At 45.6% G+C, this 144179-nt stretch overlaps 4 protein-coding genes across 8 annotated transcripts in view; 2 read left to right on the forward strand and 2 right to left on the reverse strand.

Moving 5' to 3' along the window:
- The first annotated feature begins 31518 nt into the window (after positions 1 to 31518).
- csf3b (colony stimulating factor 3 (granulocyte) b) lies at positions 31519 to 35158 on the forward strand. Its single transcript, XM_079879655.1, has 5 exons — positions 31519 to 31835; positions 32043 to 32200; positions 32425 to 32523; positions 32860 to 33000; positions 33502 to 35158. Exons 1-5 carry the CDS (start codon positions 31607 to 31609, stop codon positions 33685 to 33687), a joined length of 813 nt encoding a protein of 270 aa, XP_079735781.1. The 5' UTR covers positions 31519 to 31606; the 3' UTR covers positions 33688 to 35158.
- Positions 35159 to 43892: 8734 nt separating this feature from the next.
- On the reverse strand, positions 43893 to 73217 carry kpnb1 (karyopherin (importin) beta 1). Of its 2 annotated transcripts, none has more exons than XM_079878816.1 (22): positions 72973 to 73217; positions 72139 to 72197; positions 71427 to 71609; positions 67725 to 67925; positions 63696 to 63848; positions 63559 to 63618; positions 63388 to 63477; positions 62382 to 62492; positions 62201 to 62302; positions 59797 to 60021; positions 59524 to 59715; positions 57670 to 57800; positions 54376 to 54523; positions 53305 to 53376; positions 53083 to 53227; positions 52576 to 52658; positions 52093 to 52200; positions 48884 to 49027; positions 47020 to 47125; positions 46820 to 46934; positions 45552 to 45713; positions 43893 to 45072 (listed from the first exon to the last, which is right to left on the reverse strand). In XM_079878816.1, coding segments are annotated over exons 1-22 (2631 nt in total). In that variant the 5' UTR covers positions 73013 to 73217; the 3' UTR covers positions 43893 to 45071. The 2 variants fall into 2 exon arrangements, with proteins under 2 accessions (XP_079734942.1, XP_079734943.1); XM_079878817.1 differs by having other exon boundaries at positions 43893 to 44996; positions 72973 to 73158.
- A 9715-nt stretch (positions 73218 to 82932) lies between these two features.
- On the reverse strand, positions 82933 to 89436 carry ube2m (ubiquitin conjugating enzyme E2 M). The gene is made up of 6 exons (XM_079880174.1): positions 88928 to 89436; positions 87709 to 87803; positions 87401 to 87439; positions 85574 to 85677; positions 85013 to 85076; positions 82933 to 83865 (listed from the first exon to the last, which is right to left on the reverse strand). Exons 1-6 carry the CDS (start codon positions 89040 to 89042, stop codon positions 83725 to 83727), a joined length of 558 nt encoding a protein of 185 aa, XP_079736300.1. The 5' UTR covers positions 89043 to 89436; the 3' UTR covers positions 82933 to 83724.
- A 1621-nt stretch (positions 89437 to 91057) lies between these two features.
- The window catches only part of fbxl19 (F-box and leucine rich repeat protein 19), a 57664-nt gene continuing 4542 nt past the window's right edge, over positions 91058 to 144179 (forward strand). Inside the window, exons 1-11 of one of the 4 annotated variants that reach the window (XM_079878864.1) lie at positions 91058 to 91122; positions 91273 to 91640; positions 105268 to 105453; positions 105841 to 105984; positions 107200 to 107286; positions 108917 to 109099; positions 109925 to 109957; positions 110745 to 111808; positions 120680 to 120843; positions 132522 to 132686; positions 136405 to 136626. In XM_079878864.1, the coding sequence (XP_079734990.1) occupies positions 105283 to 105453; positions 105841 to 105984; positions 107200 to 107286; positions 108917 to 109099; positions 109925 to 109957; positions 110745 to 111808; positions 120680 to 120843; positions 132522 to 132686; positions 136405 to 136626 (2233 nt within the window). In that variant the 5' untranslated portion in view covers positions 91058 to 91122; positions 91273 to 91640; positions 105268 to 105282. Of the gene's footprint in view, positions 91641 to 91719; positions 91792 to 105267; positions 105454 to 105840; positions 105985 to 107199; positions 107287 to 108916; positions 109100 to 109924; positions 109958 to 110744; positions 111809 to 120679; positions 120844 to 132521; positions 132687 to 136404; positions 136627 to 144179 lie in introns of those variants that run through there. The other 3 variants (XM_079878865.1, XM_079878863.1, XM_079878862.1) reach the window with 3 other exon arrangements.

Genomic DNA, 144179 nt, shown 5'->3' on the forward strand with positions numbered 1-144179 from the left:
AGTATAAAAATCGAGTGTCTGTAGACCTCTCACGACTGTTTTAAAGACAGCTCATTATTTCCATTCACTCCACCCCCTCCCTTCTGGGCTCCTTCCAAAGCCACGCCCCCAAAACACATGAACGCGCGACTCCCACCGCTGAGCTGGACGCATTATTTACCTGAGACGAGCGGAGAGGAAGGAGGCAGTGCATGTAGTGACATCATGTCAGAATCACATGTAATAAAAAAATCTAACTTTATCATTATGAATATAAACAAATAAGATGGCTTTTAGTACTCACTATCAAGCTAGCATATTGATATTGGTAAAGTTTAAAATATTTTTTTTTTGATTCGCTAACGAGCTAGTTATATCTATAAGGCAAAGCTAAAAACAGCTTGCATTGATACACGTTTTTCCATTACCATCAGTTACACTGTGATGAAGATGAATTTCGTGTAAGATTCATAACATATACGGTGTTCTGCATGTAAGAGTTTCCATGATGAAAGCATTGTTGACTCTGATGAGGACTACACTCCAGAGACAAGTACCGCATCGTCAGCTCGAGGACAGGTCCGGGGTCGAGGGCGAAGCAGAGGAGGTCGTGCAAGAGGCCGTGCAACTAGGGTCCGTTTTATTTCTTTGTTTATCCAAAGACGTTTTGTTCATTACCTTTTCTAGTACTGTCTTCCTTTTTTGCCTTGTTTGCCTTCGCTAACTGCATATGCCGGTAATGTGAATTTTGATTGCTCTTTCTCTGCCATTGTTTTGCTATTCCTAGGTTCTGTGCCTGTTGAATTCCTCAAATCTAACGGGTGCGCGCGCATATGGGCAGATCCTGTGTGGCAAAAGGGTGGTTGCCATGGTTGCGAGAGAGTGACAGTCGCCTAAGCCAATCCTTTGTTTCGTCCAGAATGGAAATAATGAGCTGTGTTTAATGCAGATTAAACGGTCTAGAGTCACTCGATTTTTATACTCTTTTTTTCAGAGTACTTACATTTTAATTATGTATTGATATATATAGAAAGTTTAAACAAATTTGGAAAAAAGTTTTTTATAAAATTCCTACCTACCCTACCTTTAAATGTTTGAGTGATATGTGCATTTTACAGATGAATGTTTAGAATCGCAGAAGCGGCGGCTTCCTTCCCATCCGGAAGTGCGAGTGTGTGTGTGTGTGTGTGTGTGTGTGTGTGTGTGTGTATACATACAGTGCCCTCCACAATTATTGAACCCCCTGGTAAATATGATCAAAATTGTCTGTAAAAAATAAATCTGCATCGATTATCCTTGTGATCTTTCATTCAAAAAATGTGCAAAATTCTAACCTTTCATTGAAGTAAAAGAATTGAAAGTGGGGGGAAATCACATTATGAAATAAATGTTTTTCTCCAAAACATGTTGGCCACAATTATTGAAACCCCTAGAATTTTTTACGAGTAAAATATCTCTGAAGTATATTCCCATTAATATTTACCTTTTTTAGTACACCAGGGTGACTAGGAACATGAAACTGTCCAGCTATGACTTCGTGTTTCACAGGAGTTTAAATATGAGGAAACACAAAGGCCAAATCCCCTTAATCATCCATCACAATGAGTAAAACCACAGAATACAGTTCTGATGCGTAGCAAAAGATTGTTGAGCATCACAAACTAGAAAGTGGCTGTAAGACAATAGCTAAAGAATTGAAAATCCCCATTTTGACCATCAGGGCAATAATTAAGAAGTTATAACCAACTAAAGATGTTATGAATCTGCCAGGAAAAGGACGTGTGTCTATACTGTCTTAATGCACGGCGAGTATGAAAGTTTGAGTGGCCAAAGACTCTCCAAGGATCACAGATGGAGAATTGCAGAGATTAGTTGAGTCTTAGGGTCAGAAAGCCTAAAAAAAAAATTATCAAACAACCCCTACATCCCCACATGTTGTTTGGGAGGGTTTAAAAAAAATCCTCCTCGCTCATCCAAAAACAAACTCCAGCAAATTTAATTGTCAGACATGACTGGAACTTCAAATGGCACAGGGTTCTGTGGTCAGATGAGACTAAAACAGAGCTTTTTGGCAGCAAACACACTAGATGGGTTTGGTGAACACAAGGATAAAAAGTACCCCATGTGTACAATTTAATATACCATTGGATCTTTAATGTTGTGGGCATATTTTTCTGCTGGAGGTCCTGGACTTCTTGTTCAGATACATGGCATCGTGGATTCTATCAAATATCAACAGATAAAAAATCAAAACCTGACGCCTTCTGCTAGAAATCTTATAATGGGCCGTGGTTGGATCTTCCATCAGGACAACGATCCAAAACAAACATCAAAATCAACACAAAAATGTGTTGTGGAGCACAAAATGAAGCTTCTGCCATGACCGTCCCAGTTCCCTGACCTGATGAGTGGGCTGAACTGAAGAGGAGAAGCACCAACATGGATCTGGGAATCTGAAGGATCTGGAGAGATTCTGTGTGGAGGAATGGTCTCTGATCTCTTGTCAGTTATTCTCCAAACTCATCAGGCATTATAGGAGAAGACTCAGAGCAGTTATCTTGGCAAAAGGAGATTGCAAAATGTATTTAATAAAAGGGTTTCAATAATTGTGGCCAACGTGTTTTGGAGAAAAACATTTATTTCATAATGTGATTTTCCCCCCACTTTCAATTCTTTTACTTCAATGAAAGGTTAGAATTTTGCACATTTTTTGAATGAAAGATCACAAGGATAATCGATGCAGATTTATTTTTTACAGCCAATTTTGATCATATTTACCAGGGGGTTCAATAATTGTGGAGGGCACTGTATATTCATTGATTGATGAATACTTCATCCATCCCTTTTGGGATATTCAAGCATCCAGTAGCTCACACAACACTACAAACAGTAAAAACGCAAACACACACACACACAATTCCAATGATAAATAAATCAGCCACAACCACCAAATCAGAAAGCTATAGAGTGAGGAAAATACTTGTTTAAAAGGCACATAGTCCTAAGAATAATTAACTCAAACTACTATAGACTAAAATATTGTGAATGTCCCTAAAAATCGTCGTTTTATGCCGTTTATGTACCCCCTGGCGCTAATGCTAAGCAAGCAATGAAAGAACTATATGCTGCCATTAGCAAACAGCAAACCATACACCCAGAAGGGGCGTTTATTGCTGCTGGGGATTTTAATCACTCAAACCTCAAGTCTGTACTCCCCAAGTTCCACCAACATGTCTCCTGCCCGACCAGGGGGCTGTTCCATAAACCAAGATTAGAGTATAAGCCAGGCTTATTTCGGTTAGTCAGGCTTATTTTTGGTAGATTCGGTTTCATAAATCAAACTTAAAAAAGTTCAAACTCAGTTACCCTGGCAACTTATGCTGGGAAACTAGCCTGGTCCAGGGCAGGCTAACTGTCAGGCTAAGCCCCAGTTGTTACACAGATCCTCTAACACTGACCAATAGGAACACAATGATATTACCACTGACACTCTCTCATACCATTATTGGACTTTATTAACCACTATTAGTCCAAAAATAAATACACAGTATACAGAAAATCAACTTAAATAAGGCTACAATGATAAATTAGACACATATATATATATATATATATATATGACTGAATGTTTTGTGCCCAAGATTTAATTAGATTGTTTTAAAGATTTATAAATACATTTCTCTCTGGTTTTGTTTGGCAGCTGTAGTACGTTTATGATTATTAGAAGAACATTAGAACACAATCTAAAAAAAGCTTTTTAAAGCAGAAGTTAAAATCACAAAATTAAAAATAAATAATTACAAAAGCACAGTATACATTTTAACTGGTAAGATGAATCTGAGCTTAGTAATTGACAGTATATTAGCCTACATTTGATTTACCCCATTACAATAGTCCCTTTACAGTTATTGCTATCATAAAAATACACTTGTAGGTTTAAAACTCTAAATTCTAATGTCCAAATAACAAATATTTTAGCATATATATATATATATGAAGACTTCAGATGCAAAAGCCTCTAAGTGTCATCTGAAATTTTCTTCTAAAATGAGTATTCTTATCAAGCTCGTATATTTAAGTTCAGTAATTTCACTTTAATGACAATTAATAGGTCATTTTCATTGCCATTAAAGTGCAATAAGTGAACATAAACATACAAGCTTGATAAAAATTATCATTCTAGAAGGAAATTTCAGATGGTACTTAGAGGCTTTTGCATCTGAAGTCTTCATATATATATATATATATATATATATTTTTTTTATTATGTACTGTATTGTGTCTTTCAATTCAAACACATTTAACACAATTATACAAATGGACAGTTCCTTTAAAGACATCATATTTTCCCCCAATAAATATTCCTTATTTTTCCTTCTACTTTTTTTCTTTTGTGATAATACCCACCAACACATAGCCTAAAAACACACATGATTAGAACAATAACCAAAAAGTACATAGTTAGACACTTTTACATATGATTTAATGGGGAAAAGACAAAAAACAATAAATAAATATTAATAAACATTTAACATTCACATATTTATATCAAACTCTTATAATGACACATAATTCCTAATAGTTATTCAAGTAATATTATTTAAATATCAAATATTCAATATTAAATAAGTAAATAAATAAAATAACAAATAACTAGAAATAAAAGGGAGGGTTATATAAAAATGTAGTTAATGTAGGGTAATATATATTCCTTTATTTTATGGAATATTCTTTGATTTTAGAGTTGCACATATCTTTTCAAAATGTATACATTTGCTCTTAATTTAATGTTATCCTCTCCATAGTGTACTTTAGAAGCTAAATCTACTCATTTAAAACTGGGGATTCTTGCTTTCTCCAAAAAATGATTGCATTAAAAGCTGTAATTCTCAGCATTCTAAATAAGTATACATCATCTTTATTAAGTAGCATAGGTCCTATACCCAAAACTATATTTTGTATCTTTATATATTTAGCTTCTTAAAAAAAAATCTTCCCTGAATTAGGCTACTTCTGTAAAAAAAAAATTATTAGAAGTATAACATATATGAGTGTAATGAGCTAGAAGTTCACTGCAACTTATCCAACATCCTAAAGATAAATTATTATAATTAGAAGATATTTCTAGTGTTATAAAATATCGCATATTAATTTTCCAAGCAAAACGTATATTTTAGTCAGAATTATTGCGCTCCTATTTGGCGCGCATGCGCGCAGCAGCGCTCGTTCAATATGAAGATTAGCAGCAAAATGGATACATTTGCATGACTTTCGAACATTTACAGATGGAGAATATAACTGTAAAATGTCAGTTTTGAACTGAGGGGGGGGGAAAACACATGTCACAAACGCATAAAACAGCACAAAATATACGCTGTTTGATGGTGGATCGATTTGATCCACGATCGACCTCTAGGGCTGCTTCAGAAACGCGTGCACACGCAATTATCTAGACTAGATAAACCAGAATCAAATTAGTGAGATTGCGTGAACTTCGATTACCTTTTATGGAACCACTTTAGCCCCAACTTATTTGTTAGGCTCATTCAAGTCCGGTTTTGGAGTTTAATCCCCGCTTTTCTAAGCGTCTTTTATGGAACAGCCCCCAGAGGTGACAGAACTTTGGACAAGGTGTACACAAACATACCAGAGGCCTACAAAGTCAAACCACTCCCCCACCTGGGTCAATCTGACCATCTCTCCCTGCTGCTGCTGCCCAGATACACACCCCTCATTAGCAGGGTGAAACCCACAGTGAGGAATGTGAAGATCTGGCCCGAGGGTGCAGAGGCCGCACTACAACTTAGGTTTCAGCGCACGGACTGGAGTCTGTTCGCCACCAATGCCATCTCTGACTCCCAGCTGGACATTGACATTGACATATACACTTCTTCTGTTCTGGAATACATCAATACAAGCGTCAATGATGTCACAACTCACAAGCAGATCAAGTTATACCCCAATCAGAAGCCTTGGATGAATAAGGATGTCCGTCTACTGCTAAAGGCTCGCGACATTGCTTTCCGATCTGGCAATGCAGAAGCCTATAGCACATCCAGGGCTAACCTGAAAAGTGGAATTCGGAATGCCCAACATAGCCACAAACGCCTGATTGAGGAGCACTTCAATAACTCTGACCCCTGACGCATGTGGCAAGGGATACAGGCCATCACAGATTACAGAAGAGTAAATTCAACCCCTCTTACCACCACTACCTTCTATGCTAATGAGCTTAATGACTTTTATGCCCGCTTTGACCGGGACAACAACACTATGCCTGTCAAAACTACCCCCCCACCTGACGACCAACCCCTTAGACTGACTGTTTCTGCCGTGCAGTCAGTACTGAGCAGGGTGAATATACGGAAAGCAGACGGCCCGGATGGCATCCCTGGGCGCGTGTGGAGAACATGTGCTGAGCAACTGTCTGGAGTCTTTACTGATATATTTAACCTGTCACTGGCCCAGGCTGTTGTTCCTGTGTGCCTCAAGACCACCATCATCGTCCCTGTGCCCAAGCGATCAAACCCAGAGTGCCTGAATGACTATCGACCGGTAGCACTGACCCCTATCATCACCAAATGTCTTGAGAAGCTAATCCTATTTTACCTCAAGCCCAGTCTTCCTCCTGCACTAGACCCTCACCAGTATGCATATCGTGCCAACAGATCGACTGAGGATGCCATATCCACAGTCCTCCACTCTGCTCTTACCCATCTAGATAATACAAATTCATATGCAAGGATGTTATTCATCGATTTCAGTTCAGCTTTTAATACAGTCAAACCATCTGATCTGATCATGAAATTACACAGGCTTGGCATCAGCATATCCATTTGCAACTGGATATTGGACTTTCTGATCAACAGACCCCAGATGGTAAGGTTAAATAACCTCTTCTCCACTACACTTCCTCTAAACACTGGTGTGCCACAAGGGTGTGTGCTCAGCCCATTACTGTACACCCTCTTCACCCATGACTGCTCCCCCATTCACAACACTAACTCCATCATCAAATTTGCAGACAATACAACGGTGCTTGCTTGATCAGGGACAATGATGAATCAGCCTACAGGGAGGAAGTGCAGAGTCTGGCTGCATGGTGTGCAAATAATAACCTTGCGCTCAACACCTCCAAAACCAAAGAGCTCATTGTTGATTTCCGGAAAGCAAAGGTAGGCACCCACACACCCATTTACATCAATGGGGCTGAAGTAGATCGGGTCACTAGCTTCAAGCTCCTGGGTGTCCACATTTCACAAGACCTCTCCTGGTCACTCAATACCTCCATTATGGTCAAGAAAGCTCAACAACGCCTCTTCTTCCTCAGGAAACTGAAAAAAGCTGAACTGTCCCCTCAGATACTCCGTAACTTCTATCGCTGCACAGTTGAGAGCATTCTCACTAACTGCATCACGGTGTGGTATGGGAACTGCACAATGGCTGACAGGAAAGCACTACAGCGAGTGGTGAAAACTGCACAAAAAATCATTGGCACATCACTCCCTGCCATTATTGATCTACATCACTCACGGTGTTTGCGACGTGCTCACAATATCATCAAGGACCACACACACCCCAGTCTAGGACTGTTCTCCATTCTCCCATCTGGGAGACGCTACAGGAGTCTTAGAAGTCGCACCAGCAGGCTCAGAAACAGTTTTTTTCCCTACACCATAACGCTGCTCAACATCAAGCCCCTGTTCCTGTGCTGCTCCACCATTTCTTTCCTTTGTTTATTTCTTGCACTCAGATTATAGATTGTCTGACTACCTCTGATCACTATGCACTTTACCAATACATCTCAATTATTATGCACTATATGAAATTTCTACTTATATGGCCTATGGACCGTCTGAACTCTATGCATCACATTTGTAAAATATATTTTTAAATAATCATACTGCATTCTGTATTTTTATACATTATATATATATATATATATAAATATATATATATATATATATATATATTAAGCATTGCTATAAAAAAACACTTTGATGATTGACTGACTGGTTAGATGTAAAACTGCATTTCGTTGTACAGGTTGTACTTGTGCAATGACAATAAAGTTTAATCTGAATCTGAATCTGAAATCCAATAATAAAAATAAATAGGTGAATAAAATAAATACCAAACCAGACCAGAATATTGTAAAGTTGTAATGATAAGAGGGGTGTAGGAGAAGATCTTCTAACCTCAGTGAAAAGAGTCGTCTGCTTCCACTGCTCCTCTGGTGGATCACGCTGTCATGAAGAGTGATAAAGATGTGACTGGCATTGTGCAGTATGGGCTGATATCTTCTCCTCATGCCTCTCTCCCACACAGACCTGACTCTAGCCAAGCATCAAGCTGGCTTTCTCCACCGCCTGTTGTTCCTAACCCTCATATTAGGTGTGTTGGACATCGGCTGGCTGTAACCGATCAGCGAGAGTAGCGCGTGCCGGCGTCGTGCCGAATTTTGACTCCTGCCAAATTATCACCCCCCTAGTATTGGTAGGTTTAGGAATAGTTGTGGGGGTGGGGTTAGGATTAGGGGCGGGGTTAGGATTAGGCAATCGGTACTGACTTCAACGAGGGGGGTAATAATTTGGCAGGGGGTCAAAATTCGGCACAACACCGGCGGGAGGAGCTGCAAACGGAGACGTGAAGTCGGACACTTTCTGGTTCCCGTAGTGACCGCTCACATGGTGTTTGCATACTTTACCACAGCTGAAGTGAAATAAATGCAATATTTGCCAAATAATAGATGTTTCAGAGACATTTTCATTCAATACTTTATGTACTGCTTCATACAGCGTCTGTTTGAACAAGAATAAAGGTCAACATAAGCTACTATCAATGAAGTGGAGTCTACGTTTTTTAATCAGTTTTAATTTGATAAACATGACACAATATAACATCGCAACGACATGAAAAGAGTGTTTACTGTTATAAAAAACTGATTTGAGAGCTTTAGAGGAACTAAAGGTGTTCGAATAAACACGAAACACACGTGATCCTTGTCATGCAGTGAATCCGGCCAATCGTGGAACAGCTGTGTCGTCATCAGCCCTCGTGCAGCCGCTCTTGAGAAGCTGCGCTGGCTGAGTCCTCCGGCTACTCTCGAATCGCTCTCACGGTACTTTGATGGCATACGTCACAGTCACGTGGTGTCGGCGCTGTATCAAGTCGGACATTGACGCTGAGTCTCCTGAGGTCACATGACTGATGGAGAAACACACAGCATCACCTGAGTCTCCTGAGGTCACATGACTGATGGAGAAACACACAGCATCACCTGAGTCTCCTGAGGTCACATGACTGATGGAGAAACTACACAGCAACAACAACCTTTATTTATAAAGCACATTTAACACAATACAAATTGATCCAAAGTGCTGTACATAGTGCATAGCAGGGCTACACTATAAAAAAACAGCAATTACAAGTTTCCAAAAGCTAAAGAATAAAAATGTCCAATGAAGGAGCAGACCTCACATGATAAGGGAGAGCATTCCAAAGCTTGGGCCCTGACACAGAAAAGGCCCGATCACCCTTTAATTTGTAGCGACATCGTGACACATTTAAAAGCAAGTGATTTGAAGATCTAAGTGCCCTAGCAGGACAGTATGGCACAATAAGATCACAAATATACCTTGGTGCACAGCCAGACAATGCCTTATAAACAAACATAAGGATCTTAAAATCAACCCTAAACTTAAAGGCAGGGTAGGCAGGTTTTTTCTAAAAAACTTTTTCCCAAATTTGTTCAAACTGTCTTTATATACCAATACATAATTAAAATGTAAATATTCTAAAAAAGAGAGTATAAAAATCGAGTGTCTGTAGTCCTCTCAGGGCTGCAATAAACACAGCTACTTATTTCCATTCGGAACGAATGAAATGATTGGCTGGGCAACTGTCACTCTCCCTCGCTACCATGGCTACCACCCCTGCTGCTACAGGAGATGCCCACATGCGTGCACCCGTTTGACTCGAGGAGGGGAAGAGTATGGAAGTAAAATAATGTCAAATGTTTTTGAAACAAAAAGCCTGTTGAATTGCACTACTTGAAAAAAAATAGGCATTGCATTAACCATGCTTGCATTTTAATGCATTGTATTTTTAGGGCTTGCATTTTTATGGGCTGAAATTCAACATGGTTGAATATTTAAACTGTGAATATTTCAATTAAAAACATTTCAAACACATTTTCATTATTAAAAATTCAATAATCCATATTCACCTTTCATATTTCACTTCCAAAATATTCAAACTGTTTAAAAATACAACCTATAATATTCAACAGGCAATTTTCGGTCCATTTTATTTCGCTTTGCAAATTCGCTTCCACAAATTCAGTGGTTCAAATTCGACAGTAAATTCAATGGAACTGCAGGAAAAGCAGTAGATTACCGAGATACTCTCCATCTGCTGTTAGTCAACCTCACCAGCAGGTGGTGCAAAAGCTCGTGTTGTTGACGAAGAAACCCTAATTGTCAAAGTATCCATTCGAGCATAAGAATTTGTTCAGCTGATTGAAGACAACTTTTTCAATGATCTTGCCTATGAAAGGAAGATTTGAAATCGGCCTATAGTTGCTTAATATGGTCTTATCCAGATTGTTCTTTTTCAGGAGGGGCTTGACAACTGCAGTTTTCAGGGAGTTTAGAAAACTCCCAGAGAGAACTGAGGCATTTACCACTTCTAGAAGATCTGCTTCTAAACTGTTTAACACTCTTTTGAAAAATGATGTGGGAAGTGTGTCAAGAGCGCAGGTTGATGTTTTAAGGTGCTGTACAGTTTCTTCCAAAATTTTGCCATCAATTTCTTTGAAATCAGACATAGTAACTACTTTCTCAGGTGGTCTGATCTGTCTGACCCCAGAGCAACTCAAGGATGTGCTGATCACCTTTCTGATATTATTGATTTTCTCAGAGAAGAAAGAAGCAAACTCACTGCACTTGTTGTCTGAGAGCATTTCACTGGGAATCTGGCTTGGGGGGTTTGTCAGTCTCTCTACAGTAGCAAAAAGAGTGCGTGTGTTGTTTAAATTGCTGTTTATAATATTTGAGAAGAAAGTCTGTCTAGCTTTGCCTAGTTCCACATTGAAAGCATGGATGCTGTCTTTGTAGATGTTATAATGGACTACAAGTTTTGTCTTCCGCCACATGCGCTCTGCTTTTCTGCATTGTCTTTTCATATTTTGCACTGCTGTTGAGTTTCTCCAAGGTGCTTTTTGTCTGCCACTCTTCTTCCTGACTTTCACAGGAGCAATATCATCAATTACACTTTTAACTTTTGAGTTAAAAGAATCAAGGTTAAAATCAACAGAGTCTGCAGATATGCTTGGTGTTAAAGAAATAGCCTTCATAAATAGTACACTAGTGTTCTCATTTAAGCATCTCTTCTTGGCAGACACAGATCTAGCTTCAGTGGCAGGAGAGATCAATATATCAAAGAAAATACAGAAATGATCAGACAGCGCTACATCCTTAATAACAATCAGTGAAATGTTTAGACCCTTACTGATAAGTAAATCTACACTGTAAAAATAAAAGGTGCCTGGAGGAACCTTTTGGGGTTCTTCACTTTGCCACACCGGCGGAACAGTCTGTAGATCCTCTAGGCACCCTTTAAAAAGGGGCGGTTCTCTGAAGAACCACACAGGTTTCCTGAGGAACTCTTATATTAGCACTGTGTGGAACCACTTTGGGTGCCTCCAGGAACCAAATTTCATTTTTTTTATTTTTTTTTATATTTAATTTCATGTTGTTACTATGGTTACCTTTGACTTCTATTATAATAAACAAATTGAACCAAATACAAAATAAGAATTGTTTATTATATATTTGATATTCATTTTTATACATACACTTCCATGCACATGGGAAAAAAAGCTAACTATTGATTAATATCAATGAATACACAAAAAATAGTACAATACATAAGCAACATGAATAATCAACCATGTATATACAATAGATAAACAATAAAAGACATCTCAACAAAATGCATGGAAACACATATGTTCCACAAAATAAATCAATGTAAAAAAATCACATTTTGACTAATTAAAAATGTCCATCTTTACTTAACTTTAAAACATTTGTGTTTCAGTCCGATGGTAAGTCTGACATCACTGTTTCCAAGTCCAAAAGCTCCATCAGATGCCAAAAACAAACAAACAGTGCTAATATGCACTCATTGTGCTGTAATATTCCTGAAAATTATGATCCTAACCTTTATCTCTATACCGAAATCTCAGATGGTTAGTTATTCAGCTATTTTGAATCATAAAATGTTGAAGTCTGGGATGCCGTGAGACTGGAGACTGTAATGTACACTATGGCTTTTGAAAAGCTTAAATTTGTGACTTGAATCAACAGTGTTCATAAATGGTTGTTGAGTATTCTCATGAAACAAGATAGAGGAAGTAGAGGCTTCGACCTGGAAACAGTATTAAGGTGCAGTAAAATTATCTGTTGTTCTGTGAATGTTCACTGGTGAATTCCAGTCATTTCAATAAGAATCCACACGATCAGCAATTTCATTTGTGGTCAAAAATGTCACTATGGGACCAAGTTGGTGTGAGGTACTTAAAGAGTTAGAAAAGTGAACAGGTACAGCAGATTCGTTTTCCGCTTGTTTTTCCTCTTCTCTGGTGGATGGTCCAAGCACTTCAATGATTTTCAGGTCTACAGAAGGATTTTTATTCTTGTTCAAACTTGTATTTCAGCTTACCGAGATCCCTGCAAAGTACAAAATTTACTGTTAGTAAGGTTATTAAAGTGATAGTTGTGAAATTTAAATAATTTCCTCAGCCTTGTGACGTTCCAAACCTGTTTGACTTTCTGTCTGTGGAACCCAAAAGCAGATCTCAGGCATAATGCAACCCCAGCAAATGTGTAAATCATTCATGAAACCATTCTTATGTACACTTGTCTAGTTCAATTCAATGCAACAATTTATGTAAAAATGGTTAAGCTCCAAAAATGTCCCAGAAAAGATCCTAAAAATAATCAATGAGTTCACAACTCATGTGTTATGGGGCTGTGTTGTAAGTCTTCTGAAGCCATGTAATAGATTTTTCCCTTTTTTTTTGTCGAAAAAGACTAAACTTGAAGTTATAATTCAGAGTTAAAATGTCTTATATTCAAATGCAAATGATAAAGATATAAGAAAAAATGCATAGCATTATTGGCGCCAAACCTGTGATGATATTTTTCTGAGTAACATGAATGAGATTTGAGAGCATGAGGGAAGATTTTCAGAGAATAACTGATTAAAAAACACAAGTACACAGTCAAACAATACAATTTCACACAGAGAAAGTTCATAGTAATAAAGTACTTTCATGTGGTGCAGGTAACTTACTGTAACTCAATGTTGCCACTGAAATGTTCAGATTATTTTAGAAATGTAATGGTTGTTCTGGGGAAACAAAAGAATAAAGCTGATTATTCACAACATAATATTTATTGACCAGTAAATGGCTTTAAAATGGTATTTGAGAGAATGAGGGCACCTGTAGTAAGTAAAGTTAGGCTAAACAAAAACTGACCAAAATAACGTTATATTAACCTGCTTTTGTTATTCATAACAAATGCCAATGACACAGCAGGAATCAGCTAAATAGGCTATATCAGCCATTTGAAGACACAGTTGTACAGAATATGTTCAATTGAATGGCTAAATCAATCTAAGACAATAAGTCAATAATTTCCATTTGTTCATTAACGTTAACCTTAGATCAATGTAGTTAGCATCGCGGCTAAAACCTTCATACCAGATACTGTGCAATAAACGAGTGGCAAACACTGTAAAAACGTAGTAATGTATAATAAATGTAGTTTATATGTGTTTGAATATATAGTGAGTAGACTCTGTATGTATATTTATTTGGCGAGTTTACAAACCTTGTAACGGAGAGCCGAACAAACGGCGGAAGCTTTGATGAGAGGAGCCGTTACTTTCAAACCCGATGACGTCGATCGATCAGCTGAGCTTTGTTGCGCGCGAGCAGCGCGAGCATCAGCCGCGTTTCCATTACCCTTCAAATTGCGCAATTCGAAATTGCGAATTGAAAATACGCTTAATGGAAACACGTCAATTTCGCAAAAACTCCCATTTATCGCAAAAAAGTTTTTACGCTCTCATGAGGTGGTTTTTCAGGCAATTCGAAAAAAGAATATTTCGCAAAACTGCAATGGAAACAGTTTTTGCGCATTTACAGTCACCTGACTTAGAAGACGCAGTGTGTTTGAAGTCCATGTATAGCTACGCAAATAATAATAATTTTATATTATTTTATTACCTATAACATTTAATAGGCTATATTTAGAAGACGCTTTTATGCAAAAAAGGAACAAAGCTGAGCGTTGAGCGCGCACTGCATGACACGGAGGCGCGGCCGTGAACACTTGCATTTTCCTATCAACAGTGGAAACAACTTAAAATACTCTATCATTTCTGGTCAGACAGAAAATAATAATACATTATTCTCAACCACTTTTATTTGTGTAAACTCACAATAATAAGAAAACGCTGTGCTTTTGTAAAATAAAAGAAACAATCAGACGCACTTTCATGATCTCCGTAAACTGGAGCGCGAGAACTGAAACAAAATATAGCCTAGGCTAAAGCTTGAAATGTCCACTTTAAAACGAACAAATTCGAATCGAAAGCTAATACCTTCTGATTATGTAGGCTAATCCGTATGAAAGTTGCATTTCTCTCTAAAAGCGCATCTGCTTAACAGCGGAGATGGAGATGTGATTTTAGCCGACACTTAGAAAACAATAGTTTATTAATTATATTAATGGCTCTTCTCATTCAGCACTGCGGGAAAGACATCAATTCCAGTTTATAATTTGGCCTTAGAAAACCAGTCAAATCGACATGTTTTCCATATTAATTTGTGAATATTTTAAATGTTTAATAAAGGGGCAAAAAGTCATAAACAAAGCACAGCAGTTGTGTGTAGCCAGTTCAAATTAAAATTTTGGTGTTCAACTTTGCGTTTTAAAAAGACAACAACCGTTCATTTTTCGTTTTTCAATTAGGGGTTAAAAAAGGAAAAACAAATAGACACAAAAGTAGCCTACATGGATCGTTTGGACAGAATACGAGACAGAATTCTTTATTAAATTCATAAAAGAAACAATAATTAGCCTATAGGAATACTGGATTCTAAATCTTAAAGAAATGCCATCGGAGCAGAAGGGCGAAACACCCAGAAGAAACTCCTTATATGTGTCGTTCGGGGGTCTTTCCCTGTCATTAATGCTTGGATAACACGCCACGTCTCCTTACATTAATAATAATAATAATGTCTAATGCGGTGGCTGTGATATTTATAACCAACGTCCGTTGCCGTGATTTTTGGAATGACTTCTCGCGAGAGAAAAAAAGACGTTTTAGTCGCATAACATCGGTTAATGGAAACGCCGTCATTTCGCAATAGTTTTTTATCGATATTTAGATAATAGCGCAAAACATTTGCGCAAATCTGTAATGGAAACGCGGCTACTGAAGCGACGACAGCAGAGGAATAACAGCAGTTTCGTGGCAGAATAAAACTTCTCTCCTCCTGATTCTTCTTCTTCATATGATTAATATTATTATTATTTAGTGTTGTTGTTTAAGGTTTAAATTACTTAATAAAATAGGCCTGTACTAAATAAATGTAAGCTACCCAGGTGAAAAAGACGTAGGCTAAATGTATTAAAAATGCATTAAAGTATATTTGTATTGTAGGTCTACTAAAAACACACTCAAGTACATTTTTAATACATTTAATAGTACGTCTTTTTCACCTGGGTATGTATACTGAATCAAACTTAAGTAGCCTATAATAATAATAATAGGATAATAATAATCTTATTCTGGCCTCACTGAACCATTGGGTTCCTCCAGATGCTGGCTTTAACATAAGAGATCTTCCAGGAACCACTTAAATGTTAAAAGATCTTCCAATAACCCTTTTATCGCATTCAAGTTCCTCTATTTTCCCCCAAAGCACTTCGAGGTGTCATGGTAATGAAAAGGTGACTCCAGAACCTCTGAACTAAATACTAAAGTGCTTAAAGGATCCCATAAGTTCCAGCAAGAACCTCAAAGATTGTCAATGCTCCTCCAGTAACCGTACTATAGGAGAAAGAGCTTTGAGGCACCTAAATTACATTTTGAAGTTCCTTGAGTATCCGACAGGATATTTGAGGCTCCTTTAGTTTTTACAGTGTAGAGTGTGTCCACGATTGTGTGTGGGTCCATGTACATGCTGAGACAGATCTAAAATTTTTAAAACAGTTTTGATTTCTTTTGCCATATTGGTTTCTGCATCATCTATATGAATGTTAAAATCTCCAGCAATGGCAAAACAGTCAAACTCTGAGGAAAGTGTTGATAACAGTTCTGTAAAGTCCTCAGCAAAGGCTGGAGAGTATTTTGGAGGCCTGTAAATAATAAGTAAAATGCGTGGAGCACCTTTTAACACAATACCCAGATATTCGAAAGACGGGTAATTCCCAAATGATATTTGTTTACATTGATAGATATCTTTAAAAAGAGCAGCTAGACCCCCACCTCTCTTAACAGATCTGCAGACACTCATAAAAGTAAAGTTAGGAGGGGCTGTTTCATTGAGGATTGTTGCACTGCAGCTTTCTTCTAGCCAAGTTTCATTTAGAAACATAAAATCCAGGTTGTTTGTAGTTAGAGTAAGAGGTGTTATGATCAGGCACACTGGCCACAACATAAAATGGCAGCAAAGTCAGTTGGACTCGTTTGTCTAGGGGGTTTATTAAACAATTGCGTAAATTACCAACAAAACAGAAAATGGGAGATTAACTACAACAGAATAAAAACAATGCAGGAAGATCAATCACAGGCGTGGTAGCCGGAACACAAGTCTCCGCTCTCTGCACGGAGTGCCTGAGATTTTAAAGGGTGTCTCTCCGCCCACTTGTTACAGATCACACCTGCACACAATAACAAATGAAAACATGCTACCGATCAGCCAAACATTAGAAGAGGAAACAGAGCCACCACAGGTAGTGGAGGGACATAACAGTGGGCCCTGGCGTTGTGGCAGAGGCCGAAGAGCTCTCACAGGAGGAGGAGGAGGAGGAGGAGGGGGAGGAGGGGGAGGAGGGGGAGGAGGAGGGGGAGGAGGGGGAGGAGGGGGAGGAGGGGGAGGGCGAGCTGGGCCCGCAGGCTTTGGTGGTTGCGGTGCCTGCTGTTTTTTGGTTGGTATCTGGGGGCTTGCAGCAAAAGAGTGGGATAGTTTGGTTCCAGCATACACCAGTTCTTCCATTTTCTGTGAGAAGCACAGAAGTGGCGATGCTGGAGAGAGGGAAAAAGTGTCTGGTTAAAGGGGCTGTTGCTCTGGTGTTATCGGAGGCTGTGATGTGCTGTCCTGGCTTCCCTGGCGGTTTTCCAGGAAGTCGTCCTTGGATGCTGAATCTTCAAGCAGTTCTGATATGTCTGTCTGTGGTGAGCTCTGTGGGCAGGGCTCAGCTGAGATTGAGTCCGTGAGCAGAGGTTGTTGTGGCGGAGTGGTGTTATCATTGTCCTTGTGTGATATGTCAACCGCATGTCCATTTTGCTGCTGAAGTGAAGTCCCGTGGTCATTCATACTGTGTCCAGGTGTGTGTGTGCCGTTCAGATTGAGTGGATTGGCACACACTGCAGAAGGATGATTGAGGGAGAAGTAGATATTGTCCTTTAGCACTCTTGAACCAAGTTTGTTTGGGTGATGGCCATCCTGATGAAACAGTTGTCTCTGACTCCAGAAAAGATTGAAGTTGTCAATGAAGTTCACTGCTTTTATATTGCAGGTTTTTTGTAGCCATGTATTTAGCCCAAGCAACCGTGAAAACCTGTTTGTTCCTCTTGCTGGGAGAGGTCCACTGATGAATGTTTGAACTTTCAGTCTTAAGTGTTTCAAAAAGTTAATTGAAATCCTTCTTAAGGAGTTCTGACTGCTCTTTATGAATATCATTCTTCCCCACATGAATGATGAGGTGATTTGCAGTCTTACTGTGCGTTCACACCGGACGCGAATAGCGCGTCAAATTCGCGCCTGCCGCGTCTAGTTATACGCTTGACCACTTTGTGTTAATTTGCGCGTCAAGAGTGAAATTGACGCACGTAAAAACAAAAGTTTGAAGCGAAATTTACGCGCATCACGTGCATCAGAGGCGAAATCCGGAGGTGAAAGTTTCGAAACCCGTTGGCGGCCATCTTTTTTAGATGTTTATCGAGCATTAGCATTAGCATTAATCGAGAGATTCACCGCTCGTATATGCTCTGGAGAGCAGAAACAGCTGCGTAGGGGACATCGTCGCTGTACTCGGTCCACCAGACCCTCCGGAGGGTTTCAGGAGTTTCACAATTTGCTCCAGGAGCTAAGTTTGGTGGACCTAACAGTGAGGACGCTGACGAGGACAGCGTAGGCCGTATAAGGCCTCGGCCTCGAGTGGTGGTCGCTGCCTAACGAGCCCGCGCTGTGCAGCCCGGCGCGAGGTTCACCCTCGCCTGCACCCACCTAATCTGTCATTTATTTTTGTTTTGATAATAAATGGAGCCAGCCTCCAAAAGTGAAACCTGTCCTGTGATTTTTAGTTTTTATACACTAAATTGTGTTTGTTGTCTTTACATTAGATTAATAATGTTTCATATAATCTAGAATAGATATGGAATAAATAGCATTCAATACAAAATGAGTATCTCTCATATATTGAAATCGAGTTTTTGTGTGAAAGATTTGCTTTGTTGTGCATTTTAGTCATATTACAAAATAATTTATTGAGGCCAAACATAAAATAACATTATAAACTGTCACTTCACCACGTGACAGCAGCAAGCAGGCTCCTGATTGGTTAACACGGCACGAATTGACGCAGAAGTTCAGATTTTTCAACTCGGGCGGCAGACGCGAATTCGCGTCAAACGCGTGAATGCACAAAAAGCACTACATAAAATCATTCGCGCGTAACACGCTTAACGCGCCAGACGCTCAATGAGGCCGCAGGAATTTTTTACGCGCGTAACGCGTCTTTGCATTGACTTAACATTCAAATCACTCGCGCCTGACGCGCTATTCGCGTCCGGTGTGAACGCACCATTATGTTTCATCAGAATGTTCTGAAGTTCCCTGTTTACATCAGAAGTTGTTGCTTGTGGAAGGCAGCAAGTAGTTGTATCCCTGCCGCTAATGTTTCTGATTATGGAGTCCCCCACTATCAGAGTCCTGTGCTCGGCTGCGCTCTGAGCTGAGTGCCGCTGTCTGCTCGACCTTGAGCGCCAGTTAGCATCAGTGTTAGCTACTGGCCCATTCAGTCTGTGTTCGATCACATTCATCACATTTGGGGATTCCTCATTTACATTCATTAGTACTTCAAATCTGTTCTTAAGATGTATAGGCGGTGGTAGGAGACCAGTGTTTGCAATCCTTGTCAGAGCTGTATCTGGGGTAGAGGATGCTACTGCGGCAATATGTGATGCTCGTGACAATCTGATGTCTCGAGTGCCTTTGGGTCTCGCTCCCTGTTTGTGCCATCGATTAGTAAGTCGATCGGCTTGTTTCTCTACCTGTCGAGGAGCACTAGTTTCATGGGACTCACCGGTATGCTGAGGGTGTCCATGACGAAGCTCTGTTGTGTGCTCCGTCTGGTTTGGTGGTCCCATAAGTAACTTTGTTTCAAGAACTGCAATCCTTTGTAAAAGTCTGTGGCAGTTAGTGCAGCAAGTAGATTCTTGAACCAGAAGAGGCATTTTCTCTCTTATCCGTATGAGTGTAGGCAGTTGTGTTTTCCTTTCCCCGGAATGTAAGCTGGTCGGGTAAAAGAATTCTGCGTTTTTGTAGTAATCCAAACTTTGTCGTTTGAGCACTGTGCTGATTTGCTGAAGTTAAAATTAGGTGATAAAAGGAGATATAAAAATATAGAAGATAAAATATAAAAGCGATAGAGCAAAGCGCGGAGCAGTAAGCAAGAGTGTCCGAACAGTAGCTGAGCAGGAAGTGAAGTGTAGCTGAATAAACAGAAGATTGAAACGCTTTGATTAAACATGACTAATAAACACACGACTGCCTTATTCTGTGTCAGAAGCTCATCATCTCACAGGAGGAGCTCAGCTGTCCTCATGAAGTGAGTCTGGAGTAAATGCATGTTATTAAATGTTGTCTGTTGTTGGACAAGAGGTTCATAAATGCTTCTCGTGTTTGGAAAGATGTTTGACGCGTGTTGTTTTTTCAAATGCACGTTATAAGCGACTGAAACTCGCAGTGCTGTCAGAGTGAGCCGCGTTACTGAGCCGTACGGCACTGACACGCTGCACATTACTAATGATCACAGCCGTAGCGATTTTAAAATCACGATAAGTCATCTCGATTTAAGTGCGATTACATGGAAAGTGCGATTAATCGTTCAGCCCTACTTAGAACAGAACACTTCATTGTAGAGATTATATCAGCTAGCTGAGTTGGAAAGACAGGTTTAAAGTTAGACAGACAACTCATAGGACAGGGCAGTTGCAAGTGACATGGTTCAGAGGGAACAATGGAGCTTCTAATATCATTAATTTTTTGAGTGAAATGTTTTAAAAAATCTTCACAAAGCTCAATAGAGGCCTCAGATAAAATATTCGTAGCCGGGTTTAGAATAGAGTCAATCGTATCAAACAGGAGTTTTGGTCGCTTTGCGTTGTCAGAAATTAATTGAGAAAATTGCCTTTTTTACTGCCGTTTGATAGTTGAACAGACTTGATTTTAAAATGTCAAATGAAACCTGTAGCCTATCTTTTTTCCACTTTCGCTCCGCTGTTCGACACTCTTGTCTGAAAGCGCGGGTGACATCATTTAACCACGGCTGGCCAGCAACCTTCATCTTTTTACGCTTAAACGGAGCAATAGCGTCCATAGATATAGAGGATGCTTTATAAAATATCTCAGTCAAGCATTCAGTATCTGTTTCGTTCAGAAAATAATTATTAAAATGTGAAGAAAAATGTTCAGAAAACAAATTTGCAGTGTTTGAGTGAATAGCTCGAGAGAGACATGAAGGCTGAGGGCAAATAGAAGACGGGAGAAAGCACTCAGATTCAAACAAAATAGGATAATGGTCAGACACACATGCATCAATAACCTCCAGATTTTAAATCAAAAAACCACGAGATCAAATCTAGTGTTACGTCCAAGGACGTATTCATTTGTGTATTGTATATCAAGAGTGTTATTTGCCAGTGCATATGTGTTTCTCTCTCTCTCTCTCTCTCTCTCTCTAATTGTGTGTCTGATTAGTAGGATTGATGGCTACCACCTGTGCTCGTTACCTGTGAGCGCTGCTCGCGCACTGATTGGTGCGTGTCCTGAGGAGTCTAATATAAAACCGCAGAGAGAGCGCTGAGGAAGGGGGAGAGACAGCGCGGCGTTTGAGATTGTTCCGCTCTCCAAGTCCAGACGAGCGAGTTGCGCTCTGTGGTGTATGTTCACAATGTGTGTGAGAATGTGCCTTTGTAGCTTTTGTTATTTATGATTAGACAAGTTTTTATGGGTAACGTAGGGGGGAGAGGATACCCATTACTTTTCTCCTGTTTATGGATTAGTTAGGGAGTGAGGGAAGTTATATGTTTTGTTTTGCTTTTTGTTTTGTATAGGTAAGTTAATGTTATCCCCTTTGTAGTTAGAGGTATTGTTTTGTTTTCTTTTGACTTGGGCCCTCCTCCCGAGGTAATACTTTTGTTTGAATTTATTTTGTAATATGTTTCTCTACTTTATATCTTTCTTTTTATAACGCCTGCTGACGTTAAATAAAAGGCAGACACGCCATGAGAGAATAAACTTGTTGGTTCATTCATTCCTTCTTCTGTGACTCTGGGACTGGAGAGCTGGAGATTCTCAAAGTCTCTCCACTTTTTCTTTGTTCGTCGTTCCCTATTTACCCCTAGATTAAGGGGAAGACGTAACAATTGGGGGCTCGTCCGTTTGTGCGACATATAGTTGAAAGCTTTTCAAGTGAAGAAAACATAGCGGTAAGATCATTTATTCTCTTCTCTCTTTGTGTTGTCTGTGATGTCTTCGTAATAGGGGAGGGGAAAGAGACTTCTTGTGGTAGGAGAAATGGAGTTTGATTTGACAGCTTTCACTCTTTCTCCTACCACAGAAGTTTTTGAACGTTGTAGAAAAAAATATCTATTGTCGATCGCAGATTTTTTTTAGTATTCGGGTGATGAGAGAGGCTACTAAACAGGTTATAAAAAAAGAGTTGTATGACAAGCTAGTAGAGGATGGTATTTTGGCAGAGGGTTCAGATAAGGAGAAATATCAGGATGTGGCACCTATATTTTTTTCAGATTCTGAGCAGGTGCGGTATGATCCCAGGTTGGAGATTAGACTTAGAGAATTAGACTTAGAAATCAAAAAACAAGAATGTGAGTCTCAAATTATTAGGCTGCGGGTTATAGAGGCGGAGAAGGAGCGTGAAGTTCAATTGCGTAAATTAGATCTTGAAGCGTTAAAAAAGCCGGTGCCCGTACCTCGTTCTCGACCACCCTCTATAGCTTCCCCAGTTTCGCCAGTTAGCCCTGATCATGCTTCTACTGTTTCTGCGTTTGACATCAGCAAATATGTTAAACTCGTGCCTCCTTTTAGGGAAGCTGAAGTGGATGCTTATTTTGTAGCCTTTGAGCGAATAGCTGGTAAGCTCAATTGGCCGAAAGATATGTGGGCGTTGTTACTTCAATGTAGTCTCGTGGGTAAGGCACAGGAAGTTATTTCAGCGTTAAGTTTGGAGGATTCGCTTGATTATGATGTGGTAAAGATGACAGTGCTTCGTGTATACGAGTTAGTTCCCGAGGCGTATCGCCAGAGGTTTCGATCTCATGCGAAGACATCCAGGCAAACGTATGTTGAGTTTGGAAGAGAGAAGAGAGCGTTGTTTGAAAAATGGTGCCTGTCTAGCAAAACTGACACCTTTGAACAACTTTGCGAATTGGTTTTGTTAGAGAATTTTAAAAAGAGTATTCCAGAAAAAGTTGTGCAGCACTTAAATGAGCAGAAGATAACCACGCTTGCCGAGGCTGCTGTATCCGCTGATGAATTTGTGCTCACGCATCGTAAGTTTTTCTTGCAAGAGTTACCAACTCCGAATTTTTCTTCATCCGCCGATAAGTTTGTAAGGGAAGAGTTCCCTTCTCAAAGTTTTTCTCGTTCGCGGAAAAACGATGTGCGTCCAAAAATGACTGGTCGTAATTCGGCGCGTCAGGGAGACAGGCGGGCTTGTTTTTACTGCCTGGATCCTGGACATTTAATTTCGGAGTGTAGGGAATGGAATAAAAAGAATGTGAAAACAAAAAGTGTTGCGCTTACGCAGATGCTGCCAGGGGTGAGAGAGGCTGATGTGTCTGGTTATGAACCATTTATTTTGAATGGGCAGGTTTCAATCTCTGATCTTCAGTTTACACCGGTGTCAATCTTGCGAGATACGGGTTCTTGTCAGTCATTTATATTAGAGAGTGTTTTGCCTTTTTCTGAAAAATCGTATACCGGTGCTGATGTGTTAGTACGAGGTATAGAAATGGGCTGTGTACAGGTGCCTCTACATGAAGTGGACTTAAAATCGGATTTTGTCTCTGGCATTGTTAAGTTAGGTGTTCGTAAGCAGTTGCCTGTTGCTGGAGTACATATTATTCTGGGAAATGACCTTGCAGGGGGCAAAGTTTTTCCTAGTCTGGTAGTGATGCATAAACCCATGGTTAAAGAGCAGCCTGACCTAGGTGTTCAGTTCCCTTCTGCTTTTCCTGCATGTGCAGTGACACGGGCTCAAGTTCAAAAGTTTCAAGATGTCGTTAATCTCTCTGATTTGTTTTTGAACACAGAATCCAAGACTGAAGAGACGGAGTCAGGTGGAGTAAGTAAAGTGACAGACACTTCACTAATTCTTGAAGTTCCTTTTAATGTTGGAAAGGAGAAGTTAGCAGTTGAGCAAAAATCTGATGTTTCCTTAGCAGAGTGTGTTAAGGCAGCGGTCAACGTGAAAGACAGAGCGGACGCTAAAGTAGGTTATTTTTGGGAGAATGATGTGTTAATGCGTAAATGGAAACCGCTTTATGATGAAAAAGGTTTGCAGGAGACGTTTCAAATTGTCTTGCCTGTCAGCTATCGCGCTCCAGTTTTAAGATTGGCACATGAAAATCCCATGGCAGGTCATTTAGGAGTGACAAAAACTGTTCGCCGCATTTCTAAATACTACTTTTGGCCTGGTCTTCGATCATCCGTTGTTAACTTTTGTCGTTCTTGTGATGTGTGTCAGCGTATTGGAAAGCCTAATCAGAAGGTACCCGTGGCCCCTCTGTATCCCATACCGGTAATAGAAGAACCATTTGAACGACTTATTGTTGATTGTGTGGGTCCGCTGCCCAAGTCCAAATCAGGACATCAGTATGTGCTAACAATCATGTGTGCAGCTACTAGATTCCCTGAGGCCATTCCCTTGCGTTCGTTGAAAGCACAGACGGTAGTAAAAGACTTGGTTAAGTTTTTTACCACGTTTGGTCTACCACGAGTAATACAGAGCGATCAAGGAACTAATTTTACTTCTAAAGCTTTCTCACAAGTTTTGAAGGAATTAGGAATTGAGCACCGAGTATCTAGTCCTTATCACCCTGAGTCCCAAGGAGCCTTAGAAAGGTTCCATCAAACCCTTAAAACAATGATCCGTGCATATTGTTTGCAGACGGGAAAGGACTGGGTGGAGGGGTTGCCTTTTCTGTTATTCGCTGCCAGAGAAGCGGTTCAGGAGTCCTTGGGGTTTAGTCCCGCCGAACTGGTTTTCGGGCACACCGTGAGGGGTCCGCTAAAACTGCTGTATGAACATTTGTTGATGAAAAATCCTTCTTCTGTATCTCTCTTGGATTATGTGAGTTCTTTCAGAGAGAGACTTCATAAAGCTTGTGATGTAGCTAAGGCCCATCTATCTGTTGTTCAGTTGAAAATGAAGCAGCAGTTTGACAAAAAGAGTGTTCGGAGGAATCTGCAGGTCGGTGACTCTGTTCTTGTGCTTTTACCAGTGCCTGGTGATGCTTTGCAAGCCAAATTTTCAGGACCATATGTCATAGAGCAAAAGCTCAGTGAAACTGATTACGTTATTCAAACTCCTGATCGTCGGCGAAAAACTAGAGTTTGCCATGTGAACATGCTTAAGGCATATGTGGAGAGGGAACCGAAAAATGCTCTGTCTGTAGACGTGCCATTGGTTTCTTCAGTGGTCACTATAACTGCCTCTTGTGCTGTAGAAGACGATGGTGTTGCTCAAACTTCTACCCCTCATCTGAAGAATTCCAGCATTTTGGGTGATTTATGCAGTTATTTGGTACATTTATCTGAAAAACAGTATGAGGATGTGTGTAATTTGATCCAGTCTTTTCCCTCACTTTTTTTAGATGTGCCTAGTAGAACATCTGTCTTATGTCATGACATTGAAGTGGGAAGTGCATCCCCGGTGAAACAACATCCGTATAGGGTGAATCCAAAAAAACGGGAAATTATGAAGTGCGAGGTAGAATATCTATTGAAAAATGGGTTAGCCGTGCCAAGTCAGAGTCCATGGAGCTCCCCATGCTTGCTGGTACCCAAATCAGACTCCACATATCGCTTTTGTACGGATTATAGGAAAGTTAATAGTCTTTCAACACCTGACTCGTTCCCACTGCCTCGTATTGAAGACTGTATCGATAGGGTGGGAGCAGCCAAATATGTGACGAAGATAGATCTGTTAAAAGGGTACTGGCAGGTGCCTCTTACGCCACGGGCTTCAGAAATTTCCGCCTTTGCTACACCCGATAACTTTCTTCAATATACTGTCCTTGCTTTCGGGATGCGAAATGCTCCTGCAACGTTTCAAAGACTTATGCAGAAGGTTTTATCTGATGTACCGAAGTGTGATGCATACATAGATGATGTGGTGCTCTATTCAGACAGTTGGACAGAACATATGACTAATCTTGAGTTATTGTTTACTCGATTGTCAGACGCTTCTCTGACTGTAAATCTCGCAAAGTGTGAATTTGCGAAAGCAGAGGTGACATACTTGGGAAAGAAGGTGGGTCAAGGAAGTGTGAGACCAGTAGAAGCGAAGGTTTCTGCAATAACAACCTATCCATCTCCATCTAATAAACGTGAGCTGAGACGTTTTCTTGGAATGTGTGGGTATTACAGAAGTTTTTGTCAAAATTTCTCCAGTGTTGTGACCCCACTTACTGATCTACTCAGTGATAAGAGAACATTTGTATGGTCTAATGAGTGTGAGCATGCTTTTTTGTCTGCTAAAGATCTTTTGTGTCACGCACCCGTTCTTAAGGCTCCGGATTTCCATCGTCCATTTAAGCTGCATGTGGATGCGAGTTCATCTGGGGCAGGAGCAGTATTGTTACAGGAGGACCATATGAATATTGATCATCCTGTATGCTATTTTTCCAAAAAGTTTTCAAAGTGCCAAAGTAACTACAGCACAATTGAGAAGGAAGCTCTTGCTTTAGTGCTGGCGCTCCAGCACTTTGAAGTTTATTTGGGAGGTAGTAGTGTGCCCATTATTGTATTCACTGACCATAACCCTCTGACGTTTCTTTCCCGTATGTGTAATGCCAACCAGCGTTTGATGCGATGGGCATTAATTGTACAGGAATACAACCTGGATATTAGACATTTGAAGGGCACTGAAAATGTTGTAGCGGATGCGCTGTCCAGAGTAGTGTGTGCTGAACCATAAGAAAGGTTGTTTTTGTTTTTCCTAAAATTGGGGGAATATAGGAAAAATGTATTGGTGGGGGTGTTACGTCCAAGGACGTATTCATTTGTGTATTGTATATCAAGAGTGTTATTTGCCAGTGCATATGTGTTTCTCTCTCTCTCTCTCTCTCTCTCTCTCTCTAATTGTGTGTCTGATTAGTAGGATTGATGGCTACCACCTGTGCTCGTTACCTGTGAGCGCTGCTCGCGCACTGATTGGTGCGTGTCCTGAGGAGTCTAATATAAAACCGCAGAGAGAGCGCTGAGGAAGGGGGAGAGACAGCGCGGCGTTTGAGATTGTTCCGCTCTCCAAGTCCAGACGAGCGAGTTGCGCTCTGTGGTGTATGTTCACAATGTGTGTGAGAATGTGCCTTTGTAGCTTTTGTTATTTATGATTAGACAAGTTTTTATGGGTAACGTAGGGGGGAGAGGATACCCATTACTTTTCTCCTGTTTATGGATTAGTTAGGGAGTGAGGGAAGTTATATGTTTTGTTTTGCTTTTTGTTTTGTATAGGTAAGTTAATGTTATCCCCTTTGTAGTTAGAGGTATTGTTTTGTTTTCTTTTGACTTGGGCCCTCCTCCCGAGGTAATACTTTTGTTTGAATTTATTTTGTAATATGTTTCTCTACTTTATATCTTTCTTTTTATAACGCCTGCTGACGTTAAATAAAAGGCAGACACGCCATGAGAGAATAAACTTGTTGGTTCATTCATTCCTTCTTCTGTGACTCTGGGACTGGAGAGCTGGAGATTCTCAAAGTCTCTCCACTTTTTCTTTGTTCGTCGTTCCCTATTTACCCCTAGATTAAGGGGAAGACGTAACACTAGTGTGTGACCAAGATTGTGAGTTGGACCACATACAGATTGTACAAAGTTCAAAGACCCTAAAATAGTTACAAATTCTTTGACCAACGTTGTAGAAGGGCAGCAGAGATGAATGTTAAAATCCCCAAGAATCAATAGTCTATCAGCCCGAGTCACCAGATCAGAGAGAAAAATCAGAAAATTGTTGAATAAAATCCTTATTGCATTTAGGGGGTCTGTAAATCAGAGCACATAGCATAGGACCATTTAAATCAACCTTCAATAACTGGACTTCAAAACTGGAAAAGGTGTCCGTAGGCACAGACTTGCATTTGAAACAGTTTTTAAAAATTGTTGCAACTCCACCACCATGTCCAGAGGCCCGTGGAGAACTGAGAAAAGCACAGTCAGGAGGAGCAATCTCGGCAAGAGGCATCAAGTCACCCTGTTTTAACCAGGTCTCAGTCACAAATAAAAAGTCTAAGAAGTGAGATTTGTTCGATATTGACCTTGCATTCACTAAGGCCATCTTTACAGTAGCAGGGCAAACAGACTGCCGAGAGCTGAGAGGCACGTGTTTGAGCAAACTAATGTTTCCAAGATTGACACTCTGACTCTTATCATTTGATCTGATGGAAGAGTGGCGATGTGGCGACCAGATGACCGGGATGGGATAATTATCCTGAGACACAGTCGAAGTCCTCACAAGGGGGTCACGGCGAGATCCACGATAGATGTACCTGTGGCGGCGTGTAATTCCCAATGCGGTGCAGCGGTTGTAAATTCTGCCGGAGAGATGGCAGAACGAATTTAGTCTCTGTAAATCCACCGAAGAGTATTTAAGCACCATATTTGGAGAATAATCCACACCGGGAACAAAAAACAGACCCCACTTTGAAGAACAAACAGTAGAACTCCAGCACACCAGTGTGCAAATGATATAACACCACATTTCAATCTGGATTCACTCCTCCACGTTCAAGTTCACCAAACGAGTAGATCCATATATCCACGCATTCAGATCCTCCGACTCATTCAACCATAGCAAGCGATGAAAGAATAATCAGGTGAGATCTCCTCGATCAAAGGGCATAAAATATCCTCAAAATTAGGCTAAATTTTAAAATGATAAAATAATAAAACCGGAGAGCAGCGGCAGCCAAACACGCCAGCGTTCGCTCAAACCGGAAAGACAGTTACACAGCATCACCTGAGTCTCCTGAGGCGGATCTGCTCCTCCAGGGCATCGGTGTTTAGGCACCAGTCCAGCTCATATCCAGGTACACTCCAGACACGTACAGGACGGCTGCTCCTCACGGATACCAACCGCTGCACATGTGTCCTGGATCTGCACAAGTCCTCCTCCTCCTCCTCAGTCTTCATGGTGTTCTGAAGGCAGGTGTTATTACTCCCGTCACTGAAGGCCTTCACAAGGTCCCTGACACACGCCACAACAACATTTCTGTGTTCAGCAGAACTCAGAGTTGTATTTAAAGTCCGATGTAAATAGAGGGAAGAAGAATGGAGGTTAGGGTTAGGGTTAGGAGACACCGTTCCCAGCCGGAGCAACTGTGGCTCACTTATCCAGGTCATCAACCCCTGCACTCCAGTTTATCTCAGGACGGGGGACCTGATGGCTTTAAATACACAAGATAAGTTAAAAAACCAGCATCCTCGTGTAACAGCCGGGCTCATCGAGATGAACATGACCTCATCATCCTCTCGAATACACTGATCAACAAGCTGAAGCTGGTCTCCAGAGGTTCGGGTTCATCATGTGAGTGAGTGCAACTGGTCTAAAGTCATTCATCTCCTTCAAGAGCTCAGCTTTATCCTGGACAGCTTCCCGTCTGTAGTCATCTTTATTCATGAAGCGCATTTTACAGTAGCGATTGTTTCAAAGCAGCTTTACAGTGATAACAGGAAAATAATGCGACAAAGTGTGTTTCGGCTGCACAGCAGATCTAGAAGAAAACAGCGTCACGTTCCAGCTTCAGTCAGTTCAGTGATGGTGCATTTCTGTTGTAAAAAAGTTATTAATTTAGTATATTTATATATATATATACAGCCGCTCTGGAGAAACCGTGACGTCATCGTCCAGCTCAGTTCAGTTCTCATATAATGATGTCAATGCAGGAGAGCAATAATATTGATGAATATTAAATGTCCTCAACTAAGCAAGACAAAAGACAAAGGCGACAGTGAAGGAACTAAAACTCCATCAGTGACAGAATGGAGAAAACCCTCGTGAGAAACCAGACTCAGACTCAGTTCTCCTCTGGCCAACGAGCGAACAGAACTGAAGAGGTTCAGCTAGTTGGGCTTCACACTCCTTCAGCACACACACACACACACACACACACACGCCATCTGATGCTTTCCCTGGACACAACCTTTCAACCTCTGACCTCTTTAAAGGACAGGGAGGGTTTGATGGGAGTTGCACCTACAATACTAGTATCCGCAGTTTTTTTTTACCATAACGATCTAAAAATACAAAGTGAAATAAAATATATTCAATTCTCTATCAACACCAAACGGAGGTCAGTGAGTTATTGAAAAGCTAATAATGAAGTTGATCATAATGTTAAATTAAAATATTTAAAAAAAAAAAATAAAAAAAAATAAACAAATGTTTTATGTGATTACCTGAATGTCATCATGACTTCAAATTGAAACGCTGTCAGTGTGAATCAGGCATAATTCAGAACCCTTAATATAGGAAGATTTTTTAAATAATTCAATTTAATGATTTAATTAAAATCATTCAGTCTTGTTCTTCAAAATTTAAACGCATAACAAATAAGTTTTATCTTTAAATTCTCTTTTTCTGTTCCAGCATATTCAAATTATTGCATTCAAACACAAAAAAACTACTGGCTGTTTTTTTTAATTATTATTATTTATTATTTGTTCATTTAAATCAATGTAAAACCAGTGTTTAAAGCCCGGTCTCACCCCAAAACGTCACATACTGACGCGTCTTGACCAAACGGCAATATACGACGAAAAGGGTACCCCTAAAACGTCCATATGAGACGAAGACATAAGCGCACCAGCAGCGCCTCTTAGCGGTACCCTAACGCATACCTAAACCTACCCATAACCCGAATAGTCACATACGGACGTTTTAGGGGTACCCTTTTCGTCGTATATTGCCGTTTGGTCAAGACGCGTCAGTATGTGACGTTTGGGGGTGAGACTGTGTTGTAAATATTGTGTCCATTATAAAAGGCAGTCCAAACAATCCTTTACAGTGAAGTTCTATATTAGACAGAAAATAAGAACTAAAGATGCTTTGAACTGCTAGTAAAACCTGATATCATCTGCAGCCCGTTCTTATTAACTATTATTTATTCGGTTCTTATTATATAAGAATAGGCCATTTCAAAGCGGTGAATCAATGACGAAAGCAACTGAATCAGAACAGCAGATTTCTTCATTATTTAGAATAGAACTGAGGAAGTAAAGGAGAACATGTTGTTAGGCTTTATATTCATTAAGATGTTATCAAAGTTTTTTTATTATTATTGTTTTGACGCTTTTAGGAGAAATATATCTGATCGTTTGAGAAAAATGTATTTTACATGGGAATAAACAGGCACAATTAGCCTAATCATAATTAATAATGCAATTGTGTTTATAACTAAAAGTGTGCTGACTAATATAATTCATTAGTTGTGTAATTAATTTAGTTCCTGAGCAATTATTCTTATTGTCTCATGAGACTTCTTGCTGAGCTGGCAGAGATAAAAGAACGAAAAGCATCTGATTAGAAATCAAAGAAGTGAATCTTTTTTCACCCATCGCAATGTTGAAGACATTATATTTCTGATCTATTCTATTCCCACAAATATTGTTAAAGTGTGCAGGAAACGCCGAATGGGAAATAACGAATTGAGCAACTATTAAACACTCAGTGACGCTGATAAAGGGTTGGGTTTTTGAATTGTTCTTCCTGCAGTGACGAAACTGAAGAATTCCCGTGAGCTGAGCGTTAGTATTTAAGTGTGTTTGTGTCAGGTTAAATGACTATCATATGCGTGTGTAATGAGTGTCATATCCCCCCTATCCCAACAACCGGAAGGGTTAGAAATGCATTTTATCCTCAGGCCTATATGTTTTTTCGCAACGCATGTCATACGGCAGTGCACACGCAATCCACAAGTGGACAACTCATGGAAGTTTCCCTGGTTGAACAATCTCAATGGTTTAAATAGACTAGAAATCCACTGCAACGTATTAGATGCACTTCGAACCACAATGAAGGTCTACCTCAGTAAGTAGTCCTAACCATTTTTAGAAAATATTCTTTAACACATTACGAATAATGATACCAATTAAGATAAAAAAAATGATACATTACAACTTTGTCAGCTGTGTTCGCTGTGCACTCAGTGTGTGTGTGTGTGTGTGTGTGGAGCGTTGGTTCCGTCAGTGTTTGTGATGTAGATTTCTGATGTTCTGATAACACTGTTTTCTCCAGTTCTCGTCGCGCTCAGCTGTTTGACGCTGGTCTATAACGCGCCGCTCCGCGGGCACGAACTGATCGCGAGCGTCAGTGAGCGCCAGAACGCCATGAGTTTAGCGAAGGAGATCCTGAGCAACATTCGCGGAGCGCACGACGCGTGCGTCACATCAGCGGTGAGCAGGCTTACCTTTCCTTGAGGCATTAATGCACTGTCAAATTAGGTCAGATCTTACATTTCATGGACAAACTTTAGATCAGCACAAGCTAATAATACATTCCTGTCAAATTGATCATATTTTATCTTACATCTGATAACACCATGCATTTGATACAGAATACAGGAGTTAATTATTGGCGTTATATTCTATATAATAATGGAAACTGTGTTTGTTTGCAGGGTTTGACTCTTTCCAGTGAAGCAAAAAGCTTGGAGTATTTATTAAGTGACATTGGCATTCCTGCGCCTCCAGTGCTCAAGTCAGAGGAGCTCACCATGGTAAATACTCTCTAGCATGGTAAAGTGTGTGTAAGCATGTTGAATATAGAACTGGAAGAAGCATACAATAGTTTAGGAATACTATTGAGATGCATGTTGCTATTGATGATAGTAGAGCCAGTAGAGCATTTTGATATTTGATGTAGATGAAGCATAACTGTGTTGGAGCAGGACAGCAGCTCTTGTATCAAACCTGCAAATGTTGTTAGAAGTCGACTTTAAACACGGGCATCACCCCAAATCAGTCCTATTTAGATGTTTTAAATGAATGAAGCTTGCATGTTAAACATTTTCAAAGAGGTGTTTTAACAGTTCTTGACTGTTTGTTCTGACCAGGAAACGAGTTTAAACCGTATTGTGAACGGCCTGGAGCTTCACCACAAACTTCTGGAGGAAATCGGAGTGGTCTTGAACTGCTCAGAAGAGCTGAAGCCTTTGCTCGCGGGCGTCAGAGATCTGTGTGATCAGGTGAAAGAGGTAATCCTCACGCTTCAGCCTCTCCAACACCATCACATCAGTTCTGCTTTTAATGGAATATTGCAGTTTAATCTAAAGGATTTATCATCATTTCAATTCACATGCCTCGTAATCTTGAATCAAAATATATTCCCAACATCTCTTCCCTTCTCTGAAGACGTTTACTGGCGCGACTTCTGTTTCATGCCGACTTTAAGAACATATAATGTTAGATTATTATTATATGTGGCTGAATACATAACATTTTAGAGGAATTACAATTATTATCAAATTAAACAATGCTGCCTATTGTATTATGTTTGAATGAAAAAAAAGTACAAAACTTAGGGCCTAAAGTGACATGAAGAAAATTTCATGACCATCTAAAAATTCACGAGTCTTTCCAATTTTCTTGAAAAACCTACAGTCTTGCACACGTTACATTTCACTGAGCAACACTCAGCATTTCTTTCTAAAACGAGCTGATCTTAGATTATTAATGCTCTCTCTCTTCTGGCTCAGATGCAACGGCTGGCCCAGATTCCCAGTCCAGAATCCCAGGATGGGTTTCCAGGGCTTTCCCTGCAGCTCCGCAGTAATTATCAGGTCCAAGTGGCGGCTCATCTTACCCTCCAGCAGCTGCGGAGCTTCACCCAGGACGTGTTTCGGACTCTTCGCCACATCTCTGCGTCTATGGCTGACCCATAGTGACCGAACCGGGCCAACAACTCAATGTCCTAAAGCTGACCCATAGTGACCGAACCAGGCCAACAACTCAATGTCCTAAAGCTGACCCATAGTGACCGAACCGGGCCAACAACTCAATGTCCTAAAGCTGACCCATAGTGACCGAACCGGGCCAACAACTCAATGTCCTAAAGCTGACCCATAGTGACCGAACCAGGCCAACAACTCAATGTCCTAAAGCTGACCCATAGTGACCGAACCAGGCCAACAACTCAATGTCCTAAAGCTGACCCATAGTGACCGAACCGGGCCAACAACTCAATGTCCTAAAGCTGACCCATAGTGACCAAACCAGGCCAACAACTCAATGTCCTAAAGCTGACCCATAGTGACCGAACCGGGCCAACAACTCAATGTCCTAAAGCTGACCCATAGTGACCGAACCGGGCCAACAACTCAATGTCCTAAAGCTGACCCATAGTGACCGAACCGGGCCAACAACTCAATGTCCTAAAGCTGACCCGTAGTGACCAAACCGGGCCAACAACTCAATGTCCTAAAGCTGACCCATAGTGACCGAACCGGGCCAACAACTCAATGTCCTAAAGCTGATCCGTAGTGACCGAACCAGGCCAACAACTCAATGTCCTAAAGCTGACCCGTAGTGACCAAACCGGGCCAACAACTCAATGTCCTAAAGCTGATCCGTAGTGACCGAACCAGGCCAACAACTCAATGTCCTAAAGCTGACCCGTAGTGACCAAACCGGGCCAACAACTCAATGTCCTAAAGCTGACCCATAGTGACCGAACCGGGCCAACAACTCAATGTCCTAAAGCTGACCCATAGTGACCGAACCGGGCCAACAACTCAATGTCCTAAAGCTGACCCGTAGTGACCGAACCAGGCCAACAACTCAATGTCCTAAAGCTGACCCATAGTGACCAAACCGGGCCAACAACTCAATGTCCTAAAGCTGATCCGTAGTGACCGAACCAGGCCAACAACTCAATGTCCTAAAGCTGATCCGTAGTGACCGAACCAGGCCAACAACTCAATGTCCTAAAGCTGACCCATAGTGACCGAACCAGGCCAACAACTCAATGTCCTAAAGCTGACCCGTAGTGACCAAACCGGGCCAACAACTCAATGTCCTAAAGCTGACCCGTAGTGACCAAACCGGGCCAACAACTCAATGTCCAACTGGTTAACTTGGTATTTTCTGTAACTGTATTTTTGTAATACAAAAGTTAAAATGGGTTTTCTTGGCAAAGTTATATTCAACTTTGGAATAATACTATTGTTTTAACTGGATATAATTTTATATGACTTTGATATATTTATTTATTGTAGTTAGTATTATTTTTATGTTATTTATATCTACAGAAGTTGTACCCTATGGGTGCGGTGTATTTTTATATTTAACCAGATTTGTATTTATTACTGATTATAAATTATTTTTTACTTGTGAATTACTATTAAAATATTTCAGAAAACAAATGCATTTTTTTAAAAGATTTTGTCTCTGTAAAATATCAAAATGTTGACATTTATGAATCAAAAATATTTAATGGTCATAATTTAATAAATGCCTGAAAGATCCATTAATATCTTTATAAAAAAGCCGTCTTAATGTGAATACCATACTTCAGAAAGCTATATGCGTATATTATTCTCATGGTAAATAACATTACATTAAACTGTTCCCTCATTTTAACAGTTCTTTCCCTGTCATGGGTGTAAAGTTAGTTTCTCAGAGAATGACCACTTATTGAAATGTGAATGTTTGAAGTATGTTGGATCAGCATTTACATTTTTATGAAAGCCATCAGCACACATCGATGGTGATAGTGACATAGATCTAACATTGATTTATAATAGATAGCTACAAGATCTGGCAAGTTTATATCTCTGAAAAAAGCAAGTGGCTGTTCAGTCAGTGCGGCGTTTCCAACCTACTTTGCTCTGATCCAGTGGCTCTCGACCCGGCTTTCTCTTTCTTCAACACTGCTCAATTATTAAACTCCATGTGAACTCTTCTCGAAAATGTGCCAAGTTGAAATTAATAGCTTTCAAACCATGTCTGAACCCTACCTGACGTATATGGAATTCAGTGCTGATTGATTCATTCAAGTAACTACATAATGCCATGAAGTGAACAAAATAATTCTGGAGGAGGATATTTCACAGCTGATCATCACAAAGCACAAATACAGAGATTCTGTTGGCAGGGTTAGGGTTAGCTTAGGGCAAGCCCAGGGCAAACCTGGGCAAGAAAGACATCTACTACTCTGGAGAGGAAAATCATCAGAATGGTCAACAAGAATCCCCTGTTGCTGAACTGGCCTCTTCTGGATTAGAAGTTAAGACATGAAGGACTTTGAGGTCGTCACCTAAGGAAAACACCATTGCTCACATAGTAAATATTCATATGGATAAGCAAAAACTGATGCTTCTTTTCAAAAAAAGATCTGGGTTCCTAAAACCCTTCAGATCTGACCATAACCACCATGCAAAAGGTCATCTGTGTCCATGAATGTATGTGAGCCTCTCTCACTCACTCACACACACACACACACACACACACACACACACACACACACGTCTGCCTCTTTCAAACCTGGAACCGTTCACTTGAAGCATGCATGAGGAGGCCATCAGTCTGAGCAACACCAGACGCAGACGCAGACACATGATGGAGCTGGTGGTGAATGATGGAGCTGGACTCTGGACTCACATTTGACCATTCTCTAACTGATGACCCTTGACCCTTGGGTTCACCCAGCTGCAGAGCTGACTGGTGAGGTAGAACTTCATGTAGCTGAAAATTAACTTGAGACTTTAGTCTAGCATCACAGTTCCAGAATTATCAGCAAAAATGTAAATACACTTGTAAATTCGTCTGATAATATTGTAATCAGGGTCACATTGATGCGTGCCAGATTTCATTCATATCAGACCAACAGCCTATAGGTGACCAGAGAAACTATGCATTGAGAAAATCGTTTATTGTGGTAAAATTGTAGACAGAAATGAAATCAGAGATACAGAATTGCCTCACATTTAAAGCTGTTCTAAAGTTCATGTTTATAACCCTCCTGTCCTTCTGTCAATCCTACAGACGAAGGGCATCTCGGGAACCGCACTCCAATGGTTCAAGTCTTACCTCTCAGGTAGGTCCTTCAGGGTGTCGTAGAGGGGTGAGGTGTCTAAGAACAATCATCTAGCTACTGGAGTGCCTCAGGGCTCAGTGCTGAGACCGCTTCTCTTCTCCATCTACATGTCATCACTAGGATCTGTCATTCAGAAACATGGTTTATCCCATCACTGTTATCATCTAGCTACTGGAGTGCCTCAGAGCTCAGTGCTGGGACCGCTTCTCTTCTACATCTACATGTCATCACTAGGATCTGTCATTCAGAAACATGGTTTATCCCATCACTGTTATCATCTAGCTACTGGAGTGCCTCAGGGCTCAGTGCTGGGACCACTTCTCTTCTCCATCTACATGTCATCACTAGGATCTGTCATTCAGAAACATGGTTTATCCCATCACTGTTATCATCTAGCTACTGGAGTGCCTCAGAGCTCAGTGCTGGGACCGCTTCTCTTCTACATCTACATGTCATCACTAGGATCTGTCATTCAGAAACATGGTTTATCCCATCACTGTTATCATCTAGCTACTGGAGTGCCTCAGGGCTCAGTGCTGGGACCGCTTCTCTTCTCCATCTACATGTCATCACTAGGATCTGTCATTCAGAAACATGGTTTATCTCATCACTGTTATCATCTAGCTACTGGAGTGCCTCAGGGCTCAGTGCTGGGACCACTTCTCTTCTCCATCTACATGTCATCACTAGATCTGTCATTCAGAAACATGGTTTATCCCATCACTGTTATCATCTAGCTACTGGAGTGCCTCAGGGCTCAGTGCTGGGACCGCTTCTCTTCTCCATCTACATGTCATCACTAGGATCTGTCATTCAGAAACATGGTTTATCCCATCACTGTTATCATCTAGCTACTGGAGTGCCTCAGGGCTCAGTGCTGGGACCGCTCCTCTTCTCCATCTACATGTCATCACTAGGATCTGTCATTCAGAAACATGGTTTATCCCATCACTGTTATCATCTAGCTACTGGAGTGCCTCAGGGCTCAGTGCTGAGACCGCTTCTCTTCTCCATCTACATGTCATCACTAGGATCTGTCATTCAGAAACATGTTTTTTCCCATCACTGTTATCATCTAGCTACTGGAGTGCCTCAGGGCTCAGTGCTGGGACTGCTTCACTTCTCCATCTACATGTCATCACTAGGATCTGTCATTCAGAAACATGGTTTTTCCCATCACTGTTATCATCTAGCTACTGGAGTGCCTCAGGGCTCAGTGCTGAGACCGCTCCTCTTCTCCATCTACATGTCATCACTAGTGTCTGTCATTCAGAAACATGGTTTTTCCCATCACTGTTATCATCTAGCTACTGGAGTGCCTCAGGGCTCAGTGCTGAGACCGCTCCTCTTCTCCATCTACATGTCATCACTAGTGTCTGTCATTCAGAAACATGGTTTTTCCCATCACTGTTATCATCTAGCTACTGGAGTGCCTCAGGGCTCAGTGCTGGGACCGCTCCTCTTCTCCATCTACATGTCATCACTAGTGTCTGTCATTCAGAAACATGGTTTATCCCATCGCTGTTATCATCTAGCTACTGGAGTGCCTCAGGGCTCAGTGCTGGGACCGCTCCTCTTCTCCATCTACATGTCATCACTAGTGTCTGTCATTCAGAAACATGGTTTATCCCATCGCTGTTATCATCTAGCTACTGGAGTGCCTCAGGGCTCAGTGCTGGGACCGCTCCTCTTCTCCATCTACATGTCATCACTAGTGTCTGTCATTCAGAAACATGGTTTATCCCCATCACTGTTATCATCTAGCTACTGGAGTGCCTCAGGGCTCAGTGCTGGGACCGCTCCTCTTCTCCATCTACATGTCATCACTAGTGTCTGTCATTCAGAAACATGGTTTATCCCATCGCTGTTATCATCTAGCTACTGGAGTGCCTCAGGGCTCAGTGCTGGGACCGCTTCTCTTCTACATCTACATGTCATCACTAGGATCTGTCATTCAGAAACATGGCTTTTCCCATCACTGTTATCATCTAGCTACTGGAGTGCCTCAGGCCTCAGTGCTGGGACCGCTTCTCTTCTACATCTACATGTCATCACTAGGATCTGTCATTCAGAAACATGGCTTTTCCCATCACTGTTATCATCTAGCTACTGGAGTGCCTCAGGGCTCAGTGCTGGGACCGCTTCTCTTCTACATCTACATGACATCACTAGGATCTGTCATTCAGAAACATGGCTTTTCCTATCACTGATACGCTGATGACACACAACTCTACCTCTCATTCCAGCCTGATGATCCAACGGTTGCTGCTCGCATCTCAGCCTGACAGACATTTCTGGCTGGATGAAGGACCACCACCTTCAACTAAACCTTGTGAAGACAGAGCTACTTGTGGTCCCGGCCAACCTAACACTTCACCACAACTTCTCCATTCAGCTAGTGTCATCATCCATAACTCCATCAAGGTCAGCCAGGAACCTTGGAGTTGTGATTGATGATCAATTGAACTTTAAAAAGACCACATTGCTAGAACTGCCCGGTCCTGCAGATTTGCCTGTACAACATTAGGAGGATCAGGTCCTTCCTATCAGAGCTACACAACTCCTTGTCCAAGCACTTGTTCTCTCCAGACTGGACTTGCTCTCTCCTTCCAGCATCACTGTCAATCCTCTGCAACTGATCCAGATGCTGCAGCTAGAGTGGTCTTTAACGAGCCGAAGAGAGCACACGTCACTCCTCTCCTCACTAAACTGCACTGGTTTCCAACAGCCGCTCGCATCAAATTCAAGTCACTGACGTTTGTCTACAGAACAACCTCTGGCTCTGCTCCCTTTTACCTAAACTCATTACTTCAGACCTACGTGCCATCCAGAACCCAGCGCTCTGCAAGTGAATGCGGTCTTGTGGTGCATCATCTCAAAGAGGCCCTAAATCTCTTTCTCTGACCTTCACCTGGACTGTTCCCTGCTGGAGGAATGATCTAACTCAACCAGAGCGGATGAGTCCGTGGACATTCTCAAGAAACGGCTGAAGACGCATCTTTTTCGGCAACACTTGATCCACTAATACTAACACTTTATCTTCTAATCTATCTTAAAAAAAAACTAACCTAACCCTAAAAAAAAAAAAAAAAGTACACGTACTGCGTTAAACTGGGAAGGGTCACAGCACTTGCATATTGTTGTCCTATTGTTAGTTTCACTGCTTCTATTGTTCTCATTTGTAAGTCGCTTTGGATAAAAGCGTCTGCTAAATGAATAAACATAAATGTAAAATAACCCATCAACGGGCCTTACATTTTATAAAGCTTTTCCCTCATGTTAAAGGGAACCTATTATGCAAAATTCACTTTTACATGGTGTTTGAACATAAATGTGCCTGCAGTGTGTAAACAACCACCCTATAATGGTAAAAACCCACCCACTCCTTTTTTAATTCCCAAATCATAAGCAGTGTCTCAGAGCCGTTTTAACGCCAGAGCATTTAACAGCAGCATTCAAGTAAGAAATGTATTCTTATTAAAGCTTCAAGTTTTTTAAACAAGAGCAGTGAGTGATTTTCAGTTTTTCTTTTGTTGTTTGATTCATATTAGCATATTTATCAGTCATACTGTATATTCACTCCTTTCACTTTAATAAACAGGTCTAATTTATTTCTTTACTTGCTGTTTACATTCATAGCCATGACCGACGGCGTTTATGTGAACTTTGTGTGTATTTGACAGTTTAAGCGCAATAAGACGTGAAAGAGAATTTAGTTTAATACCATAGACTTCACCCGTAGGTTTTCTGAAGAGCATTTTTGAAGCCTAAAGTGGGCGGAGCCGGCCGTCGCCATCTTGGCCTTGCGTCACTCCCGGATAACAGAAAATAGAGCTGGTAAGTCCCGCCCATCCGTAAAACCCCGCTGGACCTCTAGGTTGAAAAATCGTCAATGCAAGTGAATGGGAGAAAATAATTATTTTCTGATCCCGTTTGAATTGTGCCATGAATGTGAACATATGTTGAACGTGAATTTTTTATATAATGTTTCATGTTACGAGTTTGACCGTATATTGTACGATTCTTTGTTTAGCAGTTGTGGAAAAGACATAACGAGAAAGACTACATGTCGCCTATGTGACGTCACCCCATAACACATTTCCCTCCACTTGTCAAATCACGGTGCTAATGCTGCGATAATCTATGGAGACAGATCGAGATGCCTATGTGTTTTGTACCCAAATGTCACCATTCAAACCAAATGGGCTGTTCTTTCTTCAGATTCGCGTCGAAAGCAGCGAAGAGTTGTAGTCCACAAAGTGCTCTCACACAAAATCTAACCGTATCAAACTTCTACCAGCTAAATTGTAGCATTCTTTACACGAAACATTATATTAAAAATTCACAGACAACACATTCATGGCAAAATTCAAACGGGACCAGAAAATTTATTTTCTCCCATTCACTTGCATTGACGATTTTTCAACCTAGAGGTCCAGCGGGGTTAGCGGAGGGGGCGGGACTTACCAGCTCTATACAGTGGGGTTAGCGGAGGGGGCGGGACTTACCAGCTCTATACAGTGGGGTTAGCGGAGGGGGCGGGACTTACCAGCTCTATACAGTGGGGTTAGCGGAGGGGGCGGGACTTACCAGCTCTATACAGTGGGGTTAGCGGAGGGGGCGGGACTTACCAGCTCTATACAGTGGGGTTAGCGGAGGGGGCGGGACTTACCAGCTCTATGGGCAAAGAGGCTGAGAAATCACGCCCAAATAGCTCGACGTGATCGAGTTAGCTCAGGCTGTGTTGACGGCTCTGGGTAATGCTTGATAACGTTATTCTATGACAGTACCAAGTCTGCGACTGCACAGGGCCTCGCGCTAAAGTGACACTTGATGATGTAAACTAAAGCCAATTAAAAGTTCCTGTTTTTGCCCTTCGAAACATTATAATAGTTAAAAGACATGGCTACAAGTGAGACTGTGTATTGTGATTCTGTACTATTCTGCTAGTTGAAAATGTATTATGCAGTAACTTAATATTACTCTGAGAGAGTGTGTGACAGTGATTTATGTGCATACATGTCAGTCACTCTTTTTTATAGTCTTTGGTCCGTCAGCGCGGCATCGCTCGTCAAGTTCGTAGAGAGCTTATTCAGTCCATTTTAAATTCTGATTTTGGCCGCCTCTCAAATGGGTTAAACCCATAGACTGTAAAAAATAGGTTAAACCTTGACGAAGGTGTCCCCATTTCCTATATTGCCTATGAAGTTCAAGTAAACGCGCTAGTAAATCCGCGCTCATTCATGTGCATTTATAGCACGGACGGAGAAAGCGCCGACGCCTGCAGGATTTCACCTGACGGTACATAATAAGCATATTATAATCTATCTGTTCCGTGAGAGCAGAACGAACAAGCCTTTATTGACGTTTTTAAATTTGAAAACTCCAAAAAGCAATGAAATTGTCAGACATCCATTAGTGCATGTTCACGGAGGAAAACAACTGAAATACAGCGCTGGTTGTTCTCTCGAACGATACTCGACGACAACGACGGAATCCAAAGGGCTTTCCGTGGGCTTTGTACCCAAGTAATGGGTGTATTAAATTGTATGAAATAATCCCGAAAAAAAAGCACAAACACTGCAGAGAAAGCAAGTTCAGCAGCAACATTTGCTGAGGTGAAGTGACGGCTAGTAACAGCAGACAAAACAAACGGCTAGCATTGACATCAGCGACAACCCACCTGTCACTCAAGTGGCCACACCCTTAAATGCAGAAATTTAAATATTAATCAACTAAACGGATGAGTTATAAAAAAATTCACCCCCCTCACAGTTGTTATGAAGGGCAAAATTAGCTGTATAGACCAAAGCCACATAGAGATCCAGGCTGTAAACATGTTTTTTTCTGCTGTAAAGTTGGTAATTTTAACATGAGGGAGATACAGATTTGACTCACTTCTGCAGCCAGCCCAAGCGGCCAGTCAATGAATTGCAGTTTAACTCACTTCCGTGTTGGTTTCAAGAGAGAAGGGGAGGTTGCCGCTTGTTTAATACTCACGGGACAGCCAGCTCTCTGTGCACGTGCTTCGGGTGTGTGCGCTCAGAAAACCATATATTTCAGAAGTTAACACTGATATGGCTTTAAAACGCATGAAGATAATAAACTTTCACGATGATGAAGAACTGCAATGTCCTCCACAGAGATGATAATCAAAACCAAACAGATAATCTTTGGCAGAGTATCGGAGGAGGCACGATCTGTACAAGCTCCGCCTTCTTCTTCTTCAGCTCATTTGCATTTAAAGATACATGCACGAAAACAGTACGTTTTCTTGCAAAATTGGCATTTACAACATGGTATAATGAATTATCTGTGGGGTATTTTGAGCTGAAACTTCACAGACACATTCTGGGGACACCTGAGACTTGCATTACATTTTGTAAAAAGGTGCATAACAGTTCCCCTTTAAGGTAGTAATGGTGCACACCAAGACCACGGTTCCACAATATGGACACATCTAGCAGGCAATAAAGAAAAAAGAAAACCATGCAGGAAAGCATCAAACTTTTAAGTGGCTAATTTATTCGGTTTAAAATGACTGATAAAAGCACAAGGTGGCTCGAGAGTTTATGTGTATGTGACATCCATCAACAATTAAACTGCACCAATGTTTCAAATCAGGCTCTTTTATTTAACACCAGTCATGCAAAATCTGTTCGCCTTTACTCTTAACCCTTGATAGAACACCTTAGAATCACACTGAGTTTATGAACCACAATGTTTCCAGTAAAGACAGATTCTTGAGTTGAGTTTGCTAACAGCTCTTGCAGCATCTGCTAGTTTCTGGAAAGCTTCCCATTACACCCTCATTAGTTAAGTCTATAAAACTTAATGAAGCACATTTCAGAACAACGTTGAACATCAACATGACCCACATACATGTGGAAAAGACATCAGCAGGATAACCCAGTCGTGTCCGAAGGCCATTTCTTCAACACATTAAAGGTGCAAGTGCCATTGGATCCAGTGAAGATTCTGTAAGACTGGACTGTATTGATGGGAATTATGACTCTTTGCATTACAAGGAAATTTATCAGAAGTACAAACAGAAAGGTTTAATTTAACTTTATTTTCATATCAATGGAAAAATATAACCTCATACAAATGTCTAATTCTGTCCATTGTCTCTTTTTAAAAGCTCGGTGAATGACTCCAATTAAGTGCCGCAAGAAACAAATAAAAAAAAATTACAACCAAAGCATATCAATGCAAATAAATTTGTGACATTGTTGACATGTTTATTTTGCATCTTCTACATGTTAACATATTAAGCTCAAGTCCATTGGTATCCGCAAGGATTTGGCACTCAATTTCCTGCAAAACAAATGGAGAATAAAGTAGGATGTGGAAGTGTGTAATTCCTGAACCCTTCGAACACGGAGCGCTCCGCTAGAACTTTCCCCTCGAGTGGCGAAAGTCTTCCCTTCCTAGGACAGATGAAAGCTCTGCACCATCCATACTAATAAGAGAACCATTTATTTTTATTTAGTAAAAAAAAAAAAAAAAAAAAAGGTAAGGGGGAAAAATTTATACTGCAGCAATTGACTTTCAGAAAAGCATGACGAAGCTCAGCGCCAGTTCACCCGAGTGCTGCCCGTCCCTGACTACCTGCCACTCTCCTAGGTTTACATAAGTGCATCTCACGGAATTTGCAAACAAGATATTTATCATGTTTATTTATTATTGGTTGAAATAGTAAGAGGGGATGTGGAAACAGCTTCCCCTCCGTTCATTCTCACACTCACACTCCAGTCACGCCATTATAAACTCCAGCAGCAGCATTTCCTTCTCGTTCACATCTTCTGACAAATGAATTGTGTGATAGGGACCAATCTGCAGTCGCAACACCTCAAAGATGAATTCTGCAGATGAACAAAACTGTCCTTTCTTTAGCTGGCAAGTCTGTACTAATATGATGCACTAGCTTTTCAAACACAAGTGTGTACAGAATGTAGATCATTTTTAATAATTTTTTGTGGGGTCAGAGACACGTTCTGCACATGGAGAAGAGGTGAAGGTCGTGGGCCACTGAGTTTCTGCTGGCAACTGCTGGAGTTGCACTCTGAAGGTGGTGTGATGTCTCTCGCACTCGTTCTCACTCGCTCACATTCTCAGACACTCATCTCAGCGCACACGTCACTTCTGCTTCGACTTCTATGTGTAAAAGACAGAAGAAACCTCAGTGGGTTTGATTTCCATTATTCTTGGTAGAATTTCCACAGCCAGTAATCTGAAAACAACAAGAACACAGTGGCTGAGAAGAAATCTACAATAATGGAGTAAAACTGACCACTAAGTGGCAGACTAGGGACTTTGAGGACCTTAAACTATGGAAAAACAAATGCAAGACAAACATGTACATGGCACATTTCTCCCTCAAATGAATAGGCTTCACTTTTCTCTATGCATTTCTATGCATCTAATATTTATGACCAGTCCAGGCCTGATGAGCTAACACATTCTGCTGTATTTCCACACTCTGTTAGAGAATGAAACTGCTGAAAAAAAACCCATCAGATGTGCTGAATGAAAAAGCACTGGTCTAAACATAAATCGGACGGACGTTTCGTGCCAAACATTCATGTTGGTGTGAACAGGCCTGAAGACTTGCCCTGTGACTTGCTCAGCAGTCATAAAACCAGAAGCCTTCATGTGTGCACATGCGAATAAAGCCCTGCAGAAACACAGGTCTGAGGAGTAGACACATACCAAGCTTGGCTCTTCAGCTTGCGCAGCTCCTTCGTGGCCCATGTGGCTAAAGTCTTGGTCTTGGTGATCTTGGACCTCCGGCCTTCAGTCAGCAGGTCGTTGATCTGAGGTCGAACCTCTACCAGCTTCATCACGTCTTTCCCAAAAGTTGTACACAGGTCACTTTAGGAGGGGGGAAGAAATGTCAACTTGCATGCTAGACCAATAAACAAGCTACAGGATTAATAAGAATCACCCAAAAAAGAAAACGGCAGTGTCCTTCTAAACCCGACGACTCGCGAGAGCAGAAGGCGGCTGAATTCAGTGTCTGCACTACAACCTCTCCATAAACGCAGAGCACACCCTCGGAGACTAGTTCTCTTGCTGAATCATGATCCTCCTGCTGGAGCTCTGAACCATAATGAGCCCAAAAGGGTGAAGACCGTAATAATGAAGAAAAGACTGGACAATTTACAGACTAAACCTAGTATTGTTTGAGTAACCGGTCCAGGGCTCGTCAACATGGCCAGCGCGAGACACACTCAGGACCGCTGACGTCCTCAATCTCTCATCTCAATACTACTGTTAGCTAGCCGGACTACGCCAGACTTCGCACTTCCGCTCAATTTCAGTTCGCTTCTGTACTCAGTCTGAGATAGCGACCTATCTCCCAGTTTTCCTCCGGCCTCAAAACAGCCGGCCAATCAGCGAACAGAGGGCGGGCTGAGAGCGTGACGTAGACGCTGATTGTACCGTGGATGCGTAGATTTACTTCACATAATCAGCAGAAGTCGTTCACAGCCATGTTCACTCGGTATTTCGCTCGATGGTTTTGTTTTCGCATCATACATGTGTTTACAGTGGAAGTTCAATGCGGCTGAGCCGGCGCATAACACACGCCATAACCAAACGTTATGTGATTGGCTTACGGGTAACCAATGATTTTAAACTTCAGACAAGCGCCCCCCCCCCCCCCCCCCCCCCCCCCGCGAGAAAGAAAAAGCTTTAATTATGCCCTTCCAGACTCTGTCTACGAAGCAAAGCGAAGTAGCAGAGTTTGTTATTACCAGGCTAACTGTTAGCCCTACCTCAGAGTCTAGATGATGAATGAGAAAACACTGGCTTGTCACCCGTTTCTGTTCTTATTTTATTACTTTATTTTATTCTCTGGAATTAAAATTGGAATAGAGAACTGTGAAACTGCACTTCGTGAGAACACAAGGTTATATAGGTCAGTAACAACATCCAGTGAGAGCCTGAAGCACTGGCGCGTCTGAGCGAGCGCTTACCCTATGAGGCCGACAGCGTTGGCAACGACCCCGTCAGAGCGGTCTTCATCCTCAGCAATGTGTTGAATGAAAGACAAGATAAACTCCACACGAGGCTGTACCAGCATTACATCGGCTGCACAGATTGAGGGAAACACATGGTTTATACATGAATCTCTCTCATCTTCACAGTTACGAGACGGATATCAAGGTAAACTTACGGTGTACATTCTCCTGGTCTCCTTTCAAGCCCTGGATGATCCCAGTGTAAGCTTCCAGACAGCCTTCTCTCAGCTCATTCAAATAGTCCACCATATCATAGTCTGTCTGAAACAACATAAGCAGCAACTAGTTAATCTCCCAGTTAGCCTGGTTTAGCTTCCAGTTTGAACGAAGAAAAGAGAGGAAGCAGTTCAGGAAAAGGCCAACTTCATCTCAGGCATTGATAACGCCCCCGGAGGATGAGTTAATGTCCTCTGAAGCAAAACAACAACCCTTTTAAATGCACTATAACCCACGTATGGCCAGCTGTTTTACACGTGTGCATGAGGACACGAGAGTGATGTGGAAGCCCAGACTCCATCACTTCTGGAATGAGCTTCACATCAGTTACCTGGAACAGTTAGTACGAAAGAATCTATTCCCACACACACCTGTTGACGTCTGAGGCGTCTGTGCGCACACGCTTCGGCTCTGTCAGTCAGCGCGAGTAATAGGGGTGGGCGATATCTCGATATTTACGATATATCTCGATATTTTTTAAACTCGATATGGATTTTGACATATCGTATTATATTGATATATTGTTTATATTTAATTCTGATTTCGCCACTTTGCTTGTTTGCCTTCTCTGTGCTGTGCTCGCCCCCGCCCTCCTCCGCCTCCTTGCTTTTGTTCCCCCTCCCCTCGCGTGTTGTCTCATTCAACCAAGTCCCCCGAGTCCGGTCAGGCACATCAATCTTTCCCCGCCCAGCGAGTGCTTGAAGTGCGTCAGAAACAGCGCGCGCGCGCGATCAGTTGTTGTTGGTCATTTTTTGTGTAGCGTCGCCTCTCGCCGCATTGCTTTTGTTTGAGGGCGCTTAACACACTCACACTTAACATGCTCCCCTGTAGAAACGGGCCTGGCAGCTCACGCCAGGTCTAGACACGGTGAAAGTTTCCTGATTGTGACGGATGGCCGAATTTACATGACACATTATAAATTAGCATTAGCCTAAGTTACCTATTCTGCTATATACAGTGTGAAAAAGAAGAGAAGAGGATAAAGGTGGATAAAGACACAGGTAAAGTGATTGTAATGAATGAACAGTTTATCTAATTGCATAGTAGTAAGATACTGTAATTTAATGGCAGTTATTTTTACCTTAAACTTTATGCTAGCAGTTGTTCTGAGTTCTCCAGAGGCCCCAGACAGTGTGATTTTGTAACAATCATGTCAATTTTTAGATGCATTTTTATCACTTTTTTTTTTAAATTAATGTTTTACTCTACAGTTGTGCAGTTTTTGGGGGATATATGGCATTTTTTTTTTTTTTTTTTGCCAAAATTAGTAATGATATTTCTATACAGGTTTATTAAAAATAGTGCAATGTGTTTTATTTCTTCCTTTATTTTACAGTTAAATTATTATTTTTGTATACAGGGATTTTTTTTTTTTTAAATGTCGCAGAAGCACTTTGTTCCTACATGAACTGCCTACCTATTTGCACGTCAATAAAAAAAGACTTTGTGGTATTTGGCATATTTGTTTTTGCAGTAGTTTTTTGGGGGGTTATTTTTCCTGTAAAGATAGAGATATATATCGTATATCGAGATATATTTTTTGCTCCATATCGCCCAGCCCTAGCGAGTAACATTGTCGTCTTTACATCAGCATGAGTTTCAAATCACATTTCATTGGTTCAGACTCATGTCATTGAGGATTCGCTATGAATATTCAGAAAGTTGGAATACTGCACTTTAAAACGAAACTCGTGCTGAGGGGAAGCACCAGGCGTTGGGAAGAGAGCAGAGAATAGTAATAGTAATATTAATACTAATACAGAGGTAGTGTTTTGGGGAGTGTGCAGGTGTGTGTGTGGTTACCTTGTCCACCTGTGCCTGCGAGGCCTGCTGCAGTGTGTCCAGCACAATGTCCAGGTACTTCTTGAATTCCCCTCCAATGGCAAGAGCAATATCACCAAAGACAGACAGGATCTGGGGTTTCACAGACCTGTGCACATTCTCGTTCTGCAAACACACGTTACAGCATGACTCTACGGTAAACGCACCAGCATGACTCTACGGTAAACGCACCAGCATGACTCTACGGTAAACGCACCAGCATGACTCTACGGTAAACGCACCAGCATGACTCTACGGTAAACGCACCAGCATGACTCTACGGTAAACGCACCAGCATGACTCTACGGTAAACGCACCAGCATGACTCTACGGTAAACGCACCAGCATGACTCTACGGTAAACGCACCAGCATGACTCTACGGTAAACGCACCAGCATGACTCTACGGTAAACGCACCAGCATGACTCTACGGTAAACGCACCAGCATGACTCTACGGTAAACGCACCAGCATGACTCTACGGTAAACGCACCAGCATGACTCTACGGTAAACGCACCAGCATGACTCTACGGTAAACGCACCAGCATGACTCTACGGTAAACGCACCAGCATGACTCTACGGTAAACGCACCAGCATGACTCTACGGTAAACGCACCAGCATGACTCTACGGTAAACGCACCAGCATGACTCTACGGTAAACGCACCAGCATGACTCTACGGTAAACGCACCAGCATGACTCTACGGTAAACGCACCAGCATGACTCTACGGTAAACGCACCAGCATTACTCTACGGTAAACGCACCAGCATTACTCTACGGTAAACGCACCAGCATTACTCTACGGTAAACGCACCAGCATTACTCTACGGTAAACGCACCAGCATTACTCTACGGTAAACGCACCAGCATTACTCTACGGTAAACGCACCAGCATTACTCTACGGTAAACGCACCAGCATTACTCTACGGTAAACGCACCAGCATTACTCTACGGTAAACGCACCAGCATTACTCTACGGTAAACGCACCAGCATTACTCTACGGTAAACGCACCAGCATTACTCTACGGTAAACGCACCAGCATTACTCTACGGTAAACGCACCAGCATTACTCTACGGTAAACGCACCAGCATTACTCTACGGTAAACGCACCAGCATTACTCTACGGTAAACGCACCAGCATTACTCTACGGTAAACGCACCAGCATTACTCTACGGTAAACGCACCAGCATTACTCTACGGTAAACGCACCAGCATTACTCTACGGTAAACGCACCAGCATTACTCTACGGTAAACGCACCAGCATTACTCTACGGTAAACGCACCAGCATTACTCTACGGTAAACGCACCAGCATTACTCTACGGTAAACGCACCAGCATTACTCTACGGTAAACGCACCAGCATTACTCTACGGTAAACGCACCAGCATTACTCTACGGTAAACGCACCAGCATTACTCTACGGTAAACGCACCAGCATTACTCTACGGTAAACGCACCAGCATTACTCTACGGTAAACGCACCAGCATTACTCTACGGTAAACGCACCAGCATTACTCTACGGTAAACGCACCAGCATTACTCTACGGTAAACGCACCAGCATTACTCTACGGTAAACGCACCAGCATTACTCTACGGTAAACGCACCAGCATTACTCTACGGTAAACGCACCAGCATTACTCTACGGTAAACGCACCAGCATTACTCTACGGTAAACGCACCAGCATTACTCTACGGTAAACGCACCAGCATTACTCTACTGTAAACGCAGCATTACTCTACTGTAAACTGTAAACGCAGCATTACTCTACTGTAAACTGTAAACGCAGCATTACTCTACGGTAAACGCAGCATTACTCTACTGTAAACTGTAAACGCAGCATTACTCTACTGTAAACTGTAAACGCACCAGCATTACTCTACGGTAAACGCAGCATTACTCTACGGTAAACGCACCAGCATTACTCTACGGTAAACGCACCAGCATTACTCTCCTGTAAACGCAGCATTACTCTACTGTAAACTGTAAACGCAGCATTACTCTACTGTAAACTGTAAACGCAGCATTACTCTACTGTAAACTGTAAACGCAGCATTACTCTACTGTAAACGCAGCATTACTCTACTGTAAACTGTAAACGCAGCATTACTCTACTGTAAACTGTAAACGCACCAGCATTACTCTACGGTAAACGCAGCATTACTCTACGGTAAACGCACCAGCATTACTCTACGGTAAACGCACCAGCATTACTCTCCTGTAAACGCAGCATTACTCTACTGTAAACTGTAAACGCAGCATTACTCTACGGTAAACGCAGCATTACTCTACTGTAAACGCAGCAGTGGAAACACCATATTCTGCTTTATAGAGGGAGAGAGAGGAAAATGAAACAAAAGCTTCAGAAACACTTTCTTATTGCCTGACACTGGCCTCGATTAAGTTTTAGTTTGTTTCGGTAAACTATAATAACCTTGTCACACACCACAGCTGTTATTTATAAGGACATCTTTCATCTGGTCAATGGAATGAAAAAAAATATTTACACTAGGGGTGGGAGAAAAAAAAAAAAAAAAAATTCGATCCATCGATGCATCGCGATTCTCTCTCCAACGATTCTGGATTGATTCTGAGAATTTAAGAATCGATTCTGAGCTTAGTTTTTAACCAGATATGCGATGACGCTGAGTTTGCTTTAGAAACACCCGAAATCTGCTTTCTTCCAATTCCTCACACACATACATACACCAATCAAACTTTCCGTAAAATAATCTTTCATAAGTTCGGAAAGGTTGAAGCAAATTACTAGGACATTCACAGGCTTCAGGAGTACGCAAGCTCAAGTTTTATTTGTATATTCTCTCACATGCAGGAAGTTCAAGCTCAAATAAAAACGAAACTGGTGTCGTTTATAATGAATGCCGCAATAATTTGCTTTCTACTTATATTTTTCCATTTTAGTTCTGACTTCCACTAAATTAAGGATATTTTGTGTGGGCAGTAAAATGTGTGACAATCTTTTTCCCCTCTCAATGCATTAGACCAGGTGCATCTTTTCCAGAAAATATGGTGTCTCACATAGTATTATAGTAGCAGCGCAATACCAATCACATTGTACAGATGCGTGATTTCAGAGGGTGTTCTGTTGCACATGCGCGCGCACACAAACACACACACACACACATAAAAGGTGTCTTTAAGGAAATGGCTATTACTTACACCCAGGTTTTCCAGCAGTAGCTGCATCATTTCATCACAGTGAGGCAGAATATTGGCCATCAGCGCTCGACACAGATCACACACCAGCCCCACCGCAGCCAGACACACCTGCACACACACCACAAGCAATGCATCGCATCTGTGGGACTCTTTCAAAGAACTTTACATTGGCCATGCAACACACCCTACCATACCATAAATCAGTGTAAACAACTTAATTTTAAATATGAAGCTCAAGGTTATATTTTAAAAAAGAGATTGTTTGGGTTGTGTGAATCGTCCACTAAAGAGCCTCTCAGTGGAAGCTCCTGTAGTTGTAGAGTCCCGCAATATCCAGCGTGGCCACGAGACCGCAGGGTCGGCACACGCTGGGTGAAATAGACTCGCTTTCTCTGTGATGATTCAAAATCCTGAGCTGCAAATCCTCAAAGCAGCAGGAGGAACAATCATCAACAAACTCTGGCGCTTCGGCACAAGCGTTACCTGATATTCTGCGTAATTCTTCAGCCCGATGACCAGGAACGGCTTGAAGGCTTCCATGTATTTCAAGAAATCACTGCCCAACACTGGATTGGAAGGAAAAGGGGAAAGTTAATTCATTCACAGCTGTAACGAGACACTGATTAAAGCATGTGAACTTCATGTGAAGCTTCTTTTAGTCCTGAAGGCTTCTCAAAAAAGTTTAGTCAGATTTTAACTTATTTTATCATATCCTACATCACCTTCTCACACGGACGTCAAGTGTCACACACAAACATGAACAAGAAGCAATGTTATGCAGCTCAAACGAACAGAAAGAGCCAAAAGAAAAGGATAAGATTGTCAGCTGTAATGCACTGGAGACCCGATCAAAACCACCGGGGGAAACGACGCCAGAGAACGTGTGCCAGTATTTACAACGTGGCCATGCGGGATATGCAGGCCTCACCTTCCACTAGCATGAACAGCGCGTATAGCTCATGTGCTAGCACCAGGACGTGCAGGCCTCACCTTCCACTAGCGTGCTGACGGCCATGAGCGCGTCCTCCTGAACGCCTCCAGAACCAGCCGTGCTCTGGAACATGCGCAGCAGAGACGCCATCACCACATCTGAGATCTGCAGCGCGTCCTGGTGCTGAACCTTACGCAGCACGTTCTGTTGGAGGACAAGACAGCTGAGAACACACACATCAGACACACACACACTCACGGTCAGGTGTTCTGAGGTCTGACCTGCAGGGTGGCGCACAGGAGAGACTGCAGGTCATTGAACTGGATCCTGTCTGACGTGCTCTGGATGTGAGACTGGACAAAACACACAAGCATTCAATTACATCAGCTCAACACTAGCATCATCCGCATACACTGCTGCTATATCCAGAACAAACCAAGCTGTGGCTTAACATCTCACACACGCAGAACTATTTAATCTATTCTCATTTTGTTGAAATAATACGGATTATTAAATCTCAGAAAATAACCAAGCTTTCAGTCTGTGCTGTTTTCAAACCTCACATTTACCTCAGAAAAGCCATTCGATGACCATAAACTTGAAAGTTAGCTAGAAAAATAACTACAGAAGCATTCTGGTAAATATATGCACCATATTACATACTCACATCTTCACTTAACCTCTTCGTCAATATTTAATGTTCGTTTGAATAAATTAGTCAGTTTTGTTTTTATAAAAATAACGAACTTGGGGTAGAAACAATTGTCTCAAAGTTATTATAAAATATTATATTAAATATAATATATTAGTTTAATATCTTGAGTAATTGCCTTGCCTATAGACCTTATGCACCAGAGAAACGAGGGCGCCGCCATCTTTAGAATATTGTCTTTGAACTTCCGTTTTTCCAGTCGCTCTGTATATTTCTATGGCATTGCTGTCCAGGAGTAATTAGCTTTTGAAGTGGATTTACTTAATATAAAGTTAACAAAAGTTAACGAAAGTTATCATGAGGATTGTAATGTTTAAACCAGATGTCTTAACAAATGTCAGTAGACCGGGAAGATTTTAAAACGAGCCGCTTATTCATAAATACGCAGAATCGCTGTGAAAATAAAACCGGAAGTCAAAAGACAACGAGCGCAGCGCTGAAAAGGGGCGGGGCTACATAAGGTCTATACAAATCAGTTAGTTTCAACACTAATGTAGCCACTGACAGGGTTCAGGGTCAGGAGAACTGAACTGAATAGGATTGCAAGCTTGTGAAAGGAAAGCAAATTGAATCGTGTGATGTCTGACTCCCCAGCCCTACTCAACATCATTCCCATGAGCAGCGAGTGGCTCTTCTTCACCTCCATTTGCAGGACCTGCTGCAGTCGCTCCATGATGACCAGCGTGGTCTTCTGCACCGCCGGGTAACAGTCCTTCGCACTGTTCTTCACGATCTCCATCAGGGCCTCGTACGCTGCACTGCGCAGGTTATTCTGATGCCCATCGGGCCTGCCAACAGAGAGACAACACTGCGAGCCTCAGAGAAGAGGATAACCACAGAAGAAGAGCCTGTAGTCATGATATTATCTAATATCTTAAATCATGACACCAAGTAATAACATTACTGGCCCTTTTTACACCAGGTATTATTATTCACCGTTTTTGGATCGATCACAAGAGGTCATCACTAAATACAGCTGGAAATGGGCTGATCAGATCTCTCAAATCACAAATGGAGGTATTTAAAGATGGATGTGGACACACTGCACTGAAACGTCCTGAACGTGTTCTGGACAGCAGTGACCCTGACCCGACCCGTTCTGGACAGCAGTGACCATCACCTGACCCTAACAGCAGTGACCCTGACCCTAACAGCAGTGACCCTGACCCTAACAGCAGTGACCCTGACCTGACCCTAACAGCAGTGACCCTGACCTGACCCTAACAGCAATGACCCTAACAGCAATGACACTGACCTTAACATGACCTTAACAGCAGTGACCCTAACATGACCTGTCCTGGACAGCAGTGACCATCACCTGACCCTAACAGCAGTGACCCTGACCCTAACATGACCTTAACAGCAGTAACCCTAACATGACCTGTCCTGGACAGCAGTGACCATCACCTGACCCTAACAGCAATGACACTGACCCTAACATGACCTTAACAGCAGTGACCCTAACATGACCTTAACAGCAGTGACCCTAACATGACCTGTCCTGGACAGCAGTGACCCTAACATGACCTTAACAGCAGTGACCCTAACATGACCTTAACAGCAGTGACCCTAAAATGACCTGTCCTGGACAGCAGTGACCCTAACATGACCTTAACAGCAGTGACCCTAACATGACCTGTCCTGGACAGCAGTGACCCTAACATGACCTTAACAGCAGTGACCCTAACATGACCTTAACAGCAGTGACCCTAACATGACCTGTCCTGGACAGCAGTGACCCTAACACGACCTTAACAGCAGTGACCCTAACATGACCTGTCCTGGACAGCAGTGACCCTAACATGACCTTAACAGCAGTGACCCTAACATGACCTTAACAGCAGTGACCCTAACATGACCTGTCCTGGACAGCAGTGACCCTAACATGACCTTAACAGCAGTGACCCTAACATGACCTTAACAGCAGTGACCCTAACATGACCTTAACATGACCTTAACAGCAGTGACCCTAACATGACCTGTCCTGGACAGCAGTGACCCTAACATGACCTTAACAGCAGTGACCCTAACATGACCTTAACAGCAGTGACCCTAACATGACCTGTCCTGGACAGCAGTGACCCTAACATGACCTTAACAGCAGTGACCCTAACATGACCTTAACAGCAGTGACCCTAACATGACCTGTCCTGGACAGCAGTGACCCTAACATGACCTTAACAGCAGTGACCCTAACATGACCTGTCCTGGACAGCAGTGACCCTAACACGACCTTAACAGCAGTGACCCTAACATGACCTGTCCTGGACAGCAGTGACCCTAACATGACCTTAACAGCAGTGACCCTAACATGACCTGTCCTGGACAGCAGTGACCCTAACATGACCTTAACAGCAGTGACCCTAACATGACCTTAACAGCAGTGACCCTAACATGACCTGTCCTGGACAGCAGTGACCCTAACATGACCTTAACAGCAGTGACCCTAACATGACCTTAACAGCAGTGACCCTAACATGACCTGTCCTGGACAGCAGTGACCCTAACATGACCTTAACAGCAGTGACCCTAACATGACCTTAACAGCAGTGACCCTAACATGACCTGTCCTGGACAGCAGTGACCCTAACATGACCTGTCCTGGACAGCAGTGACCCTAACATGACCTTAACAGCAGTGACCCTAACATGACCTTAACAGCAGTGACCCTAACATGACCTGTCCTGGACAGCAGTGACCCTAACATGACCTTAACAGCAGTGACCCTAACATGACCTTAACAGCAGTGACCCTAACATGACCTTAACATGACCTTAACAGCAGTGACCCTAACATGACCTGTCCTGGACAGCAGTGACCCTAACATGACCTTAACAGCAGTGACCCTAACATGACCTTAACAGCAGTGACCCTAACATGACCTGTCCTGGACAGCAGTGACCCTAACATGACCTTAACAGCAGTGACCCTAACATGACCTTAACAGCAGTGACCCTAACATGACCTGTCCTGGACAGCAGTGACCCTAACATGACCTTAACAGCAGTGACCCTAACATGACCTGTCCTGGACAGCAGTGACCCTAACACGACCTTAACAGCAGTGACCCTAACATGACCTGTCCTGGACAGCAGTGACCCTAACATGACCTTAACAGCAGTGACCCTAACATGACCTGTCCTGGACAGCAGTGACCCTAACATGACCTTAACAGCAGTGACCCTAACATGACCTTAACAGCAGTGACCCTAACATGACCTGTCCTGGACAGCAGTGACCCTAACATGACCTTAACAGCAGTGACCCTAACATGACCTTAACAGCAGTGACCCTAACATGACCTTAACATGACCTTAACAGCAGTGACCCTAACATGACCTTAACAGCAGTGACCCTAACATGACCTTAACATGACCTTAACAGCAGTGACCCTAACATGACCTGTCCTGGACAGCAGTGACCCTAACATGACCTTAACAGCAGTGACCCTAACATGACCTTAACAGCAGTGACCCTAACATGACCTTAACAGCAGTGACCCTAACATGACCTTAACAGCAGTGACCCTAACATGACCTGTCCTGGACAGCAGTGACCCTGACCCTAACAGCAGTGACCCTAACATGACCTGTCCTGGACAGCAGTGACCCTAACATGACCTTAACAGCAGTGACCCTGACCCGACCCTAACAGCAGTGACCCTGACCCTAACAGCAGTGACCCTAACATGACCTGTCCTGGACAGCAGTGACCCTGACCCTAACAGCAGTGACCCTGACCTGACCCTAACAGCAGTGACCCTGACCCGACCCTAACAGCCGCAGGTATTATTTAGGAAACAAGGTACAAGATGGTGTTGAAGCTTATGCGCTTCCTTTTCCTAACCATCTACTGAAAGAAAATAAGAGTTTATAAGAAGTTTGTGTTGCACAAGTGAACGAGCCGCCTGTGTCAGGTGTGTGCTGATGCTTACCTGTCTGTGGTCTCCAGCAGCTTCTGCACGATGAGCTCGAAGGACGAGGACAGGCAGTAAGTGCTGGGCTCCTCCTGGTCCTCGGCGGCGTCCGTGGCTTCATACGCAGCTTCAGCCAAACTAGAGAAGGCCTGAAAACAGCATCTGTCAGCTCCACCAACACACCGATCACACTCTACACTGGGTGTCTTCAACTACTACACGTGCTTTTAGAAAATACAGCATTTGATTCAAATGTAGACTGAACAAATTTAGCAAATTTCTCACCAGACTGACTTTTGCTGCTATTGAGGCGATACCCAGACCGGGTTAGGGCTCAGGGTTAAGTTAGGACTCGCACAGAGTCACGGCCAACAGTGTCATTACATATGCAACTACATGCACACACTTCACAATGCAACATTTATATTGCACCAATATTTATGCAAATACGTAGAGGTTAGGTCTGCCAAGTAGGGAAGTCGCGATAACCACGATATTGTAATACCGCAATACTGACAATCCCACCGCAGAGAAACGCAAGCAACCGTCTGTGATATTCACATTTTTTCATAAGGCTATGCCCTTCTTGTTTTACACGTTGTGTATGAGAGAGTTAATAAGACTGTTTATGGTGATTTGTACAGAGGCCCGTGGATTTGCACTCATCAACAAGCCTAAACAGACAGTGAATGTGAGCGAGAGGTTGAGAGAGTGAATCAATGCCATTGATCTCTATGAAGTAAAGCTTCAGTGTTGCTCATACGACACATTGCTAGTCAGCTGAGTCTTGTAAAGTGGCACTTCAACAACTTGTTTCATTACATCTATCTTTGAATGAATCAGCGTTTGAATGTGTTAGTTGAATGAACGGTTTAATGACTCACTTAAAGAGTCCGTTGCTGCCTAGTGGCGTAACACAGTAAGTGCACTGTGCCCGTGTAGAGCTGATACTGGTGACATCAGCAGAAAGCCTCTCGTCCCGGCAGATTTAAGGATCGGAATTGTTATAATCTGTAATGTGGACCCTCATTCTGCTCACTTTAGTTCCCGTTTCAACACGTTTAGTTTCAGTTTCATTGGCTCCTTATGTCCTCGTTTTCATCCCTGCTGACCACATTGTAACCCTTTATTTATATAGCAATAAATACATGAATGGCGATGATACTGCATATTGTGATGAGCGATATCATTGGTGTATCTACTGCGAACATTTCATTTGTTATGCGAGATGTGATGTAATAAATACGCAATATTTTGACTGAACTGCTACTATTTCGGCGCACTTCAATAAGCTACAGAATGCTGGTTAATGAGTTTACATTAGGGCTGGGCGATATATCGCATGACATTGTTAGGCGCATCTCGTCAGTAAAGCCGGTTCCTTGATTAGTAGTAAATCGCCATCGCCTGCTTTCAGATGGAGCGGCATTCACTACACAGAGCCGTAGTTCACTGACAAGCTGAGCCATATCGCATTAGTTATTGCAGGCGATGCGTCCGTGATATTAATGCGATATTAATGTGATATGGCTCAGCTTGTCAGTGAACTACGGCTCTGTGTAGTGAATGCCGCTCCATCTGAAAGCAGGTGATGGCGATTTACTACTAATCAAGGAACCGGCTTTACTGACGAGATGCGCCTAACAATGTCATGCGATATATCGCCCAGCCCTAGTTTACATGCCAGGTGTTGATTGGTTAATTGAAACTGGTTAAGAATAAAGTGACTATAAAACTGATACTAACACATTTACATAACCAGATTATTCAGAAGATGACGTGCATGTGGTCAAGACTGTGCATGTAAATGCGCTCCCTGATCAGTGGTCATCATGAAAGCAGTCATGTGACAGAACATGAAGGTGTTGTTACCCAGCAGACGTTGGAGGCCACGCGTGGTTCGGCCCCGAGGCCCTCGATCAGGCACTGCAGGAGCGGGGCCAGATACACCTCATTAATCGCAGCCTCGGGGAGCAGGTCACAGATGCGTCCCAGCGTCCAGGCCGTCGTGTCCCGCACCACCACACTGGGGTCCTTCATCAGCTCGATGAGCGTGGGCATGGCCTGACAACACACCGAGAGCGTCACACACACCTCCAGTCACACAGGTCAACCGCTGCATTAGCCTCGAGTGTAAACCGTTACCTGGATGACGAGTGGTTTGAGCTGGTTGAGTTCGGGACCCTCCAGAATGGACCCAAAGGCCATGACCGAGGCGTCCCGGTAGCGCCAGTCGGGGTGCTTGATGTGCTCTTTGATGAAGGGCAACACGTGTGGCACCACATCGTCCTCACAACACGTGGCTAAAAGCATCAGACACACGCCAGCGGCCTTACACGGGTTCCAGTCGTCATCGTCATCATTCTCGTCCTTCAAACAGCACATACAGACTCAGTAACATTCCCATAGGATTCAGGGAATTAACTCTAACACTATATAGCAGCAAACACTTTCATTTTTTCAATGCATATGACTGGAAGCCAGAGCTGGTCTTTTGTATATGAGCTGCTCCATTACATGATATATGAGTAATATAAGTGACAATACAGCACAACTAATTCTATAGAGCTGATAGTTCTGGTCCTGGAGGCTGAATACAGACAAACCAGCTTTACAGATGTGAACTGAATGTAAAAATACTGTACATGACACTGCTTAAAGCCCAAAGTATACTTCGGTCGTAAGCATACGCGTGCAACCTCATTTTCTGGAAACAAAGTCCACTAGATAGTGCGCACGTGCCGAACGAGTCTGTGGCCGCACTCCTGGCCAAAGGAGTATACTAGTAAAAGCGGAGGGAAACGTGGAAAATGAAGTATACCCAGGACTTTAATTCAAATACTAAATCATACATGACCATTAAAAGTAGAACTACTACATGAAACATCAGTTGACCTAGCATCTGTTTACTGTGCAGCATACATAAAGGCCAAACTACTAAACATGAACTGTATATACAAGTTACAAAAAGTCTGTTCATGAAAAAAATGCATAAAAGCAGCAAAAAAACACCAACTTCTACTCCATCCACTTACAGGCTGCATTTCTGTGTGATTTTTGTGTTATTTGTTACTCTAATAACTGATAGGCTACTGTTATAGTCATGGTCATACTGTTAAATGGAATAACTAAATGCAAACTAGTTATTTAAAGGTGCCGTAGAATGGATTATTTTATAATTTTATAATGTTTCCTGGGGTGCCCTTATAATGTTAGTATGTTTTTAAGATCAAAATTTGTTATAATTAATGGAAGAAATAAAAGGCATATTTCCTAGCCTGATTTCATCACCTGGATTGAACACTCTGTTTGAGGGGCGTGTCTGCTGTGAGACTTCAGTGTTGTTGCCCACTGCTGTGATTGGCTGACATGCTTACATATGAAATATCTGGCATTACATGTAGAGCTATCAGGAAAACTTACTATTACAGCTTTTATACATTTTTACTATTACAGCTATCGGGATTAACGAATCATGAGAAGTTTAAGTATTTAGATCTATTCCCATCACTTAAAAGTTTGCAGTGATGAGCATTGAGCAGATGACAGCCTGTTGATCGCGTGAATGAAGATCTTATCACTGCAACGCGATTTACTGATGCATAAACAGTGTTGAACGACTTTGAGAGAAAGATTATCTGTCTGAACTTGAACAATTACACATCAGAAATTCACATAACCCACTGGTTCTCCAGAGGCTCGGATGAAGGAACTAAAAAAATACTTTTTTTTATGTTCATTTGTACATCCAAACACTGAGCAACTGCCATGCTTCGTTCGCTCGTTTGCAAGCCACGATGTCTCTCGAGGAAAAAACAATATCGCGCTGGATCTAGATAACAGTGTAAATTATTGTTAATAAAATCACTACTTGCTGCTTGCGGGAATATAACGTTAGTTGAAATTGCCCACCTTCGTCCGTTTGAGACGCCGAGAGAAGCCTGGCTGCTTGATATTGTTCCAGGTTAGAAAAACAGTCCGTGGTGAAATGGGCAGAGCAAACTAACAACTTCGAATTAAACTGTAGCGGGATCAGATTATAGATAGATAGATAATAGATAGATCTGCCATTTTCCCTATGATCCTCGCTTGTTTCTTCACCTGCAGAACTTCTGATGATTCGGCTGCGCAGGTCCTCCTGGCATTGAACATGGGCTGGCATATCCAAATGTTTAGAGGCGTACATATTAATGATCCCGACTGTTGCGTCACAGTCGGTGTTATGTGGAGATTCGCCTGTTTTTCAGGGGTGTTTTTCAAAAACGAGATTTAAATAAGAAAGAGAAAACTATGGTGTTTGAGACTCACTGTATGTCATGTCCATGTACTGAACTCTTGTTATTTAACTATGCCAAGATAAATTCAATTTCACATTCGAGGGCACCTTTAAGACAAGTTTATAAGCACACCAAGTATATGACTCGAGTTGGTTAGTGAATGAGACTCAGCGTATTGAGTGTGTGTGCCACTGTCTGCCAGTGATAATCAAGGAAGTTCCTGCTCACACACCTTACACCTGGGAAAGCCCCAGCCATGACACCAGCTTTACCTGTTTGGTGAGCGTCTGCGTGAGGATGGGCACCAGGTACTGCAGAGCTCCTTTAGCATAGAACTTGCTCGTGTGCTCTGGAGGACGACCCTGTTCAGAGGCCTGAGGACAAACGTTAACAAACATCAAAAACTAAAGCATTTGTTTGACTTGCAGATTGCAGATGAAACACCAGCATCACCTCAGTGGCTTCAATGGCCAGATCCATTTCCTCGTCACAGACGTTGGACCAAAACTCAATCCCCTGTAAGGCCACTTCATCAATGTCGCTCTTCATGGCCTCTATTGTGATCTGGACACAGAGAAGCTGGTGAGACACTGACAACATCACTGGCATTCAACTCAAATTCGTCATTTGAGTTCTGCTGTCATTTTAGTTTAACTAATGATTTCAGCACTGTTCTTTAATATTTTAAATCTACATTCAATTTATGTCATCATGGTTTTAAACTACAACATTCCCTACAAAGGTTACATGTTTTTGTGTCGTTTTCTTCTGGTCTGATTTGGTAATAGGTGTGGCCTCTTAAGAAAGAGTCATGTGCACGCAGACACAAACCTGTCTCAATAGCAGCGCTTCAGATGTCTCTATTCAACACACTGACAAGCTGATGAGCTGAACCAGGGGTTTAATTAGCGAGACATCTAAAGCATTCTGGGAGGCTCACACCAAAAGCACACGCACCAAAGCAGTGTTTATTTCATATCTCTTTATTCTATTGCATTTATTTGTGCTGTTGTTTACAATGTTTATTTTATTCTTATTTTAGACTTTTTTTAAATACAATTTTGCACTGAAGAAAAGTTGATTTTGTTTGTATATGCTGTTCTATAGTCCTTAGAAAGAAAATCAGAATATGTATTGGCAGATCACTTACAAAAAAAAAAAAAGATTTGGCCAAGAAAATGACAATTGGTGCATCTCTAATTAACAAAGAGACAACGCCACTTTCAACGGTGGCTTCGTTAAAATAGCTGGCCTAATAATAAACTGCCCAAACATTAGTACTCCATGTCAATGAATCACAGTTTTGGGACTGATTCATCTTTCATTCTCACACAGGTTGTCAGTCACAAGAGAATCTTTGAAGCCTATACGTGACCTCATTATGAACCTTGTTAGTCATTCCACAAGGTATCAGGGCATGAATACAGGTATCATTCAACATCCTCATCTGCAAACTTACAGCAAACAATGCAGGGCCCATGTACGTCTCCATGTACTGATAATACAAGGACATGATCTTCACCAGGTTCTGTAACGCAGCCACTCTCACCTACAGAAACACAGAATTAGACATGTACTGCTTCCAAAGCATCTTACATCATTAAACACACGAAAAACGAGAGGAACGCACCCTGGTGTCCGGACACTGTGTGGCTTCACAAACGACCTGCATGATGAAGTGTCTCTCAGTCTAGAGAAGGAGAAAGTGAGAGATGTAATGCCCGTTTACTGCATAAAGCCTTCTAACCGCACCGTAACTGGCAGTACCTCCTTATCAAAGTTGGCTTTTGTGAACTCCAGTGAGTTGAGCAGCGCATTAGTGGCAGCCAGCTTGACGTTGTTGCTGGGCTCCTCCTTCCTCATGCCCTGGATGATGGCGGTCAGGATCTGGTTGGCGTTGTCCTGAAGGTGCTCTGGGTCCTGAAAGGGTTGGCCAGGTTAAATTAAATGGGCATCATGAAACAGCGCAGTAACAGGGTTATGATTATGATTATGGCTGAGGACTCAATGTCCTGGCAGAGTTAGGGTTATGATTATGGGTTATGATTATGGCTGAGGACTCACGATGTCCTGGCAGAGTTATGGTTATGATTATGGTTATGGCTGAGGACTCGATGTCCTGGCAGAGTTAGGGTTATGATTATGGGTTATGATTATGGCTGAGGACTCAATATCCTGGCAGAGTTAGGGTTATGATTATGGCTGAGGACTCACAATGTCCTGGCAGAGTTATGGTTATGATTATGGCTGAGGACTTGATGTCCTGGCAGAGTTATGGTTATGATTATGGTTAATGGCTGAAGACTTACGATGTCATGGCACAGTTATGGTTTTGATTATGATTATGGCTGAGGACTCATGATGTCCTGGCAGAGTTATGGTTATGATTATGGTCATGGCTGAGGACTCATGATGTCCTGGCAGAGTTATGGTTATGATTATGGTCATGGCTGAGGACTCATGATGTCCTGGCAGAGTTATGGTTATGATTATGGCTGAGGACTCATGATGTCCTGGCAGAGTTATGGTTATGATTATGGCTGAGGACTCACGATGTCCTGGCAGACTTATGGTTATGATTATGGTTATGGCTGAGGACTCGATGTCCTGGCAGAGTTATGGTTATGATTATGGTTAATGGCTGAAGACTTACGATGTCATGGCACAGTTATGGTTATGATTATGATTATGGCTGAGGACTCATGATGTCCTGGCAGAGTTATGGTTATGATTATGGTTATGGCTGAAGACTCATGATGTCATGGCAGAGTAATGGTTATGATTATGGTTATGGCTGAGGACTCACAATGTCATGGCACAGTTATGGTTATGATTATGGTTATGGCTGAAGACTCACAATGTCCTGGCAGAGTTATGGTTATGATTATGGTTAATGGCTGAAGACTCATGATGTCCTGGCAGAGTTATGGTTATGATTATGGTTATGGCTGAGGACTCACAATGTCATGGCACAGTTATGGTTATGATTATGGTTATGGCTGAAGACTCACAATGTCCTGGCAGAGTTATGGTTATGATTATGATTATGGTTAATGGCTGAAGACTCATGATGTCCTGGCAGAGTTATGGTTATGATTATGGTTATGGCTGAGGACTCACAATGTCCTGGCAGAGTTATGGTTATGATTATGGTTAATGGCTGAAGACTCACAATGTCCTGGCAGAGTTATGGTTATGATTATGATTATGGTTAATGGCTGAAGACTCACGATGTCCTGGCAGAGTTATGGTTATGATTATGGTTATGGCTGAGGACTCACAATGTCCTGGCAGAGTTATGGTTATGATTATGGTTATGGCTGAAGACTCACAATGTCCTGGCAGAGTTATGGTTATGATTATGGTTAATGGCTGAAGACTCATGATGTCCTGGCAGAGTTATGGTTATGATTATGGTTGAAGACTCACAATGTCCTGGCAGAGTTATGGTTATGATTATGATTATGGTTAATGGCTGAAGACTCATGATGTCCTGGCAGAGTTATGGTTATGATTATGGTTGAAGACTCACAATGTCCTGGCAGAGTTATGGTTATGATTATGGTTAATGGCTGAAGACTCACAATGTCCTGGCAGAGTTATGGTTATGATTATGGTTATGGCTGAGGACTCACAATGTCCTGGCAGAGTTATGGTTATGATTATGGTTAATGGCTGAAGACTCACAATGTCCTGGCAGAGTTATGGTTATGATTATGATTATGGTTAATGGCTGAAGACTCATGATGTCCTGGCAGAGTTATGGTTATGATTATGATTATGGTTAATGGCTGAAGACTCATGATGTCCTGGCAGAGTTATGGTTATGATTATGGTTGAAGACTCACAATGTCCTGGCAGAGTTATGGTTATGATTATGATTATGGTTAATGGCTGAAGACTCATGATGTCCTGGCAGAGTTATGGTTATGATTATGATTATGGTTAATGGCTGAAGACTCATGATGTCCTGGCAGAGTTATGGTTATGATTATGGTTGAAGACTCACAATGTCCTGGCAGAGTTATGGTTATGATTATGGTTAATGGCTGAAGACTCACAATGTCCTGGCAGAGTTATGGTTATGATTATGGTTATGGCTGAGGACTCACAATGTCCTGGCAGAGTTATGGTTATGATTATGGTTAATGGCTGAAGACTCACAATGTCCTGGCAGAGTTATGGTTATGATTATGATTATGGTTAATGGCTGAAGACTCATGATGTCCTGGCAGAGTTATGGTTATGATTATGGTTGAAGACTCACAATGTCCTGGCAGAGTTATGGTTATGATTATGATTATGGTTAATGGCTGAAGACTCATGATGTCCTGGCAGAGTTATGGTTATGGTTATGGCTGAGGACTCACGATGTCCTGGCAGAGTTATGGTTATGATTATGGTCATGGCTGAGGACTCACAATGTCCTGGCAGAGTTATGGTTATGATTATGGTTATGGCTGAGGACTCACGATGTCCTGGCAGAGTTATGGTTATGATTATGGTCATGGCTGAGGACTCATGATGTCAGGGCAGAGTTATGGTTATGATTATGGTTATGGTTGAGGACTCACGATGTCCTGGCAGAGTTATGGTTATGATTATGATTATGGTTAATGGCTGAAGACTCATGATGTCCTGGCAGAGTTATGGTTATGATTATGGTCATGGTTGAGGACTCACGATGTCCTGGCAGAGTTATGGTTATGATTATGATTATGGTTAATGGCTGAAGACTCATGATGTCCTGGCAGAGTTATGGTTATGATTATGGTCATGGTTGAGGACTCACGATGTCCTGGCAGAGTTATGGTTATGATTATGATTATGGTCATGGCTGAGGACTCACAATGTCCTGGCAGAGTTATGGTTATGATTATGGTTATGGCTGAGGACTCACGATGTCCTGGCAGAGTTATGGTTATGATTATGGTCATGGCTGAGGACTCATGATGTCAGGGCAGAGTTATGGTTATGATTATGGTCATGGTTGAGGACTCACGATGTCCTGGCAGAGTTATGGTTATGATTATGATTATGGTTAATGGCTGAAGACTCACGATGTCCTGGCAGAGTTATGGTTATGATTATGGTCATGGCTGAGGACTCATGATGTCAGGGCAGAGTTATGGTTATGATTATGGTCATGGTTGAGGACTCACGATGTCCTGGCAGAGTTATGGTTATGATTATGATTATGGTTAATGGCTGAAGACTCACGATGTCCTGGCAGAGTTATGGTTATGATTATGGTCATGGCTGAGGACTCATGATGTCAGGGCAGAGTTATGGTTATGATTATGGTTATGGTTGAGGACTCACGATGTCCTGGCAGAGTTATGGTTATGATTATGATTATGGTTAATGGCTGAGGACTCATGATGTCAGGGCAGAGTTATGGTTATGATTATGGTCATGGTTGAGGACTCACGATGTCCTGGCAGAGTTATGATTATGATTATGGTCATGGCTGAAGACTCATGATGTCCTGGCAGAGTTATGGTTATGATTATGGTTATGGCTGAGGACTCACGATGTCCTGGCAGAGTTATGGTTATGATTATGGTCATGGCTGAGGACTCATGATGTCAGGGCAGAGTTATGGTTATGATTATGGTTATGGTTGAGGACTCACGATGTCCTGGCAGAGTTATGGTTATGATTATGATTATGGTTAATGGCTGAAGACTCATGATGTCCTGGCAGAGTTATGGTTATGATTATGGCTGAGGACTCATGATGTCCTGGCAGAGTTATGGTTATGGTTATGATTATGGTTAATGGCTGAAGACTCACAATGTCCTGGCAGATGTATCCGATGGCCTCGAGCGTGGACTCCTTCATGTGCTCAGTGCTGCTGGGGTCCGTCACATTGGCCACCAGCTGAGGGATGAGCTCGGGCCACTGGTTCACTGGGATCTCTGCGCACGCGATGCCAGCCACACACTGGGACGCTGAGCTGGGCCGATAGGTCTCCGTACCCAGAGTCTGCAGCACCTACAGCACACGAGACCAACACACAGAAATCAAAGCTGGTGAATGACGAATCGACTGCCTGTTGACCCAGCGATGGACAGCCCTACTGGAGACCAGACAAACAACATTCCTAGCTCTTCTAAAGCCCAAAGACTCATGCGAGTGCTGCGGACTCTGAATGTGAAGGTCAACACACATAAAAGTAGAGATGCTTGTGATACTGATGTTGCATCAAGAGGCACAATCCTTAAATACTGATAATTAATTCTGCTACATATTTAGCGTGACAATTAACTCTTTTGCTGCCCATGATGGAATTTTCCGGTTTTCCACTGTTATACGGTAGGGGGCGCTATTAGGCAACTTCTGAAAGAGAACAGAATCTCCTGATCAAAACACAGAAGAAACAGAAACAAGCGATAACGTATTAAGGCAAATGCATGTGTAAAATAATGCGATCATCAGTATTAAACAGCATTTAAATCAAACCTGCCTAATGTTACAGAATGAAATGTCGAACCATCAAGAGGAAACGACTGAAGCTTTGAGTGTTGATGGACTAGATCTGTGTTTGATCATCGTCCTGAATCTGATCTGGATGTAGTCTTCGACAAATGAGATTCTCAGCAATTTTTTTAACCCTTTACTCAAAATGTTGCTTTTTTAATGAAACTTACATTAAAATGTTGATGAAAAAATAATGAAGCTGAATAAAACAGTTTTTTGTTTAAAAGCAGAGGCTCTATTCTTTCTTTTGATACACTGCATGTTCAGATAGATATTGATACAGCAAAATATTCTGGGGGACATGAACCTTTCGAGATAATGATCACATGCTGGCGGTGGCTGGCAACTCTACAGAAACGCTGGTAGGGAAAGAGTTAAGGAGTAAAACAAGTTTTGAAACAGAGAGACAAGAGTTTCACACTAAATAAAGCTGCATAACGTGACATTTATGATCATGGATTGAATGAATTATATTAAAATTGGACATTCCATTACAATTAATAAATTGTTAAGTCAGTAAATATTTAAAAAGTATGCTATAGTTATAATTTAAGGATAAAACCAGCAATTAAAAGTAGTATTTCAGTATGGTTTCCATACCGGTGACACTGGCCTTGATTATTCAGACTACACTGCCTTTATGTTGATTGTACATTAATATGAGGATTCATTGAGCCAACACATCTATAAAAGTTTTAAATGTAAGCCACAATTAATTATGAAACAAACAAAAAATATATATATTTTAGGGATGGGCATTTTTAAAAAATATTGCATTTGAATATTCGGGCTCATAAAATTCGAATATTCGTTTATTTAAATGACGTTTAACGAAAAAGCCTTTATTTTTAGTTAATATTTTTGTTTTGTTTTTGTCACCATTTATATACACAACAAGCTTACAACATATGTTAAAGTTTTCTTTTAATTGAAAACATTGGACAGTAGGCCTATGTGTAAACAAAAAAAGATAAAGAACAAAAGGATTAAGCTCAAGCAGCGCGAACGGAAAAAAACGGCTAATAAAGCAGAGTAGCAGATTGCGCCAGTTATCGTACAGAACGTACACACACTCGAGTCAGCATATGATTATCGTGTTTATATTGTTTCACATTTGTGTTGAGAAAAACAATAATATCCACATGCAGGCGCGCCGCCAGCAATTTATGCTCGAGTGAGAAAACGCGCTGCGCTGACAGACGTTTCAGAGACACAAAGATAACGGTGTTCTAGTTCTAAGTTTCTTACAGCACTTCTGTTCTTAAACCTCTCCCTCAACGAAACTTAAAGGTCCAGTATAATGCAAAATTCACTTTTGCATGCTGTTTGGACATAAATGTGTTGGCAGTGTGTGTACACAACCACCCAAGAGTGATAAAAAAAATCCACTCACTCTTTTATTAATCCCCATAAATCATCAGCACCGTCTCCCAACGACCTGTCTTCAGCATGCGGCTTTAGTGACGTCACTACAGCACAGGCCCCGCCCACGAGTGTTGACAGACACTGCCGTTTAGCATAGCCCCGCCCTGATCGAGCTCATTGCTGCACTGACGAGAATGTCTCCCAGCGTTGTAGGTGTTGTGTGGCTGGATGTATTAATCCACAGAGCTCTCTCTATTTACTCCCGAAATCTGAGGCAGCCGCTGAAGACGAGGTGGAATTATTTTGTTTTTAAAGAAAATGCTCCCTCAACGCTACGATTCGTTTATGTACATGCGCACTTCTTGTAACTTACTGTGTTTACTCAGCTCTTACGGTGATTTTCTGGAGTAAAACTGACGCTTCATCTTTTGTGTGATGTACAATAAACTTTATGAAACTCATCAGTATATGTTTGATCATCATTCGGACCTGGTCCGAAACAGCAGACTTGTAGGCTATTAATAATGGATACATACAAGCAGATGACAAATACGTTATAACCGTAATTAAACTACTAAACTATACCTGTTCCATCTCCATACAGCACTCTGACTCTGTAGGCATTATTGTCCGACTCCTGGTCGAAATGAACACCGTTACTGAGAGTTTCTGATATTATCATCATTCCGTGAGATGAAATTGTCCTGAGAGACTGAGCGCGAGCTCGTGAGGCTCCGCCCCCTGTGCCGGCAGCAGCAGCTCATTTGCATTTAAAGGGCACACACTAAAACAGCGAGTTTTTCTGAGCCCCAAAAAATGACAATTTAAACATGCTGTAAAAAATGATCTGTTGGATATTTTGAGCTAAAACTTCACATTCACACTCTGGGGACATCAGAGACTTATTTTACATCTTGTGAAAAGGGGCATAATACAGGACCTTTAAAGGAAGAATACGTCTCTAAATCATTTAGCTATTAGAAGAGTCATCATCTCGGATCCTCGCACTACAGCTGCGCTTGCCTGCAGTCGTGATGGACAGCTGTCTCTCCTCAGTCGACTGCTGTTTGGGTTTCATGTGATTTCTCATTGTGGTGATGATATTATAACTCCAGATTAATTAATTTGATCAAAACTAATTCCATTTTGTAAGATCAATAACCTAATTTTCGACTAGTAATTCCAAACTTCGCGAGGCAGACGACGACATTATGATGAAATACAAACAACTTGTTAAACACGCGCCACAGTGCCACCCAGTGCATTTAATGATAACTGCGAGTTAGTGCTTGGGATTTATCAGGGATTCACTGCATTTACGACCCGCAAAGTATTTACGGCTTCATAAATTCTGATAGTATTTTATTTTTCGAATAATAATTACAGATCGAATATTCGTGCACATCCCTAATATATATACACACACACAATAGAATCCTGTACAAAGTTTATTTTTTAGGGAATGCCATAAGGTCTTGAGGAGTCCGATTAACACAAATCTGTTCATTTTGCACAATTCAATGAATCCCTTCCGTCAGTGAATATTTGCTCAATCACCAGACCTGAACTATGGCTAAAGCCGTGAGCGGTGCCCTAACCCTGACCTATAGTGTCCGGCGTCGTGTGCGCACTGAGGGGATGTGGGCTTACGTAGTTCTTGATCTCCCTGCGTGCGCTGGAGTCGATGGCCAGCCATCTCTGCTGGTTCTGGGTCTTCACATCCGGGTCCTTCGAGGTCAGGGAGTTCTTCACCTGCAGACCCGCTGCCACTCGGGCCACCTGTGTGTTCCCGGGATTGGCCAGCACCTTCGACAGCTCCACCAGGAACGTCGGCTGAAACAAACCGAGACGTGGGTTTAGACCAGCCCTCATACTGGAGGAACGTCAGATGATCCAGAGCAATCTAGAGCTCTCTCCTTCACCTCGACACACACACACAGTGAAACATGCTAACGCGCAGAAGATGCTAACCCTGTATTCAAACATGGCTGTACTTGAGCTGATCATGAACCTGCCAGAGTCTCAGTGCTCATGACGGTCACTGTACAGGACAGCGAGGTTCGTGTCGTTTCATGATTACTGGTTGTATGTCTCTACAAACACATCCTGATCCAGCTGGAGTTACAGCAGCTTCCTAAAGATCACTCTTAAAATAAAGGCTCTTTTAGAACCAAAAATGGCTTTTCTGTGGCATCACTGCCAGAACCTGTATTTTAGAGAGTGCAGTCTTTGGTTTCAGACCCATCCAGGAACTCAGTGAAGAGAGAGAGGTCAGTGTGACAGACATCAGAGCCGTGAATGAGTGTGTGTGTGTGTGTGTGTGTGTGTGTGTGTGTGTGTGTGTGTGTTTGTGCTTCATCACCAGGTTCTCGATGGCCGCCTGCTCCAGAAACTTCTGTGCCGCTTCCAGCTCATTTCGATCTGAAAATCAACCACAATCAAGAAGAAACTCATGATCAATCACGAATGAAGCATCACAGCTTTCCTCTCCCGCCAAACACCCGCGTCTCAATCGCTGTAGCAAAACTGCACACACACACACACACACACACACACATGCTGTGATCGGCTTCATTCCCGCCTCACACTCAACAAAAAACCCACTCGCTCACATGCCTGCAGTTTACATGTATTAAAGAGCGAGAGAAATGGCGGACACTAAAACCGAGCTTGAACTTAGAAACTTTCTGAAGCAGATAGCAATGACTGAGAACTAGCCATGCTAGCACCTAGCCACTTCCTGAGTAGCATGCTAACCTGCTAATAACTTTATCGAGACTAACCTGCGAACGCGACAAACCTCGCAACATCAGCACATGTGCGGGAATATGAGGAAGAGCTTTGAGTTATTATATTTACTCTGATAATCGCATTCTCCGCCCGTGAGAGACTCGGGTCGCCGCACAGGCCGGCAAACGCCGTTTACAAACGCGACGCGCGCAGGCTTTGACGGCTGACGCGCGCGTTTGCTGTTCTCGTCGACAGTCTTTAGAAATAAAGTGCAGCTTTATGCGTTTCAGCAGCTGTTCCCACAACAGGACAAGCGTCGAGAGGCCTTCGCTATATTAGCCGCCCGCTAACACACACACACACACACACACACACACACACACACACAAACCCTTCAATCTAGGATCGCACGCGTGAGAAACACACACATGTGTGGATCAGACGCGTGCGGGCGAGGCTCGTGTACCTGGAGACACGGTTTTCTCGAGGATTGTGATCAGCTCCATCCTGACGCGCGCAAACGCGACGAGATCTGCAGTGACGGGAACGAGGAATCGGTCGTGTAAAGTCAGAATCGCGTCCACGCCTAATAACGAGGACGAGCAGTTCTCGCGGGTATCCGCTTCTTCATCAGCCGCTGTCGCGAGGAAAAGGCCGCGCGGAACTCCCGCCTGCGAACGATATCACGCGCTGACGTCACGCGCTGACGTCACAGTCTCCGCCCATGCGCAGCATCACGATGCTCGCGCGGTCCGTGTCACAAACAGCATCATCAGTCTTACAGTTTTTCACAATTGCTAAAACATTTCGTTTCTCACAGTTGCTAAACCTCATTCTCTGAACCAAATTCCTAAACCCAAAATAGCCTAAACCCATTTCTTGAAAAAATCACTCTTTCTTTAAAACCTTTAACAAGTTCAGCCAGTTAGACACCCTTTTCAAATCCCATGCACAAAAATTCTACACACATTCAGTGTTTACACACAACAGGCCAAAATTGTTAACACTTATTTCTAATGATGTGATCAAACCAACTGTATGAAATATGTTGAGTATGAAATATAAAAAGTGTACAGGTGCGCTGACTGATGATATAAACAATAGATGGAAACAATCTGAGAGGCAGAGGAGGAAGAGTATGTGTAAGAGGAGGAAGAGTATGTGTAAGAGGAGGACGAGTATGTGTAAAAGGAGGACGAGTATGAGTAAGAGGAGGAAGAGAAGGAAGAGTATGAGTAAGGGGAGGAAGAATATGAGTTAGGGGAGTAAGAGGATGAGTAAGAGGAGGAAGAGTATGTGTAAGAGGAGGAAGAGTATGTGTAAAAGGAGGACGAGTATGAGTAAGAGGAGGAAGAGAAGGAAGAGTATGAGTAAGGGGAGGAAGAGTATGAGTTAGGGGAGGAAGGGTACGTGTAAGAGGAGGAAGAGTATGAGGAAGAGGAGGAAGAGTATGAGGAAGAGGAGGAAGGGTACGTGTAAGAGGAGGAAGAGTATGAGTAAGAGGAGGAAGAGTATGAGTAAGAGGAGGAAGGGTACGTGTAATAGGAGGAAGAGTATGAGGAAGAGGAGGAAGATAAGGAATAGTATGAGTTAGGGGAGGAAGAGGATGAGTAAGAGAGGAAGAGGAGGAAGAGTATGAGTTAGGGGAGTAAGAGGATGAGTAAGAGGAGGAAGAGTATGTGTAAGAGGAGGAAGAGTATGAGTAAGAGGAGGAAGGGTACGTGTAAGAGGAGGAAGAGTATGAGGAAGAGGAGGAAGAGTATGAGGAAGAGGAGGAAGGGTACGTGTAAGAGGAGGAAGAGTATGAGTAAGAGGAGGAAGAGTATGAGTAAGAGGAGGAAGGGTACGTGTAATAGGAGGAAGAGTATGAGGAAGAGGAGGAAGAGAGTAAGAGGAGGAATAGTATGAGTTAGGGGAGGAAGAGGATGAGTAAGAGAGGAAGAGGAGGAAGAGTATGAGTTAGGGGAGTAAGAGGATGAGTAAGAGGAGGAAGAGTATGTGTAAGAGGAGGAAGAGTATGAGTAAGAGGAGGAAGGGTACGTGTAAGAGGAGGAAGAGTATGAGTAAGAGGAGGAAGAGTAAGAGGAGGAAGAGTATGAGTAAGAGGAGGAAGATAAGGAAGAGTATGAGTTAGGGGAGGAAGAGTATGAGGAAGAGGAGGAAGAGTATGAGTAAGAGGAGGAAGGGTACGTGTAAGAGGAGGAAGAGTATGAGTAAGAGGAGGATGAGTAAGAGGAGGAAGAGTATGAGTAAGAGGAGGAAGAGTAAGAGGAGGAAGAGTATGAGTAAGAGGAGGAAGATAAGGAAGAGTATGAGTTAGGGGAGGAAGAGTATGAGTTAGGGGAGTAAGAGGATGAGTAAGAGGAGGAAGAGTATGTGTAAGAGGAGGAGGAAGAGTATGTGTAAGAGGAGGAAGAGTATGTGTAAGAGGAGGAAGAGTATGAGTAAGAGGAGGAAGGGTACGCGTAAGAGGAGGAGGAAGAGTATGTGTAAGAGGAGGAAGAGTATGTGTAAAAGGAGGAAGAGTATGAGTAAGAGGAGGAAGGGTACGCGTAAGAGGAGGAGGAAGAGTATGTGTAAGAGGAGGAAGAGTATGTGTAAGAGGAGGAAGAGTATGAGTAAGAGGAGGAAGGGTACGCGTAAGAGGAGGAGGAAGAGTATGTGTAAGAGGAGGAAGAGTATGAATAAGAGGAGGAAGATAAGGAAGAGTATGAGTTAGGGGGGTAAGAATATGAGGATGAGGAAGAGGAGGATGATTAAGTGTAAGAGGAGGAAGAGTATGAGTTAGAGGAGGAAGAGTACATGTAAGAGGAGGAAGAGTATGTGTAAGAAGAGGAAGAGTATGAGTTAGAGGAGGAAGAGAAGGAAGAGGATGAGTAAGAGGAAGAGTATGAGTAAGAGGATGAGTAAGAGGAGGAAGAGTATGAGTTAGAGGAAGAGTATGAGTAAGAGGAGGAAGAGTATGTGTAAGAGGAGGAAGAGGATGAGTAAGAGGAGGAAGAATATGAGTAAGAGGAGAAAGATAAGGAAGAGGATGAGTAAGAGGAAGATGAGTAAGAGGAGGATGAGTATGTGTAAGAAGAGGAAGAGTATGAGTAAGAGGAGGAAGGGTACGTGTAAGAGGAGGAAGAGTATGAGGAAGATGAGGAAGAGGAGGAAGAGTATGAGTAAGAGGAGGAAGATAAGGAAGAGTATGAGTTAGGGGAGTAAGAATATGAGGAAGAGGAAGAGGATGAGGAAGAGGAGGATGATTCCGTGTAAGAGGAAGAGTATGAGTTAGAGGAGGACAAGTATGAGTTAGAGGAGGAAGGGTGTGAGTTAGAGGAGGAAGAGTATAAGTAAGAGGATGAGTAAAAGGAGGAAGAGTATGAGTTAGAGGAGGAAGAGTACATGTAAGAGGAGGAAAAGTACGTGTAAGAAGAGGAAGAGTATGAGTTAGAGGAGGAAGAGAAGGAAGAGGATGAGTAAGAGGAGGAAGAGATGGAAGAGGATGAGTAAGAAGATGAGTAAGAGGAGGAAGAGTATGAGTAAGGGGAAGAGTATGAATAAGAGGAGGAAGAGTATGTGTAAGAGGAGGAAGAGGATGAGGAAGAGGAGGAGGAAGAGGAGGAAGAATATGAGTAAGAAGAGGACGAGTATGAGGAAGAGGATGAGGAAGAGGATGAGTAAGAGGAGTAAGAGGATGTGTAAGGGGAGGAAGAGGATGAGGAAGAGGATGAGAAAGAGTATGAGGAAGAGGATGAGTAAGAGGAGGAAGAGGATGTGTAAGGGGAGGAAGAGGATGAGGAAGAGGAGGAAGAGGATGAGGAAGAAGAGGAAGAGGAAGATGAGGAAGAGGATGAGGGAGGATGAGGAAGAGGAATAGCACACTACTGTAACACTACTCCAACACTCTACTGTAACACACTACTGTAACACACTACTGTAACACTACTCCAACACTCTACTGTAACACACTACTGTAGCACATAACTCTAACACACTACTGTAACACTCTGCTGTAACACTCTGCTCTAACACTCTACTGTAATACACTACTCTAACACACTACTGTAGCACACTACTGTAGCACACTACTGTAACACTCTACTGTCGCACACGACTCTAACACACTACTGTAACACACTACTGTAGCACACTACTGTAACACTCTACTGTCGCACACGACTCTAACACACTACTGTAACACTCTACTGTAGCACTCTACTGTAACACACTACTGTAACACTCTACTGTCGCACACGACTCTAACACACTACTGTAACACTCTACTGTAGCACACTACTCTAACACTCTGCTGTAGCACACTACTGTAACACACTACTGTAGCACACTACTGTAACACACTACTGTAGCACACTACTCTAACACACTACTGTAACACACTACTATAGCACACTACTCTAACACACTACTGTAACACTCTGCTCTAACACTCTACTGTAGCACACTACTGTAATACACTACTGTAACACACTACTCTAACACACTACTGTAGCACACTACTGTAACACACTACTGTAGCACACTACTCTAACACACTACTGTAACACTCTGCTGTAACACTCTGCTCTAACACTCTACTGTAATACACTACTGTAATACACTACTGTAACACACTACTCTAAAACACTACTGTAGCACACTACTGTAACACACTACTGTAGCACACTACTCTAACACACTACTGTAACACTCTACTGTAACACTCTGCTCTAACACTCTACTGTAGCACACTACTGTAATACACTACTGTAACACTATTCTAACACACTACTGTAACACACTACTCTAACACTACTGTAGCACACTACTCTAACGCTCTACTGTAGCACACTACTCTAACACACTACTGTAACACTCTACTGTAGCACACTACTGTAACACACTACTCTAACGCTCTACTGTAACACACTACTCTAACGCTCTACTGTAACACATTACTCTAACACTACTGTAGCACACTACTCTAACACTCTACTGTAGCACACTACTGTAGCACACTACTCTATCACACTACTGTAACACTCTGCTGTAGCACACTACTGTAGCACTCTACTGTAGCACACTACTGTAACACACTACTCTAACACTCTACTGTAACACTACTGTAGCACACTACTCTAACACTACTGTAGCACACTACTGTAACACTCTACTGTAGCATACTACTGTAACACTACTCTAACGCTCTACTGTAACACACTACTCTAACGCTCTACTGTAACACTACTCTAACGATCTACTGTAACACACTACTGTAACATTACTCTAACGCTCTACTGTAACACACTACTTTAACACTACTGTAACACTCTACTGTAGCACACTACTGTAACACTACTCTAACGCTCTACTGTAACACACTACTGTAACACACTACTCTAACGCTCTACTGTAACACACTACTGTAGCACACTACTGTGCACACTACTCTAACACACTACTGTAGCACAATACTCTAACACACTACTGTAACACTACTGTAACACACTAATGTAACGCTCTACTGTAACACACTACTGTAGCACACTACTGTAGCACACTACTCTAACACACTACTGTAACACACTACTGTAGAACACTACTGTAACACTCTACTGTAGCACACTACTGTAACACACTACTGTAGCACACTACTCTAACACTCTACTGTAACACTACTGTAACACTCTACTGTAGCACACTACTGTAGCACACTACTGTAACACACTACTGTAGCACACTACTGTAACACACTACTCTAACACTCTACTGTAACACTACTGTAACACTCTACTGTAGCACACTACTGTAGCACACTACTGTAACACTCTACTGTAGCACACTACTGTAGCACACTACTGTAACACTCTACTGTAGCACACTACTGTAACACACTACTCTAACGCTCTACTGTAACACACTACTCTAACGCTCTACTGTAACACATTACTCTAACACTACTGTAGCACACTACTCTAACACTCTACTGTAGCACACTACTGTAGCACACTACTCTATCACACTACTGTAACACTCTGCTGTAGCACACTACTGTAGCACTCTACTGTAGCACACTACTGTAGCACACTACTGTAACACATTACTCTAACACTACTGTAGCACACTACTGTAACACATTACTCTAACACTACTGTAGCACACTACTGTAACACATTACTCTAACACTACTGTAGCACACTACTCTAACACTCTACTGTAGCACACTACTGTAGCACACTACTCTATCACACTACTGTAACACTCTGCTGTAGCACACTACTGTAGCACTCTACTGTAGCACACTACTGTAGCACACTACTGTAACACACTACTGTAGCACACTACTCTAACACTCTACTCTAACACTCTACTGTAACACACTACTCTAACACTACTGTAACACACCACTCTAACACTCTACTGTAGCACACTACTCTAACACTCTACTCTAACACTCTACTGTAACACACTACTGTAGCACACTACTGTAACACTCTACTGTAACACTACTCTAACACTCTACTGTAACACTACTGTAGCACACTACTGTAACACACTACTGTAACACTCTACTGTAGCACTCTACTGTAACACTACTCTAACACTCTACTGTAGCACACTACTGTAACACACTACTGTAACACACTACTGTAGCACACTACTGTAACACTACTCTAACACTCTACTGTGGCACACTACTGTAACACACTACTCTAACACTCTACTGTAACACTCTACTGTAACACACTACTCTAACACTCTACTGTAACACACTACTGTAACACTACTGTAACACACTACTCTAACACTCTACTGTAACACTACTGTAACACACTACTCTAACACTCTACTGTAGCACACTACTCTAACACTCTACTGTAACACACTACTGTAACACTACTGTAACACACTACTCTAACACTCTACTGTAACACACTACTCTAACACTCTACTGTAGCACACTACTCTAACACTCTACTGTAACACCCTACTCTAACACTCTACTGTAACACTACTGTAACACCCTACTGTAACACTACTGTAGCACACTACTCTAACACTCTACTGTAACATTACTGTAACACACTACTCTAACACTCTACTGTAGCACACTACTGTAACACTACTGTAACACACTACTCTAACACTCTACTGTAACACTACTGTAACACTCTACTGTAACACTCTACTGTAACACTACTGTAACACCCTACTGTAACACACTACTGTAGCACACTACTCTAACACACTACTGTAACACACTACTCTAACACTCTACTGTAACACACTACTGTAACACTCTACTGTAACACACTACTCTAACACTCTACTGTAACACACTACTGTAACAGAGCTTAAGAGCGTTCCTGGAGCTCAAACAGTAGAGCGTTGGGTTCGGTTATGGGTTCGATTCCCAGGGAAAGCAAGAACTGATAAGAATGTAAATGTGTAGCTTGAAATGCAATGTAAGTCGCTTTGGATAAAAGCGTCTGCCAAATACATCAATTTCCCGGGATCATGTTTCTCCCAGTTTCTGACTCGGACATAAACTAATTCAGCGCTTTGACTCCGTCTGGAATCGGATTAGTCAAAATCACAAATGAATCATACAATGCGATCTGTGAACTGGTTTATTTATAAGAATGAGCACAAAAGAATAATTCTTCATGAATTGACATCTGTCAGGTCTTATGGCGGGTCATGATTTGTGCTGATGTGTGTATGAACAGTAAAAGGTTATATATTATGAAGAAAATTAATTATTTCTCATAAACATCAACTACAGGGCAAGACACATTTACTGCATCCTCATTTAGTTCTTACTGGAACCCAATATAGTGTTTTTCCATGTTATTTCTATTAAACAACACTGACACCTTTAAGTATATGGTGATATTAAGGAATAAACATTTCATTAATCATTTCATTCAAAAACCAATGCAGCAACAATTTTTTTGAAATGTTAGACTGTACATTGGCCTACACAGATATGATGAGGAATCTGTTGATTAGAGAACAGAAGGAAACTGGAGGGAAAGAGCATCTGAATGTTGTCAGTGACGGTTCTCTAGAGCCAAGCGTTTCTCCATGTTCTCAAACGCTTCGTTAGGGTCAGTTACTGTAACCGGTCCTTCATCGTCAGTGTTCTCCAGCGGGTCGTTACTGTAACCGGTCCTTCATCGTCAGTGTTCTCCAGCGGGTCGTTACTGTAACCGGTCCTTCATCGTCAGTGTTCTCCAGCGGGTCGTTACTGTAACCGGTCCTTCATCGTCAGTGTTCTCCAGCGGGTCGTTACCGTAACCGGTCCTTCATCGTCAGTGTTCTCCAGCAGGTCGTTACCGTAACCGGCCCTTCATCGTCAGTGTTCTCCAGCGGGTCGTTACCGTAACCGGTCCTTCATCGTCAGTGTTCTCCAGCAGGTCGTTACTGTAACAGGTCCTTCATCATCAGTGTTCTCCAGCGGGTCGTTACCGTAACCGGTCCTTCATCATCAGTGTTCTCCAGCGGGTCGTTACCGTAACCGGTCCTTCATCGTCAGTGTTCTCCAGCAGGTCGTTACTGTAACAGGTCCTTCATCATCAGTGTTCTCCAGCGGGTCGTTACTGTAACCGGTCCTTCATCGTCAGTGTTCTCCAGCGGGTCGTTACTGTAACCGGTCCTTCATCGTCAGTGTTCTCCAGCGGGTCGTTACTGTAACCGGTCCTTCATCGTCAGTGTTCTCCAGCGGGTCGTTACTGTAACCGGTCCTTCATCGTCAGTGTTCTCCAGCGGGTCGTTACTGTAACCGGTCCTTCATCGTCAGTGTTCTCCAGCGGGTCGTTACTGTAACCGGTCCTTCATCGTCAGTGTTCTCCAGCGGGTCGTTACTGTAACCGGTCCTTCATCGTCAAGTGTTCTCCAGCGGGTCGTTACTGTAACCGGTCCTTCATCGTCAGTGTTCTCCAGCGGGTCGTTACCGTAACCGGTCCTTCATCGTCAGTGTTCTCCAGCGGGTCGTTACTGTAACCGGTCCTTCATCGTCAGTGTTCTCCAGCGGGTCGTTACTGTAACCGGTCCTTCATCGTCAGTGTTCTCCAGCGGGTCGTTACTGTAACCGGTCCTTCATCGTCAGTGTTCTCCAGCGGGTCGTTACTGTAACCGGTCCTTCATCGTCAGTGTTCTCCAGCGGGTCGTTACTGTAACCGGTCCTTCATCGTCAGTGTTCTCCAGCGGGTCGTTACTGTAACCGGTCCTTCATCGTCAGTGTTCTCCAGCGGGTCGTTACTGTAACCGGTCCTTCATCGTCAGTGTTCTCCAGCGGGTCGTTACTGTAACCGGTCCTTCATCGTCAGTGTTCTCCAGCGGGTCGTTACTGTAACCGGTCCTTCATCGTCAGTGTTCTCCAGCGGGTCGTTACTGTAACCGGTCCTTCATCGTCAGTGTTCTCCAGCGGGTCGTTACTGTAACCGGTCCTTCATCGTCAGTGTTCTCCAGCGGGTCGTTACTGTAACCGGTCCTTCATCGTCAAGTGTTCTCCAGCGGGTCGTTACTGTAACCGGTCCTTCATCGTCAGTGTTCTCCAGCGGGTCGTTACCGTAACCGGTCCTTCATCGTCAGTGTTCTCCAGCGGGTCGTTACTGTAACCGGTCCTTCATCGTCAGTGTTCTCCAGCGGGTCGTTACTGTAACCGGTCCTTCATCGTCAGTGTTCTCCAGCGGGTCGTTACTGTAACAGGTCCTTCATCGTCAGTGTTCTCCAGCGGGTCGTTACTGTAACCGGTCCTTCATCGTCAGTGTTCTCCAGCGGGTCGTTACTGTAACCGGTCCTTCATCGTCAGTGTTCTCCAGCGGGTCGTTACTGTAACCGGTCCTTCATCGTCAGTGTTCTCCAGCGGGTCGTTACTGTAACCGGTCCTTCATCGTCAGTGTTCTCCAGCGGGTCGTTACTGTAACCGGTCCTTCATCGTCAGTGTTCTCCAGCTCTCTCCTGCTTCTCAAACGCTTCAACCTTCTAATATCACCGAAACATGTCATCCTGAATTTCTCTGACAGATTTATAAAACACAATGACAGAAGACAATCAGAACTCTTCGAGGACCAATGGAAGTTTCCAGAAAAAGACCCAGATATTGAAGACTTTGTTCACAGTGCAGAGGAAATACACTTTTCCTTAAATCTGATTTAATGGCAATTTAATCTAATAGTGGCCTGATTTTTCCTGTGAGGACCTGTGGCTTTCGCTCGCACATTCACACTGGATATCGAAGTAATGTGTAAAACTGTTAGAAAGAAATGTGATTTTTACAGCTTTTAATTAATGATGACACAGCAAAACAGACCGTTTGGATTATCACATGAACATATGTATGATTTTCTCCTATGTTAAAGTTAATAATCAACATGATAATCCATGTTCTGACGATGCAACTGTCTGTCCTGATGCAGAGGCACTTTGGTCCAGGTCAGATAAAACATTTTATTGTCGTCGTTGTTTTTTAAAGACAATCTGCTGTTGTAGTTTACACTAATCTTAAAATGTAGGCATTCAAATCAATATTTTATTTAACATAATTCATATTGCAGTCATCGTGAACAACTGGGATTTCAATATACACAACAGAATTGTAACATTTTACGGAACCATTCCTAACCCTACGTCATACCCTTCCCTCCTCAAGAAAATCCAATCCCACCCATTCCCAACCAGGAAAACTATAGCAAAACATCTTAAGGTCTCCCAAGCTCACAACAGCCCAATTTGCAGACGGATCCTGTGGATCTCGTGTTAACCAGTCTCCAGGCTCAACAGGTTATCAATTTGTCAATACTATCAGAATTGGTCAGATGCGATGCTATACACGTCTTTTTTTTTTTTTTTGCAAACATAAAATTAGTGACTACTAAACACAGTTGAATATGTGCGACGCGAGGCAGGATCCCCGTCGCTGACGCCCAGAGGAAATCAGTCCTCAAGCCTTCATAATGGAATACAAGAGAAGTGAAATGACGTCTCGCTCTCGGTTCATGTCTGTGAGTGGGAGGATAAGTTAGCATGTGAATCTCAGCAAAAATAAACAGTGGGTACCAGCATAGTGGCAAAATACGACTGAATTCTCTGAGCAACAATCACTGACCAGCCTTTCCCAGCCTATTCCTTAATAACCCCCCCGCGCTCCGGTCAGTGTGTCGGTCAGTGCATCTCAGCGCATGTAAACGATAAATGCATTCTCGGACGTGAGGGCCGGCGCGCGGGACTATTTCAGACAGCGCTCGAAGTACGTAGCACCCACGTATCCGCCGCGCAGCGAGCGCTGGACGTTCTGCTCGAAGAGCCGCCGGTTCGTCTGAAGGACTTCGGCCGCTTCTTTATTCAGCGGGTCTTCGGGATTCGGCTCCTGGAAGCGGAAACACATGGGAACGATTAGCACAGGGCTTGCTCACAAACGCCACAAATGAACGGCATGCAAGTTGGATTTTCATGTCTGTAAATGACACACCAATTAAAGGATAAGTTCACTTCAGAATTTAAATTTCCAGATAATTTACTTATAGTGGATATAGTGGACGTCAATGGGGTCCAACGGGTTGAAGGTCCAAATCTGAGTTTCAGTGCAGCTTCAAAGTCTCGACACGAGGAATAAGAGTCTTATCTAGACAAACCATCAGCCATTTTATAACAAAAATAAACATTATATACTTTTAACCACAAATGCTGGTCTTGCACTGGCTGTGCTGCGACACACATTACGCAATCAGGTTGAAAGGTCAAGCGTGACGTAGGCGGAAGAACAGGCCCAGTGTTTACAAAGAGAATGTGCAAAGACTGAGTCAAACGCCAGTTACAAAAAATAAATAAACGGTAAACCAACGATGTCGGATGATTTTGAAGTTGGAGGAGAAAATTAGTTTTTTGCCCTTCCCTACATTTTCCGCTTACGTTAGTTTACCACCAACGAGATTACTCAATGCATGAAGTTGTGGCGTGCAAGACCAGCATTTGTGGTTAAAAGTATATAAATGTTTATTTAGTTCTAAAATGTCCGCTGGTTTGTCTAGATGAGACTCTTATTCCTCGGCTGGATCGTGTCGAGACTTTGAAGCTGCACTGAAACTCACATCTGGACCTTCGACCCGTTGGACCCCATTGAAGACACTATATGGAGGAACATCCTGGAGTGTTTTCCTCAAAAACCTTCATTTCTTTTCGACAGAAGAAAGAAAGACTTGAATATCTTGGATGACGTGAGGGAGAGTAAATAATCAGCAAATTTAAATTCTGTGAACTACTCCTTTAAACTGTAAGAAAACATGAGAAGAAATAGATTTTATCTCCGGTGAATGGACTGCATTTAAACTAGGGCAAGCAAAAGATATCATAACAGTGAAAAAACACAATGATGAGGTTAAAGAATAATTAAACGAATCGACATGAACCTCACACGTCATGAAGTTTAGTTTCGAGGTTCGTGTCACCCAATTTGGGGAACACTAATCAACATGACGCGCAGTGATTCGACATTCAGGAAACTAAGCTGAACTTACGAGGAACAGATACTGTAGTCCGTATATGATGGAGTTAATCGTCAAGACCGGCTTCCAGTCTTCTCTGAAACATAAAGAGTCAAAGTGCTTTCTCAGTTACACTCTCGTAATTCATCATGACTATTTCCACACGTCACTCAGTCTGTACAGGATCAGCAGCAAAAAGCACTGCTCAATCCCAGGACCATTTAAACACACACAACTGAATGGTAGAAAGTATTTAGGAAATCATGTAAAAAAAGAGACATGTTTGAGACAAATTAAACGGAATCACTTCAAAATTCACAAAACTGTCATTATTTACTCAAACCTGTAAAAATGTACATCACAAAAGCAGACATTAAAATATAAGAAATAAAAGTGTTTTAGATCAAGCAACAGGAACATTTGTCAAAATCTCTCTGATTGTGTCATGCAGAATAAAGATTTTACAGCATTTAATGAATATTTCTTATATTTGAACACCCAGTGCTAAAGATCTGACAGATTATGAACAGTTCTGCTTTAAAACGGGTTCGCTGGTCTATGATGATAAACGTGAGGAAAAGGTGCACACAATACCTCAAAATATTTAGACAGACGTTTCCTTCGAGGTCGATGTTGGGGTGATAAACCATCGTTTCACATTTGACTTTTGGAGGGTCATGAGGGTAACCCTGTCCCACCTGAAAGAGAAGAGCATCTGACCTTCAGACACGCTGTAATCGCCATTTAACAAGCTTTTAGAATTGCTGTTAGAAGGTAATTTGCAAGGACTAGTACCAGTTAGTTTCCGGTACGAGTATCTTCCTTTCAAGCAAAAATAAAGCCATAAAAACATGGAAGTGACTAAACATGTCAGCTCATCGTAAATACATTTGTAAATGGCAAATTAAGAAATAAAGAAAGGGACAAAAGACAGCAAAAGAAGGTTTACACCATGAGCAGGGCTGGGACGATACACCCATCTCCCACTTCGATTGCGGTTCTACAAGTATTGCGATTCCATATTGCATTTTTTTAACACTAGACCATCGGAGAAGTTAAATCACACACTTATACAGACTGCACATGGTGTATGAGATGAGTCATATTTACAAAAACAAATCATCACATCTTTCTGACTTATTTCAGAAGCATCATTCAGGACTACATTCTCTCGAGTAAATGATTCAATAACTAACCCATTTTTAACAGTCACTTAGTGGCGAAACAATGTAATCGATAAATGCGTTATTTTAAAGTCCAGCTGAAATCAAAATTGACCCTATTTACTTTGTTAGCGCATATTACTAGTCTTGTGGTGAAAAATTAATCCGTGCCAGTTAATACACAGAAAAAAATTGTGTGCCATCGTAATCTTTAATCAAAGTCTGAAAAGCTACTTCCGGTCTGGAATGGCGTTCCTTCTCTGATGATGTAGGATTGACGGCTCGGGTTGGGAAACGCTGAACCACTCAAACCGCTAGTCTGTTAACCCCTCAAACCGCTAGTCTGCTAACCACTCAAACCGCTAGCCTGCTAACCACTCCTCAAACCGCTAGCCTGTGACGAGCAGAGATGGAGAGGAGGAGCGCTGGAGCTAAGCCCTGCGCGTTTCAATATTCCCTTTCACTGGGAAATACGTCACAACTCTGGAGAAAAGTCGTTTCCGGTTCACGCGGACTTTAAGCACCAAGTTTCTGTCAAAAGCTAATTATGACATCAGTGTTCATATTTGAACTTTAAACTTTTATCCAAGTACTTCTATGATAGTTTTAACTATTGCATCACAGAAATAATGATCCTATGAGGTTGAAAAGACTGTTTGTGAAGCGGATTCATGGCGACTCTCTCCGGGTCAGCGCCAGCACAGATCTGAGTGTTGCGATATGATTTAGTCAGAGTTTGGCAGACGAACTGAAGGATCGCGAGTGTGTCTGAATGGAGATCACAGTCTTTCTACTGTCCCATCTCTCTCTAACCCTAACCGTTTCTACTGCCCCATCTCTCTCTAACCCTAACCCTACTGTCCCATCTCTCTCTAACCCTAACCTAACCCTAACTTTGCTCAGGCCTAGCTGTGTTCTCCAGGCAGATCTGCTGTTCTAGAGCCTCATCTTCACCCTCACTGACATCCATCAGTTCAGATTCACCGTATTAGAACACCGCAGGGACTGAGTTACGGAGACGTTTATCCTCCTTTATATCAACAAACGTGTTCAACATGAAAGTTGCTTTGCTCTGTGGATTTGAAGTTCTTTAATGAAATAGAATTTTTGCATTTTAAGAACTGAAAATGAACATTCCAGTTCTCAAGAATTATATTACACAGTAGAACTACGTCCACATGATCTACTAGAGCCGTCTGATGTGCAGAGGGCTGTTATGCAGTGAAGTGATCACGGATTTACTCAAGCTGCTGTTTACCTTAAAACTGAAGACAAATTTCCCACCTTTATAGAAACCCTGTAAAAAAGCAGAGAACATGATAAATGTTTATTAGATTGATCAGGACAGTCAGAAGAACAAAGAAGCTGTCTTGATGAATGGATATTTCCCTGTTGGAAAGCATTACAAACGCAGGTTTCATGCTCCGCTAATTAGATCACAGTTCTTCATTAGTGCTGCTGCTAACGATCTTCACACGCTGACTAACGTCAGGCTTCAACATCTGAATCTCTTAAATCACATGCATGAACCACGTTTCCATCACAGAGGCGTAAACGAAGGCAAACCTCGTCCGGCGAGATGATGAGTTTGAAGTTGAGCAGATCGTCCTGGTCGGGGAAAACGATCTCGCACGTCTTCGGGAGGTTCAGCTCATTGATGTCTGACACAGAAAGAGAACAGCATGAGCTTTACTTTCTCACACACACACACACACACACACACACAGTTAATGAGAGGTTCGAGCACGAAGTGTTTTTCTTCTTCTTTAAATGTGATCGTGCTCGAGGCGTGACGTGTGTCTTCAGCTCCACACTAATGAAAGAGCTTCTCCAGCTCTCGCTCTTCTACAGGGCAGGACGGGTTCAGCTCAATCACACACACACACACACACACACACACAGCTGATCAAATATGGTAAACAGGAGCTCAAACACACTTAAACCAATGAGGTTTGTTTTCCAGCTTTCGTTTACCATATTTCATGAGCTCAATGTATGTGCATTCATCAATGTTTATATGTAAATTACTCTGTTCCATCATATAATTTAGCGATTGTGTCTCTTCAGAAACCTTGTTTTAAACTGGTACAATAGTATGGATTACTTTCACAATGTCTTTATGAACTTTTGTTGGCATTAGCTTTCAATGGAGGGACAGAAATCTCTTTTGTGTTTTGAAGATGAGCGAAATGTTGAGTAAATGAAGGCAACTTAATTGTTTGGTAGTTTGAGTCGTTTCTGAGCCTAGAGAGCATCTCTTTCTTCTGTTTCTGGGTCAAACCTGAATGTGTCCAGCTTCATCATCATGAAGAACGAGTGTAAAAGCATCTGATCTGCAGAAGTCGCTTCTAACATCTCTCTGACGGGAAACACAGCATTCACTGTCATTGTCAGCTTTCAAGCAAAGGGTAATAATACGAGACAGACGAGAACTGAGTTTGTAGGCCTCAATATTATGACTGAGATGGAAACTTATTAGTTTTCTCTCGCAGAAAACGAGTAACGTTATTTCTCTCGGGAAACATGGCTTTAGACACGAGCTTCACTACTACGGCCAGTCCGAAGTTTTAAAACATCGAGTCTGTTGTAATAAAACTGAGTAAACAGTGCGCTACATGTTAGCGCCATGGCTAATGCTAGCTTCGCTCTCCTCTCGACTTGACATCGTTACCAGAACAAGTGTGTGAAAACACAGGCTTCAAACCTCGATTGAGCTGCTGCAGTGTGTGTGTGTGTGTGTGTGATGGATCCAGGTTAGCCCTGGTTCTGGTGTAGTGGACCGTACCCTTCTGTATCCGGAGCTGGGCCGCGCTCGCCTTCTTCCCGCCGGCCCCGGCTCGCGGTCCCCCCGCGGACTCCTCGTCCTTCTTCTGCTGCTTCAGCGAGAAAAGCTTGATCATCTTCAGTTCTGCGATAAAACACACCGATATCGCGACGCTTCCGTGCGCCTGTGTGTGTGTGTGTGTGTGTGACGGCGACAGAGAGTGTGCGACGCGTTCCACAGCAGCTGTAGAGGGAGCCGGTGTGTGTGTGTGTGTGTGTGTGAGTGATAGAGTGACTGAGAGAGAGTGTGTGTGAGAGAGAGAGACTGTGTGTGTGTGTGTGTGTGTGTGTGTTTGTGTGAGTGAGTGAGTGTGAGAGAGAGTGTGTGTGACTGACTGACTGACAGAGAGAGTGTGTGTGAGAGAGAGAGTGTGTGTGTGTGTGTGTGTGTGAGAGAGAGAGAGAGAGAGAGAGAGAGAGAGAGAGTGACAGAGAGAGAGAGTGTGTGTGTGTGTGTGTGTGTGTGTGTGTGTGTGAGAGAGAGAGAGAGAGAGAGAGAGAGAGAGAGTGTGTGTGTGACTGACTGACTGACTTACTGACAGAGAGAGTGTGTGTGAGAGAGTGTGTGTGTGTGTGTGTGTGTGTGTGTGTGTGTGTGTGTGTGAGAGAGAGAGAGATAGAGAGTGAGAGAGAGAGAGTGTGTGTGTGACTGACTGACTGACTTACTGACAGAGAGAGTGTGTGTGAGAGAGTGTGTGTGTGTGTGTGTGTGTGTGTGTGTGTGTGTGTGTGTGTGTGTACTCCTAAAACTATATTTGTGAGGCCCGGTTTGAGTTTTAGGCCAGTGGATTGAGAATAAAGAGAGTAAAGTGAGTCCACTATCGCCCCCTAAACCCTCAGTCACTGTTCCCTACTCCCTACGGTAGTCCACTATCGCCCCCTAAACCCTCAGTCACTGTTCCCTACTCCCTACGGTAGTCCACTATCGCCCCCTAAACCCTCAGTCACTGTTCCCTACTCCCTACGGTAGTCCACTATCGCCCCCTAAACCCTCAGTCACTGTTCCCTACTCCCTACGGTAGTTCACTATCTCCCCCTAAACCCTCAGTCACTGTTCCCTACTCCCTACGGTAGTTCACTATCTCCCCCTAAACCCTCAGTCACTGTTCCCTACTCCCTACGGTAGTCCACTATCTCCCCCTAAACCAGGGGTGTCAAACTCAGTTCCTGGAGGGCCACAGCCCTGCAGAGTTTAGCTCCAACCCTAATTAAACACACCTGATCAGCTAATCAAGTCCTTCAGGCTTATTTGAAAACTGCAGGTGTGTGTGTGTTGAAGCAGGGTTGGAACAAAACTGTGTAGGGCTGTGGCCCTCCAGGAACTGAGTTTGACACCTGTGCCCTAAACCCTCAGTCACTGTTCCCTACTCCCTATGGTAGTCCACTATCTCCCCCTAAACCCTCAGTCACTGTTCCCTACTCCCTACGGTAGTCCACTATCTCCCCCTAAACCCTCAGTCACTGTTCCCTACTCCCTATGGTAGTCCACTATCGCCCCCTAAACCCTCAGTCACTGTTCCCTACTCCCTACGGTAGTCCACTATCTCCCCCTAAACCCTCAGTCACTGTTCCCTACTCCCTATGGTAGTCCACTATCTCCCCCTAAACCCTCAGTCACTGTTCCCTATGGTAGTCCACTAATACTGTTCACTTGAAGGAGTGAATGAAAACGAGTGAGGGAATTTGCACAGCCGTTGAGCATCGCCTGTACACTCGTTATAGTGGTACACTACAAATGGCTGTTCCCTCAATAGTGCCCTATATGAGGGTATGGGGGTGATTTCGGATTCAGCCCTGGTTTAAGGGATCAGATTATAAATAAGTTAAGGGTCGGTTTAGGGTCAGGGTTCGGGTTAGTAGTGATGGGGAGCCTAAACCATCTTAGTCTGGCTTAAGATGTTGCTAATTTCATATTATTAGTGTTTATTATTTTCCCACAGATATGTCAAGTGTCGCGATATAACCCTGCCGCAGTGAATCATCACACGGGTGTTTCTGGGTAGGGCTCTATTGGACCACATTTCCCATGATGCCGCTGGGTTGTGACGAATTGACCTGGGAGGAGCTTTTGTATTTTTTTTTTACTCTCCATATTTTTTATTTACCATATTTATTTATTTATTTGATTTTCGGGAGCAGGAATGGCGTCAGGATCATGTAAGAGCTGATCTGGACTCTACTGGCGCATTTGATGCGTTACAATATAAATATACATACATATATTCATAGATAAATGCAGCAGAGGAACACAATAGGAAAGAGCGAACAAAAGGCACGTTTATCCGTTTATGCTGTTTTCTCTTTCAGTTCCGCAGATCGTTCGGGAATAATAAGCGTCTGGAATATCGGCCATCGGAATCACAGAGGATGATATTTATGGATTATATCAATGATCTGAAGAGCTCGTATGATTTAAACATTTGAGGAGCACATTGAGAGAGCAGAAATCATCGCTGTCGTTGATAATAGCTGGTAATGGATGTGATTGGTGTTTAAAGCAGTCACTCATGTAAAGCTGAGAGAGAGACTGAGAACAAGGAAGCGATCTCTCTCTCTCTCTCTCTTTCTCTCTTTCATTGTGTCTGTCCATCTATCGCCAGAAAACATCACAGAAAACATCTCAGAAAACATCACTCTAATGCTCGATCTGGGAGAATGCGCGTCCACACGAGCAGGTGAGTGAGTTCTGCTGGGACGAGCTCGTGCTCGGTGGCTAGCCGTGTATTGTTGTGTGTCTGAGTGTGTGTGTGTGTGTGTGTGTGTCTGTGAGAGTGTGTGCCATTAAAACAAGATCGTCGTGGGCGAAATTCCTCCCAGATCACAATGGTTAGTAAAGCCCATCTCAGTCCCGCTGAACTGCGTGTGAATGCGCTGAATGGACCTGCTAACCAGCCCATGCTAGCGGCTCGGTATAGCCAGTCTGGAGTGTTTCTGCTCGTTCATCTGGTGTGTTTCTGGTTCTGTGGGTCAGTGAAAGCGCTTCTCAGCTGCTGGGCTGGGTTCTGTGAGTATATGTGTGGCTGAGGACGAATAACTAACTAACGTTAACCAGCTGGTTAGCCGCTCATGTTAGCTGTCGTGTGTCTGCAGTGGCACAGCTCATTCACTGACTGATGATGACACTGTCATTCACCACAGTAAATCATGGTAAATCCCTGCAGCTTCTGGGTGTCTTCAGTCTGATTTTAGGCCCATATTTCACCTGACAGAATGGAGAATTGTGTAACTGAAGACATATACCATGGACTTTCCACCTATATTTACTGGTTGTTGTTGTCATAAAAAAATGAACGAAATTACAAAATACTGTGGAATATTACACCGCTCGGAACATGCCTTATGAAGTGATCATGATTTTGCTCTGGTAACTCTGTGATTTGCGTGGCAGTAAATGTTGTTTATCAATGACAGAAAGTATAATATACCTCAGTATTCCTGCTGTCACTCAAGATGAAAAAAATGTTGTATTTAATGAGGACTTACAAATGATGATTATTATCAGACATCTCTGCAGTATTAGATTCTGTCGTGGCATTTAGTGGTTAAATGTTTATCTAAACTCAAATATCCCGAATCTGAACGCTTGTGTGTAATTCTGTATGTCTGACAGTCTCGTGTCTCTCGAACTGCACAGTAACTTGAAGAGTTTTGATTATCTTCCTGAAATAAAATGTTTTTAGAATACTTTTACTATCATGAAAAAAAGCAAATTGCTGATTACTTTTGCTTTACCTTCTAAAAATTCGAAAATGTTGTTCTCAATATTGCACAAGCCTACAGTACATAATAATAATATAATAATAATAATAATAATAATGGAAATAGGTTTGTCACGACACCAAAATGTTATTTAGTAAAACCAGAAACCTATAAATTTCACAATTTCACTGCAGAAAACTCAACAATGTACTCCCTTCAGCTGACACACTCTCACTAACACATCTATACTGTATAAATCTGTATATCGGTGGTTCCTGTCCCAATCCACCGGACGAGGTGATGAGGACTAGATCTTTGTCGTTATCGTTCCCGTCTGTGTTCGTCAGGAATCCTCAGGATGGATGTTTAACGTGTGACGGATGGAAACGCATGGAAACGAGGGACTGAAGTTCAGTAGATTAATCTGCTGTTTAACTGACCCACGTTTGCTCAACGAGAAGCAGATTCCCCCTGAACATCGGTTGAGCCATGAAGGGCTCATATGATGCCATTTTAAAAGTTTATTTTGTTTATTGGGGGTAATAGGTTGACATGCTTTAATGTAAAAAAACCAAAACACAGTGCACAGTCTTGTCCAGTCTGTCACTGATTTCTACAAAGCCCCTCCTTCAAAAAAGCCCAGTGCTCTGATTGGCCACAGCTCAACCACTGCTTCGTGATTGGCCAAAAACTTTAAGTGTGTGTTAAACGTAAAGCGCCGGAAACGAGTGTCCTCAGCAGCCATCTGTCCGTCACAGCACCTGACCCCACTAATGTCTGTCTCACAGGGATAGTTCATTTACTATCCCATGGTTTACTCGCCCTCAACCCATCCCAGGTGTGTATGACTCTCTTCTTTCAGGCGAATACAGTCGGAGTTGTAAATAAAAAATATCCCGCTCTTCCCGGCTCTATAATGGGAGTGAATGGAGCCTGAGATTCTGAAGCCTGCATCATCCATCATAACCCTAATCCATATGGGCTAATAAAGGCCTTCTGAAGAAACATATCCAGATTTATAACTTTAGAAACTATAATCACTGGCGTCCGGTAACGGCCCTACCAAAGTCTAGTTCCTGGGGAAGAGTGACCTCTGACCCCACGCATGACCTCTGACCCCACGCATGATGTAGGAGTAGCGTAAGCTCAGGTGAGTCCACGCCTCTCGCGCTTCAAACATCTAACTCAAGCTCCGTCCACATTTCTCTATAAAAATCTTGTTTTATACTTCTGATTTGTGACCGGTGTTTTACTCGATCCTCTGCTCTTCCGCGTTTGTCATGCGTGGGGTCAGAGGTCACTCTTCCGCTGGAACTAGACTTGCGTACGGCTGTTACCGGACGCCAATCTGGATATGTTTCTTCAGAAGGCCTTTATTAACCCATATGGATTAGGGTTATGATGGATGATGGATGATGCACTTTTGGGCTTCAGAATCTCAGGCTCCATTCACTCCCATTATAGAGCTGGGAAGAGCGGGATATTTTTTTATTTAACTCAGATTGTGTTCATCTGAAAGAAGAGAGTCATACACACCTAGGATGGGTTGAGGGCGAGTAAACCATGGGCTCATTTTCATTTTTGTGTGAACTTTAACCTGAACTGGCTTGAGTGAAGAGTTCCTCCACCTGTGCTCGTCTGAAGAACCCTAACCCTCCGTCCGGCAGGAGACTGTCCCTGAACTGTGTGTGTGTGTGTGTGTGTGTGTGTGTGTGTGTGTGTGTGTGTGTGTGTGTGTGTGTGTGTGTGTGTGTGTGTCCGTGTCCGTGTCCGGGAGGGAGGAGAGGAGGAGACTGTCCCTGTACTCAGTGTGTGTGTGTTGGCAAGTCACATTACAGAAGAGCAAGTTTAGGACATTTTATAAAGGATTAATAAATCCAAAAAATGCTTGAATGAAGCATTAATAATAAGACCGGTAACATGCATTAGAAAAATGAATGGTGTCAAAGTTTAAATACATTTATAATAGCTTGGTTCTCATGAGTGCATTTTTGTTTATTGTCATTACATTTTAACTTTGAATTAGCGTTTTAAACATAAGTAATGTTAGTACCTGGATGGGAGACCTCCTGAGAAAACCAGGTTGCTGCTGGAGGAGGTGTTAGAGAGGCCAGCAGGGGGTCACCCTGTGGTCTGTGTGGGTCCTAATGCCCCGGTATAGTGATGGGGACACTATACTGTCAAAGAGCACCGTCCTTCGGATGAGACGTTAAACCGAGGTCCTGACTCTCTGTGGTCATTAAAAATCCCAGGATGTCTTTCGAAAGAGTAGGGGTGTAACCCCGGCATCCTGGCCAAATTTGCCCCTTGGCCCCTGTCCATCATGGCCTCCTAATCATCCCCATATACTGACTGGCTTCATCACTGTCTCCTCTCCACCAGTAAGCTGGTGTGTGGTGGGCGTTCTGGCGCAATATGGCTGCCGTCGCATCATCCAGGTGGATGCTGCACACTGGTGGTGGTTGAGGAGATTCCCGCATGTAAAGCGCTTTGAGTGCCGAGAAAAGCGCTATATAAATGTAATGAATTATTAATTAATTATTAATGCTGACATGGAGTAATCTGAGGATATTATTAGCAAGTAATCTGATGATATTTCATGAAAGTCACTGTAATATAGTAGTATAATGGTAATTTGACACACACCTGCGAATCACTGTTCATTTTCACTGAACGGATAAAAGTGTTGCAGTGAAAGTGGAGGATGTTCACTCCCAGCCTTTAGTGATCGAGAGAGCGGCAGTGGAGCGATCCGTCCGGGATCTGTCCCGATCATTAGGGTTAGCCCTAACTCTATACGGCCTGAGGTTCGTCTGCGTCGGCCCGTGTGAAGGCGCACCGCTGGCTCTGTGCTCGGCTCCTCTAGTCCTCATCAGTGATTCACTCCCAGCCTTTAGTGATCGAGAGAGCGGCAGTGGAGCGATCCGTCCGGGATCTGTCCCGATCATTAGGGTTAGCCCTAACTCTATACGGCCTGAGGTTCGTCTGCGTCGGACCGTGTGAAGGCGCACCGCTGGCTCTGTGTTCGGCTCCTCTAGTCCTCATCAGTGATTCACTCCCAGCCTTTAGTGATCGAGAGAGCGGCAGTGGAGCGATCCGTCCGGGATCTGTCCCGATCATTAGGGTTAGCCCTAACTCTATACGGCCTGAGGTTCGTCTGCGTCGGCCCGTGTGAAGGCGCACCGCTGGCTCTGTGCTCGGCTCCTCTAGTCCTCATCAGTGATTCACTCCCAGCCTTTAGTGATCGAGAGAGCGGCAGTGGAGCGATCCGTCCGGGATCTGTCCCGATCATTAGGGTTAGCCCTAACTCTATACGGCCTGAGGTTCGTCTGCGTCGGCCCGTGTGAAGGCGCACCGCTGGCTCTGTGCTCGGCTCCTCTAGTCCTCATCAGTGATTCACGCTCAGCCTTTAGTGATCGAGAGAGCGGCAGTGGAGCGATCCGTCCGGGATCTGTCCCGATCATTAGGGTTAGCCCTAACTCTATACGGCCTGAGGTTCGTCTGCGTCGGCCCGTGTGAAGGCGCACCGCTGGCTCTGTGCTCGGCTCCTCTAGTCCTCATCAGTGATTCACTCTCAGCCTTTAGTGATCGAGAGAGCGGCAGTGGAGCGATCCGTCCGGGATCTGTCCCGATCATTAGGGTTAGCCCTAACTCTAAACGGCCTGAGGTTCGTCTGCGTCGGCCCGTGTGAAGGCGCACCGCTGGCTCTGTGCTCGGCTCCTCTAGTCCTCATCAGTGATTCACGCTCAGCCTTTAGTGATCGAGAGAGCGGCAGTGGAGCGATCCGTCCGGGATCTGTCCCGATCATTAGGGTTAGCCCTAACTCTATACGGCCTGAGGTTCGTCTGCGTCGGCCCGTGTGAAGGCGCACCGCTGGCTCTGTGTTCGGCTCCTCTAGTCCTCATCAGTGATTCACTCCCAGCCTTTAGTGATCGAGAGAGCGGCAGTGGAGCGATCCGTCCGGGATCTGTCCCGATCATTAGGGTTAGCCCTAACTCTATACGGCCTGAGGTTCGTCTGCGTCGGCCCGTGTGAAGGCGCACCGCTGGCTCTGTGCTCGGCTCCTCTAGTCCTCATCAGTGATTCACTCCCAGCCTTTAGTGATCGAGAGAGTGGCAGTGGAGCGATCCGTCCGGGATCTGTCCCGATCATTAGGGTTAGCCCTAACTCTATACGGCCTGAGGTTCGTCTGCGTCGGCCCGTGTGAAGGCGCACCGCTGGCTCTGTGCTCGGCTCCTCTAGTCCTCATCAGTGATTCACTCCCAGCCTTTAGTGATCGAGAGAGCGGCAGTGGAGCGATCCGTCCGGGATCTGTCCCGATCATTAGGGTTAGCCCTAACTCTATACGGCCTGAGGTTCGTCTGCGTCGGCCCGTGTGAAGGCGCACCGCTGGCTCTGTGCTCGGCTCCTCTAGTCCTCATCAGTGATTCACTCCCAGCCTTTAGTGATCGAGAGAGTGGCAGTGGAGCGATCCGTCCGGGATCTGTCCCGATCATTAGGGTTAGCCCTAACTCTATACGGCCTGAGGTTCGTCTGCGTCGGCCCGTGTGAAGGCGCACCGCTGGCTCTGTGCTCGGCTCCTCTAGTCCTCATCAGTGATTCACTCCCAGCCTTTAGTGATCGAGAGAGCGGCAGTGGAGCGATCCGTCCGGGATCTGTCCCGATCATTAGGGTTAGCCCTAACTCTATACGGCCTGAGGTTCGTCTGCGTCGGACCGTGTGAAGGCGCACCGCTGGCTCTGTGCTCGGCTCCTCTAGTCTTCATCAGTGATTCACTCCCAGCCTTTAGTGATCGAGAGAGCGGCAGTGGAGCGATCCGTCCGGGATCTGTCCCGATCATTAGGGTTAGCCCTAACTCTATACGGCCTGAGGTTCGTCTGCGTCGGCCCGTGTGAAGGCGCACCGCTGGCTCTGTGCTCGGCTCCTCTAGTCCTCATCAGTGATTCACTCCCAGCCTTTAGTGATCGAGAGAGCGGCAGTGGAGCGATCCGTCCGGGATCTGTCCCGATCATTAGGGTTAGCCCTAACTCTATACGGCCTGAGGTTCGTCTGCGTCGGCCCGTGTGAAGGCGCACCGCTGGCTCTGTGCTCGGCTCCTCTAGTCCTCATCAGTGATTCACTCCCAGCCTTTAGTGATCGAGAGAGCGGCAGTGGAGCGATCCGTCCGGGATCTGTCCCGATCATTAGGGTTAGCCCTAACTCTATACGGCCTGAGGTTCGTCTGCGTCGGCCCGTGTGAAGGCGCACCGCTGGCTCTGTGCTCGGCTCCTCTAGTCCTCATCAGTGATTCACTCCCAGCCTTTAGTGATCGAGAGAGCGGCAGTGGAGCGATCCGTCCGGGATCTGTCCCGATCATTAGGGTTAGCCCTAACTCTATACGGCCTGAGGTTCGTCTGCGTCGGCCCGTGTGAAGGCGCACCGCTGGCTCTGTGCTCGGCTCCTCTAGTCCTCATCAGTGATTCACTCCCAGCCTTTAGTGATCGAGAGAGCGGCAGTGGAGCGATCCGTCCGGGATCTGTCCCGATCATTAGGGTTAGCCCTAACTCTATACGGCCTGAGGTTCGTCTGCGTCGGCCCGTGTGAAGGCGCACCGCTGGCTCTGTGCTCGGCTCCTCTAGTCCTCATCAGTGATTCACTCTCAGCCTTTAGTGATCGAGAGAGCGGCAGTGGAGCGATCCGTCCGGGATCTGTCCCGATCATTAGGGTTAGCCCTAACTCTATACGGCCTGAGGTTCGTCTGCGTCGGACCGTGTGAAGGCGCACCGCTGGCTCTGTGCTCGGCTCCTCTAGTCCTCATCAGTGATTCACTCCCAGCCTTAGTGATCGAGAGAGCGGCAGTGGAGCGATCCGTCCGGGATCTGTCCCGATCATTAGGGTTAGCCCTAACTCTATACGGCCTGAGGTTCGTCTGCGTCGGCCCGTGTGAAGGCGCACCGCTGGCTCTGTGCTTGGCTCCTCTAGTCCTCATCAGTGATTCACTCCCAGCCTTTAGTGATCGAGAGAGCGGCAGTGGAGCGATCCGTCCGGGATCTGTCCCGATCATTAGGGTTAGCCCTAACTCTATACGGCCTGAGGTTCGTCTGCGTCGGCCCGTGTGAAGGCGCACCGCTGGCTCTGTGCTCGGCTCCTCTAGTCCTCATCAGTGATTCACTCCCAGCCTTTAGTGATCGAGAGAGCGGCAGTGGAGCGATCCGTCCGGGATCTGTCCCGATCATTAGGGTTAGCCCTAACTCTATACGGCCTGAGGTTCGTCTGCGTCGGCCCGTGTGAAGGCGCACCGCTGGCTCTGTGCTCGGCTCCTCTAGTCCTCATCAGTGATTCACTCCCAGCCTTTAGTGATCGAGAGAGCGGCAGTGGAGCGATCCGTCCGGGATCTGTCCCGATCATTAGGGTTAGCCCTAACTCTATACGGCCTGAGGTTCGTCTGCGTCGGCCCGTGTGAAGGCGCACCGCTGGCTCTGTGCTCGGCTCCTCTAGTCCTCATCAGTGATTCACTCCCAGCCTTTAGTGATCGAGAGAGCGGCAGTGGAGCGATCCGTCCGGGATCTGTCCCGATCATTAGGGTTAGCCCTAACTCTATACGGCCTGAGGTTCGTCTGCGTCGGCCCGTGTGAAGGCGCACCGCTGGCTCTGTGCTCGGCTCCTCTAGTCCTCATCAGTGATTCACTCTCAGCCTTTAGTGATCGAGAGAGCGGCAGTGGAGCGATCCGTCCGGGATCTGTCCCGATCATTAGGGTTAGCCCTAACTCTATACGGCCTGAGGTTCGTCTGCGTCGGACCGTGTGAAGGCGCACCGCTGGCTCTGTGCTCGGCTCCTCTAGTCCTCATCAGTGATTCACTCCCAGCCTTAGTGATCGAGAGAGCGGCAGTGGAGCGATCCGTCCGGGATCTGTCCCGATCATTAGGGTTAGCCCTAACTCTATACGGCCTGAGGTTCGTCTGCGTCGGCCCGTGTGAAGGCGCACCGCTGGCTCTGTGCTTGGCTCCTCTAGTCCTCATCAGTGATTCACTCCCAGCCTTTAGTGATCGAGAGAGCGGCAGTGGAGCGATCCGTCCGGGATCTGTCCCGATCATTAGGGTTAGCCCTAACTCTATACGGCCTGAGGTTCGTCTGCGTCGGCCCGTGTGAAGGCGCACCGCTGGCTCTGTGCTCGGCTCCTCTAGTCCTCATCAGTGATTCACTCCCAGCCTTTAGTGATCGAGAGAGCGGCAGTGGAGCGATCCGTCCGGGATCTGTCCCGATCATTAGGGTTAGCCCTAACTCTATACGGCCTGAGGTTCGTCTGCGTCGGCCCGTGTGAAGGCGCACCGCTGGCTCTGTGCTCGGCTCCTCTAGTCCTCATCAGTGATTCACTCCCAGCCTTTAGTGATCGAGAGAGCGGCAGTGGAGCGATCCGTCCGGGATCTGTCCCGATCATTAGGGTTAGCCCTAACTCTATACGGCCTGAGGTTCGTCTGCGTCGGCCCGTGTGAAGGCGCACCGCTGGCTCTGTGCTCGGCTCCTCTAGTCCTCATCAGTGATTCACTCTCAGCCTTTAGTGATCGAGAGAGCGGCAGTGGAGCGATCCGTCCGGGATCTGTCCCGATCATTAGGGTTAGCCCTAACTCTATACGGCCTGAGGTTCGTCTGCGTCGGACCGTGTGAAGGCGCACCGCTGGCTCTGTGCTCGGCTCCTCTAGTCCTCATCAGTGATTCACTCCCAGCCTTTAGTGATCGAGAGAGCGGCAGTGGAGCGATCCGTCCGGGATCTGTCCCGATCATTAGGGTTAGCCCTAACTCTATACGGCCTGAGGTTCGTCTGCGTCGGCCCGTGTGAAGGCGCACCGCTGGCTCTGTGCTCGGCTCCTCTAGTCCTCATCAGTGATTCACTCCCAGCCTTAGTGATCGAGAGAGCGGCAGTGGAGCGATCCGTCCGGGATCTGTCCCGATCATTAGGGTTAGCCCTAACTCTATACGGCCTGAGGTTCGTCTGCGTCGGCCCGTGTGAAGGCGCACCGCTGGCTCTGTGCTTGGCTCCTCTAGTCCTCATCAGTGATTCACTCCCAGCCTTTAGTGATCGAGAGAGCGGCAGTGGAGCGATCCGTCCGGGATCTGTCCCGATCATTAGGGTTAGCCCTAACTCTATACGGCCTGAGGTTCGTCTGCGTCGGCCCGTGTGAAGGCGCACCGCTGGCTCTGTGCTCGGCTCCTCTAGTCCTCATCAGTGATTCACTCCCAGCCTTTAGTGATCGAGAGAGCGGCAGTGGAGCGATCCGTCCGGGATCTGTCCCGATCATTAGGGTTAGCCCTAACTCTATACGGCCTGAGGTTCGTCTGCGTCGGCCCGTGTGAAGGCGCACCGCTGGCTCTGTGCTCGGCTCCTCTAGTCCTCATCAGTGATTCACTCCCAGCCTTTAGTGATCGAGAGAGCGGCAGTAGAGCGATCCGTCCGGGATCTGTCCCGATCATTAGGGTTAGCCCTAACTCTATACGGCCTGAGGTTCGTCTGCGTCGGCCCGTGTGAAGGCGCACCGCTGGCTCTGTGCTCGGCTCCTCTAGTCCTCATCAGTGATTCACTCCCAGCCTTAGTGATCGAGAGAGCGGCAGTGGAGCGATCCGTCCGGGATCTGTCCCGATCATTAGGGTTAGCCCTAACTCTATACGGCCTGAGGTTCGTCTGCGTCGGCCCGTGTGAAGGCGCACCGCTGGCTCTGTGCTTGGCTCCTCTAGTCCTCATCAGTGATTCACTCCCAGCCTTTAGTGATCGAGAGAGCGGCAGTGGAGCGATCCGTCCGGGATCTGTCCCGATCATTAGGGTTAGCCCTAACTCTATACGGCCTGAGGTTCGTCTGCGTCGGCCCGTGTGAAGGCGCACCGCTGGCTCTGTGCTCGGCTCCTCTAGTCCTCATCAGTGATTCACTCCCAGCCTTTAGTGATCGAGAGAGCGGCAGTGGAGCGATCCGTCCGGGATCTGTCCCGATCATTAGGGTTAGCCCTAACTCTATACGGCCTGAGGTTCGTCTGCGTCGGCCCGTGTGAAGGCGCACCGCTGGCTCTGTGCTCGGCTCCTCTAGTCCTCATCAGTGATTCACTCCCAGCCTTTAGTGATCGAGAGAGCGGCAGTGGAGCGATCCGTCCGGGATCTGTCCCGATCATTAGGGTTAGCCCTAACTCTATACGGCCTGAGGTTCGTCTGCGTCGGCCCGTGTGAAGGCGCACCGCTGGCTCTGTGCTCGGCTCCTCTAGTCCTCATCAGTGATTCACTCCCAGCCTTTAGTGATCGAGAGAGCGGCAGTAGAGCGATCCGTCCGGGATCTGTCCCGATCATTAGGGTTAGCCCTAACTCTATACGGCCTGAGGTTCGTCTGCGTCGGCCCGTGTGAAGGCGCACCGCTGGCTCTGTGCTCGGCTCCTCTAGTCCTCATCAGTGATTCACTCCCAGCCTTTAGTGATCGAGAGAGCGGCAGTGGAGCGATCCGTCCGGGATCTGTCCCGATCATTAGGGTTAGCCCTAACTCTATACGGCCTGAGGTTCGTCTGCGTCGGCCCGTGTGAAGGCGCACCGCTGGCTCTGTGCTCGGCTCCTCTAGTCCTCATCAGTGATTCACTCCCAGCCTTTAGTGATCGAGAGAGCGGCAGTGGAGCGATCCGTCCGGGATCTGTCCCGATCATTAGGGTTAGCCCTAACTCTATACGGCCTGAGGTTCGTCTGCGTCGGCCCGTGTGAAGGCGCACCGCTGGCTCTGTGCTCGGCTCCTCTAGTCCTCATCAGTGATTCACTCCCAGCCTTTAGTGATCGAGAGAGCGGCAGTGGAGCGATCCGTCCGGGATCTGTCCCGATCATTAGGGTTAGCCCTAACTCTATACGGCCTGAGGTTCGTCTGCGTCGGCCCGTGTGAAGGCGCACCGCTGGCTCTGTGCTCGGCTCCTCTAGTCCTCATCAGTGATTCACTCCCAGCCTTTAGTGATCGAGAGAGCGGCAGTGGAGCGATCCGTCCGGGATCTGTCCCGATCATTAGGGTTAGCCCTAACTCTATACGGCCTGAGGTTCGTCTGCGTCGGACCGTGTGAAGGCGCACCGCTGGCTCTGTGCTCGGCTCCTCTAGTCCTCATCAGTGATTCACTCCCAGCCTTAGTGATCGAGAGAGCGGCAGTGGAGCGATCCGTCCGGGATCTGTCCCGATCATTAGGGTTAGCCCTAACTCTATACGGCCTGAGGTTCGTCTGCGTCGGCCCGTGTGAAGGCGCACCGCTGGCTCTGTGCTTGGCTCCTCTAGTCCTCATCAGTGATTCACTCCCAGCCTTAGTGATCGAGAGAGCGGCAGTGGAGCGATCCGTCCGGGATCTGTCCCGATCATTAGGGTTAGCCCTAACTCTATACGGCCTGAGGTTCGTCTGCGTCGGCCCGTGTGAAGGCGCACCGCTGGCTCTGTGCTCGGCTCCTCTAGTCCTCATCAGTGATTCACTCCCAGCCTTTAGTGATCGAGAGAGCGGCAGTGGAGCGATCCGTCCGGGATCTGTCCCGATCATTCTGATCATAACTTTTTTTTAGCAGTTAATTATACTTTTTAAAGAATAATTAACTGCTACCCTACATGATATTTCCTTATATGATATATAATATATATCCATTATATGAAAACAGCATGGATATATTTCTGATAACTTGTTTAAAGCTTCATTTTTAAATGCTTTTCCTTTTCCCCTTCATTATGAGATCTTATGTCATTGACCGAGAATTTAGGGCTTTGAATCGGTTAAAAAAACCTAATAAACTTATTAAATGCACAGTTTTCTGTTAATAATTACATCAAACACATTTAACAAAATTTAAAACACACCATATTAATTGTGTAAGTGAAATTATATTTTTCCCAGCCTCAGTAATTCCAGTAAATCATCAGTGTTGCTTGTACAAGCGTCAAGAGCAGGGTTAGAAAATAACTTTTCCACTCAGCGGCCATTCAGAACTTCTACTAGCCAAGAAAAGAGAAGAAAGTAACCAGATTAACTACGTCACAATCATATATATATATATTTTCAGTTCCTCTTTCATTCTCATCCTTTTCACCATAAATGTGTTTTAGTTGGACAGACCAATACAGTACAAAGAACATAAAAAAATGTAGGATGTTGGAAAATAACAATGTCTTTTCTGTTCACCAAATGCTTTTAATCTTCGTTATTGCTTCAATGCTAATGAACAAGTGCGCCGTTATTTATTGCGTAGTGACGATGTGAAAGATATGAGCAGATTCTGCGTAATGCGTTGTATTTAATATATCATGATGACTCATACTTTTTTGCGCTAAAATCTGCACAGATTTGGCTTCACGAACTTTCCCAGCAAAGTGAGTAAACGTAATAAGTAACGCCAAATTGACTCGTGCTTTGACAGCGTTTCCCGCCACAGCTGATTTTAACCCGCATTTGGCGAGTGTTCATTTCAAACCCTGATCAAGAACGTCAAGAGCACGGAAAGGGTTAATGTGGAGACCCGCTTGGCATTCTGGGTATTTGATTGGCAGCATGTGATGTCCTGTCCTGACCTGTGTGTGTGTGTGTGTGTGTGTGTGTGTGTGCAGGTGAATGCCGAGGCGATGTCTGGCAGTAAGGCGCTGGGAGGCGCGTGTGTGTGTTGTGATGTCCTGACCTGTGTGTGTGTGTGTGTGCAGGTGAATGCCGAGGCGATGTCTGGCAGTAAGGCGCTGGGAGGCGCGTGTGTGTGTTGTGATGTCCTGACCTGTGTGTGTGTGTGTGTGCAGGTGAATGCCGAGGCGATGTCTGGCAGTAAGGCGCTGGGAGGCGCGTGTGTGTGTTGTGATGTCCTGACCTGTGTGTGTGTGTGTGTGCAGGTGAATGCCGAGGCGATATCTGGCAGTAAGGCGCTGGGAGGCGCGTGTGTGTGTGTTGTGATGTCCTGACCTGTGTGTGTGTGTGTGTGTGTGTGTGTGCAGGTGAATGCCGAGGCGATGTCTGGCAGTAAGGCGCTGGGAGGCGCGTGTGTGTGTTGTGATGTCCTGACCTGTGTGTGTGTGTGTGTGCAGGTGAATGCCGAGGCGATGTCTGGCAGTAAGGCGCTGGGAGGCGCGTGTGTGTGTTGTGATGTCCTGACCTGTGTGTGTGTGTGTGTGCAGGTGAATGCCGAGGCGATGTCTGGCAGTAAGGCGCTGGGAGGCGCGTGTGTGTGTTGTGATGTCCTGACCTGTGTGTGTGTGTGTGTGCAGGTGAATGCCGAGGCGATGTCTGGCAGTAAGGCGCTGGGAGGCGCGTGTGTGTGTTGTGATGTCCTGACCTGTGTGTGTGTGTGTGTGCAGGTGAATGCCGAGGCGATATCTGGCAGTAAGGCGCTGGGAGGCGCGTGTGTGTGTGTTGTGATGTCCTGACCTGTGTGTGTGTGTGTGTGTGTGTGTGTGCAGGTGAATGCCGAGGCGATGTCTGGCAGTAAGGCGCTGGGAGGCGCGTGTGTGTGTTGTGATGTCCTGACCTGTGTGTGTGTGTGTGCAGGTGAATGCCGAGGCGATATCTGGCAGTAAGGCGCTGGGAGGCGCGTGTGTGTGTTGTGATGTCCTGACCTGTGTGTGTGTGTGTGTGTGTGTGTGTGTGTGTGTGTGTGTGTGCAGGTGAATGCCGAGGCGATGTCTGGCAGTAAGGCGCTGGGAGGCGCGCGGCGGCGGCGCACACGGTGCCGGCGCTGTCAGGCGTGTATGAGGACCGAGTGCGGCGAGTGCCACTTCTGCAAGGACATGAAGAAGTTCGGAGGACCGGGCCGCATGAAGCAGTCGTGTCTGCTCCGGCAGTGCACCGCGGTGAGTCCCCATTGATAGGCGACAATGACCAGGGACAAGCCATTATTAAAAACTGGAATTTTTCTGGATTTACAAATCCTTGGGAACTTTTGGGATAATGTAAGGACACAACTGCATGAAATATATCACACTGTGAAAGTTATTACAAAAATCTTACATATTGTACCTTTAAGTGTGTGTCGGAAATATAATGGCTAAATGTAAAGCTTCAGCTTCTAAGCAATTGTAAACACGCAGTTAATAATGTTGTGTTTACCTTTATTTAGCATTGACCACTTGTGATCAGATTGAGCAAAATGCATCTTAATCCCATGTGCAAACCTTCACACATTTTCTCCCTGGTTAGTTTATGTGTGTGTGTGTTTTCCCCATGGGTCTCTCCTGCAGCCGGTGTTGCCGCACACTGCCGTGTGTTTCGCGTGTGGTGAAGCGGGGAAGGAAGATACGGTGGAGTCGGAGGAGGAGAAGTTCAGCCTTTCTCTGATGGAGTGCACAATCTGCAACGAGATCATCCACCCCAGCTGCCTGAAGGTCTACCAGCACATTTACCAGCACTCATTACCAGCACTCTTTACATTACCAGCACTCATTACCAGCACTCATTACCAGCACTTTTACCAGCACTCTTTACCAGCACTCATTACCAGCACTCATTACCAGCACTCATTACCAGCACTCATTACCAGCACTCTTTACATTACCAGCACTCATTACCAGCACTCATTACCAGCACTTTTACCAGCACTCATTACCAGCACTCTTTACCAGCACTCATTACCAGCACTCATTACCAGCACTCATTACCAGCACTCTTTACCAGCACTCATTACCAGCACTCATTACCAGCACTCTTTACCAGCACTCTTTACCAGCACTCTTTACCTGCACTCTTTACCAGCACTCTTTACCAGCACTCTTTACCTGCACTCTTTACCTGCACTCTTTACCTGCACTCTTTACCAGTACTCTTTACCAGCACTCTTTACCAGCACTCATTACCAGCACTCTTTACCAGCACTCATTACCAGCACTCATTACCTGCACTCTTTACCTGCACTCATTACCAGCACTCTTTACCAGCACTCATTACCAGCACTCATTACCAGCACTCTTTACCAGCACTCTTTACCAGCACTCTTTACCTGCACTCTTTACCTGCACTCTTTACCTGCACTCATTACCAGCACTCTTTACCAGCACTCATTACCAGCACTCATTACCAGCACTCATTACCAGCACTCTTTACCAGCACTCTTTACCAGCACTCTTACCAGCACTCTTTACCAGCACTCTTTACCAGCACTCATTACCAGCACTCATTACCAGCACTCATTACCAGCACTCATTACCAGCACTCATTACCAGCACGCATTACCAGCACGCATTACCAGCACTCTTTACCAGCACTCTTTACCAGCACTCATTACCAGCACTCTTTACCAGCACTCTTTACCAGCACTCATTACCAGCACTCATTACCAACACTCATTACCAGCACGCATTACCAGCACGCATTACCAGCATGCATTACCAGCACTCTTTACCAGCACTCTTTACCAGCACTCTTTACCTGCACTCATTACCAGCACGCATTACCAGCACGCATTACCAGCACGCATTACCAGCACGCATTACCAGCACGCATTACCAGCACTCTTTACCAGCACTCTTTACCAGCACTCATTACCAGCACTCATTACCAGCACTCTTAATGCTGACCATAACATCATCAACTCTCTCCCGCAGATGGGGAAGTCCGAAGGCATCATTAACGATGAGATCCCAAACTGCTGGGAATGTCCAAAGTGCCACAAGGAAGGAAAGACCAGTAAGGTAAGACTGAGGTAAAACATGATGTAGCGTCTCTGTTTCAGGACTGGTCTTGCCACACCTTCTTTAAAGGTTTGGTTTTCTGCTAAAATGAAAAATATTTAATAGATTTTGGTCCATAAATCTGTCATTTGCCAACCGATTGAGATGGACTATAAAGACTTATAGGGCCCTATTTTAACGATCTAAGCGCATGGTCTAAAGCGCACGGTGCAAGTTCACTTAGGGCGTGTCCGAATCCACTTTTGCTAGTTTAACGACGCTCCTGGTGCATGGTCTAAAAGGGTTGTCCCTATTCTCTTAATGAGTAATGGTTGTGTTTTGGGATTTACGTGCGTTAAACCAGTCAGAGTCTCATCTCCCGTTCCCTTTAAATGCCAGTTGCGCTCGCGCCATGGCAGATTCGCTATTTACATGATGGAATTTGATAGTGGAAAGACCGAACGCGTCTCCAGAGCGCAAACGGAACTGCTCGTGCACAAGCAGAACATCTACGGGACAAGCCGGATTCACCATATCTTTATGTACACAATAATAATATTTTACGTTGTAATCTTTTTATTTTAAATATTTGGCATGTGTGTGTGCTGCTGTGCGTCCCTGTGTGTTTAGTAAGCAGAGTGTATGCGCGTTGTGGACCCGCCTATAGGCGCACATTACTAACGCGCTCATTAAATAACCTCGCATTAAATTAGAACACACCTCGTTCTCAGACCAGCACACCCATGGGCACAAATGCATTTGGTATTTAAACAGCGTGGCGCAGGACGTGAAAATGATAACTGCGTCAGGCTGAAACTAGCAAAAAACACTTGCATCGCGCTTGGCGCTGCATTGCGCCGGGTGTAAGATAGAGCCCAGTATGTCATATAAAAGGCTAATTTTTTCACATACATACAGTACACTCACCTAAAGCAATATGTGCTATATAGCAAATCTCAATAAGCTGATTTATTATTTTGCCGCAGGATGTAACTGTTATTGCCAAGCTCTTTATATCAATTTGGATATACAGTGTATCCAACTTTATCCTCTTGCATACAATAAATTCACGTACAGCGGTTCTATAATATAGCAAATCTCAACTGGTGGAATGTTTATATTGTCTTAAAATGTAGCTATATTATCGCCCAGCTCTAATCTGATAAATGCAGCTTTAAGGCATGAAGGTATTCAAATATTATAAACGTTAACATGATTTTGTGTAAAGCTGCTTTGAACAATGTGTGTTGTGAAAAGCGCTATACAAATAAAATTGACTTGCTACGTATTCCACGTTCTTGTAAATTCTGCTGTTTTGTCACCAAGATAATGTTTCGATATTCCAACTTTTTTTAATTTCATTAAGTTTTTTATTGTTAAAAATTGCAAAAATCTGTTCTGAAGGTAGCAAACTGAAAAGGAAACGTAACATTTAACGTGTTCAGTCAGGCCTGGTTTTGCACGATACCTCAGTAATCATGCACGATCTTGCAAATCAGTTTCCTAAATAATGAGCATTTAGATTTCATGCCTCCAACAAACACATGATAACATTTGATTTATAACTTCAGCTTGTTTATAGAGAATCTGTGGCAGAATGATGTCACTGTTATAACTTCAGAGTAATATAAGGTTTCTGTCTGGTCTGCAGGATCAAGGAGACGGTTTAGGAAAGCGACGCATGGACAACGGGGAAGTGAGTCGCTGGAAGCTCACGGATGATCCTCCTCCCAGTAAGAAGAAGAGCTTGTCTCTGGAAGACTCGACACGACAAGACGGGCCGAAACGCAAGAAGGAGAAGGACGTGCCTCAGGAGGGAGGCTCCAAGAAGAAGGCAAGTCCAACAGCAGATTCATGGACTGGTGCAATGAAATCTTTCAGTCTAGCTTTAGATTCAACTCTCACTCATATGATTCTACAAGAAACAACAGCTGACGTAATATCAAACATGGAGAGAGAAACTATTTTTATATCTAGTGTTTAAAGAAGGGATGCACCGACGTGAACATTTTGGCCGATACCGATAACCGATAATGCTTTGTATTTGAAAGCCGATAACCGATAAATTGGCCGATAAATCTGAATCCAAATTTTTATATATATATTTAATTTTTGAGAGCCTGATTACAAAAACAAAACTCACAATTAAAAGCCATGTCCCAAGCACACAATTAGAATGTTCTCATTCTAATTTTATGTAGCCTTCATGAAAGCATGTTTCACTTTACCGTATTTTCCTCTTTTGAAGAGATTCCAATCATATTTCAAGCAATTCAAAGCCATCATGTTGAACAGTGCACATCTGAAGCGTCTCAGCTGAAGGAAATAATCCATTATTTATTGGCTTTAATATATCGGCCAAATTTTCTTATCAGGCTGATAACGATAACAATAAAAATGATCATGTATCGTCCGATGCCGATATGGTGGCCAATATATTGTGCATCCCTAGATTAAATACAGTCACCAAAAAGGTCTGTAGTGTTTTAGAAAAGGCTACATTTTAAATTTGAAACTGGGCAAAGAAATGCGTGGTGATGTTAGAGAGTTTCGTTCATCAGAGAGTCCAGCTGCTAATATCAGACCCGCTCGGGCCGGGAGTGTTCGTAGCATGTGCCTGTATTTATGAGCACTGTGTTTTTCTGTGTTTCCCCGACAGATCAAAGGTGCCCGTGAGAAACATCTGAAAAAGGTACGACTGTCTCATTGTTGAAAATAATAGTTGTCAGAGGCTACGTTTACATGCAACCAAATAATCCGTTAGTAATGGGATTGACGGCTCAATCGCACTGAAAAGCCTTCATGTAAACACTTTAATCGATCCGATCGAGATCGATCCCAATGAGATTCCGATCGGATTGAAAGGGGCGGTTTATTCCTTTTCTAATCCGATCGAGAGAACATGTAAACACTTGATCGTATTGAAAATGGAAACTGAAAGGACTGCGCATGTGCAATGACCTAGAAATACCGTAATGATGTATGACGCGCTGAACGAGATGTTATTCCTGTTGAATAAAGTGTCGTATAAACGAGTTTCCCGTTATTCTATAATCCTCCGTTCACTGCGTGTGTGAAGTGGAGCAGGACAACGTCCCACCAGTGCTGGCTTCAGACGCTCATCCACAGACGACTGGTTTGGGCATTTTTACTGTCTGATCAATATAAGCAGCGGCACAACGGCTCATATGATCATTATCTCCAAATTATGACCAGAAATGGATAAATATCAAGTCTGCTGTTTAAAACAAATAAAGAGCCAATGTAGGAGAACAGTTATTATCTGCAAACAGTGTGCGCATGTCAAACAATCTATCCCGATTTGAAGCTTGTGACATATAAACGCGTACGTCAACCCGATCACATGTTCAGCGTTCATGTAAACACTACACTCCGACTGAAACAGAAGTTGTGCATGTAAACGTAGCCAGTGTCTCTCCTAAGAGGACTGCTCTTCACTGAGTTTCTGTCTTCTGCAGAAAGCGAAACCCAACTCCTCGGACTCCTCTGAAGCGAACGGGCCGAACGCATCGGTGTCAGTCGGTCACGGCTCCGGCTCGGCTCCGGCTCAGCCCTCGTCTCTGACGGCCAGCCAGGACCAGCGCTCCCATCACCGGGAGAAACTGGAGCGCTTCAAGCGCATGTGTCTGCTGGAGCGAGTGCGGGACTCCAGCTCCTCGTCCTCCTCCAGCTCTGAGACGGACTCTGAGTCGGACTCGGACTCTCCGTCTCCCATCGGCGCCTCGGAACCGTCCTCTCCGGCGTACGGGAGCATGCGGGATCGGGAGCGTAACCGGCGCCTGGCGGAGCTGGGCTTCAGCGCGAGCGAGGACTCTGAGGGAGAGAGCGTGCCGGAGCCGGAGCCGGAGCCTGACGAGCCGCAGCCGCAGCGCCGCCGAGGAGACGCTAATCCCAGAGTCCGCAAGCCGGTTCTGGACCCCGAAGCGGACGAGGACGAGGACGGCTCAGCGGATCGCGGTCACAAACCTGTGGCTCCGCCGTCTCCGCTGTCCGCCACGCAGCCCGTCACACACACACACACACACACACCGGACGGCCTGTCCTCCAAGCGCTCGAACGGGCAGGAGCGTAACGGGCGCTCGCGGGTCAGCAGGGAGACGCAAGAGAAGGAGAACTCCAACAGCACCGTCACTAATCACCGGCACGGCAAAGCTGTCCGCGGGAGCAAGCTGCGCGGCGGGAGCCGGCAAGCCCAGAGCAAGAGCGGCTCCGCGGCGGGCGGCTCTGCGACGGCTAACGGGAACAACGCCGCAGCTAACGCTAACGCTAGCGGCGTCTCTCTGCAGCGCTCACAGTGCCGGCCGCTGAAGAGGAGCGCTGTGCCCGTGCCCTCGCCCAGACCGCTGCAGATGGAGAGACACCTGGTGCGCCCGCCGCCCGCCTGCCCCGAACCACACCGCCTGCCGCTAGCCAGCGGAGACACACACACGCTAACCAGAGACGCCTGGCTCCGCGTGTTCCAGCAGCTCAGCCAGCGCCAGCTGTGTGTGTGCATGCGTGTGTGCCGCACCTGGAGCCGCTGGTGAGAGACCTGCCAACACATGACACTATTATTATTATAATAATACCTTTTATTTATAGGCACTCAATAAAATCAGTAAAAAACAAAGCTATGCAAAAACACAGACATACACATCAAACATAAAATCAACAAATCAAACAATCAAATCACTAAAAGCTGTTCTAAACTGATGTTTTATTATGAGCTTTAAAAACTATATCACACTCAATACGAGTGTAAGGCACGAGCATACGATTAAAACAAGTACAATGTACACACTATAGTCGACTCTAAAGAGGTCAGAAATGTAGCAAATTTGATTTTCTATGAAAACATTCTGTAAATCCAACCTTCCTCTTCAGTCCAAGAACAGCATTGATTGACACTAAACTGAAACACGACCTAAAGGCAGTTCAGCAGAAAAACAAATAATCACAGAACGATGACAGACAGTTCCACATGCCCCTGTAAAGGAGCGATTCAGATGAAAGAGTTTTATGTCTAACTGAATGTGTTAGATGTGCATCAGCGGAGGTTCATGAGCACCGCTGTTCTCGTCATCCGTCTCACTTCTGCTCCTGCCACTGTAGAGGAGAGTTATGAGATCCGGCACACAGATAGAGACAGACCTAACTTACCAGAGAATCTCCAAACCTCTAGCGCCACCAACAGCTCAGATCTACATTTATGTTAATGCTAATACCTTTTGACCTGAAAGGCCTATTAACAGAATGTTTTTATAGTGGTGCCAGATTCATTAGCTCTTCTTCACCAGTCTGTTTGCAGCTGTAATTTTAATTAATGTAATACATAGCATAAAATAGTCTTCTTTTTTTTTAATTCTATAGCACAAATGTGAAGTGGACTGAATGTTTTTGAAGGCACCAGGATTTGTTACACTTTGAATAATGAAATAACATTAGCTGTGAAATACATGTGTATGTTGAGAGATGATCTTTATCCTTCCAAACGATCGGCCGAATCGAGTCATTTGAGCTTTTGAAATGTTCATGCTGTATATAATAGCGGTGCACTGATATAATTCACGATTCATCAGTCATTCATCCAAAACCGATATCAATAACCAATACTTTACTTGTATTTCTGATTATCCAGATAATTAAATATAATGCTAAACCATAGAAAACCGTGTCCTCTGCACCTCCACAATACAGTGCGTGTGGAACGGCTCTCTGTCAGTCATGTGACGCGTGTGTTTGTCTGCAGCCTCTGTCAGTCATGTGACGCGTGTGTTTGTCTGCAGCCTCTGTCAGTCATGTGACGCGTGTGTTTGTCTGCAGCCTCTGTCAGTCATGTGACCCGTGTGTTTGTCTGCAGGTGCTGTCAGTCATGTGACGCGTGTGTTTGTCTGCAGCCTCTGTCAGTCATGTGACGCGTGTGTTTGTCTGCAGGTGCTGTCAGTCATGTGACGCGTGTGTTTGTCTGCTGGTGCTGTCAGTCATGTGACTTGTGTGTGTTTGTCTGCAGCCTCTGTCAGTCATGTGACGCGTGTGTTTGTCTGCAGCCTCTGTCAGTCATGTGACGCGTGTGTTTGTCTGCAGCCTCTGTCAGTCATGTGACGCGTGTGTTTGTCTGCAGCCTCTGTCAGTCATGTGACGCGTGTGTTTGTCTGCAGCCTCTGTCAGTCATGTGACGCGTGTGTTTGTCTGCAGCCTCTGTCAGTCATGTGACGCGTGTGTTTGTCTGCAGCCTCTATCAGTCATGTGACGCGTGTGTTTGTCTGCAGCCTCTGTCAGTCATGTGACGCGTGTGTTTGTCTGCAGCCTCTGTCAGTCATGTGACGCGTGTGTTTGTCTGCAGCCTCTATCAGTCATGTGACGCGTGTGTTTGTCTGCAGCCTCTGTCAGTCATGTGACGCGTGTGTTTGTCTGCAGCCTCTATCAGTCATGTGACTTGTGTGTGTTTGTCTGCTGGTGCTGTCAGTCATGTGACGTGTGTGTGTTTGTCTGCAGGTGCTGTCAGTCATGTGACGCGTGTGTTTGTCTGCAGCCTCTGTCAGTCATGTGACCCGTGTGTTTGTCTGCTGGTGCTGTCAGTCATGTGACGTGTGTGTGTTTGTCTGCAGGTGCTGTCAGTCATGTGACGCGTGTGTTTGTCTGCAGCCTCTGTCAGTCATGTGACGCGTGTGTTTGTCTGCAGGTGCTGTCAGTCATGTGATGCGCGTGTGTTTGTCTGCAGCCTCTGTCAGTCATGTGACGTGTGTGTGTTTGTCTGCAGCCTCTGTCAGTCATGTGACGTGTGTGTGTTTGTCTGCAGGTGCTGTCAGTCATGTGACGCGTGTGTTTGTCTGCAGCCTCTGTCAGTCATGTGACGTGTGTGTGTTTGTCTGCAGCCTCTGTCAGTCATGTGACGTGTGTGTGTTTGTCTGCAGGTGCTGTCAGTCATGTGACGCGTGTGTTTGTCTGCAGCCTCTGTCAGTCATGTGACCCGTGTGTTTGTCTGCAGGTGCTGTCAGTCATGTGACGCGTGTGTTTGTCTGCAGGTGCTGTCAGTCATGTGACGCGTGTGTTTGTCTGCTGGTGCTGTCAGTCATGTGACTTTTGTGTGTTTGTCTGCAGCCTCTGTCAGTCATGTGACGCGTGTGTTTGTCTGCAGGTGCTGTCAGTCATGTGACGTGTGTGTTTGTCTGCTGGTGCTGTCAGTCATGTGACTTTTGTGTGTTTGTCTGCAGCCTCTGTCAGTCATGTGACGCGTGTGTTTGTCTGCAGCCTCTGTCAGTCATGTGACTCGCGTGTGTTTGTCTGCAGGTGCTGTCAGTCATGTGATGCGCGTGTGTTTGTCTGCAGCCTCTGTCAGTCATGTGACCCGTGTGTTTGTCTGCAGGTGCTGTCAGTCATGTGACGCGTGTGTTTGTCTGCTGGTGCTGTCAGTCATGTGACTTGTGTGTGTTTGTCTGCAGCCTCTGTCAGTCATGTGACGCGTGTGTTTGTCTGCAGCCTCTGTCAGTCATGTGACTCGCGTGTGTTTGTCTGCAGGTGCTGTCAGTCATGTGACGCGTGTGTTTGTCTGCAGCCTCTGTCAGTCATGTGACTCGCGTGTGTTTGTCTGCAGGTGCTGTCAGTCATGTGACTCGCGTGTGTTTGTCTGCAGCCTCTGTCAGTCATGTGACGCGTGTGTTTGTCTGCAGGTGCTGTCAGTCATGTGACTCGCGTGTGTTTGTCTGCAGCCTCTGTCAGTCATGTGACTCGCGTGTGTTTGTCTGCAGGTGCTGTCAGTCATGTGACTCGCGTGTGTTTGTCTGCTGGTGCTGTCAGTCATGTGACTTGTGTGTGTTTGTCTGCAGCCTCTGTCAGTCATGTGACGCGTGTGTTTGTCTGCAGCCTCTGTCAGTCATGTGACTCGCGTGTGTTTGTCTGCAGCCTCTGTCAGTCATGTGACGCGTGTGTTTGTCTGCAGCCTCTGTCAGTCATGTGACTCGCGTGTGTTTGTCTGCAGCCTCTGTCAGTCATGTGACGCGTGTGTTTGTCTGCAGCCTCTATCAGTCATGTGACTCGCGTGTGTTTGTCTGTAGCCTCTGTCAGTCATGTGACTTGTGTGTGTTTGTCTGCAGCCTCTGTCAGTCATGTGACTCCCTTGTGTTTGTCTGCAGCCTCTGTCAGTCATGTGACCCGTGTGTTTGTCTGCAGCCTCTGTCAGTCATGTGACTCGCGTGTGTTTGTCTGCAGCCTCTGTCAGTCATGTGACGCGTGTGTTTGTCTGCAGCCTCTATCAGTCATGTGACTCGTGTGTGTTTGTCTGCAGCCTCTGTCAGTCATGTGACTTGTGTGTGTTTGTCTGCAGCCTCTGTCAGTCATGTGACTCGCGTGTGTTTGTCTGCAGCCTCTGTCAGTCATGTGACCCGTGTGTTTGTCTGCTGGTGCTGTCAGTCATGTGACTTGTGTGTGTTTGTCTGCAGCCTCTGTCAGTCATGTGACCCGTGTGTTTGTCTGCAGCCTCTGTCAGTCATGTGACTCGCGTGTGTTTGTCTGCAGCCTCTGTCAGTCATGTGACTCTCGTGTGTTTGTCTGCAGCCTCTGTCAGTCATGTGACTCGCGTGTGTTTGTCTGCAGCCTCTGTCAGTCATGTGACTCGCGTGTGTTTGTCTGCAGCCTCTGTCAGTCATGTGACTCGCGTGTGTTTGTCATGTGACTCGCGTGTGTTTGTCTGCAGCCTCTGTCAGTCATGTGACTCGCGTGTGTTTGTCTGCAGCCTCTGTCAGTCATGTGATGCGTTTGTTTGTCTGCTTGTGCTGTCAGTCATGTGACTCGCGTGTGTTTGTCTGCAGCCTCTGTCAGTCATGTGACTCGCGTGTGTTTGTCTGCAGCCTCTGTCAGTCGTGACTCGCGTGTGTTTGTCTGCAGGCTCTGTCAGTCATGTGACTCGCGTGTGTTTGTCTGCAGCCTCTGTCAGTCATGTGACTCGCGTGTGTTTGTCTGCAGCATCTGTCAGTCATGTGACTCGCGTGTTTGTCTGCAGCCTCTATCAGTCATGTGACTTGTGTGTGTTTGTCTGCTGGTGCTGTCAGTCATGTGACTCGCGTGTGTTTGTCTGCAGCCTCTGTCAGTCATGTGATGCGTTTGTTTGTCTGCTTGTGCTGTCAGTCATGTGACTCTCGTGTGTTTGTCTGCAGCCTCTGTCAGTCATGTGATGCGTTTGTTTGTCTGCTTGTGCTGTCAGTCATGTGACTCTCGTGTGTTTGTCTGCAGCCTCTGTCAGTCATGTGATGCGTTTGTTTGTCTGCTGGTGCTGTCAGTCATGTGACTTGTGTGTGTTTGTCTGCTGGTGCTGTCAGTCATGTGACTCGCGTGTGTTTGTCTGCAGCCTCTGTCAGTCATGTGATGCGCGTTTGTCTGCTTGTGCTGTCAGTCATGTGACTCGCGTGTGTTTGTCTGCAGCCTCTGTCAGTCATGTGACTCGCGTGTGTTTGTCTCCAGCCTCTGTCAGTCATGTGACTCGCGTGTGTTTGTCTGCAGCCTCTGTCAGTCATGTGACTCGCGTGTGTTTGTCTGCAGCCTCTGTCAGTCATGTGACTCGCGTGTGTTTGTCTGCAGCCTCTGTCAGTCATGTGACTCGTGTGTTTGTCTGCAGCCTCTGTCAGTCATGTGACTTGTGAGTGTTTGTCTGCAGCCTCTGTCAGTCATGTGACTTGCGTGTGTTTGTCTGCAGCCTCTGTCAGTCATGTGACCCGTGTGTTTGTCTGCAGCCTCTGTCAGTCATGTGACACGTGTGTTTGTCTGCAGCCTCTGTCAGTCATGTGATGCATGTGTTTGTCTGCAGCCTCTATCAGTCATGTGACTCGCGTGTGTTTGTCTGCAGCCTCTGTCAGTCATGTGACTTGCGTGTGTTTGTCTGCAGGTGCTGTCAGTCATGTGACTTGCGTGTGTTTGTCTGCAGCCTCTATCAGTCATGTGACTTGTGTGTGTTTGTCTGCAGCCTCTATCAGTCATGTGACTTGTGTGTGTTTGTCTGCAGCCTCGGTCAGTCATGTGACTTGCGTGTGTTTGTCTGCAGCTTCTATCAGTCATGTGACTTGCGTGTGTTTGTCTGCAGCCTCTGTCAGTCATGTGGCTCGCGTGTGTTTGTCTGCAGCCTCTATCAGTCATGTGACTTGTGTGTGTTTGTCTGCAGGTGCTGTCAGTCATGTGACTCGCGTGTGTTTGTCTGCAGCCTCTGTCAGTCATGTGACTCGCGTGTGTTTGTCTGTAGCCTCTGTCAGTCATGTGACGCGTGTTTGTCTGCAGCCTCTGTCAGTCATGTGACTTGTGTGTGTTTGTCTGCAGCCTCTATCAGTCATGTGACTTGTGTGTGTTTGTCTGCAGCCTCTATCAGTCATGTGACTTGCGTGTGTTTGTCTGCAGCCTCTATCAGTCATGTGACTTGTGTGTGTTTGTCTGCAGCCTCTATCAGTCATGTGACTTGCGTGTGTTTGTCTGCAGCCTCTATCAGTCATGTGACTTGTGTGTGTTTGTCTGCAGGTGCTGTCAGTCATGTGACTCTCTTGTGTTTGTCTGCAGCCTCTGTCAGTCATGTGACTCGCGTGTGTTTGTCTGTAGCCTCTGTCAGTCATGTGACGCGTGTGTTTGTCTGCAGCCTCTGTCAGTCATGTGACTCGTGTGTGTTTGTCTGCAGCCTCTGTCAGTCATATGACCCATGTGTTTGTCTGCAGCCTCTGTCAGTCGTGACTCGCGTGTTTGATTGCAGCCTCTGTCAGTCATGTGATGCATGTGTTTGTCTGCAGCCTCTGTCAGTCATGTGACTCGCGTGTGTTTGTCTGCAGCCTCTGTCAGTCATGTGACTCTCGTGTGTTTGTCTGCAGCCTCTGTCAGTCATGTGATGCGTGTGTTTGTCTGCAGCCTCTGTCAGTCATGTGACTCGCGTGTTTGTCTGCAGCCTCTGTCAGTCATGTGACGCGTTTGTTTGTCTGCAGCCTCTGTCAGTCATGTGACTTGTGTGTGTTTGTTTGCAGCCTCTTGTCAGTCATGTGACCCGTGTGTTTGTCTGCAGCCTCTGTCAGTCGTGACTCGCGTGTTTGATTGCAGCCTCTGTCAGTCATGTGACTCGTGTGTTTGTCTGCAGCCTCTGTCAGTCATGTGATGCATGTGTTTGTCTGCAGCCTCTGTCAGTCATGTGACTCACGTGTGTTTGTCTGCAGCCTCTGTCAGTCATGTGACTCTTGTGTGTTTGTCTGCAGCCTCTGTCAGTCATGTGATGCATGTGTTTGTCTGCAGCCTCTGTCAGTCATGTGACTCGCGTGTGTTTGTCTGCAGCCTCTGTCAGTCATGTGACTTGTGTGTGTTTGTCTGCAGCCTCTGTCAGTCATGTGACCCGTGTGTGTTTGTCTGCAGCCTCTGTCAGTCATGTGACCCGTGTGTGTTTGTCTGCAGCCTCTGTCAGTCATGTGACTCGCGTGTGTTTGTCTGCAGCCTCTGTCAGTCATGTGATGCATGTGTTTGTCTGCAGCCTCTGTCAGTCATGTGACCCGTGTGTGTTTGTCTGCAGCCTCTGTCAGTCATGTGACCCGTGTGTGTTTGTCTGCAGCCTCTGTCAGTCATGTGACACGTGTTTGTCTGCAGCCTCTGTCAGTCATGTGACCCGTGTGTTTGTCTGCAGCCTCTGTCAGTCATGTGACCCGTGTGTGTTTGTCTGCAGCCTCTGTCAGTCATGTGACACGTGTTTGTCTGCAGCCTCTGTCAGTCATGTGACCCGTGTGTTTGTCTGCAGCCTCTGTCAGTCATGTGACCCGTGTGTGTTTGTCTGCAGCCTCTGTCAGTCATGTGACACGTGTATTTGTCTGCAGGTGCTGTCAGTCGTGTTTGTCTGCAGGTGCTGTCAGTCATGTGACACGTGTGTTTGTCTGCAGGTGCTGTCAGTCATGTGACACGTGTGTTTGTCTGCAGGTGCTGTCAGTCATGTGACGCGTGTGTTTGTCTGCAGGTGCTGTCAGTCATGTGACGCGTGTGTTTGTCTGCAGCCTCTGTCAGTCATGTGACTCTTGTGTGTTTGTCTGCAGGTGCTGTCAGTCATGTGACACGTGTGTTTGTCTGCAGGTGCTGTCAGTCGTGTTTGTCTGCAGGTGCTGTCAGTCATGTGACACGTGTGTTTGTCTGCAGGTGCTGTCAGTCATGTGACACGTGTGTTTGTCTGCAGGTGCTGTCAGTCATGTGACGCGTGTGTTTGTCTGCAGGTGCTGTCAGTCATGTGACGCGTGTGTTTGTCTGCAGCCTCTGTCAGTCATGTGACACGTGTGTTTGTCTGCAGGTGCTGTCAGTCATGTGATGCGTGTGTTTGTCTGCAGGTGCTGTCAGTCATGTGACACGTGTGTTTGTCTGCAGCCTCTGTCAGTCATGTGATGCGTGTGTTTGTCTGCTGGTGCTGTCAGTCATGTGACCCGTGTGTTTGTCTGCAGCCTCTGTCAGTCATGTGACACGTGTGTGTTTGTCTGCAGCCTCTGTCAGTCATGTGACTTGTGTGTGTTTGTCTGCTGGTGCTGTCAGTCATGTGACGTGTGTGTTTGTCTGCTGGTGCTGTCAGTCATGTGACCCGTGTGTTTGTCTGCAGCCTCTGTCAGTCATGTGACACGTGTGTTTGTCTGCAGCCTCTGTCAGTCATGTGACCCGTGTGTTTGTCTGCAGCCTCTGTCATTCATGTGACGTGTGTGTTTGTCTGCAGCCTCTGTCAGTCATGTGACGTGTGTGTTTGTCTGCAGCCTCTGTCAGTCATGTGACTTGTGTGTGTTTGTCTGCTGGTGCTGTCAGTCATGTGACGTGTGTGTTTGTCTGCTGGTGCTGTCAGTCATGTGACCCGTGTGTTTGTCTGCAGCCTCTGTCAGTCATGTGACACGTGTGTTTGTCTGCAGCCTCTGTCAGTCATGTGACCCGTGTGTTTGTCTGCAGCCTCTGTCATTCATGTGACGTGTGTGTTTGTCTGCAGCCTCTGTCAGTCATGTGACTTGTGTGTGTTTGTCTGCTGGTGCTGTCAGTCATGTGACGTGTGTGTTTGTCTGCTGGTGCTGTCAGTCATGTGACGCGTGTGTTTGTCTGCAGCCTCTGTCAGTCATGTGACGCGTGTGTTTGTCTGCAGCCTCTGTCAGTCATGTGACGTGCGTGTTTGTCTGCAGGTGCTGTCAGTCATGTGACGTGTGTGTTTGTCTGCAGCCTCTGTCAGTCATGTGACTCGCGTGTGTTTGTCTGCAGGTGCTGTCAGTCATGTGACCCGTGTGTTTGTCTGCAGGTGCTGTCAGTCATGTGACGTGTGTGTGTTTGTCTGCAGGTGCTGTCAGTCATGTGACTTGTGTGTGTGTTTGTCTGCAGGTGCTGTCAGTCATGTGACTTGTGTGTGTGTTTGTCTGCAGGTGCTGTCAGTCATGTGACTTGTGTGTGTGTTTGTCTGCAGGTGCTGTGATAAGAGGTTATGGACTCAGATCGACCTGAGCCGGCAGCGCTCCATCACTCCTCCGATGTTGAGTAGTATAATCCGCAGACAACCCGTATCTCTCAACCTGGGCTTCACTAACATCTCCAAGAAGCAGCTCATGTGGCTGATCAACCGTCTGCAAGGTACGTCCTCCTGCTAGCGTTACACGTGAAGCATTACACAGACACAATGAGAAACAGTGCAGTGTTTCAGCCGTGGTGAGACACAGGCCTACAGGATCATATAAAAGTGTAGAAGTGTGCGAAAGAGCAGAGAGGACGAAGGGTCCGAGCTCAGTGTGAGTTTACACCGGTCACCGATGGAAAGATCTACAGCGAGGAAGAATCAGTCCACGAGATTGAACCGAGCCCATGTTTGGCGTATAAAGCTCAGAGGTGAGAGTGTAATGAGGGTGTTTTGCAAAATCGATAGCCTGACGTCCCGGGGCTATTGTGTTTTCCAGTCGGGCTACCAAAATGCAAAATCCTCCCTTTATTCACATTATTGACTAGTTATTTTAAGGAAAATTATGACCCTGCAAGTTTTTGATAATGCTGATTTATCCATAGCGAAATTTCTCATGAATCTTGTGCCTGTTTTAAGAGAAACACATGACCAATAAAAATGGAAGCTCCACTTGCATGAATGCTTTACTTTTCATGTCAGTGATTCAATGTTTGAATCCATGTGCTAACACACTATCACTGTAAAGCTGCTTTGAAACAAAAAAATCTGTATTGTAAAAAGCGCTACATAAATAAAGGTACTTGACCATCATATCGAGGGCTTGAACCAGAGGGGCATAAGTGGCATTTTGGGCGAAAATGAGTTCTATATATCAAATTAAAGGTCTTGATGAGCTCTATCTAGTTGTGCCAAAAAGACGCAACAGAAATCAACCTGTATTGAATAAAGCAACAAAACATCAAAGACCTAACACAAAAGTTTGAGCATTGTTTGGAGCCAGAGGGGCGTAAGTGGCTTTTGACAAACTTTACAGGAGAGCCAAAACAAAATTTTGACCACACTTCAATCAACTGTATTTATTAACCTTCAACCACAACATTGCAACCACATACATACTTATATGAGTAAGTTCTTAAGTGAACATACACTCACCTAAAGGATTATTAGGAACACCTGTTCAATTTCTCATTAATGCAATTATTTAATCAACCAATTTGGCTCTCCTGTAAAGTTTGTCAAATGCCACTTACGCCCCTCTGGTTCCAAGCCCTCGATATATTCTGCTATATAAATAGCATAAAATAATTAGAGCACCATTTACTTGCCTCAAAAAAGTCTGGTATTATTATCATTTATTGCTACACTTCAATATGTGTATTATTCCATCAGAAACGTAACACTTTTAGCGTTGTCAGGCTTTAAATTTGACCTGCCACAAGGTGACACTGTTTTCAAAACGGAACAATCAGAGAAAAGTGTCAAAGCTTCAGAGAGTCATTATTTCTCCATCCCTCCTGCATCCAACTGCAAGTTCTGATGTTTGGGGAAGACAACTGGGGCTTCCAATCCACCCCTTGTAAAGCAGTGCCGTTCTCACTTAATTTATTGTTGCTAAGTGACAGTAGGCGCGTTTCCATTACAGATTTGCGCAAAACTTTTGTGTTTTTTTTCCTTCTTTTTTCTAAATAAAAAACTATTGCAAAATGACAGCGTTTCTATTAACCGATGTTATGCGACTAAAACTTCATTTTTACCTCTCGTGATAAGTCATTCCAAAAATCATGCCAACGGACGTTGGTAGGTTTATGTATATCCCAGCCACTGCACTGGCCATTATTATTAATCGAAGGAGATGTATGTGTGTTATCCAATCATTAATGGCAAGGAAAGACCCTTAATACTTGAGAGCGGCACATATGAGGTGTTTCTGGGTGTTTCTCCCTCATATCAGCTGGTCTTGATTGTGGCATTTCTTTGAGTTTTAGAATCCAGTATTCCTGTGATTCTTTTGTCTTTTATGAATTTAATAAAGAACTCTGTCTAGTCTTCTATCCAAACATACCGCGTCATCTATGTCAGGTGACCTGTAAATGTGCAAAAACTGTTTCCATTGCAGTTTTGCAAAATATTTATTTTTCTAATTGCCTGAAAAACCACCTCATATGCAAGCGTAAAAAACTTTTTTGCAATAAATGGGAGTTTTTGCGAAAATGACGTGTTTCCATTGGGAGTATTATCATCTTCTTCCGCTTATCCGGGGCCGGGTCGCGGGGGCAGCAGTCTTAGCAGAGATGCCAAGACTTCCCTCCCCCTAGACACTTCCTCCAGCTCTTCCGGGGGGACACCGAGGCCTTCCCAGGCCAGCCGGGAGACATAATCCCTCCAGCGTGTCCTAGGTCTTCCCCGGGGTCTCCTCCCGGTGGGACGCGACCGGAACACCTTCCCGGGAAGGTGTCCAGGAGGCATCCAGAACAGATGCCTGAGCCACCTCAGCTGACCCCTCTCGATGTGGAGGAGCAGCGGGTCTACTCTGAGCTCCTCCTGAGTGTCCTCACCCTATCTCTAAGGGATCGCCCAGCCACCCTGCGGAGAAAGCTCATTTCGGCCGCCTGTATCCGATGATACCCACAGCTCATGACCATAGGTGAGTAGGAATGTGGATTGACCGGTAAATCGAGAGCGTTGCCTTGCAGCTCCTTCACCACGACAGACCCGGTACATCGAGCGCATTACTGCAGAAGCTGCACTGATCCGTCTGTCAATCTCCCGTTCCATCCTTCCCTCACTCGTGAACAAGACCCCAAGATACTGGAACTCTCCACCAACCTGAAGTGGGCAACCTGAAATGAGTCCAACATGCACTGGGAAAAAGTCTGACTTACTGCCGGCAATGTGAACCAAGCTCCTGCTCTGGTCGTACGGGGACCGGACTGCCCTTAGCAAATGGCCCCGGACCCCATACTCCCAGAGCACCCTCCACAGGATGCCACGAGGGCCACGACCGGGACAAAAACCTCACTGTTCCTCCTGAATCCGAGGTTCTACTATCAGCCGTATTCTCCTCTCCAGTACCCTGGCATAGACTTTCCCGGGGAGGTTGAGGAGTGTGATCCCCCATAGTTGTAACACACCCTCTGGTCCCCCTTCTTAAAAAGAGGGACCACCACCCCGGTCTGCCAGTCCAGAGGCACTGTCCCCGACCGCCACGCGATGTTGCAGAGGCGTGTCAGCTAAGACAGCCCCACAACATCCAGAGACTTGAGGTACTCGGGGCGGATCTCGTCCACCCCCGGTGCCTTGCCACCGAGGAGCTTTCTTGACTACCTCGGTGACTTCAGCCCGGGTGATGGACGAGTCCCCCTCTGAGCCCTCTGCCTCTGCTTCCTCGCATAAGTTGCGCTTACACTTAAGTGGAATCCATATGTTCGTTTGGTCGCTAGTTATTTTACTTTTTTAAAGTTTTAAATATTAATATTTTTCTTACACAAATTCATTGTTTTCCACTGCATTATAAAACTTACTTTTTTTATATAACTCTAATTGTATTCGTCTGAAAGAAGAAAGTCATATACACCTTGGATGGCTTGAGGGTGAGTAAATCATGGGATAATTTTCATTTTAAAGTGAACTAATCCTTTAACATTGTCACACATGCAAACATAATGTTCTCCACTGCGCATGCAATCTCTAGCCACGTTTCCATTACCCTTCAAATTGTCCAAATTGAAATTGCGAATTGAAAATACACCCCCTCTCCTTGAACTGCCACCTTACTGTGGTGGAGGGGTTTGAGTACCCGAATGACCCTAGGAGCTATGTTGTCCTTGGCTATATGCCCCTGGTAGGGTCTCCCAGGGCAAACAGGTCCTAGGTGACGGGTCAGACTAAGAGAGGTTCATAAACCCTTTATGTTAGAAACAGAAACGAGGACCGTGACATCACCCGGCATGGCGCAGCCGGGGCCCTACCCTGGAGCCAGGTCCGGGGTTGGGGCTTGTATGCGAGCGCCGTGGGGCCGCCCTCCCGTGGGCTCACCACCTGCAGGAGGGACCGTAAGGGGCCGGTGCATAGTGGATTGGTAGGCAGTCGAAGGCGGGGGCCTCGACAACCCGATCCCTGGACACGGAAACTGGCTTTAGGGATGTGGAACGTCACCTCGCTGGCGGGGAAGGAGCCTGAGATTGTGCGTGAGGTTGAGAGGTACCGACTAGAGATAGTCGGGGATCACCTCCAGCACGGCTTGGGCTCTGGAACCACACTCCTTGAGAGAGGATGGACTCTTCACCACTCTGGAGTTAACCATGGTGAGAGGCGGCGGGCTGGTGTGGGTTTGCTTATAGCCCCCCAGCTCAGCCGCCATGTCATTCCACTGGGGGACTTGAACGCCCACGTGGGCAGCGACAGTGACACCTGGAGGGGCGTGATTGGGAGGATCTGATCCTGATCTGATCGGTGTTCTGTTATTGGACTTCTATGCTAGTTACAGCTTGTCCATAACGAACACCATGTTCAAGCATAAGCGTGATAAATGTGTCCATCAGTGCACGTGGCATCAGCAGCTGACGGGTACCGGCAAGCCAAGCGGACTGCTGGAGGAGTTCGGTGAGGCCATGGAGAAGGACTACCGGTTGGCCTCAAAGAGATTCTGGCAAACTGTCCGGCTCCTCAGGAGAGGGAAGCAGTGACACTGTTTACAGTGGAGGTGGGCAACTGTTGACCTCAACTGGGGATGTCGTCGGACGGTGGAAGGAATACTTCGAGGATCCTCTTAATCCCACCGACACGTCTTCCATTGAGTAATGCGACAAACTGCTTATATTTACTCTACGCCATGATGCACTACGCTACTTCTGACGTCATAAATCTCGTAAGTTGCACATTAGGGTCAAGTAGGCTGCGTATCGCCGTTTGGCCAGAAGCTAGAATTTTACTTAATAAAGTTTTAAATAATATTTTATACTCAGAAAATCACAGGAACAAACAGGATAAAAGCAAACCAAACAATACATTAACAAGAACCAAACAAGAGCAGCTGAAACACAGGGATTAAATACACAGTGCAAACAAAGGAAACTTTAAAATAGGTGGCAATGAGCAGTAATTAAATAAGAGACCATGACGATTAACAAACAGTGAAAACAGGCAATCAGGAAACAGGGAAAATCAAACCATGTCTCGTTCTCTCGCTGATGTCTCGGTGTCTTGGTCTCTCGCTGATGTCTCGGTCTCTCTGTCTCTCGCTGATGTCTCGGTGTCGGTGTCTTGCTGATGTCTCGGTGATATCTAGGTTTCCCGCTGATGTCTCAGTCTCTCTGTCTCTCGTTGATATCCCTGTGTCTCGCTGATGTCTCGGTGTCTCGCTGATGTCTCAGTCTCTCTGTCTCTCGCTGATATCTCTGTGTCTCGCTGATGTCTCGGTGTCTCACTGATGTCTCGGTGTCTCACTGATGTCTCGGTATCTTGGTCTCTCTCTGGTGTCTCGCTGATGTCTCTGTGTCGGTGTCTCTGTGTCGGTGTCTCACTGATGTCTCACTGATGTCTCGGTGTCTTGGTCTCTCGCTGGTGTCTCGCTGATGTCTCTGTGTCGGTGTCTCTGTGTCGGTGTCTCACTGATGTCTCTGTGATATCTAGGTTTCTTGCTGATGTCTCGGTCTCTCTGTCTCTCGCTGATATCTCTGTGTCTCGCTGATGTCTCGGTCTCTCTGTCTCTCGCTGATATCTCTGTGTCTCGCTGATGTCTCTGTGTCTCGCTGATGTCTCTGTGTCTCACTGATGTCTCTGTGTCTCACTGATGTCTCGGTGTCTTGGTCTCTCGCTGGTCTCTCGCTGATGTCTCGGTCTCGCTGTCTCTCGCTGATGTCTCGTTGTCGGTGTCTTGCTGATGTCTCGGTGATATCTAGGTTTCCCGCTGATGTCTCGGTCTCTCTGTCTCTCGCTGATATCTCTGTGTCTCGCTGATGTCTCGGTGTCTCACTGATGTCTCGGTGTCTCACTGATGTCTCGGTGTCTCACTGATGTCTCTGTGTCTTGGTCTCTCGCTGGTGTCTCGCTGATGTCTCTGTGTCGGTGTCTCGGTGTCGGTGTCTCGCTGATGTCTCGGTGATATCTAGGTTTCTCGCTGATGTCTCGGTCTCTCTGTCTCTCGCTGATGTCTCGGTGTCTCGCTGATGTCTCAGGTGTCTCGCTGATGTCTCGGTGTCTCGCTGATGTCTCGGTGTCTCACTGATGTCTCACTGATGTCTCGGTGTCTTGGTCTCTCGCTGGTGTCTCGCTGATGTCGGTGTCTTGGTGTCGGTGTCTCGCTGATGTCTCGGTGATATCTAGGTTTCTCGCTGATGTCTCGGTCTCTCTGTCTCTCACTGATATCTCGGTGTCTTACTGATGTCTCGGTGTCTTGGTCTCTCGCTGATGTCTCTGTGTCTCACTGATGTCTCGGTGTCTCGCTGATGTCTCGGTCTCTCTGTCTCTCACTGATATCTCGGTGTCTCGCTGATGTCTCGGTGTCTCGCTGATGTCTCGGTGTCTCACTGATGTCTCGGTGTCTTGGTCTCTCGCTGATGTCTCGGTGTCTTGGTCTCTCGCTGATGTCTCGGTGTCTCACTGATGTCTCGGTGTCTCACTGATGTCTCTGTGTCTTGGTCTCTCGCTGGTGTCTCGCTGATGTCTCTGTGTCGGTGTCTCGCTGATGTCTCGGTGATATCTAGGTTTCTCGCTGATGTCTCGGTCTCTCTGTCTCTCGCTGATGTCTCGGTGTCTCGCTGATGTCTCAGGTGTCTCGCTGATGTCTCGGTGTCTCGCTGATGTCTCGGTGTCTCACTGATGTCTCACTGATGTCTCGGTGTCTTGGTCTCTCGCTGGTGTCTCGCTGATGTCGGTGTCTTGGTGTCGGTGTCTCGCTGATGTCTCGGTGATATCTAGGTTTCTCGCTGATGTCTCGGTCTCTCTGTCTCTCACTGATATCTCGGTGTCTTACTGATGTCTCGGTGTCTTGGTCTCTCGCTGATGTCTCTGTGTCTCACTGATGTCTCGGTGTCTCGCTGATGTCTCGGTCTCTCTGTCTCTCACTGATATCTCGGTGTCTTGCTGATGTCTCGGTGTCTCGCTGATGTCTCGGTGTCTCACTGATGTCTCGGTGTCTTGGTCTCTCGCTGATGTCTCGGTGTCTTGGTCTCTCGCTGATGTCTCGGTGTCTCACTGATGTCTCGGTGTCTCACTGATGTCTCGGTGTCTTGGTCTCTCGCTGGTGTCTCGCTGATGTCGGTGTCTTGGTGTCGGTGTCTCGCTGATGTCTCGGTGATATCTAGGTTTCTCGCTGATGTCTCGGTCTCTCTGTCTCTCGCTGATGTCTCTGTGTCTCACTGATGTCTCGGTGTCTCGCTGATGTCTCGGTCTCTCTGTCTCTCACTGATATCTCGGTGTCTCGCTGATGTTTCGGTGTCTCGCTGATGTCTCGGTGTCTCACTGATGTCTCGGTGTCTTGGTCTCTCGCTGATGTCTCGGTGTCTTGGTCTCTCGCTGATGTCTCGCTGATGTCTCGGTGTCTCACTGATGTCTCGGTGTCTCGCTGATGTCTCGGTCTCTCTGTCTCTCACTGATATCTCGGTGTCTCGCTGATGTCTCGGTGTCTCACTGATGTCTCGGTGTCTTGGTCTCTCCCTGATGTCTCGGTGTCTTGGTCTCTCGCTGATGTCTCTGTGTCTCGCTGATGTCTCGGTGTCTTGCTGATGTCTCGGTGTCGCGCTGATGTCTCGGTGTCGCGCTGATGTCTCGGTGTCGCGCTGATGTCTCGGTGTCTCGCTGATGTCTCGGTGTCGCGCTGATGTCTCGGTGTCTCGCTGATGTCTCGGTGTCTTACTGATGTCTCGGTGTCTTGGTCTCTCGCTGATGTCTCGGTGTCTTGGTCTCTCGCTGATGTCTCGGTGTCTCACTGATGTCTCGGTGTCTCGCTGATGTCTCGGTCTCTCTGTCTCTCACTGATATCTTGGTGTCTCGCTGATGTCTCGGTGTCTCACTGATGTCTCGTTGTCTTGGTATCTCACTGGTGTCTCGCTGATGTCTCGGTGTCTTGGTCTCTCGCTGATGTCTCGCTGATGTCTCGGTGTCTCGCTGATGTCTCGGTGTCTCGCTGATGTCTCGGTGTCTCACTGATGTCTCGGTGTCTCACTGATGTCTCGGTGTCTTGGTCTCTCCCTGGTGTCTCGCTGATGTCTCGGTGTCTTGGTCTCTCGCTGATGTCTCGGTGTCTCACTGATGTCTCGGTGTCTCGCTGATGTCTCGGTCTCTCTGTCTCTCACTGATATCTCGGTGTCTCGCTGATGTCTCGGTGTCTCACTGATGTCTCGTTGTCTTGGTCTCTCGCTGGTGTCTCGCTGATGTCTCGGTGTCTCGCTGATGTCTCGGTGTCTCGCTGGTGTCTCACTGTCTCGTGTCTCACTGTCTCGTGTCTTGGTCTCTTACTGATGTCTCGGTGTCTCACTGATGTCTCGGTGTCTCGCTGGTGTCTCACTGTCTCGTGTCTCACTGTCTCGTGTCTCACTGATGTCTTGGTGTCTTGGTCTCTCACTGATGTCTCGGTGTCTCGCTGATGTCTCGGTGTCTTGGTCTCTCGCTGATATCTCGGTGTCTCACTGATGTCTCGGTGTCTCACTGATGTCTCGGTCTCTCTGTCTCTCGCTGATGTCTCGGTGTCTCACTGATGTCTCGATCTCTCGCTGATATTTCGGTGTCTCGCTGATGTCTCGTTGTCTCGCTGATGTCTCGGTCTCTCTGATATCTCGGTGTCTCGCTGATGTCTCGGTGTCTCACTGATGTCTCGGTCTCTCTGTCTCTCGCTGATGTCTCGGTGTCTCACTGATGTCTCGATCTCTCGCTGATATCTCGGTGTCTCGCTGATGTCTCGTTGTCTCGCTGATGTCTCGGTCTCTCTGTCTCTCGCTGATATCTCGGTGTCTCACTGATGTCTCGGTGTCTCACTGATGTCTCGGTCTCTGTCTCTCGCTGATGTCTCGGTGTCTTGCTGATGTCTCGGTGTCTCGCTGATGTCTCGGTGTCTCGCTGATGTCTCGGTGTCTTGGTCTCTCGCTGATATCTCAGTGTCTCGCTGATGTCTCGGTCTCTCACTGATAATAATAATAATAAACAATAATAATAATAAACATTTATTTATATAGCACTTTTCATACATGGAATGCAACGCAAAGTGCTTGATATCTCGGTCTCTCGCTGATGTCTCGGTGTCTTGCTGATGTCTCGGTGTCTCGCTGATGTCTCGGTGTCTCGCTGATGTCTCGGTCTCTCTGTCTCTCGCTGATGTCTCGGTGTCTCGCTGATGTCTCGGTGTCTCACTGACGTCTCGGTCTCTCTGTCTCTCGCTGATGTCTCGGTGTCTCACTGATGTCTCGGTCTCTCTGTCTCTCGCTGATGTCTCGGTGTCTCGCTGATGTCTCGGTCTCTCTGTCTCTCGCTGATGTCTCGGTGTCTCGCTGATGTCTCGGTCTCTCTGTCTCTCACTGATATCTCGGTGTCTCGCTGATGTCTCGGTGTCTCACTGATGTCTCGTTGTCTTGGTCTCTCGCTGGTGTCTCGCTGATGTCTCGGTGTCTCGCTGATGTCTCGGTGTCTCGCTGGTGTCTCACTGTCTTGTGTCTCACTGATGTCTCGGTGTCTTGGTCTCTTACTGATGTCTCGGTGTCTCACTGATGTCTCGGTGTCTCGCTGGTGTCTCACTGTCTCGTGTCTCACTGTCTCGTGTCTCACTGATGTCTTGGTGTCTTGGTCTCTCACTGATGTCTCGGTGTCTCGCTGATGTCTCGGTGTCTTGGTCTCTCGCTGATATCTCGGTGTCTCACTGATGTCTCGGTGTCTCACTGATGTCTCGGTCTCTCTGTCTCTCGCTGATGTCTCGGTGTCTCACTGATGTCTCGATCTCTCGCTGATATTTCGGTGTCTCGCTGATGTCTCGTTGTCTCGCTGATGTCTCGGTCTCTGATATCTCGGTGTCTCGCTGATGTCTCGGTGTCTCACTGATGTCTCGGTCTCTCTGTCTCTCGCTGATGTCTCGGTGTCTCACTGATGTCTCGATCTCTCGCTGATATCTCGGTGTCTCGCTGATGTCTCGTTGTCTCGCTGATGTCTCGGTCTCTCTGTCTCTCGCTGATATCTCGGTGTCTCACTGATGTCTCGGTGTCTCACTGATGTCTCGGTCTCTGTCTCTCGCTGATGTCTCGGTGTCTTGCTGATGTCTCGGTGTCTCGCTGATGTCTCGGTGTCTCGCTGATGTCTCGGTGTCTTGGTCTCTCGCTGATATCTCAGTGTCTCGCTGATGTCTCGGTCTCTCACTGATAATAATAATAATAAACAATAATAATAATAAACATTTATTTATATAGCACTTTTCATACATGGAATGCAACGCAAAGTGCTTGATATCTCGGTCTCTCGCTGATGTCTCGGTGTCTTGCTGATGTCTCGGTGTCTCGCTGATGTCTCGGTGTCTCGCTGATGTCTCGGTCTCTCTGTCTCTCGCTGATGTCTCGGTGTCTCGCTGATGTCTCGGTGTCTCACTGACGTCTCGGTCTCTCTGTCTCTCGCTGATGTCTCGGTGTCTCACTGATGTCTCGGTCTCTCTGTCTCTCGCTGATGTCTCGGTGTCTCGCTGATGTCTCGGTCTCTCTGTCTCTCGCTGATGTCTCGGTGTCTCGCTGATGTCTCGGTCTCTGTCTCTCGCTGATGTCTCGGTGTCTCGCTGATGTCTCGGTGTCTCACTGATGTCTCGGTCTCTCTGTCTCTCGCTGATATCTCGGTGTCTCACTGATGTCTCGGTCTCTCTGTCTCTCGCTGATATCTCGGTGTCTCGCTGATGTCTCGGTCTCTCTGTCTCTCGCTGATATCTCGGTGTCTCGCTGATGTCTCGGTGTCTCACTGATGTCTCGGTCTCTCTGTCTCTCGCTGATATCTCGGTGTCTCGCTGATGTCTCGGTGTCTCGCTGATGTCTCGGTGTCTCACTGATGTCTTGGTGTCTTGGTCTCTCGCTGATATCTCGGTGTCTCGCTGATGTCTCGGTGTCTCACTGATGTCTCGGTCTCTCTGTCTCTCGCTGATATCTCGGTTTCTCGCTGATGTCTCGGTGTCTCGCTGATGTCTCGGTCTCTCTGTCTCTCGCTGATATCTCGGTGTCTCGCTGATGTCTCGGTGTCTCGCTGATGTCTCGGTCTCTCTGTCTCTCGCTGATATCTCGGTGTCTCGCTTATGTCTCGGTGTCTCACTGATGTCTCGGTCTCTCTGTCTCTAGCTGATGTCTCGGTGTCTCGCTGATGTCTCGGTCTCTCTGTCTCTCGCTGATGTCTCGGTGTCTCGCTGATGTCTCGGTCTCTCTGTCTCTCGCTGATATCTCGGTGTCTCGCTGATGTCTCGGTGTCTGACTGATGTCTCGGTCTCTCTGTCTCTCGCTGATGTCTCTGTGTCTTGCTGATGTCTCGGTGTCTCACTGATGTCTCGGTCTCTCCGTCTCTCGCTGATGTCTCTGTGTCTTGCTGATGTGTCGGTGTCTCGCTGATGTCTCTGTGATGTCTAGGTTTCTCGCTGATGTCTTGGCCTCTCCTGTGTCTCAGTCTCTCGCTGATATCTCGGTGTCTCCGGTTGTCTCGGTCTCTCTGTCTCTCGCTGATATCTCGGTGTCTCGCTGATGTCTCGGTGTCTCACTGATGTCTCGGTCTCTCCGTCTCTCGCTGATGTCTCTGTGTCTTGCTGATGTGTCGGTGTCTCGCTGATGTCTCTGTGATGTCTAGGTTTCTCGCTGATGTCTTGGCCTCTCCTGTGTCTCAGTCTCTCGCTGATGTCTCGTGTCTCCCTCAGGTCTGCTGGAGCTGAACGTGGCCGGCTGCTCGTGGTCCTCGGTCTCGGCTCTCTGTCAGTCTGTGTGTCCATGTCTGCGGCTCCTGGACCTCAGCCGCGTCGAGGATCTGAAGGACTCGCATCTGAAAGAGCTGCTGGCTCCGCCGTCCAACGACACGCGCTCAGGTCAGTTTCTACACTCCTTCACTGGGTCATACTTTAATTGAGTGCTGGCAAAAGGGACAGATTTAAAAGGTTACGGTGACAATAATGATATTATCAATTCATACTTGTAAGATTGTCATAAATGAAAGGGTCATGAATCCCTAAACTGAAGGCCATATCTTTAACACCAAGCATATCTGCGGACTCTGTTGATTCTCTCCTTGAGTCCTTTAACTCAAAAGTACAGTGTGTAAAAGATGATATTGCTCCTGTGAAAGTCAGGAAGAAGAGTGGCAGACAAAAAGCACCTTGGAGAAACTCAACAGCAGTGCAAAATATGTAAAGACAATGAAGAAAAGCTGAGCACATGTGGCGGAAGACAAAACTTGTAGTCCATTATAACATCTATAAAGACAGCATCCATGCTTTCAATGTGGAACTAGGCAAGGCTAGACCGACTTCCTTCTCAAATATTATAAAGAGCAATTTAAACAACACACACACTCTTTTTGCTACTGTAGAGAGACTGACAAACCCCCCAAGCCAGATTCCCAATGAGTTGCTCTCAAACAGCAAATGCAATGAGTTTGCTTCCTTCTTCTCTGAGAAAATCAATAATATCAGAAAGGTGATCAGCATATCCTCGTGTGGCACTGAGGTCAGACAGATCAGACCACAACCGCAGAAAGTTGCTATGTCTGATTTTGAAGAAATTAGTGGAAAAATTTTGGAAGAAACAGTTAAGCACCTTATTATTATTATTATTATTATTATTATTATTATTAAGTTTTATTTATATAGTGCCTTTCCAGGGCTCAAGGACGCTTTACAATGAACAAGCAACAATAATGGCAAGGGACAATGACAACATACAAAACAACAGTAGGTAGATGAGAGTAAAAGTACAGTAAAGGAGAATTAGGTAGATGGGGCAGCATACAGCAGAATACAATCAGACACAACGAAATGTACGTGTACTGAATTGTACTAACTTAAGAATGGTAACATTCAGAAAATAAGTGAATTTTGAGCATAGTTTTAAATTCAGAAATAGTATTAACACAACAGAGTGATTGGGGGAGAGAGTTCCGTATTTTGGGTGCAACAACACTGAATGATCTGCCCCCCCACTGAAGCTAGGCGATGCCGAGGGCCAACGAGAAGGCTAGAGTAGAGGATCGTAAAGAGCAGGGTTGGAGCAGGTTACAGAGATGGGGGGAGCCAAGCTGTGCAGAGATTTAAAATACGGTAAGCCACTGGAAACCAGTGAAGATAGTACAGAATCGGGGTGATATGGGCAGAACGCTTGGTGTGGATAAGTATTCTAGCAGCAGAGTTTTGAATGTATTGCAATTTGGAAATGGAGCTAGCAGATAGGCCAATGAAAAGGGCATTACAGTAATTAAGGCGTGATGTGACACATGCACCTTAAAACATCAACTTGCACCCTTGACACAACCCCCCTTCCTTTTTCAAAAGTGTGTTAAACTGCTTAGAAGCAGATTTCCTAAAAGTGGTAAACTCCTCACTTCTCTCTAGGATTTTTCCAAAGTCCCTTAAAACTGCAGTTGTCAAGCCCCTCCTGAAAAAGAGCAATCTGGATAGCAACATATTTAGCAATTACAGACCGATCTCAAATCTTCCTTTCATAGGCAAGATCATTGAAAAAGTTGTCTTCAATCAGCTGAACGAATTCTTTAGCTCGAATGGATACTTTGACAATTTTCAATCAGGTTTCCGACCGCATCACAGCACAGAGACAGCGCTCATAAAGATAATAAACGATATTCGCTTAAATACTGATACAGGCAAAACATCAATTCTTTGACTCATTGACTCCCTGTGCCAATGCATTGATGAAGTCAACAGTTGGATGTGCCAAAACTTTCTTCAGTTAAACAAAGTCAAAACTGAAGTCATTGTGTTTGGAAACAAAGATGAAGTTCTCAAGGTGAACGCATACCTTCTCTCTAGGGGTCAAACAACTAAAAATCAAGTCAGGAATCTTGGTGTGACACTAGAGTCAGACCTTAGTTTCAGTAGTCATGTCAAAGCAATAACTAAATCAGCATACTATCATCTGAAAAATATTGCAAGAATTAGATGCTTTGCTTAGAAAAACGTGTGCATGCTTTCATCACCAGCAGGGTGGATTACTGTAATGGACAGCTGTGTCAGCTCATACAGAACGCTGAGCAGAACCAGAACACATGAACACATCACACCAGTCCTCAGGTCTTTACACTGGCTCCCAGTTAGATTTAGGATTGATTTTAAAGTATTATTACTGGTATATAAATCATTCAATGGCCTAGGACCTCAATATATTGCAGATATGCTCACTGAATATAAACCCAACAGATCACTCAGATCATTAGGATCACATCAGAAACACCAAGGGTTCACTCTAAGCACGGCGAGTCCGCTTTAGCTATTATGCTGGAACAGCTTCCAGAAGAGATCAGATGTGCTCCTACAGTATCACATTCACATCCAGACTCAAAACACTTCTGTTTAGCTGTGCATTTACTGAATGAGCACTGTGCCACTGTGTGTCCGACTGTTTACACTGTGTTTTTTTTCTGCATCCTCCTTTTGATTCTGAACTGAAATGGCACTGAGAATTGGGTAAGAGACAAACATAAATGACTTAATTGGAGAAATTGAGCGATGAAGCCATGCTGATGACCTGGGTCTGTGGTGGAGTGAGTTTGACGTGATTAAACTCTGGGTTCTGTGATCGACTCCATTCCTAGAGCTTCCGAACCAATGGGTTTTTGGGGTTTGGACTGATGGGGCATTGAACCGAGGTTACCCCGTGAGTCCTAGAGCTCCTCCTGTCCGATCATAGGGAAAAATCAGGTCCATCGGAGACGTCCAGTGGAATTCTTAGGCGCGCTGAATAAACACCACAGACACTGTGTCAGAGTAAAACTATATGCAAAATAAGATACACCGGTGTTTTGCCAAATGAGAAGTTTATTCTATGTATCATCTTTTTACTACTTTAATTAATTTTACTCAAATTAATTTATAACTGTATCATTTATCTATTTTAATTCCTTTTATACCTGTTTTAATTTCCCTTTTTTTATTTTGTGCTTATTTTCTATGCAAAGCACTTTGAATTTCCATAGTGTGATTATTTTAATTCCTTTCTATGTAAAGCATTTTGAATTGCCATTGGGTATGAAATGTGTTATAAATAAACTTGCCTTGCCTAAACTAAATTTTCTGAGATTTTAACAAAAGTATGTGTGTTGAACATCATTGAAGAGAATGTTAGCTTCTGTTGGATTTAATTGTAGGGGAAAACTGGTTCATTTTGAGTTTTTTTCCACTTTATTATGAATGGATTAACAAAGTTGCCTGAAATAATTCATTTAGTTTTCCTGAGGGCCACAGATGAAGTTCGGTCTGATGTTAGTGTGTCTGTTAAAGGATCCCAGCTTGAGTGTTTCGGTCACTGGCTTCACCTGAGATGGACCAGGACCACGTTCACACTGCAGATAAATTCAGTGTTCAGTTCACCTTTAGTGCTGAACCCTGTTCTGTTCACACAGACTTCAGTCATTTACTGGAGTGGCAGTGTGTACGAAACCAAACTGAACCGCCAGTGGTTGATCTTGAAAATGCTTGAGAGACTCTACATGTGGAAACTGAGTGAATGTTCAGTAATGAGGTTCTGTGTGAGTCGAGAGCTGTAGTGTCTCAGCGCTAACCGTGTGTTCCCGCACAGCTCACGGAGAGAACCGAGGCGGACGCTTCCAGAACGTGACCGAGCTGCGATTGGCTGGGCTGGAAGTGACCGACGCTGTGTCTCGTCTGCTGGTCCGGTACCTTCCCCACCTGACCAAACTGGACCTGAGCCAGTGCTGCCATATCACAGACCAGACCGTCCACACGCTGACCTCGGCCATCTCACCACTCCGAGAGAGCCTCACACACGTCAACCTGGCAGGTAAAGTCCACACACGCCTCACACACGGCTCACACACGCCTCATACACGCCTCACACACGCCTCACACACGCCTCACACACGCCTCATACACGCCTCATACACGCCTCACACACGCCTCACACACGTCAACCTGGCAGGTAAAGTCCACACACGCCTCACACACGGCTCACACACGCCTCATACACGCCTCACACACGCCTCACACACGCCTCACACACGCCTCACACACGCCTCATACACGCCTCACACACGCCTCACACACGCCTCACACACGTCAACCTGGCAGGTAAAGTCCACACACGCCTCACACACGGCTCACACACGCCTCACACACGGCTCACACACGGCTCACACACGCCTCATACACGCCTCACACACGCCTCACACATGCCTCATACACGCCTCACACACGCCTCACACACGCCTCACACACGCCTCACACACGCCTCACACACGCCTCACACACACTGACCTGGCAGGTAAAGCCCACACACGCCTCACACACGCCTCACACACGCCTCACACACGCCTCACACACGCCTCATACATTCCTCACACATGCCTCACACACGCCTCACACACGGCTCACACACGCCTCACACACGCCTCACACACGGCTCACACACGGCTCACACACGGCTCACACACGGCTCACACACGGCTCACACACGCCTCACACACGCCTCACACACGCCTCACACACGCCTCACACACGCCTCACACACGCCTCACACACGCCTCACACATGCCTCACACACACCTCACACACGCCTCACACACACTGACCTGGCAGGTAAAGCCCACACACGCCTCACACACGCCTCACACATGCCTCACACACGCCTCACACATGCCTCACACACGCCTCACACACGCCTCACACACGCCTCACACACGCCTCACACACGCCTCACACACGCCTCACACACGCCTCACACACACTGACCTGGCAGGTAAAGCCCACACACGCCTCACACACGCCTCACACACGCCTCACACACGCCTCACACACACTGAGCTGGCAGGTAAAGCCCACACACGCCTCACACACGCCTCACACACGCCTCACACACACTGAGCTGGCAGGTAAAGCCCACACACGCCTCACACACGCCTCACACACGCCTCACACATGCCTCACACATGCCTCACACATGCCTCACACACGCCTCACACACGCCTCACACACGCCTCACACACGCCTCACACACGCCTCACACACACTGACCTGGCAGGTAAAGCCCACACACGCCTCACACACGCCTCATACACGCCTCACACACACCTCACACACGCCTCACACACACTGACCTGGCAGGTAAAGTCCACACACGCCTCACACACGCCTCACACACGCCTCACACACGGCTCACACACGGCTCACACACGCCTCACACACGCCTCATACACGCCTCACACACGCCTCATACACGCCTCATACACGCCTCACACACACCTCACACACACTGACCTGGCAGGTAAAGCCCACACACGCCTCACACACGCCTCACACACGCCTCACACACGCCTCACACATGCCTCACACACGCCTCACACACGCCTCACACACGCCTCACACACGCCTCACACACACTGACCTGGCAGGTAAAGCCCACACACGCCTCACACACGCCTCACACACGCCTCACACACGCCTCACACACACTGACCTGGCAGGTAAAGCCCACACACGCCTCACACACGCCTCACACACGCCTCACACACACGCCTCACACACACTGACCTGGCAGGTAAAGCCCACACACGCCTCACACACGCCTCACACACGCCTCACACATGCCTCACACACGCCTCACACACGCCTCACACACGCCTCACACACGCCTCACACACGCCTCACACACACTGACCTGGCAGGTAAAGCCCACACACGCCTCACACACGCCTCACACACACTGAGCTGGCAGGTAAAGCCCACACACGCCTCACACACGCCTCACACACGCCTCACACACGCCTCACACACACTGACCTGGCAGGTAAAGCCCACACACGCCTCACACACGCCTCATACACGCCTCATACACGCCTCACACACGCCTCACACACACTGACCTGGCAGGTATAGCCTACACACGCCTCACACACACTGACCTGGCAGGTATAGCCCACACACGCCTCATACACGCCTCACACACGCCTCACAACACGCCTCACACACGCCTCACACACGCCTCACACATGCCTCATACACGCCTCACACACACCTCACACACACTGACCTGGCAGGTAAAGCCCACACACGCCTCACACACGCCTCACACATGCCTCATACACGCCTCAAACACTCCTCACAAACGCCACACACACACTGACCTGGCAGGTATAGCCCACACACACCTCACACACGCCTCACACACACTGACCTGGCAGGTAAAGCCCACACACGCCTCACACACACTGACCTGGCAGGTAAAGCCCACACACGCCTCACACACACTGACCTGGCAGGTATAGCCCACACACGCCTCATACACGCCTCACACACGCCTCACACACGCCTCACACACGCCTCACACACGCCTCACACACGCCTCACACACGCCTCACACACGCCTCACAAACACCTCACAACACGCCTCACACACACTGACCTGGCAGGTATAGCCCACACACGCCTCACACACACTGACCTGGCAGGTATAGCCCACACACGCCTCATACACGCCTCATACACGCCTCACACACGCCTCACACATGCCTCACACACGCCTCACACACGCCTCACACACGCCTCACACACACTGACCTGGCAGGTATAGCCCACACACACTGACCTGGCAGGTATAGCCCACACACGCCTCATACACGCCTCACACACGCCTCACACACGCCTCACAACACGCCTCACACACGCCTCACACACGCCTCACACACACTGACCTGGCAGGTATAGCCCACACACGCCTCATACACGCCTCACACACGCCTCACAACACGCCTCACACACGCCTCACACACGCCTCACACACGCCTCACACACGCCTCATACACGCCTCACACACACCTCACACACACTGACCTGGCAGGTAAAGCCCACACACGCCTCACACATGCCTCATACACGCCTCAAACACTCCTCACAAACGCCACACACACACTGACCTGGCAGGTATAGCCCACACACACCTCACACACGCCTCACACACACTGACCTGGCAGGTAAAGCCCACACACGCCTCACACACACTGACCTGGCAGGTATAGCCCACACACGCCTCATACACGCCTCACACACGCCTCACACACGCCTCACACACACCTCACACACACTGACCTGGCAGGTAAAGCCTCACACACGCCTCACACACGCCTCACACACACTGACCTGGCAGGTAAAGCCTCACACACGCCTCACACACGCCTCACACACGCCTCACACACACTGACCTGGCAGGTAAAGCCCACACACACCTCACACACACTGACCTGGCAGGTAAAGCCCACACACGCCTCACACACGCCTCACACACACTGACCTGGCAGGTATAGCCCACACACACCTCACACACGCCTCACACACACTGACCTGGCAGGTATAGCCCACACACACCTCACACACGCCTCACACACGCCTCACACACACTGACCTGGCAGGTAAAGCCCACACACGCCTCACACACGCCTCATACACGCCTCACACACACCTCACACACGCCTCACACACACTGACCTGGCAGGTAAAGTCCACACACGCCTCACACACGCCTCACACACGGCTCACACACGCCTCATACACGCCTCATACACGCCTCACACACGCCTCATACACGCCTCACACACACCTCACACACGCCTCACACACACTGACCTGGCAGGTAAAGCCCACACACGCCTCACACACGCCTCACACATGCCTCACACACGCCTCACACACGCCTCACACACGTCTCACACACGCCTCACACACGCCTCACACACGCCTCACACACGCCTCACACACGCCTCACACACACTGACCTGGCAGGTAAAGCCCACACACGCCTCACACACGCCTCACACACGCCTCACACACACTGACCTGGCAGGTAAAGCCCACACACGCCTCACACACGCCTCACACACGCCTCACACACACTGACCTGGCAGGTAAAGCCCACACACGCCTCACACACGCCTCACACACGCCTCACACATGCCTCACACACGCCTCACACATGCCTCACACACGCCTCACACACGCCTCACACACGCCTCACACACGCCTCACACACACTGACCTGGCAGGTAAAGCCCACACACGCCTCACACACGCCTCACACACACTGAGCTGGCAGGTAAAGCCCACACACGCCTCACACACGCCTCACACACGCCTCACACACGCCTCACACACGCCTCACACACACTGACCTGGCAGGTAAAGCCCACACACGCCTCACACACGCCTCATACACGCCTCATACACGCCTCACACACGCCTCACACACACTGACCTGGCAGGTATAGCCTACACACGCCTCACACACACTGACCTGGCAGGTATAGCCCACACACGCCTCATACACGCCTCACACACGCCTCACACACGCCTCACACACGCCTCACACACACTGACCTGGCAGGTAAAGCCCACACACGCCTCACACACGCCTCACACACACTGAGCTGGCAGGTAAAGCCCACACACGCCTCACACACGCCTCACACACGCCTCACACACGCCTCACACACGCCTCACACACACTGACCTGGCAGGTAAAGCCCACACACGCCTCACACACGCCTCATACACGCCTCATACACGCCTCACACACGCCTCACACACACTGACCTGGCAGGTATAGCCTACACACGCCTCACACACACTGACCTGGCAGGTATAGCCCACACACGCCTCATACACGCCTCACACACGCCTCACAACACGCCTCACACACGCCTCACACACGCCTCACACACGCCTCACACATGCCTCATACACGCCTCACACACACCTCACACACACTGACCTGGCAGGTAAAGCCCACACACGCCTCACACACGCCTCACACATGCCTCATACACGCCTCAAACACTCCTCACAAACGCCACACACACACTGACCTGGCAGGTATAGCCCACACACACCTCACACACGCCTCACACACACTGACCTGGCAGGTAAAGCCCACACACGCCTCACACACACTGACCTGGCAGGTAAAGCCCACACACGCCTCACACACACTGACCTGGCAGGTATAGCCCACACACGCCTCATACACGCCTCACACACGCCTCACACACGCCTCACACACGCCTCACACACGCCTCACACACGCCTCACACACGCCTCACAAACACCTCACAACACGCCTCACACACACTGACCTGGCAGGTATAGCCCACACACGCCTCACACACACTGACCTGGCAGGTATAGCCCACACACGCCTCATACACGCCTCATACACGCCTCACACACGCCTCACACATGCCTCACACACGCCTCACACACGCCTCACACACGCCTCACACACACTGACCTGGCAGGTATAGCCCACACACACTGACCTGGCAGGTATAGCCCACACACGCCTCATACACGCCTCACACACGCCTCACACACGCCTCACAACACGCCTCACACACGCCTCACACACGCCTCACACACACTGACCTGGCAGGTATAGCCCACACACGCCTCATACACGCCTCACACACGCCTCACAACACGCCTCACACACGCCTCACACACGCCTCACACACGCCTCACACACGCCTCACACACGCCTCATACACGCCTCACACACACCTCACACACACTGACCTGGCAGGTAAAGCCCACACACGCCTCACACATGCCTCATACACGCCTCAAACACTCCTCACAAACGCCACACACACACTGACCTGGCAGGTATAGCCCACACACACCTCACACACGCCTCACACACACTGACCTGGCAGGTAAAGCCCACACACGCCTCACACACACTGACCTGGCAGGTATAGCCCACACACGCCTCATACACGCCTCACACACGCCTCACACACACCTCACACACACTGACCTGGCAGGTAAAGCCTCACACACGCCTCACACACGCCTCACACACACTGACCTGGCAGGTAAAGCCTCACACACGCCTCACACACGCCTCACACACGCCTCACACACACTGACCTGGCAGGTAAAGCCCACACACACCTCACACACACTGACCTGGCAGGTAAAGCCCACACACGCCTCACACACACTGACCTGGCAGGTATAGCCCACACACACCTCACACACGCCTCACACACACTGACCTGGCAGGTATAGCCCACACACACCTCACACACGCCTCACACACGCCTCACACACACTGACCTGGCAGGTAAAGCCCACACACGCCTCACACACGCCTCATACACGCCTCACACACACCTCACACACGCCTCACACACACTGACCTGGCAGGTAAAGTCCACACACGCCTCACACACGCCTCACACACGCCTCACACACGGCTCACACACGCCTCATACACGCCTCATACACGCCTCACACACGCCTCATACACGCCTCACACACACCTCACACACGCCTCACACACACTGACCTGGCAGGTAAAGCCCACACACGCCTCACACACGCCTCACACATGCCTCACACACGCCTCACACACGCCTCACACACGCCTCACACATGCCTCACACACGCCTCACACACGCCTCACACACGCCTCACACACGCCTCACACACACTGACCTGGCAGGTAAAGCCCACACACGCCTCACACACGCCTCACACACGCCTCACACACACTGACCTGGCAGGTAAAGCCCACACACGCCTCACACACGCCTCACACACGCCTCACACACACTGACCTGGCAGGTAAAGCCCACACACGCCTCACACACGCCTCACACACGCCTCACACATGCCTCACACACGCCTCACACATGCCTCACACACGCCTCACACACGCCTCACACACGCCTCACACACACTGACCTGGCAGGTAAAGCCCACACACGCCTCACACACGCCTCACACACACTGAGCTGGCAGGTAAAGCCCACACACGCCTCACACACGCCTCACACACGCCTCACACACGCCTCACACACACTGACCTGGCAGGTAAAGCCCACACACGCCTCACACACGCCTCATACACGCCTCATACACGCCTCACACACGCCTCACACACACTGACCTGGCAGGTATAGCCTACACACGCCTCACACACACTGACCTGGCAGGTATAGCCCACACACGCCTCACACACGCCTCACACATGCCTCATACACGCCTCAAACACTCCTCACAAACGCCACACACACACTGACCTGGCAGGTATAGCCCACACACACCTCACACACGCCTCACACACACTGACCTGGCAGGTAAAGCCCACACACGCCTCACACACACTGACCTGGCAGGTAAAGCCCACACACGCCTCACACACACTGACCTGGCAGGTATAGCCCACACACGCCTCATACACGCCTCACACACGCCTCACACACGCCTCACACACGCCTCACACACGCCTCACAACACGCCTCACACACACTGACCTGGCAGGTATAGCCCACACACGCCTCACAC

This window comes from Squalius cephalus, assembly GCF_949319135.1.
Source record: "Squalius cephalus genome assembly, chromosome: 8".
Lineage (NCBI taxonomy): Eukaryota > Metazoa > Chordata > Actinopteri > Cypriniformes > Leuciscidae > Squalius > Squalius cephalus.

What these genes read in the sequence shown, in the direction of transcription:
- ube2m (XM_079880174.1), bottom strand. Translation starts at nt 89,042, where the DNA reads ATGATCAAGCTTTTCTCGCTGAAGCAGCAGAAGAAGGACGAGGAGTCC. An exon ending in CCAGCTCCGGATACAGAAGG is followed by an intron (nt 87,804 to 88,927) that starts GTACGGTCCACT and finishes TTTCTGTGTCAG; the next exon opens with ACATCAATGAGCTGAACCTC. An exon ending in GTCTGTCTAAATATTTTGAG is followed by an intron (nt 85,077 to 85,573) that starts GTATTGTGTGCA and finishes TTTATGTTTCAG; the next exon opens with AGAAGACTGGAAGCCGGTCT.
- csf3b (XM_079879655.1), top strand. Translation starts at nt 31,607, where the DNA reads ATGAGTGTCATATCCCCCCTATCCCAACAACCGGAAGGGTTAGAAATG. An exon ending in AGTCAGAGGAGCTCACCATG is followed by an intron (nt 32,524 to 32,859) that starts GTAAATACTCTC and finishes TGTTCTGACCAG; the next exon opens with GAAACGAGTTTAAACCGTAT. An exon ending in TGTGTGATCAGGTGAAAGAG is followed by an intron (nt 33,001 to 33,501) that starts GTAATCCTCACG and finishes CTTCTGGCTCAG; the next exon opens with ATGCAACGGCTGGCCCAGAT.
- kpnb1 (XM_079878816.1), bottom strand. Translation starts at nt 73,012, where the DNA reads ATGGAGCTGATCACAATCCTCGAGAAAACCGTGTCTCCAG. An exon ending in CTGCTGGAGACCACAGACAG is followed by an intron (nt 54,524 to 57,669) that starts GTAAGCATCAGC and finishes CTCTGTTGGCAG; the next exon opens with GCCCGATGGGCATCAGAATA. An exon ending in AGCAGGTCCTGCAAATGGAG is followed by an intron (nt 53,377 to 54,375) that starts GTGAAGAAGAGC and finishes TGTTTTGTCCAG; the next exon opens with TCTCACATCCAGAGCACGTC.